General features: G+C 37.5%; 2 protein-coding genes and 1 non-coding gene across 9 annotated transcripts; 1 reads left to right on the top strand and 2 right to left on the bottom strand.

Annotated features, from left to right (window-relative positions):
- Positions 1–29,400: 29,400 nt before the first annotated feature.
- On the bottom strand, positions 29,401–29,485 carry trnal-uaa. Its single transcript has one exon. It is a non-coding gene; the product is annotated as a tRNA-Leu (tRNA).
- A 5,708-nt stretch (positions 29,486–35,193) lies between these two features.
- On the top strand, positions 35,194–55,175 carry pitrm1 (pitrilysin metallopeptidase 1). The gene is made up of 27 exons (XM_041243737.1): positions 35,194–35,372; positions 35,871–35,973; positions 37,115–37,221; positions 37,455–37,606; positions 37,734–37,848; positions 38,031–38,127; positions 38,524–38,684; positions 39,660–39,786; positions 41,600–41,688; positions 42,973–43,101; positions 43,244–43,357; positions 44,865–44,961; positions 45,152–45,286; positions 45,439–45,577; positions 45,798–45,914; positions 46,677–46,806; positions 47,661–47,781; positions 47,869–47,945; positions 48,385–48,550; positions 48,731–48,831; positions 50,083–50,203; positions 51,119–51,187; positions 51,614–51,726; positions 52,304–52,429; positions 53,070–53,215; positions 53,435–53,537; positions 53,815–55,175. Exons 1-27 carry the CDS (start codon positions 35,326–35,328, stop codon positions 53,906–53,908), a joined length of 3,096 nt encoding a protein of 1,031 aa, XP_041099671.1. The 5' UTR covers positions 35,194–35,325; the 3' UTR covers positions 53,909–55,175.
- LOC121310827 (ATP-dependent 6-phosphofructokinase, platelet type-like) lies at positions 54,826–93,096 on the bottom strand. Of its 7 annotated transcripts, none has more exons than XM_041243767.1 (23): positions 92,835–93,095; positions 86,048–86,121; positions 85,149–85,226; positions 84,421–84,610; positions 83,669–83,834; positions 83,193–83,237; positions 82,969–83,077; positions 82,459–82,554; positions 78,724–78,816; positions 78,000–78,125; positions 77,594–77,658; positions 76,924–76,993; positions 70,619–70,765; positions 69,504–69,574; positions 68,834–68,921; positions 65,014–65,166; positions 62,769–62,933; positions 60,815–60,876; positions 60,586–60,697; positions 59,987–60,086; positions 58,287–58,292; positions 56,856–56,961; positions 54,826–55,952 (listed from the first exon to the last, which is right to left on the bottom strand). In XM_041243767.1, exons 1-23 carry the CDS (start codon positions 92,923–92,925, stop codon positions 55,796–55,798), a joined length of 2,370 nt encoding a protein of 789 aa, XP_041099701.1. In that variant the 5' UTR covers positions 92,926–93,095; the 3' UTR covers positions 54,826–55,795. The 7 variants fall into 7 exon arrangements, with proteins under 7 accessions (XP_041099701.1, XP_041099692.1, XP_041099683.1 ...); XM_041243758.1 differs by lacking the exons at positions 65,014–65,166; positions 82,459–82,554 and adding exons at positions 63,353–63,505; positions 82,065–82,160; XM_041243749.1 differs by lacking the exon at positions 82,459–82,554 and adding an exon at positions 82,065–82,160 and having other exon boundaries at positions 92,835–93,094.
- Positions 93,097–112,739: the final 19,643 nt, after the last annotated feature.

Raw genomic sequence — 112,739 nt, 5'->3', positions numbered from 1 at the left:
TCAGGTATGAATATAACCGCGGCGGTTCGAGTGTTAAATGCTCTATAACTATGAATGCAGACGAGGCTGGGTTTTTTGCATAGTGGTTAAGATGCTCACTCGCGGTGTGCAGGGTCTGAAAGGCTTTCTATAGTGTAATATGCTTATTCTAATGGTAGACCAATAATATTTTTCTTATGCACACAAGGTAGCCGCATATGTCTTATGATGATTATGATATCATTCAATTCATATCTTAGTTTTGCATTACTTTTCTGATCAGAGGTATTCTGTAAATGTCCATGTGGAAGGGTGGTGGGTAATTCACTGACACAGGAGACAGACAGGTGAATTTGGCAACACCGCACAGGTGCCCAGTTTTATTTCAGGGTGCTGTTTTTTCTTTAATCCCGCAAGTGGCGCTGTGGGTCCGTGGTCTGATTTACCAATGATGATAAACAGAACCACGGGCATACCAAGCAATGGTACACAATACTGGCGCCCTTGCAGGTGCTGCGAAACAATAATTCAAAACAGAAGGCACAAAGAAACAGGGAAAATAAAACAGTAACAAAAACTGCAAAGAAAAGGTGCTGCACTGCAGCGATATCCCGGTCACCACTGCCCGTGCAACCCGGATCACCGTCCTACACTGCCGGCTCACTTGCCTGCTCTGATATACTAATCAGGGGTCTGCCCAAGGGTTCCCCACCCTCAATGTCTCGCTCTGAACCTCCGTTTCTTTCTCTCCCACTGGTTCTCGTTGACCAGCGCTTCCGCACTCTCGGCGCGTTTAACAGGGCAGACCTGAGGAAACAACAGAGCGTTAATTTATAGTGCTAACAATCTCCCAAGACGCGCCTCTCAGTCGTTTAGAGAGGGGGAAAGTCCACACACCCACTTTCCCACCTCCCCGTGTCACTGCCATGACTCACAGGCGGTTGTTGGATGACTGCCACCCTCTTCCTGCAGCCCGTGAACACGCCAGCAGAGTCAGCACACATCTCTCCCTGTTAGAGTCCACCTTTCACATTTACACAGTATAGTGTGTGCTGGTATATTTTATGGGTAATTACAGGCATTGCTATATTGGGGTGTATATAATGTGAGTTTGAATGACTTCTGTACAAGGATGATACAATGTAAATGACCTACAAATGCATTAAGGAGTTTAAGCTGTTGTTTTAAGCTGCAGATCATTTTCTTTTGTTAGAATTAAATATGTTGAAGTGTACTGTACATATTAGGTAATGTATTTGCAGTTACATTGTAGGACTAGAAAAGATATACCATATCATGAATGAGGCAAAAAAGTGTTTACACATTACTGTGTAAGACAGAAACTAACATATCTTAAATGAGTGTGTTGCGTAATTAGAAGATTATACAAGACAAAATCAATACTCTACCACAAAACACAACATAGTTTATCAATGTCACACAAACCCAGAGGATGGAACTTCTGCTTTATATGAACAGTTTAGGAAGTCTTATTTGTTATAATGCACGACATCTTTGTATGCAGGCTGTTATGTATTACAGTTCTGATTTCAAAACATTATCGTTCATTACAGGCTTAGTTTTAGGACTGTTATATTCTCCAATTTCTAGGAAAATAACAGTTTGCTATGTATGAAAAATACAAATACATGTAATATTACTATACATACAGCATATATGTTTTTATTTCATAAGAAGTAGCAAAAATTGAAAACCCAAGCTGGACCTCCGAGACTCCCCAGTACTATGGTCCAATTCCTTTAGTTTTATCCATGGCCAGTGCCATACTGTATTGATTGGAAACCCTGCCTATATTTGGTAATAATTGCAATATATTATTTATCAACCTACAATTATTAGAATATTATTAAAGCACTTTGAGTGTCTTGGTTATTATTTAATTCACTTGCCAATGTGATATCTATCAAGCAGTTAAACTTGTTTTAACCCTGAGTTAATGCCTGAATTAGCATACAGCTATTGCGCTGCCATAACCCATTTCCATGCACCACTCAACCCAGGTTCAAAACCTTGCTTCCCTGACTTTTTTCGGACACATTCCCAAAGCGGGCCAAAGAGTTTGGCAGAGTTGTATTGTGAGAAAAATTGGAGCTTTCAACAGGAATAAAAAAGATATGCTTTGTTAAAGAATATATGTGCTGTCTTTGCTTTAAATGAACTGCTCCCTCCTTTCATGTTTGTCCAGTCCAGTGTATTCTCAGTAACCACAGGTGACGTAATGTTTTTACATTTCACTGGTGACTGCATCGTCTCAAAGAACACTCCTGATGAGAACCTGCAATTATATTACTTTGCATTGTGTTTCATGTGATTGACTTTGAACAGGTGTTCCAAAAAAAAAAAAAAAAAAAAAAAAAATGAGCTCATCACTGATTACCTCATCATCTTAGCACAGGACAGATGATCATAACAAACACTGACGGCACAGGATTCTCCAGCTGCCCACATAATCAATACTAATGACATACACTGACTCAAAGTTCAAAGGGAAGTTTATTGCTTTCTGTCCACCCTGTATCTCACAAACACAGAGGTCATTCACACAGTTAAACACTAAAGGTAACACAACACCAGGCCAATTCTCTCTTTTCAGCATTCTCACTGAGTATGTCTTAGCTTGTATACCCTGACAGGGGTAGGGGGTTCTATTGCTTCAGTTTGGAGGTCATGCCTGTAATATTTAGCAAGGCACAGTGTAAATACTGTTTTTTTGTTTTGTTTTGTTTTGTTTTTCTGTATAAGGTAAAGTCTGATTCTAATATTTGTGTAATATTACAAATATAAAATATTACTACATATTAACAATCAGAGAAGTGCAAAGTTTGTATACTCTTTCACATATGCATTTGCATTATCGATCAAAAGGTTTTTTTTAATTCAAAACACAGCTAGTTTGTATTTTTAAATAGAAAACTAAGGAGACAGGTGTGTTCTGAGAAGTTGCAGGTATTGTGCGGGTTCCCAGTTTGCAGTTTCTCTCATGCAGCATCAAATAAAACAATTCATCACATTTTGGGGAACCGAAGTTGCAATCAGACCCACTTTTACTTCAGTAAAAGAAGTGGAACTGCACAGACACCTGTGCTAGCAGCATGGCAAAAACAGAAGGGAAGAAAGCATGTATTACTGACAATTTATTCATTGATATTTATATATTTAGTATACTATCCCTCTTATTGTGGTTATAGGCTAGATTACCTTTACTTTGTAGAATAATAATAGGTTGTCTCAAGGACTTGAAAAAAGACAACAATGGAGAGTCCCTAAATCTTTTATACATAATTTGTAGCAACCTAGAGTTTATTTGGATACTGCCTCTTTAAAAAGTTAACCCTGCAATGCCCATTTCTGTATCAGCTCTGATGCAGTGCTTAGCCACCCCTCTATGTTATAATATTTTTTTAATCCAGCCTCACAAGCCAGAATTTTTCATATGTAGTACATAATGTATTGCCAGACGAAGGAGACTGTGTGTGTGGGGGGGGGGTAGTGTTTTGTACAAGAAACAGGATCTAGTTACATAAATATAGTAGCTTCTTATTTCAAAAACTCAATTGAATACATGTATTTTCTTAAGGTTGTGTGCCATTAAAAAACAAACCACACGCATACACACACACAATACTTGTGTAATTACTATAAGAATTACTCAGAATGACTGCAAATATCATAAAAAGGGTACAATAAAAAACCCATTGTCCTACACAGTAAAGCATGAAACAAATGAAGAACCACCTGTTTGCTTTGTAATTACATTGGCAACAATGTTCATAGTGGGGGTGCTGAAAGCCATTGAACAAAACTGTAATCCCTGGATATGTCAGAAGCCATGCATTCAGTTGATTTTAAGTTAAACATGTTAATAAAATCAAGCAGCATCAACCCCTGCTTATCCATTTAAGTAAAACATGCTTTAAGCACAGCCCTTGCTGCAATGATTACAGCATGCTCACAGTAAAATGCTGAGAGCACACACATCGTAAAGCAAAGTACAATGTTATGATCCACTTAAATAGTGCAGTTCAGCAATGTCTTGTTTACTTGTAGAAACAGGCTGAGCAGCTGGGTGTTATTTACAGTACTGGTTGTAGATAATGAAGGCTCAACAGGTTGGCTTGCTTTTCTGTTCTCATCTATCGCGTCCACAGCATGGTTTGTATTGCTACACAAAAAAGCAGGCTGGGTTAGCAGCGTTTGTGATGAGCTGATTTAAGCAGGTGGTGTCGGTAAGGAATTTACAAAAAAATCTCATTCTTTTTTGGGACATCTTCAATAATCGCTCTACTGTATACACGCATCTGAAACCCCTTTCACATTGGCATGCTCTACTCGGGTCAGAGCCTACCTGGGGCAGGACCCGGTGCCATTCGGGTTGGCTGGGTGATTTCACACTGGCTTTTGATAAAGCAGGGTTGACCTGGGTGACAGACACAAGTCCACAATGCACTTTCCAATGCCCTGGAAGCAGCTTGTTACTGATGCTTCTATCCAAGTGTCTCTGTATTGAGCCGTCTGCCCAAATGTTGATTAGAGCAAATGTTTCTTCAAGGATGGCTAAACAGAATAAACCGACATGTTTCTTACAGAAGTGAAACCTCACCGTCTTACGAGAGGCCACTGAACCCAGGTCAAAGTGTGTCGACCCACATCCTGAGGTTTCACACGATGTGAGATTGTGACCTGGGTTGCCAGAACCCAGATCGGGACAGTGCCAGTGTGAAAGTTCCTAACAAACTCTCGTGAGGTTACGAACACACATCCTGAGATTCATGAAACCAGCAGGGTTTATCATTACAGATACACCCCCAGCAACCCTAGTTCCCATGCCTCTGAATGTCTGAAAACACCACCCATCACTTGCACCCGTTCACTTATCTGGTCTGGATCAACTTCAAAGGTTCACCAAGAAGAGATTGTTTGTGTCCCTTTGGAATATTCCAAACTAGAATACTGATTTGATGCTCCTCGAAGATATATCTATTACACTTTGCTTGGCTGACACAGGCCCCGTAATCATTACTCCTACATGAAAATATCTATTTTCGTATAATCAATATTTAAAGTAGTCTTCCTGCCTGGCAGAACCACAAAAAAATACATCATTCCCCCAAAACATTTATATTATTCCCCTAATCTGATTCTTTAAAAACGTATTAAAGTCTGTTAAGGCCATTTATCAGAAAATAAAAGACAGCTACTGAATTTCCAATAGACTGCGTTTTCACATAACCATTGTTTAAAACATGCTGCGGTGGAAACAATTGTCTCTGTAACTAAAAATGATTTAAGCAACATGTTTGGAAAGCTTAAGAGATAAATATAAGATTCCAACCACAATGTTTTATTAGTTAGGACATTGAGAAAAACAAAGCAAAAAAAAAAACCTTTCCCCAAGTACTGTACAGCTATTAAACTTCATTTTATTTACATAAACACATTCACTTACATAATCTCTCCATATGCTTACATAGCATATATATATTCCCATAGCAACAAGACCAGCTATTTGTTTTACAAGGTTTTTATAATGGGGCACAAAAATCTGCTAAAACAAGGAATACAATTTTTTTTTTCCAAATAAATGTGACTTTTATTTCATTTATTTTATATATTGTTTTGTATCAGGAGTAAAAAGTAACGTTCCTCAGAAACATTGCCAGTATTTGCTGTACTGCTTAGTGCCTGACATCTCTTGGGACATGGTAAAGTGCTTCTGGTGACTTATTTTCTAGGAATCTCACTGATTAAGTAAAGAATCCTTCATTTATGACACAAACCAGACGACCCACTAGAGAACTAGTGCATGTATTAAACCTGACATAAGATGAGGTCAAATAAATACAATCTGTAAAAAAAATAATAAAAAAATAAATAGTGTCTTGCTTTGGAACACAGCACAGGTTTCTTCATCCTGTCTCCCATTTAGACTGGGGATTATACTTTTAATCTGTGATATCATAGTTCAAAATTAATCTTCATCGCTTGCAGCAATTATGTACTGATTATTCAAGTTCACGGATGAAAAAAACAAAGTGGTGGGGGGGGGGGGGGGGGGGGAGGGGGGGGGGGGCAACTAGATCTAATATATAACCTAATTAGACCTGGACACGTAGACTGGAATTAACTAAGCCTTTCTTTTTACTCCAGAAATGATGAGGTCGTTTACTACTTGTGAATTTGAAACTCAAAGTTGTGTTGAAAGAGTTGTATTTCTAACACTACAGTAAGGAGAAACACAAGTAAATACTGACCTCTTGTTCCTGCATCTTCCAATGAATGCTTACTTTACGATGGCCGTGTGGGCGTGTATTATAATTCAACATGTATGTGAACGTCTTTTCAATTAATACTAAAAACAAACAGGATTATTTGACATCTTATTGATAACCAATTTCATTCCAATCATATACTTTGCAAACATAAATAAACCAATATGGTGGTATTTTTAATTTTAATAATTTTTTATTCGGTATCTATCCCGGACATCTATATAGATATATATAATATATATATAAATAATATATATATATATATATATATATATATATATATATATATATATTTACCTGATTAAATAAACTCTGGTGTGTATCCACTTTCTGTTATGCAGATCAGTACTTCTGATTCAACTTGGCCACATCCAACCAAAACACTGTTATGTTCACTTCTGTTTTCCTTTTCCATAGCCAGCGGTGGTTTAAGACCATAAAAAGTGGTTTCTAATTTAAATGAGCCAACTAGGTAAGCAGTAACTGGATTGTAATATACTTTAATAACAGGCCTTGTGTGAGTAGGTTTAATTTGAGGACCACTGCTACTAAACCCCTTAAATATTAGAGAACACGTAGATGTGGCCATATATTAAAGAAGTGGCCCTGAATTAACATCGCAATTGAGAATGCTCATGTTCTTCACCTGATTTACTGGCTTCTGCCGAGTCAGCACCCAGGAGGCGTAAAGCTGTCGTTAAGGCGAATGTGTGGGGAAAACCACATTTGTTGGTAAAAAAAAAAAAAGCTAAAATAAAACTCGCTACATTAAAAAAATATATAAACACATGAAATTTTCGGTCCTCTAAAATATTAGGGCTTTACATAATATCTGCAAATAAGAAATTGCAGAGTCCAATGTGAAATTACAACACGAAACAATACATTAACATCCAAAGTAGCACCATAGCATAAAAATGTCACTGTTGTAAACATAGCCATTGTTACAGTTTTATATAACTAGGAATGTTCTAAATAGAGAAAACAATCATGTAATAGAATCACTTGTTATTGAATCAACTGCATATTGTAATGCAAAAATGCATCCCCTGGCCCTTTGCTATTCATGCAAGTCACAATACAAGGAGTTTCCTTGACTGGCTGTACGTGGGTTACATCCATGACCTCAAATAAACAATGCAAGCAGACATGGAATGTAAAGTTTTTTTTTTTTTTTTTTTGATAAACTCTTGAGACCTGGAGTCCTGTTGATGCAGGCTGGACTACGACAATACTGACTGCTGCTTCATGTCAGTCTTCAAGAGCATAGTGGATAAGGAGCCAGTAAAGAGGAACATTATTCCCTTATTCAAACAAATGACATGGACAGAGGACCTTTTCCTCAAGAGTTTTTTTTTTTTTTTTGTCATATTTATTGTGTGATTTATGTGTGAAGTAGCAGTCCCTCCTCCTTCTTACATGGATTGGCTCCCTACCTCCAGATTAGAGATTTATAATCTCCATTGCCCAATTGGCACTGGGAGCACTGTAATGCATTTTCAACAGCAAAACCATGTGCTACTGTACAAGTTAGGAGTAATAGGCTTTTTACTCATATTAAATTTTGCTAATAGTAATAAGAAAGCTAATGATCCAGGCACTCACTAGAAACACAAGAAGTTATGTTGCTATGAAAGAAAGCTGAACAAAAGCACTTGAATTTCTATTGAAAGCCTTTGCACCATGTGCTAAGAACTTACATTATACTGTGGTTTATACAGTACATCTTTATCATGCCCATAAAATAAATAAAAACATGACCTCTTATTCATAGTAATTGAATACCCGATAGTTAAATCAGCAAGAAAATGAAGGGGCGCTTCACTGAGTCCCTGCTTCACTGAATCAGTAGCTTCATGTGATAAAAGTGAAGGAGTACAATTATGATAACATTAGGAGATTTCTATTGCAGCTATAGTTTGACCAAACTTTTCACATAGCTGAAATCAATCCAGTATTATTTTTGAAAGTATAATAACCCTATAAATAGAGAAAGGCTACAGTTTAGGTCACGGTTTTCCCAAGACTGAACGAGTCATTTTACAAGGAATGCAGTACAACTGTTTCTAAAGATAACCTTCATCTAAATTAATTGAAAGCACCTGGATCCACGACACACAGACGGCTCTGATTACTGTTAACCATGAACACAGGTTCTCACACAGAACAGCAGAAGGACATGGCTACAATAAATACCAGCCAGTGTTTGTTTCATGGGAGTTTAGCTGTTTGTCGTGATAAATGTTGGTCTATATTAGTGGTGACAGTTGTTGATAAATTGGGCTGTTATGTTTTAGAGAACCATTTTTTAAGTATCCGTTGCTTATTCATCAAATTATTCTCATGTGAACTTGATGTGAATAGGCTTCAGATGAAACGTGCAAATCACAACGACAAGTGTTGGCGTGTGGGTCGGATTTAACACGTTGCAGTACAACGAAATAAACCTGCCTGGCTTACATGACCCATCTTAACATTGCTTTCCATTCCATTTAACATAGTCCTGTGACATACTGTACCTTTAAGTAGCAAGACACATATACATTTAATAGGGGTTATTTTAACACAATGATTAAGTAAATTTATATCACTGAGTTGATCATATGCATGTCATATGAATGCAGATGTGGCATTGCTTTGATTAATAATAATAACAATACCTTTAAGAATAATCACCCGCATGATCAATATAGCTGTATCGAAGAGCAGATTCTAAAGATTGCAGTGTGGTACGTTTTTATACACATTTTTGTTATTTAAAATGAACAGTACCGCTGTTTATAAAACCACTTCTGAATATAAATATGTAATACGTATATACGTGACTATTTTTTATTATTATTTTGAATGTGTTTTATGGCCTACTGTTGGGTGCTGAGAGAGATGGTGCTGAGATGACTGCCTTCTGCACTGCAGCGATGCCCCACTCCAGAATAGAATCAATTACCCTGTGCCCCTGCAACACTGCCCCCAGTGGACGAATTGAAAATATCACCAAGAGCAATTCTGTAAACTCTTTTCTTAATGAAACGTGCAAAACGTTAGTTCTAGAGAACCATCAGAAAATGGAACACCTTTTTATTAATAATGGGTTGCAAATGAGCCTGATTGTGATAGTATAAGAGTTTGCATACCCCTGGTGTACATTTTCCATTAAAATACAAACACTGAAATAAGTTTTGACTGTTGACATTTTTTATTCTGTTGACTCAGATCAGAAAAATCAGTAAAAGCACTGAACTGTGTTTCTGGTACTAACGTTAGTGGAACTTTAATTGCCAAAATCCACTGGCAGCACTGCCGATAGGCCCCTTCTTGAAGTGGCGTCCTTGGTCTCGTCTACCAAGGGATAAGTAGTCACTCCACTAGCTCAAATCCTCTTTTGCCTCTCACAACCAGGTAAGTAAGCTGGGCATAAACTAATCTCTTTCCAGCTGTTGATTGTCTCTTTTTAAGAGCCCTTCTATCTGTGTCTTCTGTGAGTTCCTTGACAATTTTTTTCCTCAGACTCAGAACTCGGCAACTGAAGTCCGAATGAAGCGCTTCGCAACAGCATTCCGTTTTAAAATAATTATTTTCAACAGCCTACATCACCTAGCGACTGTAGTCTGTCTTACTAACCTTGCAGCTTGCAGCCTGTGTATTCTATTTTCCACTGCCCTTGGAAGATTTTGAAAAATACCACAGAGAGAGAGAGATGTTTTCCTCCAGCTAGACCCAGCTCTGCTGTGCCCACTGTTTTGTACACAGTCCAGCCACTACAGCTACTCCTTGCCTTCCTCGAGAAGGTCCAGAGAGACAAGGTGACAGTTCTCCTGGTGGCCCTCAGATGGCCCAGGAGAATCTGGTTTTTGAATCTTTGTCAGCTGCTGCAGGGCTAGCCTAGGGAGATCCTGCTACGCATGGATCTCCTCAATCAGGCGCAAGGCACCCTCTGGCACCCAAAACCGGGGAGACTCCAACGTGGGTCTGGCCTCTGAACGGGACCAGCTGTCCACCTTAGGGCTCTCAGACATAGTTGTTGGTACATTGCAGAATGCTAAGGCCTCCTCCACAAGGGTGTTGTATGCATATAAGTGGAAGTATTTCCAAGATTCTTCTACAGTAACAAGGAGTAAATATAAAGGAGTGACATCTGTAACATTGTCTTTGAAGCTTGCATTGGGAATTGACTAAAAGTGAGATCTCTTCAATATTTCAGCTGCAATTAAATGTGGTTTTAAGGTATGCATTTGGCTTTACTCTTGAATAAGAACCTTGCAATTCATAACTAAGACCTGCTTAGAAAGATAATCAGGATGTGCTTGCAGCATACATCAGGCTGCACCACCAAACAATTTTCAACCTTTCATCTCTCACTATCCATCATACAGTATCTTAGCCTGTCATAGAAGCTCTACTATCTCCCATACATGCATCATGTATATAGGTATAGCTACCACTATAATAACAGTACAGCCCATGTAGGTCTGCTGCTATACATTGTTGACAGTTGGATTTTGTGCTCTTTATTAAGTGTTTAAACAGTACTGCAATCAGTCTCCGTTTGAATCAATTGAATATACAGTACCCAGGTGTGTTAGAAATAGACGACCTGACTTTGGACACACTTTGTGGGTAATTTTCATGGTACAACCTGCTTTAACTTTGAATGGACATTTGATCCAAGAACTATTTAACAATCTCCAGTACATGTGACTGTAAATTATTATTTTTAACATTGCACAATGTTCTGCCCCTCTCTCTCTCCCTGTGTGTGGAGAATACTGATACAATCATACTGCAGTATATTATACAGTGCAGAGCTAGCAATTGAATACTGGTGCCTACGAGTTTACAATTATGTATGTGTCATGCAGTTTAGAACAGTAGACTCAGCAGGGTTTCCTTAACCCTAGTTCTCTCAGCAGCCACTGTATTTTCAGCAGAACCTAAATGGCTAGCTTAGGTTCACAAGGGGTTGTAGACAGATACAATGACTTTAAATTTTAGAAACTGAATGAGCATTTTATACACTTACTGCAAAGGCACAGTAAATGAGCAATCAGGAGTGGTTACCGTAGAAACCCCTGTTAATCAACATTCAGAAACCATGCCCCTCCAGACGTCCTGTGTGCTTTAATGCACACCGATATTATAGCAAACCCTTCATTACTGGGACATAAACTAAAGAGAAATCAATTTGAATTCCACTTTGGCATCCTGAAATGTTAAGAGATGAAAATGAAGTTAGCACTGATATATGTGTAGGCATTTTGTAGAAGTGATTGGATAAGGAACGTTTTTTAAAAATAATATTTGAAAAAAAAGATTATTTCAGGTTATTTCCTACCAGTATTTTGTTACTATTGATTGGGCATATTAGCCAGTTATGTCATCAGTGAAGGGTTAGCAGGGTCCCAAAAAAAAAAAAATACATAAATAATAACACAGTAACTTTTATTACCCCACAGTAATCTGACACCTGATTTTTTTTTTAAATCAAGGATTGACTTTTTATTTAGTGATGATACACTGTACAGATATACTGTTAAGTTCAAATCTAAAGATTTTCTGACTGTTCACATGCACTGGAAGATGTTTGATTTTCATAATCTTTTTACACAAAAAACTTTTAATGATGGAAGCATAGGCAGAATTTACATCCAGTGAAGTTTAGATTAATGTAATTGACCCCAATACTGTATGTGTCTGTGTAACATTTTAATAGGAAGCTAAGTATAGTATATTTCTAGGAGCTACAATTGCCTTATGTTGGATTTAAAAAAGAAGGTATTTTTATGGGACATAATCTATTGGAAGTGACAACTAAATACATGAACATGCAAGTTGTATTGCTGAAACACGTGTATCATCCCTCTCTAGGTATGATTTTCAAAGCCTATCAATTATTCAAAACCATTAATGTGAATAGGACCAATTAGCAGGCCTCGGAAGCACTCTGTGTTACAAAGAATTGTATTGCCATTAGCATCTGACCTAACAGCAATTAGCAAGCATACCACAGCATCGAATCATAGATGCAATGTTTTTAACATAATTATATCCAAATGGATAGAAAACCTAGGCTGTCTGAGGTTAATCTCAAGACCTTTGAGCTTTTAAAAAGTAACGATGAGAGAGTGCATTTATCAATACTGGATGAAAAGGAAGGGGAAGGGTTCCTTTTGTCCAGGAACTTTAGCAATAATATACCTTGTTTGAGTGATATTTCTTAGAATCATGTTTTCTTAAGAAAGGTGAATTGATTCAAGTGAAACATGAAAGGAAGTGATGAGTTTAATGCCTGTGAGTGTGAAGTGTTATTTCTTTGTTTTTTTATGTAATTTTTTTCGCAATTGTGTTAGCTCTCTGAATGTACAGATTATTATCTGACTGTGAACCACAGTGCAAACTATTTCAACCCAATGGAGCTTGCAGTTCAATGGATTTCTGATTGTGAACCACGCAATGGACACAGTGCAAACTACAGTGCACTACATTAGTTTGATAATGAAAGCTTTGTTCCCTGCAGTGTAATGGTTGGCCACTAGATGTCATGAGTTCCCACATGTATTCACAAGGACCACAAGAAGTATTGTTTAGCTAGTACTCCAGCTGAAAGCAAGGTTTATTTTGTTTGTTTGTTTTATTAGCAGTTGTTTTTTCCAACACCGGTTTTAAACTGTAAATCAAGACTCCAGCCTGATTATTTACACTGTCCTCGGCCACGTCACATTTTAAATGCAGTATACAAATATCAATGGTGCTCAATCACTGAGGACAATACATCAAAACAAGTCCTCATGGGGAAGCAACTTTTTCTATATGATCACAATTTATGTTTACTCATGGCTGCATAATCTTATTTTACTACAGTATACTTGAGAAGCGATCATCTCGTGAGGATGTTTAACTGTCGTGTGGTATTACGTGTAATGGCCATTGAAGTGTTTTACTGTCAGGACTACCACTGCATTTAAGCATCTGTGGCTTACTTATTTTCTATTGAGATGCAAATCTCACAGTTTTTCATTAAGCGGAGATGCAAAGCTCTACAATTCTCCCACCCTCACTCCTCCTCCTCCTCTTCCCCTCCTCCTCCTCACCGCACCGTGCTGCAATCCCACTCCCTCTATACGCATATCACACAATAACACTGCTGTACTCAGTATATATTCAAAGAATGTGTATTCACTTTATTGAAACACATTTTTACTAACAGCGAACACACAAAAAAACCAAAAACATACCTGCACAATGCAGTGGCGCAGTCACCGTTTGATTACATTTGATAGATTTCTGATTGTGAACCACGCTGTGAACACATTGCAAACTATGAATAATGACCTGTTTAATAGCATTTCTTTGACTTCTATTACGGAAACCTTATCGCTGTAAAAACACTTGTTCCTATTCTTAATTTGTAAAGGGTGTCACCAGTGATGAAGGGAGGGAAACCCCCTCCCCCAAACCAACGAATCAGGACCTCCTGATCAGCTCAGCTTTGGGCTCTAGGCAAGCCTTCCTGTTTACCAAAGCAGCAGCACAGCTGAACCAGCGGCAGGGCCCTCTCTATCACAATGTTATTTGAAAAATGTACAATAGCATTATTAGTAGGACACCAGCATACTTTATTTTCCTGCTTTCAAAGAGTGTTCAAATTGAATTAAAGCAATAACATTTTTTGATCTGAAAAAAATGTAATTGCTTAATTGTTAATGCTGTCTGTACTATTAGAAACATTATCCCCAAGTACGACTATACACACTATTGTCACAAATCTAATTAAATGCTTGAATTTAATTTAACCAATGCATATTGAAAAGCTAAAAGCTATTTCAGATTATTCAGATGTTATGCCAAAGAGAGCATTAAACGCTTAAGATAATTGAAGCCTCATTAATTATGTTTCACTTAAAAAGATTTTCAAAATTAAAAAAAAGAACGTTCACCAAATATATCCATTTATACTATGCGTGTGAGGAAACACATTTTCATAGATACATCATATTTTTCGTCATAATAGAAGTATGCTTTGATCCTGATTAGATATATCTTGAATGTATTTCAGTTTAAGAAATACTGTAGAACTGGAATCATTTGTGGAAGCTACTGTAAATCAAGGTCAGTACATTAGGCCTAGGAACAAAAATGCTATCCCTACTGTATTATAAGATCTGGTACATTTGTGTTTACAAATGAACCTCTGCTTTTCCGTGTTTCAACTGACTTTCGAATGTTTCCACGTATCTACTATGATTATCTGCACATTGCTATACTTTCACAATGGTATAGAGCAGTAATCTTTTATTATCATACATAAAAGCATTTCCAGATCTGAGGTGCTCTTGTCTTAGTGTGGGTTCCATCAAACATATACATCAGGAAGCTGAGAAAGATTTAGTTGATACCCATACTATTGTTAGTTTTTGCACCTCCATTTCCTTTAGAAATACTGGAATCCTCCATGCTGAATAACAAGCATGTATAATGCATACTTCTATTTAATTGCCATAAACAGCAAAAAAATATTTCTGCAATATACAATTCTTCCGGCATTACTGTTACAGTAGCAGAATCCATTTTTAAGGTTCAGTGATTCGCCTTCTGATATGAAAGGATTTGCTTGAAAGAAGGAATAACAAGCATATTTCCTGGTGTGACAAGTTGTCATGGCGATATGAAGGAAACAGCCTTTCTACTTTTCTGAAAAGTGTTTTCATGACTCGACGACTGCAAAGAATAGGAAAGCTCCATAAAAAGGGGGAAAAAAATGGACAAATCATCTAATGGCCTATAAAACAAAGATAACATGGAACTGTTCTGTAAGGCTGCTGTTAAAAGTGAGTTCTGAGAGCCATTAAATACATTAGAAAATGAACTCCAGTTGTATTCCACACATACTGTAGCGTACAGTATATTAGCTGATTCTAAGAGTAACATGATTGAGGTCGGGCTTGACCAAAATAACTGTTTGTCTGAAAGAAGCAGGCCTGTCTGCACAAGCCGTTATAACACATTTACACCATCTCACTTAACCAATAACATAAGCTGATACGCAATGTAGACTGCACTACAGCTGGGGCTTAGATAGGCCTTTCTTGTAAGTGGGGAAAATTAGTTATACACTTATTTGTATTCTCATGCCAACATACAACATCTGTGTGTCTGTGGGGTAATTTTCAATGAAAATGGACAAGTGGCCTGGTGAATGAAAGTTTTCAGTGCACCCCAGTGCTCCATGCAAGACTGACCCCTGCAGTTTAAAGGCGGTAGTGCACCAAATGTAATACCTCTGGGCTATAGCTGCTCAATCCTTACAAAGCAGGTCTTTTGTACAGTGGTTGAGATGTGGGCTGGTAAGAGCAGATATCAGCCACCCCACTTGGGGATTCTGTTGCCTTGGCCTGCCAATTCCCATGTCTGCATTAGAAACACTGCCATCTGGTGGATTGCTTCAGTAATGTATTCCCCAGGAACAGGAGGGTTAGAGGGATGGTGACTGTTAGGTCCAGTCTGAAATTCTGGGCTTTTGTGGTCAATAAGCAAAAAAAATAAATAAATAAATAAATAAATAAATTCCATTGTCTCTAAACTAGAAAAACAACATATGTTAATCAGGCAGATTGCTTCAAATTGTGAGGAGAATAAGAATACACTGTTTTGTGTTTATTCTTTGCATTTTTGTACAAAATATTTTTATTTGTTGACAAAAATATGTTTTTAATCCCAAAAGTTAATGAACTGTTTCTATCTGGTGCTGTCCAAAAGCATTCTTCTGAGTTTTAATGTACTGAGCCACCTCACAGGACAAGCATTAGTGACAATAGCTTCATTTTAGGAATTGCAAAAAGATAATATTGATCTGTGTTCAGTTTCCACACAAGCAGAGACTTTAGAGATGGTTGCATTGAAAGTCACATTATAAGTCGGTATATTATAATAACTTGGTAATTTCTCGTGATTCTTGATACTGATAAATCCTCTTTGAACAGTATGCTTTGCCTCCAGCCCTTGCCTTTCTGTTCCATACAATGAGCTGAGATGCCAGTGTTGGTATTAACACAGTTATGTCCATGTTATTACATGCATGTAAACCACTATTGTTCAGAATATTATCTGCAGAATTCTTCACATTTGCAGCTTGTACACAATGACATGTGTATTGCACGCTCTCCCTGACATGTTTAGAAACATATTTGCACATCTCCCAGGAAAGACAGTGTATTTGTATACATATCTAAATATTGCCTCACAGGAAACTCATGCTAGCTCTGAGACTGTATACTGTTCTTCACCAATATACCAAAGCTACCATGTCCTGAATTTAAAAAAATGCAGCATCAAATAAACAAAATCAAAAGCAATATAAGCCAATGTGTCCTTAACACATCTTTGGATTGAAATGGTTGGTTTGCTTCTGTAAAAAAAAAGGATTCTTGGGAGCTACACAATGACCATTGTAATACCAAGGACAAGTTTCCATGTACTTTTGAACTGACACGGTATCCAAGGCAACGGGGTGCTCGCTATTGGAATCCCTCCTTTTGTATGTGGCACTACACGTATGAACATTTCTCTACCTTTTGCTTATACATTCCCTGATTCTGTGGGATAGCAGTTCAAATATTACAGCTTGGGACTAGTGTCTACAACTGCTCTCATTCTGATCTCTTATCTAGTTTAACCCTAATGCCAGTGGGAATGTGAAAGCATATAAATGCATTTCCTCTTGTATGATGCCCTGAATCATAACATAGTGCCTTACATGATAGCATCTTTCAGGCATAGTTTAATTTGTACCACAAATTTAAAAAATTCCATTTCTGAATATTACCACAGAAAACAATACCATTTCTGAATAATACCACATTTTAAGCGTGTTATATCAGTACATAATCTCTCCAAAAGCCTTGTCTAGCTATCAGTATTTTTAGTATCTGTTTTATTCTCAGTAGTAATACATATATTCATATAGACCTCTACCAATGTTTTGTAGTATTTGTAAAGATACTGTGTCTTGCATACCATTGAAAATGCTGCAATAAAGCATAATGAAAGTGTTATATAGCATTATACAAGCACGATAAAGTGTGAGAAATGTTTATGAATAAAGTACCAACTTTTATTAGGAAATTGCTATTTGAGGATGAAAAATATATTCCTAAACTCTATATTCAGCAAACCTGATTAAACATGAGTAACTATAATCACGGCAAAGGTCATTCAAGCATATTGCATTTGCATTCAAGAATTTATGATCTTGAAGAATCAAGTGTGGCTAGGACTGAGTGGCAGTAAATTGTAGAAACAGGAGGGTAGTTAGCCTCCAGACACGAAAGGTGAAGAACACGAATACACCTTTTCTTTAAGCATTGGCAGTAATGATTGACCTTTGACCTTTGTTGTGTTATCCATGATTGTGTTTTGTATGCACTGTTCAAGCTTGACACAAAAGTATGATCCCATCTTGTCCTGTGGGTCACTATAACCCTGTTTTATGCATACCTTTTATTGTTTTCCAATTGTTTTATGAAGAAAGTAATTACTTATATGACTAATGTTTTGTATTAAGCAGGTATTAATTAAGGGGAATAATATATTTTATAAAGAAATAATCTGTAATAGTTTGGGGTTCTGATAAATACAAATACAATTATAAACACTGGCGGTCACAATTAATAATAAAGCGCAGCGGTACCCACAAATGTGGAGCGACCACGAGTGGGCCTTTTACTGACCATAATTCATGTTTTAGAGATACAAAACAAAATTTGTGCATTGTGAAGCAGGTTGGTATTAGATGATGCCATCTCAAAAGACTGAGTGGTACCATGGATATAGTGTGTACTGTATATTTACATTTGTCAAGTGCATGAGCCTATGACAACACAATATATTCAGACTATTGGCTTTTCAATGTGCAGTCATTGTTTAAACATCATCTATGCACTGCCTTATTTTGCAATTAAAGCTACAGCCATCAAGAAATAGTTACCCCCTGTATGCAGAAATGACTCACTTACTGTAAATGTCTAAGAATTCCCAAAACTTACCTTTATATCATGTCAGCATTTCATTGTGAAAAAGAGGCTTTGCAGCTGACCTATGAACACCAGTGCACTGCACAGCACATTCAGTCTCCAACACTCCTTTCCCTTTTTCAGGTAAGTCTATAATTTGACAAATTACACACACAGTAGCCAACCCTAAACATCTGCCAGTAAACTAGTCTCTCCCTCATATCTTAACCCTGTGAGTACCCTTTTGGAATAGGGGTTCATGTGAGCTGGATCGCAGCGGATCCCAGATCCGCTACCCTTTTTCAATTGAGAATGAAACCGCTTTTAAACGATGAACCGTATGAAGATTATGTTATAACATGGCGAGCCAAAGGTCAGCTTGAAGCGACCAACACCAACAATAAGGTATGAAACCCGATCCTCAGGCAGATGAGAACTGGAAGCATATTCAGAAGCTGTGACAAGATAGTGTTGTGGGCCCAGATGTTACTGGCAGGGAAGGAGACTTCAGCACTCTTCAATAAAAAAGAGTGAAGCAAAATACAAGACAAAAAGGCACACAGGCCAAAACAAATCTTTAAACAAACACAAAGCTGTTCAGGCTGGGCAGCCTTCATTGAACTTAGGTACAGAAATGTAGCAACACAGTCACAAAACCACCCACCAAACTCCTTCTTTACACACCATACCAAAGCAATGCTTTCTTATCCCTTATATCCCATGTGTCTGGAGCCTAATTAATCATCAATTATTCAATAAAGGCTCCAGCCACATTCTCACATGTTTTTGACAGGGATAGGAAATTAACCCCATCCTTGCCAACCACCACCAAAACACACCAACACTATTTACAGGCAGGGCCCTGCCCTGCCACTTGAGCTTATGTAAATCAAGGTCAGTATATTAGGTCTAGAAATAAAAATGCTACCCCTCTTCCTTAATTACAAGATCCAGTAACTTTGTGTTTAAAAATTAACCCCAGATTAGGACTAAATCTTTGCTTACCCAATAAAACCAGTCTGGTGAGACTCAACAAGTATTGCTTCTTTTCAATTCCAAAGAGCTCCTGAGCTGACCCACCCCTGATAGTCAAGCTGGTCCCGGACTCTGACCGCACTGTGTAAGCAGGTAACGTGAAAATAACCACGGGGCTGAGCAATGGAATGAGGATAGCTAATAGGCTAGTGAATGGCTTGAGATAAGATTGAAATATTTTGCTTCCTTCATACTTGGCTGTCCAATGTAAAAATCATCAGCAACGTTTCCATCTCTCACTTGGACTGACAGCCTTTTTTATTTCCATCAGCAACAGATCGAGATCAAATAGATTTCAGTTGGGACTCCTTCAGCCCCAGTTAGTGTTGCGGGCTGGCAGAATCCAGCTGACGGTGGAAGTTGCCTAGTACCTGTAAGCCTCCAATGCATGGGGGAGGGGGCAGATGGAACTGGAAGCAGCCCCAGCTTGATACTGGTAATGAGGTGAGATTATGTTTTACAGGCTGGTTTCATGGTGCATATGGAAATGTGGTTGTAAATCCTTTTTTAGTATAATAAAAACAAAATAATTTTTTTTTAAATCACCGTAAGAATCACAATGTGGGGAAGCTATAAAAAAGGCTAACAAGATGCTCGGATACATTGTGAAAAGTGTTGAATTTAAATCAAGGGAAGTAATGTTAAAACTGTACAATGCACTAGTAAGACCTCATCTTGAATATTGTGGGCAGTTCTGGTCACCTCGCTATAAAAAAGATATTGCTGCTCTAGAAAGAGTGCAAAGAAGAGCGACCAGAATTATTCCGGGCTTAAAAGGCATGTCATATGCAGACAGGCTAAAAGAATTGAATCTGTTCAGTCTTGAACAAAGAAAACTACGTGGCGACCTAATTCAAGCATTCAAAATTCTAAAAGGTATTGACAGTGTCGACCCAAGGGACTTTTTCAGCCTGAAAAAAGAAACAAGGACCAGGGGTCACAAATGGAGTTTAGATAAAGGGGCATTCAGAACAGAAAATAGGAGGCACTTTTTTACACAGAGAGAATTGTGAGGGTCTGGAATCAACTCCCCAGTAATGTTGTTGAAGCTGACACCCTGGGATCCTTCAAGAAGCTGCTTGATGAAATTTGGGGATCAATAAGCTACTAACAACCAAACGAGCAAGATGGGCCGAATGGCCTCCTCTCGTTTGTAAATTTCTTATGTTCTTATGTTCTTATGTTCTTAAGACATCTGGGTAGCATTTACATTTCTGGGATAAGGTTTTTTGAATGTATATACAGGGGTCATGTAAAGGTAAATTACAATGTGATTTTGACTTTGAAATATATTTTGACTAAAAACTGCATATAAATCAGCATATTTCTAACATATATTTAACAGTATATTCAGGGCTCCTAACCTATTTTTCTTTGTATTCCAGATTTAAGATCAATAAAAAAGGCTACTGCCACTGATGTATTTTTTCATACAAATTTATATTTCTATATATCTGGGCTGGAACCACTGTTTTTATGTATGTATATATGCTTGTATATGTTTGATGTTAATACTGTTTACATATACATATGTTTTCCACTAATGTTTTGATTCAAAATACTTATTGAAACAGGTGGTTAACTAGATTGTGTTTTCACAGTATTTAATCTACACTTCATCTGCATTTGAAAAGTACAGTATTACATGAAATATGTATTTTAAATAAAATGGTGCCTATTAAAGTTACTTGATTAGTTTCTTCCATATATAAATTATTTTAACTGCATACTAAAACCTCTTGGGAAATGTTTTCATTCTGGCATAAATGAATTGTGTGCAATATGTAGCCTAGAGGCCCATAAACAACACACTTATTAAGAGCACAGCATCCACAAACACTGAAGCTGGTTCAGACATGACAGTTAAACCTACGTGTTGCAGCCACTTGCCTCAATGACTTAAAGGCATAGGTTTTATCCCCTGTATAATTGCCTATTGGGAATTTTCATACCAGCCAATTAGTTGAGAGTTTTTCTGCTCAGTAATTACCATATTATTGGAAGAGGCAGGAGTGTGTGAGAAGGGGGGAGTATAAAATAAACATATCCTCACACATGAGTCACACTCCCTTAAAACACCTGCTAAATGTGTCAGCCCTGGTTTTAAATAGTTCAATAAAAGGTATCTTACAGATTCTCACTTGAATCCTTTACAGTATTTTGTTTTAGATGTAAAATATATTGAAAGTGAATTGTAACAGTGGTGCTAGATATAGTGCATTGATAATAATGAATGGCTCAGATTCAAATTATTTCGCAGTGCTGCCTTCAAGGACACTGCAGTGTGGGGAGAGAGACTCCACAGTGCACGGCTCTCTATACAATATCCTGTCAGGTAACCCCCAGTCCCAGGTTTAGGTTGGTTTCCATGGAAACCTAGACACCATCTGAAAGGCTAAGTGCCCTATATTTTTTAAATAGACTTCCAATTGTGTTCATTTTTGTTATGCAGAGTTATAGCAATTATTAAACACAAGTAACATGCATATTAGACAGTCTGTTTAATTCACAGGACTGCTGTTTCCTTATTAAATCATCGTATCAACTAGAATGCACAGAATGAATATCTATTTTAGCTTTCATTGTAAATACTTCGTAGTGTTCATAATTTTAGACGTGCGATTATTTCAAAATAACTCTATCCAGCATAGTCTTCAGCACGGTTATTAAATATATTATATTTTGTATGATAAATTGTGTTTACTCTAAATTATGCTATCTGTAATATGGTATACTAAAACTGTTTTTATAAAATAGTGTGAGACGTCATTATAGAAACTGGGAATGCACTCCAAAGATTATAGAATTATATTGTATAAATGTAGTTGATGCTGTAAATATATATCTTGGTGTTTGGATGCAAAGCCATCATTTTGTCCATGAGAATCATATGATTTACCGCTGTTCATCTATTATGTATATAATGCTCTTTAAATAAAGTTCTGTATTATTTATATTTTAAGACCAAATGGGCACCTTGGTTACATCATGTAATGTAAAGTGGAGGAGATCTGAGATCATGACCTGCGATGCTTTTCATTTCTTTTCATTTATATGCACAAAATAAAACTCCAAATTAAAACAATTATCAATGCTTGTTTTTATTGCCCAATGCTATCTGTCAGCCAGTCTCTTAAACCTTTAAATACAAATGCAAAAAAATCTATTAATGGTAAATGTAAAGTTTGTTTACTACAGCACATAATCAGCAATAATTGAACCAAAAACTTGTATACATACAGCCCACAGAATGGGCAGTATGGAGGGCCGATGTAATTACATTATCCTATGTTTGCATCTTGATTGCAAAGAGATGAACAAAGACCAAGAGGGATAATGAGTTGGTTTATTATCTTTAAAAAAAAAGAATAATCTTGGCTCAGATATGAGGCACACCACCAAGTCAGGAGGTGGGATGTTGGAGGGGGGCAGTCCATTGACTCTATTGTGCATTGAATCACTGTTTCATCTCAAACTGATTATCACAGAGACTCAATCAGACCTTGCACTTTGCATGCAAATCCACCACTTCTAAATAAATGTCTTTCCTTTAATTGGCCTGATTCTGCATCTCGGCAGCATCTACACAGTGAGGAGTCTATTCCAGCTCAAGAACAGGAAGAGGAGAGTATTTTAACAGTATGCTCTGAATGAGTTATAGAAAACCATTGACAACTGAAATGTCTTAGTCTGGCTTCCATAGCACCCTGATTACAAAACTATTGGACCATTATATTACAAGAAGTAATAATAATAATAATAATAATAATAATAATAATAATAATAATAATAATAATAATAATAATAATAATAAAAAGATTCTCATTAAAATGTTGGCATGCAGATCAATATATCCACATAAACCATTTATCATGTATCTAATAAATACATTCCAGCTACATACTATACATCTCTGCTTCTCATTTTCCAAGTCACATTTATATTGCTATAGGAAAAGAATAATATTTTATAATGCTGTCAATGATTTTTTTCACTGCTGTAATACAAGTCCAGAGCTGCCGGTATATTAGCCTCTAAGGAATCTATCTACATAGCTTCACAATGCATGTCATGGTGTTTTCTATTCCTACATGTAGGACTCAAAGCTGCACAGACCCTGAGCTTCATAATTCTTTCTCAGTCTATCCCCTGCAGGCTTTTTAATGATACTTTGCACAGTTCTGTCTGCATGTGTTACAAAGAAATACTGACCAGAATTATTTTTTGTAGTTACAAGAATTGCCAGAATAAAGTACATTGCCTTACTCTACAGCGTATACAAAGTATGAGCATCAAACACTTTCATACATTATCTTGACATGTATCTAAATGTTGCTGTTCTGTTCCTGTTAAATAATGTTTTTCCACTATGTGTGTAATTGCTACAGAGGGATGTTAAAGACTGGCAGGCAGTTTAGCTGTCTTATTCTAGTATCAGTATAGCGGCTTTTCATTAATGGTATTGATAACCCTGCATGGTTGTTAATTGTGTCTCTAGTTGATAGGCTTTCAGCAGTGGATATTGTGAATCTTTCATTTGTGTCTTTGGTCTTCTTTCAGTTTCTTTCTCGCTCACCCTAAGAGAGGGGAGATGGAATGGAGGGGAAGGAGGTAATGAGATTGAATGCTTAGAATCAAATATAATATAATATAATATAATATGTGTCTCTAATGCATGATTAGTTACAGTGGTGTACATGTTTGCCCTTATAATTAACATATTATCTAAAGAATACTTAATTCTTCATTGGCAATGCAGAGTTGCTTCAATGTTAATGGAATTGTCCTTTACTTAGGGGCAATGGCAATCATAAGAGCAGTTGCAATGGTATGAGCTATTTGTAGAATAGAGCCATAGTTGAAACATTTTTATATTTTGCGACTTTTTATCCAATGCATAGTGTGGCACAGTAGGGGAGAGAAGAAGACAATGTAGTCCTGGCAAGTGGAGAGAACACATTACCCAGAAGGACATGGGAATGAAAAGCCTATAAGAACATAACAACATAAGAAAGTTTACAAATGAGAGAAGGCCAGTGACAAAGACAGCTGTAGTGGGGATGTCAGACCAGAAGAAACACACAGTACTGCGAGAGGAAATGATAAATGGATGCAATGCTGCGTGGTTTATTATTATTAGAAAATAAAACAGTGCTACAAAAAACAGGACACGGCACTGACGCCAAAATAAATAGACAAACAAAATGAACTAACACTTAAACAAACAGTGGACTAACAGATAAACACGGTGAGTCAAAACAACGGTTATATATTTAATTTGTTTAGTTTTCTCGTTTTTAATTCTCTCCTCTCCACACCCATTCTCCACTCATCAAACACACAACATACAACACATAAATATACACAGGGGTGGGGCAACATTGACACAAGGCCATTTGGCCCATCTTGTTCATTTAGCTATTAGTAGCTTACTGATCCCAGATTCACATCAAGCAGATTCTTGAAGTATCCCAGGGTGTCAGCTTCAACAACATTACTGGGGAGTTGGTTCCAGACCCATAATCCTCTGTGTAAAAAAGTGCCTTCTATTTTCTGTTCTGAATTCCCCTTTATCTAATCTACATTTGTGACCCCTGGTCCTTGTTTCCTTTTTCATGTCGAAAAAGTGCCTGAGTCGACATTGTCAATACCTTTTAGAATTTTGAATGCTTGTCTTCTTTGTTCAAGACTGAATAGAGTCAATTCTTTTAGCCTGTCTGCATATAACATGCCTTTTAATCCCGGAATAGTCCTGGTCGCTCTTCTTTGCACTCTTTCTAGAGCAGCAATATCCTTTTTGTAGCGAGGTGACCAGAACTGAACACAATATTCTAAATGAGGTCTTACTAATGCATTGTAAAGTTATCATTACTTCCCTTGATTTAAATTGAACACTTTTCACTATATATCGGATTGTTGGCCTTTGTATAGCTTCCCCACATTGTCTAGATGAAGACATTTCTGAGTCAACCTAAACTCCAGAGGACCTAATACTGATCCCTGTGGTACTCCACTGGTTACCTCGCTCCATTTTGAGATTTCTCCTCCAATCAGTACTTTCTGTTTTGTACATCTTAACCACTCCCTAATCCATGTACATGCATTTCCTTGCAAGCCTATTGCATTCAGTTTGAGAATTAATCTTTTATGCGGAACTTTGTCAAACGCTATCTGAAAATCTAAATAGACCATGACATATGCTTTGCAATTATCCATTGTCGATGTTGCATCCTCAAAAAAATCAAGCAGGTTAGTTAGACACGATCTCCCTTTTCTAAAACCATGCTGGCTGTCTACCAGGATACCATATAGATAATTTTCCATTTTGGATCTTATTATAGTTTCTATAAGTTTACATATACAGTAATAGAAGTCAGGCTTATTGATCTGTAGTTACCTGGTTAGGTTTTGTCTCCTTTTTTGTGGATCGGTATTCTGTTTGCAATTCTCCAGTCTGTCGGTACAACCCATGTCAAGAGACTGTTGCATGATCTTGGTTAGTGGTTTGTAAATAAATTCTTTCATTTCTTTGAGTACTATTGGGAGGATCTCTTCTGGCCCTGGGGATTTGTTTATTTTAAGAGCTCCTAGTCCCTTTAACACTTCTGCCTCTGTCATGCTAAAGTTATTTAAAACTGGATAGGAACAGGTCGATGTGTGGGGCATGTTGTCCATATCCTCCTTTGTAAAAACTTGAGAAGTAATCATTTCATATATTGTCTATTTATTTCTCTTCATCTATGTTTTTGCCATTTGTATCTCTTAGACATTTTAGCTCCTCATTGAATATTCTTTTGATGTTATAATATTGGAAAAACTTTTTGAAATTTGTTTTAGGCCCCTTAGCAATGTTCATTTCTATCTCTCTCTTGGCCTTTCTAGCTTCCTTTTTGACTTGCATTTGCAGTTCCAAGTATTCTTCTATGTACTTTGTTTTTGGTCCCTTTTAAACGCTCTGTAAAGTGCCCTTTTTCTCTGAAAATATTTTTTTGAATTGATCTATTTAACCATTTTGTTTTAGATTTGGATTTGTCTACTGCATAATTTGTTAATTGTGTATTCAGTGCTAATTATTATGACCAGCTGACAATCATTGAAAATTAGGGCCAGCTACAGAGAATAAAAAGATAGCAGCCAGTCTGTTCTGGGCGGCTGCAGAGTGAGAAGCCCAGTTCTGAGGGTGCAACTGTAAAGTAAGGTAGCAGGAAAACTGTGTTTGTGAAAGGTTTGCTTTTGTTTTATTTTTGTGTTTTGTAAATAAAATAGTGCAACCGCGCTGTTAAAACAAGTTCCTGTGTGTTGGGTCAGTGTTTACGTGCTGGAAAAGAACCCGAGAGCATGAATCTTTCACAATAGCCATAGTATTATACTGTACCGTGTAATAGTAGAATCAGGACCAATTTTCATGTTAGTTCCAAATATGTTTCAGCATCATTTGGCATTAGAGTAATCAAGGGACTAAGGGTTTACAAGGAGAGCATGATAAAATGGCCAGGCAGTGTATATTTCACTTTAATATTGTGATAGATAATTCATATACCCTTTTCAACATGGGGTCTCGGTCTCCTCATTTGGGGATGTGGTTTGTAATATAAGAAAATAATTATTTCTCATTACCAGCACATGCTGTGGAAATGAATGGAGCTCTGATAACGTCCAGCTTTACGTTCACAACTGAGATAATACATCTAACACTGACCTTTGCAAACAGTTTACATCTGCTTACCACTGCATATTCACCTCTGATCATGGCTATGAATACTGATGACAAGTTATGTTTATGAATGGTGAGTGACTTCAGGATAGCAGGTTCAATCTAGCCATTACTTCCTCCGATGAGCCTTTTGTTAGGAACACCTGGGCTCAGTTTGGATTCCTTAATCAACATGAAGTCTTATACTAGCATCTGGAATGTAATTAAGAAATACCAAATATAATTTCATTTAGTGAAAGCACATTGAATGGTAATTACTATGAATTGTGTTGGCTGACAATGAACCCACAGTATTATTCAGAATTCACCCAAATTATTTTTATTGATCATTTAGGTTCCTGGATTGCATTAGATTTCATAGAAATTGCCAATGGCTTAACTCTCAACAGGGAATTGGAAGGCCTTTGGGTAGCAAGCACACCCAACTCAATAATATCTATGAAATCTGCTGTTTGGTTTAGAAGCAAATCAAAATAATTGACACATTTAATACATCTAGTATTGGTTTCCAAACTCAATAAAAACACTAAAATCACCAACAGTGAAAATACCGAATCTCCCATAAATAAGGCTTCTTTTCCTCAGGTTACTCATTTCATTTTTCCATTTTTCCATTTATATGTAAATGTTTTTTTTTTTGTTTTTTTTTTGTTTTGTTTTGCTTTGTTTTTTGGGGCTTTCGCTTTTTATATGCTGTATGAAATTATTGTTTACTTTGTTTTTTTTCTGACACAATATTGTAGTGTTTTAGCAGGAGGCAGAGAACAGGAGAGACACACCTTGTTTTTGGTTCCAATATTCACTTTTATTTTCTCTGGACGCTCTCTCAGCACCCAAGCAAGAGTCCACTGCTCTGTCCTCTTCACAGCATGCAATACAGTAATATAGGAAGGCAAGAATCATGGCAACCAGAACAACAACAAAATGGTGGTGCAGCACCTTTTTTTAACTATGTGTGTTCAGGCATTTGTTTTACATTTCACCACAGTTTGCAATTCTATTTTAAATTCCATGAGCGTGTAAATATTCCCTCTCAAACTGAAATATAGCTTTAAATGTTGTGAGCAAGAACAATCCTCAGTTTCTTGTAATGTCGTTTTAAATCTCGCGAGCGTACAACCATAAGAACATAAGAAAGGTTACAAACGAGAGGAGGCCATTCGACCCATCTTGCTCGTTTGGTTGCTAGTAGCTTATTGATCCCAGAATCTCATCAAGCAGCTTCTTGAAGGATCCCAGGGTGTCAGCTTCAACAACATTACTGGGGAGTTGGTTCCTGACTCCCACAATTCTCTGTGTAAAAAAATGCCTCCTATTTTCTGTTCTGAATGCCCCTTTATCTAATCTACAATTTGCTGCCACTCAGTAGTTGGGGTGGGTTTAAGTATTCAGAACGAATCAAAGCGATATACAAGTCAGGAAAGAGGGACTTTGCCCAAGTTTTTTTTGCAGGGAAAAAAAGTAGCAGCAACACAACAGCTAACAACAGATATCACAGTTAAAAAGCATGGAAAGCAAGAGAGAACAAGAGGGTCTTGAGAGTTGATTTGAAGCGCGTGACGGTGGGAGCATCATGCACCAAAGCTGGGACAAAGTTCCAGAGTCGAAGCCATGAAGCTAAACGAGCGTTGTCCAAGTGTGGTGCACTTGTGCTTGGGGATAACAAGCAGCCTAGAGTTGGAGGACCTCAGCTTGCAGCCGCGACATAGCGGGTCAGCAGGTTGAGGAGATACACAGGGAAAGGGGTCAAGTCAACGTGAATTGAGTAACCATTTCCAGCATTGTTCCAGTGTTTACTGGCTATACACCGATATTATTTTTTTAAATTTATTTATTTTTGTATTGGGGATTGATAATTTTGTATCGATTAAAACCAAAAAATTGGGGTCAAAAACACACACAGTAAAACATTTCCCTCCACCCACACCTAAGAAATAGCATTTGTAAATAAGGTACAATTTAATGCTGTATAAATGTATCTTACACGACATAGAAATACAGTCACTGTGTCTATAATCATGCAATCAGAGAAACTACAAAATGAATCTGCAAGAGTCTACCGGAAGTTATAACAGAAGGGCAGTATTTAGATTTCGGAATATCACATTAGTAGTATTATTACTACAGCTAATGTCAAAAAGTTATGATGGATAACCTTTTGACCTTATGATTATGATTATGAATATTTATGAATATATAATGAGGGGTGTGTGTGAATATATGAATATATAATGAGGGGGCGTGCATGTATGAATATATGAATATATAATGATGGGGACGTGGATTTTATATAGGAGTAGGGAATATATATATATAAAACAAGTGCTTATAAAACATTGAATATTTATAAATGTAAAGAGTTTGAAATAAAAATAATTACTGTTGGTAGGATTTGAACCCACGCTGACAATTGAGTCAAATGGATCTTACGTCCATCGCCTTAACCGCTCAGCCACAACAGTTTTTCTTAATGTGTTACTAAATAGAAAATAAGAATTAAGCTTACCAGGGTTCTGAGAATCATGACGGTGAGGAGGTTGAGCAAAATGTCAGTTAAAAAGGGGTAGGTCTGTGCCTGTTTTTCAGACCTCATAAAAGGAGGAAAATATATGTGCCAATTATTAGAGTGTTACACAAGATGTCTCATACCGTTGCTAGTTCCTACTCTGAGAAAGCGGATCTTGAGGATCAGCAAATGGATGAACTTATAAACGCTTTTAAAAAATTACACATTAGCCCTTCCTCGGAGGAGGCTGAAGAAGAAACCGCGGAATGTAAAAAAGGTTCAAGAGAGTCTGAGCAAGTGCCTTTAAGCATCTGTTCCAAGGATCCTCTGTGTATGGAACATACTCCTCTGGGGACTGAAGTGAAAATAGACTCGAACGAGAGAGAGGGAGGCGGCTGCTTTAGGGTAACTATGAAAACGCCCCTAGGGGCAATGCCTCAAGGAACGCCTATTCGTGGATCTCTGATAGGTCGTCTCAAAGGACCTCCCTCGGTCCGGAGGCGTTATCACACCTTATAGTCCAACCTCCAATCTTTGGGGAGCCTACTAAATGGGCCCACAGTCCCTTCTGATTGAAGGAGTCTGCCGCCATGTCTTCTGCAAACTTTAGATACTTCTCTGAAAATGTCATTCTTGAACCTTGCAATCTCAAGATGGATTGGACCAGTGAAGAAATGACCCAGCTTATAAAAGACTTTGAAAATGTCCCCCTCCTCTACCCTGCGGAGTCTGACGACGTCGACGGTCCTTTAGGCATCTCTTCTGAAAAAGTATTAAAGATCTCTGCGGGTCTCATAGCTTCTCTATTGGAAGTGATCATCGACCGCGACATGCTGAAAAATTGCCGCGGTTGCGAAACTGATCACCCAAGCCAGCTGAGAACACAGCTGCCTTTTTGAAGCGGACCTAAATTATTTTGATCAACATTTTGAAGAAATACTAGAAAAACTACACGTCCCATGGCTGAAACTTCTGGTAGCTAAAGCTCTAGCTTGTTTCAATTTCCATCCATCTTTGACGAGACTTCAGAAACTGGTGGAAGATATTTTAGCAGAGCTAAGACCTGAACGCTGCATTCGACATAAACTGCGCCTTCTACAAGAAACCTTGGATGACAAGACCCGAGACATTGTTAACAAAATAACTAAAACTTTTTACCACCGCAGCTTTACTAAGCCACAAGCTCCTTTAGTTTATTACGGAGCCTATGACTTTGAAAATGGGGAACGTCCAGACTTCGGTACAACTGCGGAAAACCATGGAGGGGCTGCTGTTTGAGTTAATAGCGGCGAAAGTGGCATGCAAGAGACTCTTTCAAAACCAGATCCCCGTAAATGTTAAAATGTTCAACAATTTAAAAAGTGTAACTGATTTAATCCATCAAGATGTTGATGCTCAAGAATGGCTAGAGTTGGTAGATACGCATGTAAAACAGTGTAACCCATTAAAGGCGTTTTTAATGAATATATTACCTAAGATGTTTGATGATATAGAAGAATGCAAATGTGCTCATATCATTGTTTTGTATGCTTATGTGACGGATGTCTGTTTTTATAACATGGCAATGTTTTTAAGAGATGAAGATATATCGAATATTGTACAAAATGTCGTGGATTATTTAATGACTAAACATGAATGTTTGTGTAAAAACTTTACACTTCTTCTAAAATGTCCTAATCTTCTTGATAAACTTTGAATAAAAACTTTTTGAATTACTGATTTGTAGCAGTTGGGTTATTTTGGTTAAAGATGGCACGTCGGCGTATGAAAAAAATATACTACGATCCCGCAAATCCTGGAGGGTTAGGAGGGTTACAGACTCTTCAAAGGGCTATGGGTCTGAAGGGCCTAAAGTCTCCGAGAGGGCCGTAACCGCCTTTTTATCAGAGCAAGACTCGTACACGCTGCATAAACGCTCTAAAATAAACTTTAAAAGAAACACCGGATTTGTATCTAATATCGATACACAATGGCAAGCTGATTTAGTGGATATGTCTAGCTTGTCAAAAGAAAATGGAAGTTACAAATACATGCTAACATGTATAGATATCTGATCTAAATATGCCTGGGTAATACCGTTGAAAAATAAGTCATCTATTTCTGTGACAGAGGCTTTCAAGAGGATTCTCAGCACGGGTAGGAAGCCTAAAAAACTACAAATCGATAAAGGGACAGAGTTTCTGAACAAAACATTTCAACAAATGCTAAAAAAACATGATATTCTACACTTTACCACGGGGAATGAACTAAAAGCCTCTATTGTTGAGATACAACAGGACTCTGAAAACAATAATGTGGAAATATTTCACCGCTTTTTACACTCACAAGTATACTGATAAACTACAAGAAATGGTTCAGGCCTATAACAACTCCTTTCACCGCAGTATTCAAATGAAACCTTCGGAAGTTAATGAAGACAATTCATTTAAAGTGTTTAAAACTTTATACTCTAAGAAGAAAAGCCCTAAACATATTAAGTTTAAGTTTACAGTCGGTGACAACGTTAGAATTTCAAAGTTAAGAGCGCCCTTTATAAAAGGCAATGAACAGATGTTTACTGCTGAGATTTTTACTATAACAGAATATATACTGAGATTTCCGCCGTATATAAACTATGTGATTATGATGGAGAATCTATAACGGGTACCTTTTATGAACCGGAATTGCAGAAAATAAATGTCAAGACTGATAGGTTGTTTAGGATAGAGAAGATAGTTGCTGAGAAAAAGGAAAATGGTAAAAAGTCTTATCTCTTAAAATGGGCCAGCTGGCCTGAAAAATTTAACAGTTGGGTCGCAGAGCAACAGGTGGTGGATCTAAAGAGTTAACAAGTCCGGAGTGTATTTAATTACACTTAAAACATTATTCAAATGTCTCAAGACTCTTTTTATATGACTCTGCCTAGTAATGCTTCACAGGATGTTTTCCCTAAAAATTCAATTTCCAATTTTACTTCCAAACTGGTTAAAACAATGAATCTACCGGGAAAATGGGAAGTATGCTTAGCAGAGATTCAATATCCCCATACGTGGGATAATATAAACTTTAATGACTGCACTTTTATTACTTATGATATAGAAAATGCGATAAGACGTGATTATACTATACCAAAAGGATATTACGAGACCCTTCAGGATAAGAATGGCATTTTCAGAGAAGTATCTAAAGTTTGCAGAAGACATGGCGGCAGACTCCTTCAATCAGAAGGGTCTGTGGGCACATTTAGTAGGCTCCCCAAAGATTGGCGGTTGGACTATAAGGTGTGATAATGCCTCCGGACCGAGGGAGGTCCTTTGAGACGACCTATCAGAGATCCACGAATAGGCGTTCCTTGAGGCATTGCCCCTAGGGGCGTTTTCATAGTTACCCTAAAGCAGCCGCCTCCCTCTCTCTCGTTCGAGTCTATTTTCACTTCAGTCCCCAGAGGAGTATGTTCCATACACAGAGGGTCCTTGGAACAGATGCTTAAAGGCACTTGCTCAGACTCTCTTGAACCTTTTTTACATTCCGCGGTTTCTTCTTCAGCCTCCTCCGAGGAAGGGCTAATGTGTAATTTTTTAAAAGCGTTTATAAGTTCATCCATTTGCTGATCCTCAAGATCCGCTTTCTCAGAGTAGGAACTAGCAACGGTATGAGACATCTTGTGTAACACTATAATAATTGGCACATATATTTTCCTCCTTTTATGAGGTCTGAAAAACAGGCACAGACCTACCCCTTTTTAACTGACATTTTGCTCACACACCTCACCGTCATGATTCTCAGAACCCCGGTAAGCTTAATTCTTATTTTCTATTTAGTAACACATTAAGAAAAACTGTTGTGGCTGAGCGGTTAAGGCAATGAACGTAAGATCCATTTGACTCAATTGTCAGCGTGGGTTCAAATCCTACCAACAGTAATTATTTTTATTTCAAACTCTTTACATTTATAAATATTCAATGTTTATAAGCACTTGTTAAATATATATATATATATATATATATATATATATATATATATATATATTCCCTACTCCTATATAAAATCCACGTCCCCATCATTATATATTCATATATTCATACATGCACGCCCCCTCATTATATATTCATATATTCACACACACCCCTCATTATATATTCATAAATATTCATAATCATAATCATAAGGTCAAAAGGTTATCCATCATAACTTTTTGACATTAGCTGTAGTAATAACACTACTCACATTTTTCTGTTTGTCAGTTTGTAATGAGTGACCCCCCTGGTCGAATAGGCACATTGTATGTGTGCATAAAAGACATGACTACAAACCCCGCTAGGGGGGGGGGGGGGTTCCCCCTCAGTGAAACTGCAGCGTGTCCGCCCCTAGTGCCAAGGGTCAGCAGCCCAAATCCAGACCACAGAGAAAATAATAAAATATAATAAATAAATAAAAATCAGCACAAATTTTTCATTAAGTACTGTATATGGAAAACTACAAATCCCTACGAATTCAATATGTTATCATAACATTATTCAGCTGGTTACTTATGACTTTATGAAGCAAAATGTGTTAATTATGTTAATTCTATATGGTGATGCAACGCTTTTAGCCATAGCTGTGTTGTGTGTGTGTGTGTGTGTATATATATATATATATATATATATATATATATATATATATATATATATATATATATATATCTATAGTAACAGTGTATGTATAGTAAACACACATGCAAACATACCGTACTATATTATGTAGTACAAAACTGTATTCATTACAATAATGATGTTACTGACCACATTTTCTTTAGAACGTCACTGCATTTCAGCCTGTAGCTCTATGCTACCCCCTAGTGTCAAATGATGAGTAAACACTTTTATTTACCCAGTATTTAAAACTAGCATCTTCTCATCTACTACGGTGGCCCTGAAGTGCAAAACACAACGACAAATTGAAAAACAAAATAGCAAATCAGAAAACACAACGACAAATTAGAAAACAAAATAGCAAATCAGAAAACACAACGACAAATTAGAATACACAATGACAAATTGAAAAACAAAATAGCAAATCAGAAAACACAACGACAAATTAGAATACACAACGACAAATTGGAAAACAAAATAGCAAATCAGAAAACACAACGACAAATTGGAAAACAATTTAAAGTACTGCGTACTGTTTGAAGTTGTAATCTTGTTGACCTGGTCTGGAGTCGAAGTGCTACCTACATGTTTTTTGTACTAATCAAGTAATAATAATAAAGAATGTAAACGCAGTTATTTGTTGGTAAGTCAAGTGTGACAGACAGACAAACCCAATACCCCCCCCCATAGGTGTTCATGATACATGCAAAACTATAAAGTGTGACACGTACATACGGACGGACAGTCACAGATTCTGGGCTATAACATATAAAAGAGCTACTTGTAAGGCCCTTGCTCAACCACCTCAGGAAAAGCCCGCGTTCACGCTGTTGATGACATTCAGGTAGAAGGTCATCTTCACCACCGTCGTGTAACTTTGTTTTATTTGCAATATTCACTTTCTGCCAATAGAGGGCGATTTCAGACCAACTAACATTACCAGTATGAGAGCGTTATGTGAGCAATAGCCAATAGGTTCCGTTATACTAATCACATCTGGCCAATTGGAATTGAAAATACTACTTGGTCTCTGTAAAGTGACAGCTGCAGAGAAGCATGCGACAGTACTGTATGTGTGTTATATACAGAGACTAGTGATCTGAAGCGCAAACTTAAAAATGCGTCCTTTTAACTGAGTTACAGACCATTTTCAGTATTTAACTGATATCGTTACGTAGCCACAATGTTTAGGCAAACAGCGGGTTTGTTAAAGAAACTTAGACATTTAAGGTGAGTGGGTAGTGTACTTGAAATAGTACGTCTTACCAAACTGTAATTCACACCATCCTTTCTGTACAGCGCTGGGGCTTTGAATGAGAGAAATATGCACAAGGAAACTGTATCTAGCTGTTGTATTATTGTGGCAGCAGTGGTACGCTTGATTATATACTGTGTGTTGAAAGTGCCTACTTAAATAATTAAAGTCTGATGTGTGGTACATTTTGCATTTAACTAAACAAAAACATATCCTATATGCGAAACAAGCTTTTACACCAGTGTCAAATACATGCATTGTATTGATAGTATATTTCTTTAGAACAGCGTGTTTTTTACAAGCCACTAGAGTTTGTTAGAACTAAAAATCGCGATTGCGTTTCATCCTGCATTGTTTTGTGTTGTAGTGTATTGACCGTATTGCATTTATCAGCCTGTGTATCTGTATAATATATATGCATGCGCTGCTATGTTTGCTAATTACAGCTGAACACTTGTCTCCTTTTTAAACAGTTTTGTAGGTCAGAAACCATGGAGGTTCAACAGTAGTTCTGCCAAAGAAAGAGCATTGCTGTACAAAGCCGGAGAGAAAATCCATGGGTTCACAGTGAATCAGGTATTTCATATTCTATAATGTGTCTGATATGAATGGTTGAAGGAAGATGAATAATCTGAGTAAATAAATAAAAACAAAACAAAAAACAGAAACAACCAAAGGTCTTGGGCTCAGTGCTGCATCATTTGACAACCAGATACCAGTTAGGTTCTGTAGAACCAAACTCGTACAATATGATGATAAAATAAATCAAAGATTGTTTAATGATCCGTTATTGAGGGTGAGTCTGATGTTTGTTTAGGCTGAGGAGATTTGGAGCCATGATAATGGTGTATAAACAGTTCAAGGAGGAAGAGCCTTGGGGCATACTGCACTGTGGAACTCGGTGTGCTGGCATTGAGTGTGCCGCTCTTAACTGTGTGGCTGCTGGAACAGATATTGGTCTTGAAAGTATTTATGTTGTTATGTTGTCATGTCTGGTCGTAGCTGAATTACTTTGTGTGTGTTGAAGGAGGATCTGCACTAGACCTACAGAGCTGTCCGAAGAGGCAGTTTCTCTTGGTACTTCAGTAATCTGTGAAGTTTTGAATACTATGAAATTCTGTCAGATGTACGGTTTCCCCCTGTTTGCAAATCCACAAGCAAATTACCTCCTTAATGTTACCTCCTTACCTCCCAAATGTATTACATGGGTGGTTTGTCCAGGTACACAGTTGTATTCTACGATTATGTCAAAGTTCCATTGCAGGTGATGTCCAGTGAACTTTTACCATTTCATTGCTGCATTCTTTTAATCTCTGACCATATTAATGATACGGTCCACACGTTCTTGGACAGTGTCTTTACAAGCTGTATTCTGTGATTTTCTCAATAAAGTTCCATTACAGATGGTGTCCAGTAGAACTTAACCCGTTCACAGCTATGTTGTTTTTAGCCTCTGTAGTACAGTCTTTGTCACATTTCTATTTTATGAAATGTTTACAAACCATTCGATCCGATATGCCATACTCCATACATTATTCTACTGGGCTCACTTTTTTTGTTTTCCAAAACTCCCATTTCCTTTTAGTTTGCTCTCATCGTAAGCCTTGATTTATCAGTATCCAAAGAAGATTTGATAGGGTAATGGCCCAATCCTTGGGTTTTATTTGCATGAATAGAACTTTAAAAAGACTAACTTATTGAATTGTTTATGTTGCAGGTGACTGATGTTCCTGACCTGTTTCTTACAGCTGTAAAACTGACCCATGATAACACCGGAGCCCGGTATCTGCATGTTGCAAGAGATGATTCCAACAATCTGTTCAGGTAGACATTCCAAATATTCCTGCACCTGTAAGAAAGCTCAATTGCGCTGGAGTGATTTAAACCAGAAAGGTAGAGGCGTGGCAGGCTTAAAACTCTAAATTTGTTTTAGCAAATCTAAAATGGCAACTGTAAATAAGAACAAAAATTGAATTGTGTTACCAATGGCAGGCTGCATGGAATAACTTTTATATTAAAAAGTTTCCCTTTCAGACCTTTTAAAATGTGTCTTGCAGTGTGCAGTTCAGGACCACTCCAATGGATAGTACTGGAGTGCCTCATATTCTAGAGCACACAGTACTGTGTGGCTCTGAGAAGTATTCCTGTAGGGACCCCTTCTTCAAAATGCTGAACAGATCTCTCTCTACCTTTATGAATGCATTTACAGGTTAGTATTCAGATTCTCACTCTCGATCGGGCACCATACTGCTCATGTTCTTTGCCTTTGTGGATGCCCAAAGCTTGGGATCCAATACATAAATGTTCTTTCTAACTATGTTTCCTTTTACTTGTAGCCAGTGACTACACAATGTATCCATTTTCTACACAAAATGGCAAGGATTTTCAAAACCTTCTCTCTGTGTATCTGGATGCTGTCTTTTTCCCTTGTCTCCGAGAACTAGATTTTTGGTAAGACTTTTGTAAAGACATTTCTCCTTTATTACAGAGGCAGGTGTATATAGAATGTGTGCAGCAAACCTTAAATAATGTACATTGTGTGTGTATTTCTTGGCTTAACCTTGGGGGTCTTGCATACATCCTGTGACATTTATAAGTGCTGTATTTTATGTAATATATTTTTGTTGTTCCAGGCAGGAAGGTTGGAGGCTAGAACATGAAAATCCCACAGATCCAAATGCACCTTTAGTGTTCAAAGGAGTGGTCTTTAATGAAATGAAGGGAGCATTTGTAAGTAATCCAGTAATCAAGATATATAGCTTTCTTATTTTTTACTGTCACTTCATTTTGATGATGTTTGCTGTCACAGGTGTTGTTTTGATAAGTGTGTGTTTGGGCTGTTTGACTTGGTGTCAGCTGCTCTTCGGATCTCATTGCCAGTCTCATTCTCAGTCAGTCAGTGTCTTTCAGGCACCACTGACACAGAACAGTGCGCTGGAAACCAGAACTGAAGGGCAGCTTCTGAACACCTTTCTAAGCACTTTGAATACAACAGGAACCACATGATCTCAAATACCATAAAAAGAAAGTGACAGTGTATATACAAACGTATGAACATACAATTTGAAACTAATTATTGTTGATAAAACAATAAATAAACACTTGTTTTGTTTTTATTCATTGAAGACGGATAATGAGAGACTATATGCACAACACCTCCAAAATAAACTGTATCCTGACCACACTTACTCAGTGGTATCAGGTGGGGAGCCCCTTGACATCCCCGAGCTCTCCTGGGAACAGCTGAAACAATTCCATGCCACACACTACCATCCCAGCAATGCCAGGTACTGTACAGTGTCAGAGCAACGTAGTTACTTGTGTTCCATTTCGTGTTAGTATTGCTAATACTTTTGATATGTAGATGTTGTTGTGGTCTTTTCAATTATGCATTTAGCATTTCACTTTTTTTGTTTCCTTTGCAGTCTTTAAGAATTAAACATGTCATTATGTTTAAACTAACTGAAGTAACTTAAAAAAATGATGGTGATTAAGTAGATTCAAGAAAATGCACAGAGTCCTTTTCTTCAGTCAGTTGCCAGGTTTATTGAAATATGCAGGAGTCTGGTCCCAGGTACAGGACAAACAGAATACTCAACATTACAATGTTTGCGTGACATTAAATACCCTTCTGTATAGATGGTCCACCTCCCCTTTCTCTGACATTAACCAATGGTCAAGGTAATTTAATTTATTGTGTGAGTGTTAATGTGTGTGTGTCTGTGTGTGTAGTCTAGTGTGACAACCTCTGAACTCAGTGCATTCTTCACACTCCTGGAGACAAAAGGTCCATACATCTGTCTTTTGTTATCTCCTTGCGACCCCCTTTGATGCCAGTGGGATTGTCTCTTTTGATCTCTCTGAAGTCTAGAGCCTGTTCCCTTCTAGTCCACAGCATTGTTATCTCATTAGCTTGCAGTCATTGTTGGGCAGTTTGTAGACGCATCGTCTCTATCAGTGGTTAGCAGTACATGCAATTTGAACCAAACAGTCTGCTATCTGCAATATTAGTCTCTTTTCAGAAAAGAACACCAGTATAGCTCTGCTAGTCCACATGCGTAGCAAACCCCTAATCAATTCTCAATCCATGTTTTCCAACACTAACCCAGTCCAGTATCTTCTTTTATCAATAAAACTTGCTATTTAGTGTTAAATGCACATTTTATTATAATATTATTATTTTTTTTAGAATAGTTCAGATGTGTTTTGGAGGTGTGTGTAAAATTCCCTTCACTTTTAAACAGTGATATTTCATTTCCCAGGTTCTTTACCTATGGGGATCTACCTCTAGAGCAACACTTGAAGCAAATCCAGGAAGAAGCTCTGTCCAGATTTCAGCGTACAGAACCACAAACAGCTGTCCCACCGCAGACGCGTTGGAGCAACCCTGTACGTGAATGAGCACATGTGACATAGCACAACCTTGAACACACGTTTTACATGTGTAGTTTGTGTATTAAATTCCATGACTAAGGTGTACAGTGGCTCTCAAAAGTTTTCACCCCCCTTGGACTTTTCCACATTTTATTGTGTTACAAAATGGAAACAAAATGGATTTAATTAGGAGTTTTTGCCAGTGATCAACACAAAAAAAGTCCATAATGTCAAAGTGAAAAATAAAATCGACAAATTATTCTAAATTAATTACAGATACAAAACAGAAAATAATTGATTGCATAAATATTTACCCCCTTGAGTCAATATTTGGCAGAGGCACCTTTGGTAGCAATTACAGCCATGAGTCTATTTGGATAAGTCTCTACCAGCTTTGCACATCTGGACACTGTAATTTTTGCCCATTCTTTGCAAAATTGCTCAAGCTCCGCCAAGTTGGATGGGGACCTTTGCTGAACAGCAATTTTCAGCTCTTTCCACATATTCTCAATTGGATTGAAGTCCGGGCTTTGACTGGGCCACTCCAGGACATTGACCTTTTTGTTTTTAAACCACTCCAGTGTGGCTTTGGCTGTATCTTTGGGGTCATTGTCCTGCTGGAAGATGAATCTTCTCCCAAGTACCAGGCCTCTTGTAGACTTGAGCATGTTTTCCTCCAGGATTTCTCTGTATTTTGCTGCATCCATTTTGCCCTCAATCTTCACAAGCTTTCCAGGCCCTCATGCAGAGAAGCATCCCCATAGCATGATGCTGCCACCACCATGCTTCACGGTAGGGATGGTGTTCTCAGGATGATGTGCGGTGATAGGCTTGCGCCAAACATAGCGCTTAGCGTTGAGGCCAGAAAGCTCTATTTTGGTCTCCTCAGACCATAGAATCTTCTTCCACTTGGTCTCAGAGTCTCCCACATACCTTCTGGCAAACCCTAGCCAAGATTTGATGTGTTTTTTTCAACAATGGCGTTCTTTTTGCTACTCTCCCATAAAGGCCAGTTTTGTGAAGCACTGGGCTATTGTTGCCGTATGCACATTGTCTCCAAGCTCAGCTGTGGAAGACTGTATCTCCTTTAGAGTTGCCATAGGCCTCTTGGTGGCCTCCCTGGCTAGGGCCCTTCTCGCCCGGATACTCAGTTTTTGAGGATAGCCTGTTCTAGACAGATTCACAGTTGTGCCATATTCTCTCCATTTCTTAATAATGAACTTTACTATGCTCCGGGGGATATTCAATGCCTTGGAAATGTTCTTATGTCCTACCCCTGATTGGTGCTTTTGAAGAACCTTATTCAGGATTTACTTTGAATGTTCCTTCATCTTCATGATGTAGTTTCTGTTAGGAAGTGCACTAACCAACTGTGGGACCTCCCAGAGACAGGTGTATTTAATCTGAAATCATGTGAAAAACCTTAATTGCACACAGGTGGACTTTGTTCAACTAATTATGTGATTTCTAAAGACAATTGGTTGCACCAGAGCTTATTTAGGTGTGTCATAGCAAAGGGGGTGAATATTTATGCAAGCAATTATTTTCTGTTTTATATTTGTAATTAATGTAGAACAATTTTATTTTTCACTTTGACATTATGGACTTTTTTCTTTTGATCAGTGGCAAAAACTGCTCATTAAATCCATTTTGATTCCATGTTGTAACACAATAAAATGTGGAATAGTCCAAGAGGGGTGAATACTTTTGAGAGCCGCTGTATATATTGGATACAAACATTTGCAGTGTACATGCAGTAAGCTATTTAAGTGTGTGTGATATATTGATGTGTTGTATAAAATGCTATTGTGTTTAAAATGTTTTACAGAGGGAGCACCATGTGGCCTGTGGGCCAGATTCACTAGCTCCTGACCCTTCCAAACAGAATACCGTCTGTGTCAGTTACCTGCTTGGAGAGTAAGTAAATACAGTGTAGTCAGTCTACAGTGACCACCAAAGAAACTAAAGATCTGCCAGTGTTAGGACCATCTTTCTGTTGAAACTTTTACTTGACAAGAATGAAGTCAGATCTATAAAACGTTGGTTATAACTGGCTCTTTATTGGCAGGGGTTCAAATGCAAATCATTGAGCATTCTCGCATGCAAACCATCAGAATGGTTTGCTCTACTTTAAGTTCAGAATAATAATAATAACAATGAGATAGAACCTCTCTGTTTAACATAGAATTAGCTTCATGAGTAGCAGGGATCAGTTAACAGTAGTCTGTGTGGCATTCCTGAAATGTTTGTTTTAAATTAAGGTCATTAAAAAAATCCATTGTTGTACACCAAGTAAATCCAATTTATTTAGAAAGTACAGTACTTCTAATAATACACTCCGGTACTAATATGTTTGCATGAATTCATTTGTTTTGCGCCGGTGTTTCAAGATAGTATTCAAAAAATATTTGTTTAACAGTGGCATGTTACAAGGGACAGGATAAGAGTGAGCATGTGCTTGAAAATTATAATAAACAAACACTTTTTTTTAAAATTAATATTTATTTAAATTTAAACTCTTTCAAACTCCGTCTTGCATTTCTCTTTCTGCCTGTGCTCTGTGGCTGATAGCAAGTGCGATGGCAGTTTGCTGTATTGTGGTTGCTAGGCATACATGGGTCTCACTTTAACACTTTAAGTACAGTAGGTCAATTTTTATAGAAGCTATAATTAAAATAAATTGCTGTGGGGGCTCCCAAGTGGCTCATCTGGTAAAGGCGCTCTGAGTGGAGAGCAAGATGCACCCTCGCTGGTTCGGGTCTAGGCTATTCTATTGCCGACTGTAGACGGGAGCTCCCAGGGGGTCGACGCACAATTAGCCAAGCGCCGCACGGGGTGTGGGGGGAGGACCTAAGTCGGCCAGGGTGTCCTCGGCTCACCACGCACCAGCGACCCCTGTAGTCTGGCCGGGTGCCTGTGGGCTTGCCTGTAAGCTGGCCAGAGTTGCATTGTCGTCCAGGCTGCACAGTGAATCTGCAGTGTGATCAAAGCAGTCAGCTGACATCACACGCTTCGGAGAACAGCTTGTATTGGTCTTCGCCGCTCCCGAGTCAGCGCGGGGGTGGTAGTCTGTATTTTTTTACATTGGCCTGCATGCGGACCTGCGGGTCCCGTATTTGAATCACTGTTTATTGTCCTCAGTGTGCTTGTTTAAGAGCCCTTGACAGCGAAGCAGTATGCTCATGATACTTTCTTGTTTAGTGTTACAGATACCTTTGAAGCCTTCACATTAAATCTTTTGTCTTCCCTGATGGTTTCTGGACCCAACTCCCCATTTTACAAAGCCCTGATTGAGGCCAAGATTGGAACAGACTTCTCTTCTGTTGTTGGGTATGTGGCAAAAATGATGTTCAAAAGAGAGGACATAACACTCCAAAAAAAAAAAAAAAAAGGTAGACCTTGCTTTGCCTGGTGTGAATGATAACAGCAGCAGCTGAGAAAACAAATTACTGTTTCTTCTCCTTTCTTTTAGTTTTGATGGCAGCACCAAAGAGGCCTCCTTCAGTGTGGGCTTGCAGGGGATTGCGGAAAAAGACATTGAAACAGTTAAAGAAATAATCTTCCAAACTGTTAATGAAATTATTGCGTAAGTAATCTACATGGTAAAGGGGTACTGTACACATTAAAAACATAATTCTAATAACTTTCTACAAAAAAAAAAATCTCAGATTAAATACTGTGTGTTCTGTGTGACTCATTACACCGTGTAACAATGTGGTTTTTTTTTTTTTTTGGTTCCTGGGTAGTAAGTGTTATTTCCTAATTGCTTATGCCTCAAAAGTGTAGAAAATGGCTGTTATTCCCCACAAACTTTGCTTTTGTGACCAGGACAGTGATATTTTGAAATGTACCTATTTTCCAGAACATTCCAGATAGATTCAGTGCTGAGTAAACTTGGAGTAACTTCTAGAACTTTCCAGTAATATAAATAGTAGTATAAATACAGGGGCCATAAGCCCACCAGTTCAGTTTAGTTCCAGCTGCCTAAGTGGATACATATCTGCATTTTTCTGGGAGGTCATAGGAGACTTCAAAATGGTGGCATTCCTGATGGGTCTCCAAGGCGGTTTTACCAAGTTTCCCTGCTATCTTTGCCTTTGGGACAGCAGGGACACCAAGGCGCACTACCACAGGCAGGACTGGCCACAGCGGACCGATTTCTCTGTGGGGAGGAACAACGTCAAGTGGGAGCCACTGGTGGACCCCCGGAATGTGCTGATGCCACCACTGCACATCAAACTGGGCCTTATGAAACAATTTGTCAGACCTCTAGATAAGGATTCGGCAGCCTTCAAGTACCCTCAAGACTTCATCCCTAAGCTGTCTGAGGCAAAGGTCAAAGCCGGCGTCTTCGTCAGACCACAGATAAAGAAGATCCTGGAGTGCAATGAATTCCCCAAGAAGCTCACTAGTAAGGAGAAAGCGGCTTGGAACAGCTTTGTCGCAGTGGTTCAGTGCTTCCTGGGCAATCATAAGGCCGAAAACTATGTGGAGCTGGTTGAGGCTCTGGTGAAGAACTACGGCACAATGGGCTGTAGGATGTCCCTCAAAGTCCATATCCTTGATGCTCATCTTGATAAATTCAAGGAGAACATGGGAGCGTACTCGGAGGAGTAAGGCGAGCGCTTCCACCAGGATATACTGGACTTTGAACGCTGCTACCAAGGACAGTATAACGAGAACATGATGGGAGACTACATTTGGGGGCTGATTCGTGAAAGTGATTTACAATATAATCGTAAATCTCGAAAAACTACTCACTTCTAAATCTTTTGTAGTCATTTTTGTATTACTTTAGTATAAATACATGTTAATTTGGATTCATATGTTGTTTTCTCATTGGAAATAGGTACATTTCAAAATATCACTGTCCTGGTCACAAAAGCAAAGTTTGTGGGGAATAATAGCCATTTTCTATACTTTTGAGACATAAGCAATTAGGAAATAACACTTACTACCCAGGAACAAAAATTGTGTTGCATAGTGTTATTGTTCTGCCTACTGTACACTATTAAGTTCCATTATTGGTGTAGTTACACATATGAATCTGTAATAATTTGAAATGAAATGCCTGTACCTGTGTTGTATCTAAGCACTGGATTTGAGGAGGAAAGGATAGAAGCACTTCTTCACAAGATTGAAATCCAGATGAAGCATCAGAGCACCAGTTTTGGTCTTTCCTTGGCCTCTGTAAGTGTTGTTTTTTTTATTTTTTTAATGATGTAAAATAACGATTAACAGCACCCTCTTTGATGTTATAGTAATAGACTTAGCTTTAAATAAATGCATTACTTTCTCTAAATAATAGTATTTTCCTCTAAGGTGATATAATGGAATGGTGGAATGCTTTTTTTTTTTATTATTTGCATACTTTTTTTAGTATATTGCTACTTGCTGGAACCATGATGGGGACCCAGTGGAAGTTTTAAAGATCAGTGACAAAGTGACCAGGTTCAGGCAATGCCTTCAGGATAATCCACACTTTCTTCAAGAGAAGGTCAAACTGTACTTCAAGGTAAATGTGCTATACGTAGGTCTATACAGATCATATACGATGGGCATGCTCAATAATGACGGGATATTACTATAGAGAATTTCAATTTAACATGAAACAGCTCACGTGAGCCAAGTGAAAATGTCTTCATGCCGTATCTAATCTCCACCTAGGATAACCCTCATCGGCTGACCTTGTCAATGAGTCCAGAGGAGTCTTACTTTGAGAAGCAAGCTAAGGCAGAGGAAGAAAAGCTCAAACAAAAAGTCAGTGCCTTGTCTGAAGAGGACAGAAAGCTAATCTACGAAAAAGGTGAGTCAAAGAAGCACAGTTAAAACTGCAAGACACTGCCTGCTGCAGACTTGGTCATTTCACCCTTACAGGGAAGTAGCGTTTGGGATAACACAGTAGTGGGATATGTTTTCAGATGTAGCTAATTTAACGCAGCACTGCAGCATGTAGCTTATGACACAGTGAGACCTTTGACATTTGTCTTGCTATGTACATTATACTTGCTAATTGTGTCTCCCAGGTTTACAGTTGATGGCTGCTCAAAGTACAACCCAAGACGCCTCTTGTCTGCCCGCACTGAAAGTGTCTGATATCCAGCCAACTATTCCATTTACACCTGTGGAAATGGGAAATGCAGGTACATTTTAAAACAGTTTGGTAAAGGAGAAATTTCACGCCAAAATATTTTGCAGGCAATGAACACTTAATAGTGGCGCTTTATACCTACTGGCCAAAGGGGAAGCTGTCAGAAAACTCAAAATTCTTGCCGAAATCAACAGCAACGCAATGAAATGACCTGAATGAGAGCCACCAGCTAGTTTTTGTTACCAGCACCTTTTGATAGGTTGATTTGGGGTTTAATGAGGGTCTTCTGTGGTGGCACAAACCCCTTGTGGTGGCATTTGGAAAACAAAGTTTTAGGGACATGGTCCATTTATAATTTGTGGACTAGGCACAGGCAATACTAGGAGAGGAACATGGTTTGGTTTGTTCCACACTTGAAATCTATAAAGAATAACAAGTCATTCGATTTCTCAGGTAAAACTAACACTAACTAATATATAAATATATATATATATTATACTAGTTTGCTTCCTAGTCATATCCAGTAGTCTGGTAGGCACAATTTCCTCATTTCTAGAGATTATGGAAAAAGTCGCTGATAAAAGCTTTAGGGTTAAAACATTTGTCTGCTACCTCACTTAGTGTGTGATTGTTTTTACCTGAGAAATTGAATGGCCGGTTACTCAAGATCAATATTCCACAGCATTTGTTTGGAGAAAAGGTGCTTTTATTAAAAGTCCTCAAAAAGACCACGTTAAAAGATCAGGATGTAAGCATGCATACTGAGTGCTGGTGGGGTTGTGCTTGGATGTTTACTCCTCTTTCACACCTGCAGGTGAGGTCCCAGTACAGTACTGTGCCCAGCCCACCAATGGCATGGTTTATTTCAGGGCAATGTGCAGCCTGAACACACTTCCCGAGGAGCTCAAAGTATACGTTCCACTTTTCTGCAATGTCATAACCAAGTAAGTAGGTTCAGACCTTTAAGCAATCGCATTAACAGATTAAAATAGCACTTCTTAACATACATTCAAAAAGGTTTTTCAAATGAATGTGTCATCAGGAGTCTAATTAAATCCTATAGTGGGTTCAAGCTTAGCAACATAAATTAATCGCCACACCAATGTAATCATGAAATATGGGCATTGAAAAAAAGGCCAGTGTAAACCACAGCAGTTTGTATGAATTGCAGGTCCACATGTCTGCTTCATCCTCCAGTTCTGATCTTGAAATTTTGGAACAGTGCTTTTAGACATGGGAAAAAAAAAATACTTGATTAAAGAAGTCAGTGATGAATGTTAAGTGGTTTGACATGCAATATATTTTCTATCACTTTAGTAGTAGGCTACTTGTTGTCAGCAATGTACTGTATGTTTCTTTGCTAAGCTCAGATTGATTATTTCATACTGTACTACTATTGTAGTTTCCGGTAGACACTTGAGACACCATGTTTTAGTTTCTTAGATTGTATGATGTTAAATAAAATATTGAAGTTATGTTCATAGATGTGTTTTTTTTTTAGTTATGTCTGCATCCTAATATTCTATTAGGTGATGCAAAACTTTTGGCCATATATGTAAATTATATTTGAGTACAATAGCCCACGGTGTGATAGTGACAGCTACTGCACTGGATCATTCCATTTTTCTGCATTGACAGAGAAGTCAGTCGCGTAGTGCATGCTGCTCCTGTGTGCCCGGGTGCAGACTAGCGGTACCGCACCCTGACAATGCCCAGCAGTGCCGCGCCACGCCTGTCTATCTCGGGCTTTAGTCTAAGTACGATGTTCTGATATTAAACATGGTGTTATCCATTTCAGGCTGGGATGTGGAGTCATGGACTACAGACAGCAGTCTCAGCAAATTGAGCTGAAGACCGGAGGAATGTCGGTTTCTCCACAAATTATTCCAGACGCCACTGACCTAGATATGTATGAACAGGTAATGTGACAGATGCAGTAGAAGCAAGACAATGTACTCTATCTCGTTTCTTTGAGTTGAACTCTATGTCACACTTTTCCCCAACAGGGGGTGCTACTCACTTCTTCTAGTCTGGAGAGGAATGTGCCAGATATGATGCAACTCTGGAGTGAGATTATTAACACGTGAGGTTCCTTTTTGCTTTGTCTTTAGCAGGTTTCATAGTGTCAACAAAGTCCTTCCGGGGAATATTTTTAATTGAATGAAGAAGAGCAGATCACAGTGGTGCACTAGAGCTAGAATTATTGTTTAACCTGTCTAGAATGCTTTGTCAAGTTGCGTTTCAGTGTATACTTGATTGTGGGCCCCAGTGCTTCTATTTCTATTTTTTGTCTTTTTTTTTATTGCGTTTATATATATATATATATAATATATATGCATGTATTTTTTTAATTTGTTTTTACATGTAAAGGTGTCTTTTTTTTTTTTTTTTTTTTTTTTTTTTTAATTAAAAAAGATTCACCTTTGCTTTAATACAAACATAAATAGTAAATAATATTTGGAACAGCATTCCAAGTGTATGCATTTCATTTCTCAAAAGACTTGCTGCTCTTTCTGTTGCAGGGCCTGTTTTGATGACGAGGAGCGGCTGCGAGTTCTGGTTATGATGTCAGCTCAGGAACTCGCCAATGGGATTCCAGATTCCGGACACACGTATGCAATGATTCGAGCTTCCAGGAACCTCACTCCAGCAGGAGACTTACAAGAAACATTTGATGGCATGGACCAAGTAAGACATCAACATGCATGTTAAACACTGGCTTGGTCATTATTTACACCCAGAATTTTGAGTTTTGATGACTGAGAAGCACAGGTTGAGAGATGTCTGAATGTAGGCATAGGAACAGAACAGCAGAGACAATAACACAGTAAGCCTGTTTTTTTTTTTTTTTTTTTTCTTTCCTTCAAGGTGAAACTTATGAAGAGAATTGCAGAGATGTCCAATCTCACCCCAATACTGCGCAAGTTTCCACGCATAAAAAAACATTTATTCAACCCAGAGAACATGAGGTAAGGACTGTATGACAGGGTGAATGGCGTCCCCCGTTTCACATTGTCTTGTTAAGGACTAGTAGCTACAAAGTATGTGCAACAGACAGTATACGTGCAAAGATTTGTTACTCATTATTTTAGTAATTAAAGATATGACTGTGAATGTCACACGGACAGTCTTCCCCGTGTCAGTCCGGTCCTCTAATTAGTGCCTGCATGCACTCTATGTTGTTGTTACTGCTGTTGTTAATAATGCGGTACTGCTAATAATTATGGTGTTTATGTGTCTTGTATTGTGTACCAGTACATTAATTGCATTTAGTTGAAGCACACTATACAAGCCATGCATCAAATTTAAACAAAAGGGTCAGCTAACATCATCTGCTGCTACTGACCGTATTGAACAGTGACACCTGGGGTTGTTCATAGGGATTACTGATGAGCTGGTCTCCCTTGTATCATCATGATACCGTATATATGAAAAATAGAACAGGTCTGTGTTTATAAGCATGTATGTATGACTGGCTGTTTATTGGTGACAGAAGTCTGATGTATATTTGAATGGTGGTTATTGTTATCGTTTCACAGTTCCATTGTTGTTTTAATGCTTTTAAGAACCTTCAGGAGTGTGCTACAGTAGTATAAAAGGGTTGGAGAGAGAGAGCCCTAGGGATCAGTGTTGATCAACCTGTGATCAGAGCAGGACCAGGCTGTGTTAAACACAATCAGTAAGGAGGTCAGAGTGGGCTGGTCTGATACAGTTGCTGGGGCTGGCTTCACACGCTATTCAATTTTGTTACTGCTACAGTTCTAAATTTCTTTTAGTTATTTTTTTTTGTTGTAGATGCTGTACACATGGAAAAAGATGAACATCTATGGGCTTAATTTTTTTAAATAAATATATATATAATTTTTTTTAATTTTTTTTTTTTTTTTTTTAAACCACCTCACTAATGCTTTGTTCCCTAGTTTACTGTATGTTATGAAAACCAGCTTGGCAAAAAGTTCCTGTGACCACAAAAGTGTGCTATCAGTTTTTATTTTTTTAAAGCTGCAATTCATGTGCCATGTGGCTTCATGATCTGGTTCGGAATTGGGATTATCTGATGTAAAAACATATTCATTAACTTTTGTTAATATTACCACTCAAAGTATGTGTCATTGCTATCTATGACTCTGACAAGCTATTTTCAAATTACAGAGTAAGACTTTGTTGTTAATAATATTTGCATAATCATATTATAAATTCAGTTCTGTTTATTTGGACAGATGTGCTGTTAATGCCTCCCCTCAGATGATGTCAGAAGCATCCTTGGAAGTGGAGAAGTTAATGAATTTAATTGCTAGGAAGAAAAAAGAAAGAAAACATGTTCGACCCAACATTGTTGAGGTATCTGTTTTAAACTTGCCTAAAGTACTGTATTACATAACTTACCTGTCACTGCGCATATTTTGTTTGTAAAAAGTGTTTATCTAGCTGAAACATACATGATTTACAGAACTGTGTGTACAATTTCTTTTCTGAACCAGTTATTGCTCCATATATATGTTATACATCCATTCCGGTAAAACTGAGACCAGTGAGATTATATGTATACTGTTCCTGTTGATCATTTAATACACAGGAATTACCAGATAGAAGATGAAGCTTTTCCAACAGCCAGAGGCAGCAATCCTGCAAAAGTTACTTTTATTGAAAGACCTGTTGATGTGATATTGAGTAAGAAACTGCCACATCACAAGCAGACCAACTCTGTTTTTTCTTTTACTTTTTGTGTACCTGCTCAGTCATTTCCAGCGATTTTTTTGTAGAGTTGATGAAAGTTTATGTAATATGGAATAATAATAAACAATATATCTACAAAATATATTAAGGGACTTCATTATATCATGTAACTTAACTAGCGTTATCTACAGATGCTAGTTAACTAGGCCATTTCTGGATGAATGTGGGAAGCATGAACTGTAAGGTATAAATTGACCTTTGGTGTCCCCCACTGTCCTAACGGATTCAGCCTTGCGACTCACGCTTAAGCCGCCAAGGCAGGAGAGGATGGGGGAACACATCCACAGAGAAACATTGTTGGAGAGGTTGCAGAAGGGAGGCATTGGAGTAAAGCAATGCAGGCAGTAAACCAAGGCATACCACAGTTTTAAATAAGGAGACTTGTTGCAATGCCTTCAGAACCACACTAAGGTTACGACCAAAAGTAGTCACAATCTCAATGGTAACGATGCACTTTGCAGAACAACCAAGGTGAAACTTCCCTGTTGCCAGTAAACCTTTGTACCTTTGTTTTTACAGAAACCACTGGATTCACTGGTTGGAAGCAGTTTTAGTCCAGGGTCAGGTCCTAGCAGGAAACTCATTTCTGTAAGTACTGGCAGAATAAGGATACTACATTTACCCTAAACTAGCCAGTTCTTTCTTCCTACCTCATATGGTACTTTCAGGGTGTTATGAAGTTAATAGGCCACTCTGTTATAATGTTTGTAATTTTGTCGAATCCCTGCACAGTTTCGCTTGTCTCATTGTGTCTGGTGTGTAGCAGCCTTAAGGGTATCGGTCTATTGAAAAACATTTAGAATTACTGTATCTGTGCCTCCACTACTACGGTTTACTTTTCTCAGAAACCATTTCAGCTTCAGGTTCCATTACAGCTAGTATCCAGTAGAAATGTCACTTCTTCATGCATCCATTTTGCTACATGTTATAAACCATTTGATCTAAAGCTATTGTCCTTCATTTTTGTTTAATTGTCTTTAACAGCATGATTTACATATTTCTTCACCTTTTTAGGACCCAACTTTTAAACCCTGCCAGATGAAAACATATTTTCAGCTTCCTTTCCCTGTGAATTATGTGAGCGAATGTATTCGTGCTGTTCCTTTTGCAGACCAGGATTATGCCAGGTAACTGTTTTAATAATAATAATAATAATAATAATAATAATAATAATAATCTTTATTTTCTATAGTGCAGTTCGTGCAACACATCTCAAAGCGCTTTACACTCTAAAAACACACTAACACATAATCACAGAGACTATGCATATTAAAACATAGTGCACAGAACACACTATACAAATTCATAAAAGCACAGCTCCAACATAGGCTGATATGCCAATTTTAAAAAGATGCATTTTTAAGTGTTTTAAATATGCCAACATTTTTTTAATCCTTAATTGTCTGTGGAAGGGCATTCCATAACTTGCGTGCTTAACAGCAAAATGCCATGTCTTCCACTTAAGAGCCCAGCTTCAGCAGATAGCAGGTTTCGTTCAGGAATATATTCAGTTAACATGTCAGATGTAGCTTGGTGCCAAACCGTTCAAGGCCTTATATGTCAGCAGTAATAGTTTAAAATCATTTCTTTTGTGAAAATGGTTTATCTCGAGTGTCTTTCCCTGTACTAAAATAAAACAGTATTTTGCTAAATAAAATGATGTCCATTAATGTAATAGATTACCTATTTCTTACTGGTTTTAAGTCTTCAAATACTTGCACGACTGATGACAGCAAAGTTCCTACATGGGGAAATCCGAGAGAAAGGGGGTGCTTATGGAGGAGGAGCAAGGATGGGTCAGGGTGGATTATTTGCTTTCTACTCTTACAGGTAATAAAGCATTTGTGTGAAAAATGCCACATATCATGCAGAGCTGTGTATACAGTTCAAATTATAAACCATGAGTGTTCTTTCCCTTATTGCCATTGTATAGTGAGGTCAGAGTCTTGCTCTGAGTTTGAATGTAGTGTTTGAGTAAACATGCTGTACTTCCCAAGCATGTTGGCATATTTTTTTTATACAAGAAAAATCAACTCAACCTGATCAGTAATTTACATACCTGCCACCACCACTGTCAGAGCATCATATTGCAGACACTCGCATATGTCCTGTATGCTAAATTTGTTGGTAAAGTTGGACCTGTAATAGCTACCATATTGAGGTAATATAGTGCCACATGGTTTAGTCATGGTCAGTTTAATGATAGATATTTTTACATTTCCATTTCCTTTTATTTAAAAAAAAAAAATAAATAAATAAATAAATCATTGGATCAGATACTCTCATTTTTTGTTGCTTGTATTAATAAGCTATTTAAACAGATTTTACATTTCAGCAGGTCTATACGAGCAACAACTAAACAGTATGGTATTCAAGTTTATTACAGTCACTTCAACTGCACATAATACTGGATGTGTTTATTTAATATAATTACGATAGTGACATAACTAATGATTATATTTAAATGTAGGGACCCAAACTCTATAGCAACACTGACTGCCTTCAGGAAGGGGGTAGAGTGGGCCAAAGCTGGGAAATTCACACAGCAGGACATTGATGAAGCCAAACTGTCAGTGTTTTCAGCTGTTGATGCACCTATAGCTCCTTCCAACAAAGGTACTGTGTACACATTTTCTTCTCAGATCAGTTTGTCCTATATATAGTGTGTCCTAGGTGTTGCTTGTTTTTAAAAAAATGTATTTAATTGCCCTGTATGAAGTGCAGTATAGTTCTGTATGTTCACTTTGAAGACCCTAAAGTACTACTATATATAAATGACAGCTGCAGCAGCATGCTGTATGTACAACGGTGCTCTTGATTCTTTGTGTGTTGTAGGCCTCAGCCAATTCCTGTATGGCATCCCTGATGAAATGAAGCAGAAACACAGAGAGCAACTTTTTGCAGTCGCTCACAAGAGCCTGGTTGAAGTGGCAAACAAGTGAGTTTGTTTATTATTCTGCTTAGGTTGCAGTTTAAAGTCACAGAGATGTGTTTAATGCTATAGAAAATCAGTAAACATTTCTGAAAAAGAAAATCTCATCTAAATTACGTGAAACCTGACTTGTACTTCAGGTTTCATGGGCATTTGTTATGAGATGATTTATTTTTTCACATGTTTTGGTTGAGTCCTAGTTTCTGACACTGGTGAGGTGTTTTTGTGTCTTTTGCTTGGGGTATGCCTGTTGCCTACATGCAGTTCCCTTTTATTTCAACAGGTATCTGGGAATTGGACAGAGGACGTGTGGATTAGCAATTCTAGGGCCACCAAATGAAAGCATTAACAAGAATCCTTCCTGGGTTGTCCGATAATTAAAAGAAGATCTGCTGCTGCTGTGTTTGATACTCAAAATTTAACCAGAAAACAAATTTGCCGTTGCAAATAAAAACTCTTCTGCCTGCAATTTCTTATGTTGTAGTTACCTGGTGTTGTTTTATACAATTGTGTTGTGTGTATGTATTGAACTCTACATAATTTAAAATGAAAGTAATCATGTTTAAGATAGACAAATAGATATTCTAATTTGTGGTTGTTTTCAAATCTCAACCTTATTGATTCTTGAATATATGAAGTTTTATATAGTGTACAAGTGTTTTTTTTTTAATATTTTTGAAGATTTTATGATCTAAAGAAGCACCATTTGGTAGACTAACATGTTTTATAACGTGAATGATAAGTGGTGCCTGCCTTGTTGGTGTATCAGTGTCTGATTTCAACTGCAACTGTGACATCATGCAATACTGTATCCTGTGCCTGGAGGGTAAAACACTCCAAAAAAAAAAAAAAAAACAACAACTAACGAACAGTCTATATGTGATCGTAACCAGCTTCTAAGTCAGGATACAAGTTCATACACAAAATAATTAGGCAGGATGAGTGAGGGAACCTCTAATTATAGAATTCAATATGTCAGTTTGCTTCCAATAGGGTAAAGTGCACTGTCAACAAAATGAATTAACAGTATGGTAGTATTACAGAGGGTGGTTACGCTGTTCATTGTGCCATGCCATATTAGTAAGAGGTGTGACCTTGGGAAAGTTTCAGCAAGTGGATCATTATACTGTATGACCATGTACATTGTGACAAAATCCATTTGTGTAAATTCAATATTGGCATGAGTGTCTGGATGAACCCGGACCATTTCCTTAAGGTAGCAATATTAAACACATTCTAATTAAATACTATTCCAAGATACATACAAAATGGAACAAATACACTCAATACAATATTTTGAACAAGTTTGCAGCTGTTTTATTGTATTGGTGTCTCTAACACATCACACAAACTAACATCTGGTACAAAGTGCAGTTACATGGACATTCAAAACGACAAGTGGAATAAAGCAAGTGCTTTTCTGTGCTGGCAAGCAGGGAAGAACATCCTGTGAATGCAAGCTGATCAAACTAGTTCCTGGTTTGTTTTAAACAGGATTGTGAATAACATGAAAACAGGACCCATTGTTTCCAATATCCTCCTCAGTCCCTGTATCAATTTAAGTGGATGTTTGAGTTTTCAGTATAAAATTAAAAACTAGGTTTTAGGTGCTGGAACCTAAAATGCATTTAAATGGAGCCTTTACGGAACCTCCTGGTGTGGTTTATATCGTATTAAACTGTTTTTGTTAATCTTTGGAAACACTAAAGCAGGACTACTCAACCCTGGTCCTCGAGGGATGCTGTCCCTCCTGATTTTTGTTCCAACTGTAACCTAAATAACTTAATTGGACCGAATAAGTGCTTATTAGGACCAGGGTTGAGTAGCCCTGCACTCAAGTATGACCAACTTATCACTTTAAATCAGGGGTAGGCAACCTTGGCTCTTCCCATTCATCCCACTGCAGGACTAACTCCAACACGGTCAATTAAATAATTAGGGTCTGGTTGGAACAAAGTCCTGCAGTGGAATCCACTGGAAGAGCCAAGGTTACCTACCCCTGATTTAAAGGGATATCTTGCCCCCCAAAAGTGAATGTAGACATTTAGTGACCCTTACTTTTCAACTCACCTACAGCTTAAGGTCAAGAAAATACCATTTATTTAAAAAAAAATAAAAAAAAATAAAAAATGAACGGCACCCTTGGGTCTGAGGAGGATAAAGTGCTGGTACATTAACTGTAAAAGCTATTTAGTTTTTTTAGCGCTCTGCAAAGTTGATGCTAAAAGAGATCTAAAGTAACTAAATGCTTGTGGTCCATCCATTTAGGCAGGCACGCCTTCAGACTCTTCTGGCCGACGATGGCGCACCACATGTTCCAGCTGACCAGACTCCGAGACATCTAAGCTGGTCTTGTACTTTGCCAGGATCTTCATCAGTGGGCGGAGTTTCAGCCACCATTGCTCTTTCGGAATTCTGTGACTGGTGACAAAACAGAGAAGACTCTTACAAGTCTTATTTTCAAAAACAAACAACAAAAAAAAAAAGCACATGTATAACTTCCGATTTATATCATCTAAAGCTTAACATTTCTTCCTAAAGCCTGGGAGAGACAGGCCTGTATCGCTGCCACTGCTTTCATATGGTGTTGGACAGATCAGTGCTGACAACACATGCTTGCCAGGAAAAATCATGAATGAAACCGTTGTCTACAGAGGTGTCCAAGCACTCTGAAGTCTTTGATCCCTCCCATACTTCATAAAAGTATAAGCTCTAAGTAAGTGATTCTAAGCTCAGATCACTTATTTCATTTTATTTCATACACCTGCATATAGGTGACAGAAAAACAATGTTGAAAAACAAACTAGTGTTTTTATTTAGTAGATTATATGGGGGGCATTATAGCTATAGCCAAAAATTTATACAAACTTTATATGCCCTATACAATTAATAATGATACACTGACATATTGAAATAACATATTGCTTTGTAGTTTTCCAAAAATTGAAAAATTTGACATTTCAAATTCTAACATGAAATACTGTACTACTATTATAGTTTCTGCTAGAATTCTGAGATACCATTTTGTAGTTTCATGATGTTAAATAAAATATCGAAAATATGTTAATACAGGTTTTTTTTTTTTTTTTTTTTTTTTTTTTTTTTTAATTATGCCCGCATCTTAATATTCTCATAGATGATGCAAAACTTTTGTCTACACATGTAAATTATATTCAAGTACATAGCCTACGGCGTGGTGCTGACTCTGCTGTATCGCGTAGTGCATTCCGCCCATGTGCCCGAGTGCAGACTAGCAGTTCTGCGCCCTGACAATGCCCAGCGGTGCCGCGCCACGCCTGTCTGTCTCAGGCTTAAGACACTTACACAAAGTCTGTCTCATTCTTGAGGTCGACAACTGGTTGGAAGACAAGAGCACGACGGCGCATTCCCAACAGACAAGCTGTATCATCAGTATTAGCGAAAACTCTTCCTGCAAGGACATGACACCATTAGTAAAACAAATACCCAGGACAGTACAGTTCAGCAAAGCACTATCACGTAAACCACTCACGTTAACAGATACAGTGCAGTACAACATGCTAACATTAACACTGAATCTATCTGTTGTGTAGAACTGGTAAACAAACATATTCCTCCATTGATAGCAAGCAATTTAAAGACTTCAACAACCTGTTCAATCAATCAACAACAAATATGAAACCGGCTACATTGATAAAGAACTCCATCTTAAATTGCGAGGCTACAGTGCAGTCACATATTGATTTTATATATATATATATATATATATATATATATATATATATATATATATATATATATATATATATATATATTTAAAACAATTTTCCTGTTTAGTATGTGTTTTTTTGTTTTTAAGTGTGTTTCTTAATTAGTTGATGCACACACTTTTTGAAAACAGGATCTAGTTTCTGGTAAGGGATGGGCCGGTGAGAGGAAGCTGGTGAAGAAATGGGAGTAGAACACACGAGAGGGTACACAGGTAGTGGATTTGTTGTCTTTCTTGATTTATAGCTATTGAATGTTGGAAATACATTCGTCACTCAGGTTCTTAGAAAAAGAAAAACACCAATCAGTGGAAAAAAATGTTTAATTAAAACTTTTATGTGTGATGTTTGCCTAGTAGACTATGGTATGCATAGGGTTTGTTGCATCTTAACATAAAATAAACTTGATTATACTGTGTTTGGATTTTTAGCAGTATTACCAATAGAATGTATGTCTGTGCGAGCCTACTTGATTTTTTTTTTTAAATCCCATTATACCGTGTTTATCAATATCGATATTGGTGCCCACATATCATTAAATTGGATGAATACCATGATAACTAATTATGAGTTATTATCATTAGGGCTGTATTTTTCTAACAGTAATAAATGTCACTGCATTTCCAGGTGTAAAAATAGTTATTTCAAGATATTTCACAATAAAAACATTCAAGAATATTTCGTTTTTATGTCCACCTTTTAAAGACATTCTGTTTTCACCAACAGTGAATTATCAAACAAAATAAAAACATAAATAGATGTGAAATGCACCCCTCTAGTACTGGACAGAGTGATCTTTAGCAGACAAATGTTGGATCTCTGATGCAATATGTATATTTACAATATTCTTTAAAAACTGGATAATTTTCATGGGGAACTATATATTACACAGCAATGCATACATTTCACAGAAACTGTGAAATCCATAACTGTGAAAAAAATACAGCTTTAGTTATTATTGGTAATATTTAACCCCTCAACCCTAGCAGCAATAAGTTAAACAATTTACCTTCATCTAAGGCAATCCATGCAGACCGCAACAAAAACGAGACAAAATAAAAAGGAAGAACAGATTTAACTACAGCCTCAGTTACAAATTTATAAAAAGCTGTGGAAAACATTTACAAATTAATTTGTGACAACGTGGGTTATAACTTCTTAATGGTAACGCCTAGTTAGTGTAAGAAAGATACAGAAAATACATATAGTGCCTATAGAAAGTCTACACGTCCTTTCAAAATGTTCACCTTTTGTTGCCTTATAGCCTGGAATTAAAATGCATTAAATTGTTTGTTTTTTTTCATATATCTACACATCCTACCCCACAACTTCCAAGTGAAAAAAATATTCTAGAAATTAGTAGAAAATTAATTAAAAATAAAAACTGAAATAGCTTGGTTGGATAAGTGTCCAACCCCCTTGTAATAGCAATCCCAAATTAGCTCAGGTGTAACCAATCACCTTCAAAATTACACACCAAGTTAAGTGGCCTCCACCTGTCTTAAATTGTAGTGATTCACGTGATTTCAGGATGAATTCAGCAGTTCCTGTTGGTTCCTTCTGCTGGGTAGTGCATTTCAAAGCAAAGACTTGACCATGAGCACCAAGGCACTTTCAAAAGAACTCCGGGACAAAGTTGTTGACAGGCACACATCAGGGGATGGGTATAAAAAAATATCAAAGGCCTTGAATATCCCTTGGAGCACAGTCAAGACAATTATTAAGAAGTAGAAGGTGTATGGCACCACAAAGACCCTGCCTAGATCAGGCCATCCCTCCAAACTGGATGACCGAGCAAGAAGAAGACTGATCAGAGAGGCTACCAAGAGGCAACTTTGCAAGAGCTAAAGGCTTTTATGGCCAAGACTGGTCAAAGTGTGCATGTGACAATAACATCTGCTGCCCTCTGCAAGAAAGCTGAAACTGCGGTGGAAGTTCACCTTTCAGCATGACAATGACCCAAAGCACACAGCTAAAACTACACTAGAGTGGCTGAGGAACAAAAAGGTAAATGTCCTTGAGAGGCCCAGTCAGAGCCCCGACCATCGAAAATTTGTGGCATGACTTGAAGATTGCTGTCCATCAACGCTCCCCAAGGAACTTGACAGAGCTGGAACAGTTTTGTAAAGAATAATGGTCAAATATAGCCAAATCTAGATGTGCAAAGTTGGTAGAGACCTATCCCAACAGACTCACAGCTGTAATTGCTGCTAAAGGTGCTTCAACCAAGTATTAACTCAAGGGGGTGGATCTTTATGATTTTTCAGGTTTGTATTTTCAAAATATAATATTTTTTCAATAAAAAACATTTTTCCCCTTAACAGTGTGAAGTATGGTTTGTAGATAAGTGGAAAATAAATCCTCATTTAAATGCATAAACTCTACGGCACTAACACAACAAAATGTTAAAAAAGTTCAATGGGGTGTAGACTTTCTATAGGTGCTGTACAGTAGATAGCAAATAACAACACATATAACATACAGTAAACCTATCAAAGCACGTTATTAAGCATTTGTAGGAATCAGATACATATATACATAATTTGATATGCCATAAAACTGTCCCTGGGTTTAATCATCTACACCTCATGTAATGTGGCAAGTGTGAAACACAAGTGAGCAGTATTGCATGGTAATAGCTTGCAGTGTTTAATGTGTTGTGAAGTACTTGCAAGAACCACCTCCTCTTGAGTTGTCAATACACTGTACCTTTTCTGTAGGTCTCTTTGAGTTTCCGAGAAATCCATAGCATAGCTTTAGCTGCTATCTTTGTTCCAAAGTTTCTGTCAAATGGAGAAGGTGCACCGCCCTGTACGAATAGGATTTATGGAATACATATTAAAAGAGAAGACAGACACATTTAAGTCAAACAGTAGCTTTGAGGTAACGTCTAACTAGACTGCAGTAAAGTAATGGTGTGACTTGTGATTCTCCAGTGTTGTTATACTGGCCCATCAGTAATCTCAGAAGTATAGCATGGTTTGTTTACATTCATTTTATTTCGGTCAAAACAATAAATTGCTATCTGAAGTAATGTGGTACCAAAATTAAAGTTACTTAGCCCGTAAAATATTGAATCTATTGGCCAACTGCACAAACGATTGAATGACACTGACCTTGGGAGTATCTCAAGGTATTTATTGATCATTAATTACAACAAACATTATGAACTGAAACAATGAAATTATTTGTTCTCCATGACACCACCTTTAAGATTTTCACATATTTCTCCTAATATGTACATATGCAGTCTTCTTTTTAATTAATAAAATGTAATGCCTAAATGGGAATGGGAGATTCTTACATACCTGCTGCATGTGACCAAGAACATTCTTCCTGCAGTCAAACACACCCTTCCCCTCCTCAGAATAGAGCTGATAGATGAAGTCAGTTGTGTAGTTCTCGTTGGAATTCTCGTTTCTGCAAAATGATTTGGAATACATATGACTTATGCACGATAGTGTTTTTGAGGAACAAGCTTGCCAAAATACCGTCAGACAAAACATTTTTTGGATGATATGCAGTATATCAGCTCACCTCAGCACCAAACCTCGCTGGATGCTTGTTTTCATCTTTGCTGTCAAGTGCTCCACATTAGACTGCAATACAAGTGTAAACACTGATTAATAAACAATTTTTGTTCCTTAAGATCTACAATTATGGGTTTCCATGAGGGTCAATTTACATGTGACATGAAGATGCGCGTTCACGTTTGGGAGAATTACTCGGATAAATCAGGTTTGTAGCTGGAAAAAAACGGCCAAAGAGGGATAGGGTAAATCTCATTAACAGAAGGGAAATCCACGCTCAGTTTCACATGAAAACCTGCATTTCACGTGTAAATGTTAATGAGCGTGTTTATTCTTATCTATAAATATTGCAAGGGAGCAGGTCAGTTGTTACAGTGGAATCCAGGACAAAAAAATGTAGTGGCTGATGGGCAATTTTATGGTTAGCAGTGGAGTAGTTCACCTTAATGACAAAGAGGACAGCTTTTTTTAATTTATTTTTTTTTGCTGTCTGGACTGTCATGTATAGCTATTGTGGGTTTACAGTTTTGTATAAAACCCCTTACCATAAACTGTGTTATGCCCTTGTTATAGTATTAATGCTGCTGTTTGCGAATACCTTTGCTGCTTAAATGACTAACTGAATACCTGTCCTTTTTTGATCCCAGCTATATCCAAACACAATGTGTCTGCCCTCCACTTTAGTAAATATAGTTGGTGAACTGGATGTCATGAGCCAGCTCGAATGCCCAAAACAGCACAACATCATCCAACAAGTTGTTGATGCTCTCTCAGAACTGACCAAATAAAATTGTAAATGAACGTATTGACTGTGTTTTATTTGTTTACATGATTAATATTTAACACAACAGTAAACCCAACACAACTTAAAAGAAGGGAGAGAATCTGACAGCACGAGACTCTTCAGATCGCTGCTGTCCAACTGAAACTGGCGGCTGAGGTAACCTTTAGTTTCCAAGTCCATTTATAATAGGCAGAATTGCGCTTGGTTTTGAGAGTCACTAGTTGGAATTTGCATAAACACCCATACTCTAACATGAGTTCGCTTGTTTTGAGCTTTTTCTTTTTTTGTGAGACTTGGCAACACTGGTAACCTTCCCAGCCTGTCTCACAGGCAGCCACTGATTCCTGAGCACCTAATTTTCTTGTTGACAAGTTTGTGCAGGATATAGCAGGCAGTGGAATCCGCCACCTCCCTTTCAAGTGCCCCCTACCCGTATTTGCCCCAAATGTGGTGTTGAATGCTTCCTCAGCAGCTGTCAGCCGTCCGGACGGCAGGGTTTCTAAATCAAAGCCAGGGTAGTACAAAAAACCCCATGAATGTTTTAAATGGACTGTGCTTTATACAAGTGAATATTGTGCAATGCTAATTAAATCCAGATCATCTGCAGACATCTGTACCTGTTGCTTTGATACTAATGGAAAAGAATGAAAACGTAGAGATTGCATTAAATAGATTGAGCATGAAATCCAAACTTAGGCTTCACTACTGTTTAAATAACTTGGCCATGGGCTGACATTAAACAAGACATGCCTAGATTCTATTTTAGCTCCCAGTGTTCAATTATTCTAGCATTTGAACAATGATGACAATGTTGTCAAATTTAGGCTGGCGGAACAGAGCTTGAATGGATTTGTTTTCTTTCTAATAACTTGTTGAATCCCAAGAATTGTGTCAGCTATTTATTTTTCATACAGACTGAACAGTGAACATGATAACACACACGAGAATCTGTACATACTAGTACATACAGTTTGATATAAATGTTTTTTTCAGATGTATATTTTTTTCAAATGTTTCTTCCCGCGTGTCCCTGCATTCTACTTCAAAAGGCCCTAAACCAAGGAGCAGGACCTCTACCTGAAAGTGATATCAAGTCCCTCCACTGGTATTTGCTGGAAAATAACTTTCTTGTGTTTTCATTTATGGTAAAAAAGAATAAGAATGTAGTCAAACATACCTGAAGGTCTCGAATATCAAAGGGCTCTTCAAATATATAGGCTGCATCAGCCCCTGCAGCCAGACCCCCAACACTGGCCAGGTAACCACAGTATCCACCCATTGTCTCAATGATAAACACACGACGCTTCGTCCCACTGGCTGACTGCTTGATGCGGTCACAGGTCTAACAAAGAAACACAGTGTCATTAAAAGGAAAAGAGCATTTTCTCTAAGCAAAACTGAAATTAAGTCATATAAATATGTACAAATGTCTGGTTTTTATGTTACCATTTCAGGTGTTTCTGGGTCTCAACTCAGGAAATACAGCTATTAACTCTAGCAAAATTTAAGGACACTGGGTTAAAGCAAAACACACACCATTTGAAAAATGTAAACGATTACTGACTAGCATTGTGTTTATCCAATCATATTTCTACTCCTTGATGTTCTACTGCACATAAAACTTGTATACTCATTTCCATATTGAGAATGTGGGTGTTTCTAAAATAATGCAATGTTACCACTTACAGTAAATAATACTACATTTATAGAAACATGTTTAGTATACAGAAAAATAGGTACTAGGTGAAAGGTCTGCCTTACCTGCACAATGGCATTGACTGAAGTGTCAGCACCAATAGATAAATCAGTGCCTGGCACATTGTTACTAATGGTAGCAGGCAGAACACACATAGGGATGCAAAACTCCTCATAGCGAGAACGTGCCTCAGTTAACTGCAGCAAACACTCAAATGCCTGAAGCAGCAGTATAAATGCATTAGATCCAATGAAAAGTATCACCTTATTGTGACACATACATATTATTTAGAATATGTACCCTGCTTGTGGGTCTTTCCGTGTGATAGGAGGTTTGGCTTCCCATTGGCAAAAAGGAGACTAATAACGGTGTTGGGCAAAGACATTCATGCAAGGCGTGTAATGTTTGAAGCAAAGCTCTGTCATATTGCGCTGGGGGCTCACATTGGCACATTCGCATACTGAAGTGAAGACTATGACTGGTAAGCACAGGTACTGGTTAGTTAATGACATGCCCACACAACAAAGACAGGTGGGAAAGGTTAGAAGGTGGTCAAGCATAAGTTAAGGCAACAATTCACAGTACCCTGAATCTGTCAGAAAACATGTACAACCCCCCCCCCCCTCGCCACTATATTACTTACCAGAGAAGACGTGTTTTGCCTTACTGTCTTTTCTTTAGTGACCTCATAGGGTTCTCACTAAGTCTGATCGTAAGCCAGTCATTAGCCAGTACAAACTCTATTCTGGACTACACAATTCTAGATAAGGAGACTTATTTAGTCACCTTTCAGAGTTCATTAATTGTTTATAATAACTGAACAATCGTGCTTCCGATCACCGGGAGACACAACCAGCTAGAGTTGAGAAAGGAGACCACTCCTTGGATCGCTAGAAAGACTAGAAATCGCCCTTGATGGTGGTCACATAACTGAAGTATAAACCAGCCTTCAGGAATGCTTTGCAACAAAGATCAAAATTTTCTTCATCTTTGTTTAAAAATGTCCATATTAAACTCCTGGCACCTAATGAGAAAGCACCTAAACTTAAAAGGCATGTATAATAAAGAATATGTGATGTGTGACTTCAAAAAATAATGCTCTTAAGTATTCTTAAAATGCTGGATTTTTACAGAAAATCTGTACATTTCATTTGAATACATAAAAGTCACCCTTGGCCACAGTCCTATTGTTAGTTGCAAGGCATGCGTAATAAAGGAGTTCTTAATTTGACTGCCTTTCAAAAAGTTGCTGAAGTAGAAAGAATTCATGCAAAGTGTTAATAATTGTAAACGTGCAGAGGAATAAGTTGAGTTAAATCCTTATGCTGACCACAGATCTTAGTTATGAAACAAGTTAGGTGCAGGCAAAACAACACTGAGGAACAGAATGAGTGACTCCACTGCATGACTCAATCACAACTTACCTGACACTGACAGAAACCATGACAACTGAACTTTTCTTTACCAGCTTCACCAAGTCAATACATTAGCATACATTTCATAGACTTATTTTGACATCTTTGCTTTGCAACATTTGTGCTGAAATACTAGTGTAAGTACCAAGTTAAGTTCAGTGACATTATTTTGGTCCCCGTCAGGCTGACTTGCAAATGGTCTCAGGGATGAGAGAGCTGATAGTGATGCTGGTAGATAAAAGGATGAGTTGCAGTGATCCCAGTCTGGTTTAGTGGCTGTGTCGAACACACACCTTCCCAGATAGACTTACATCAGTAATAGCGTTCAGAGCTGTATCTGCACCAATGCTGAAATCTGAACCCGGTACATTGTTGGAGACAGTAGCAGGAACCATAACGATAGGGACACAGAACTCGTCATATTTCCCACGTGCAGCTAACAATTCAACGAGTCCCAGGTAGGCCTGCAGGGCACAGCCAGGTCAGTGATGTGAAAAATGACAATTTAAATGACTGGAGTTACTGGCAGAGACAAGGTTGGAGCCAGAGGGAGAGCCTTTTCTATCACAACGGACAGGATGACACAGACAGGTACCACTCAACATTTACCAAAACATTAAAAAAAACAACAACCAAAGAATACATGTATTAAAAAAATATGATAGGAAGTAAAAGAAATACAAAATAATAATGATACCCTTCTACCAGCATTAACAGACATTTTCTTTAAATATTTATAGGTGAACTTAGTAGTTCATTCAATTTGGAGTGTAATGCTGCTTTCATTTCACTAGATTGTATAAAAGGAATCTTCAACTGCTGGCAGGAACCAATGCCATACCCATAGACACTGTATTGACCATTATTTTTTTTAAATGTGTCATATTCAATGGCTTGGTTTCATTATCTATGTAGCTATATTGCTGGTGGAAGGATAAATTATGAAATTATACAGTCACTTATAATTGTGACATTAATGTAAAAATCTTAAACAGGTAGCGCAACTGAAAATACAGAACAATGATAAGGTATAGAAGTGAGATGTAAGCAATGAACAGGATTTAACATTACTGTACTCTACAACATGTATTTAAATATGTCCAATGTCTATGTATATATAAAACAGAAACATGCTTTACAAGTATTTTATACATAGTATTAGTGTCAGTTGGTGTTTTTTTATGTTTGTTGAAGAACACCGTAACGCCAACAAGTGTTGCTTAAATTGGAATAATTTTAATAAACAATTTAAGCTGTGTTCGCGCTGTGCCGCGCCATTGTGCCAAAGCCCCTCTGAAATAATAATAATAATAATAATAATAATAATAATAATAATAATAATGTCCCGCTGAATTTCCACGCCCGTCTGTCCCCCTTCGCAGACCAGACGCAATACCAATACGCAGTAAATTAATGCATTTTGTATTAACATGACAGGTGTGACGACTTGATCGTGTACACTTGCGTTTTCATAATTAAACTCAGGCTTGTTAACAACATTGCCCGGCTCAAATATAACCTTGTATCCCTGTTACACACGACCATTACTTCTGTAAAAAAATTAAAATAAATTGCTTCATCAGTTACTGTTCAAATGTAGGCTACTATATCTGTGCTTAAAAATGCTGTGAAATTCTTCCACTGTAAAAAAATATCTGTCTGATGTTTGCAGACGGAGTGACCAAGCAAGTGAATGGGAGAAAAGTGTACTGCCTAGTACAGTACAGTTTATAGACAAAGTGCGGTAGATTTGTGAAACGAAAACCTTATAATTGATTTTAAATAAATAAATAAATTTTAAAAAGTAACATTATAACATAGACTATGTGGAATTTGTACTTCCCATGACAAAAAATGCTAAAATTCAGGGCCAAAATAATTCGGTATGTGTTACGCACCAACTGTCTCTTGGCCATTTCGAACAGTAGGTCTATAACAGCATGATAAAAAAAAATAATAATAATAAAAAAAAATAATAGCATATATACAGTGTATGTGATTTTATGCAGTACTGTATGTATGTCTACAATACCTCTTGCATTGAGAAAACACCACCCGAATCGGAATGAAGGACGTTATGGTGTAATACACTTCACGTGTTGTCACGGTTTTGGTAAGTAGCATTTTCAAAACTATTTCATTGTGTGCAGTACTAAAAAATAGCAAAAACTACAAAACCAACGAAATGTTGTACTAGACATTTTAATTATGGTGTTCCGTATAACACGGGCCATTGTTTAACCTTGAAAAAAATACGAATACAGTACTCGAAGCAGATATACGCGTTTATCATATCAACATCATCGTGTGTTGTAAAAATAAAGCAAAACATATTATGAAAACTGACCAAAATATTTACTTGGGGGCTAAGAATGAAAAATGTCAAAGAACAAAAATGCAATTTTTGATATAGAAATTGTCAAAATAAAGGGGCAGCTGGAAGGTACCAGTGGGCAACGGCATTTAAATACTACGACTATTAAACTGTATCTGCTGGAAATGTGGTTTCTTCTAATGCAGGGGTTTTCAAACTGGGAAAATTCTGAAATGGCGGACAACGCATTTTACTTAGTACCACGGACCAATCTATTGCAAACTTTTGTGTTGTAATCAACGTTTAATCCCTAACACCAGCCTGATGTGCTGTGACAGATCTGTACAGCACAGCAGTCTGGTACTAGCGATTAAACGTTGTCAGTGCGACGTGACTAATTTACATATTAAATAGGTACATTTGAAATAAGCAATTTAAATGTCATATAAACAGTTGGGCGGTTACTGCAGTCTGTCTTTGGTATAAAAAAAATACATATTGTAAAAAACTAAAAGCCTAGTCTTAACTCGATTTTATTTCCTGTGTGCGTTCATGCATGCAAAAACAAAAATGACCCGATTAAAGTTTATTGTAACTTAAGTACTATTGGTTTATTTCAAAATACAGTGTATGGCCAATCAGAAACCGAAGTATTGCCATGCGGTATAATTTTACAAGCCGTTGCTTCTAGTGTGAGAGTAAGAGTTAGCTTTCAATCCAGTGAAAAAAAAATATGATTGTTAGCTCAGTACTAGTACATTGGTATCAAAGGGCGATCAAGGCGAAATGGTCAGATTAAAAACGACAAAAAAAAAAAAAAATCAACTGAAACTCGTAAATTTCCCTGCCATCACCAGTGATTTGTGTGGTAACAAGCAGGGGCATTCATCACACTGATACTAGGGAAGCGCGTTTTGTTATGATTTTTTAATTTGCATCAGTACTGTACGTTTTAGTCACCAAGAATTTAAAAATGCCAATAACATGTTTTCGTAATAAGGTCAGCTGTACAGATGCTGGATAGTGAACTTGTTTTAGCCTGCTCTTCTGTAACTGCGCTATCAATAAAAATACATGATTGCCATTTGCTATCAAGTAATAGTCCTATGTCATTTCTGAGTGATTGAGGCTAGCACAGAGGCTTCGTTGTTGTTAATTAATTAGTAATGACAATCCTAAAGTAAAGTAATATGTATCTTCCCGTTATAATAGAGTAACTTTTATAATTGTATCCATCACACACTCCAAGGTGTTGTTTTATCCTGTTATTGTACAGACCTTTTTTTTTTGTTTTCATTTTATTATGACTATCTCAGATGGGGGATACGCAAAGCACAACATTTTTTGGAAAGGGCTATGCAGTGTAAACAGATTGAAAACCCCTGTTCTAAAGTGATTTGGTACAATGAATATCCTTTACTCAGTGATACACCAGCATTACTGGGACACATTTCCCAAAAGTTTGCCCAAAAGTGACAGTGAGTATTGTAGAGACACCTTGGTTTTATCTACAGCTTTATAGTTTTATTTTTTGTTCTTCAGAAACAAAAGATCAGTAAATTCTGTTGGCTATTTAAAACAAACAAAAATATGAAATGGTGGCTGGTTCTGAATCAAACATTGACTCCCTCACTGAAGAAAATGCCCCCTTAATAATTTGAGAGGGGGCCACATTGACCCTCAGTCTATAAGTCCTAGAGCAAACGCTGTTTAAGTTTATATATTTTTTAATCATTCTTAATATATTGCAGTTATCATAATTTCCCTTACCTTACTCCAATCTCTACAACTACTGTAATAACATGGAAAATACATACCTCAAATCCACCAATCACCAGCAATGCATTTATTTTATTTGCTTTCATTTGCTCTGCGATTTTCTCCAGGTGCTTTGCTGGAAGAGTTCTAAAAATTGAAAGGGGGATTCCAGTAATATAAATAATTGGGTTCAGTTATATGTAGCACTAAACGCAGTATTTCATGTTAGACTTCGAAATGTTCTATTTTTCAATTTGTCAGTTTTTAGTTAAGTATATAGAAAACTACAAAGCGGTATGTAATTCAATATGTTAATGTAACATTGTTCAGCAGGTTTAATTCAACTTTATGAAGCAAAAAATAGTTAATTCTATAGGGGGATGCAACACTTTTGGCCATAGCTGTAGAGTACATGCAACGGGTCAATTTTAGGGCATGTCATATGCAATAGGCAAAGTTCCTTCCTTCAGTGTTACCTATTACTTGCATTCCATTTTGCAATTATGTAGGAGAAAAGTCTGAGACCACATCTGCTTTTAGAAAAGAATATTATACTGCTACATCTATGGTGTTGAGCTACATTGAAGCTAATCTGGGGTGCAAGTGTTTGTCATATTTTTGTACAAAGTTACATCATGCAGCCTATGTGTTTGACTAGTATATCACTTAATGAAGGTGCAACTCTGTATATTGTATTTATTTTAAAAAGTTACACAAGTCAGACTTTACCGTTTTGTGCCCAAAAGGGAACCACCTTGGCCAGTCCAGCCACCAACATCCCCCCACTTGATCTCCTTAATCTATTGGATAAAAAATAGTGGGTTGTCTCAGTACTTGTGGTGTGTTAATACTTGCATATTGATAAGGGTTAACATAGTAAAAGAGATGGAAATTAGTTAGAATATACATGGAATAAAAGAGACTATGAATTCCAAGCAGGTATTCTCACACTCTGCTGTATTCAATACAAACCACTGGCAGCTATAATCTGCTGACAATTACAACATGACTCTTAACACACTACAATACACAAGGGCTTATGAAATTCACTGCTGTCATTCCTTTGATGTATAACAATCTCAAAGCAGTTGATAAAGATATTAGTAAAACAAAACGTTTCATTACACTCTATAATGTCACCACATTTTATTTTTCAATCTCTGATTTAATGTTTTGTTTCTTCCAGTATTTTGTACTGTCTCAATATAGGGCACTCAGCTCTTTCCATGCCTACTATCAACGCTAAGATTTAAAGCAATCATCTGCTGTTGAAGAATTCAGGATATCAATCAATTAACTCAATTTAATGTTCATTCTCCTTATCAAGCCCGGTGCTTGTGCTCAGCAGTAGATTACAGGAAGGTCAGTGAAGTATGTCATAGCTAGGACTGTGCTATAAAGAACTTGGTGGCATGTAATTGGTTTGCAGTTATCTGTCAGTTACTTATGTTATGTGCTTAACGTCAAATACTTCCCAGTCTTACTGCAATAAGGGCAACATGCCAAGTGTACTGTCATCAGCATAGACAAGGTCACATTACTCTCCACCACTCTGATAATTTCCATAATCACTCCATGTGTTGTAGTTCTAACTTACTCTGATGGTTTAGCTGTAATTAGACCATGTGACCTGTATGAGAGGTACCAGGATACAGCTGCTTTTCTATAGTGCTGTATTTGAAACATTTGTTATCATAAATGAACATAAACAAGCTAAGAACAAAAAAATTCACAGCACAATAAAAAGGGAACAAGTAACAATGTTAACAATGCAAACAAGAGGCAAGAAATTAGATTTTAAACCATTGGTTTAAATAAAAACACACACAGAACTGAATACAAACCTGCCCCTTAGCGAATCCTTCAAACCCGTCATTCACAGCAAATATCTTGTGCCCCTCAGTGATGCCCACCCTCACGGCTGAGCGGACTGCAGCATTCATGCCCGCAGCTGGGGCTCCCACGTTCAAGACAGCCACATTAAAGCTACTCTGGAGGTACAAATCAAAGTAAATAGTTACAGCACACCCCCGAATCCGTTCTTTAAACATGCAGTACTTGAGACAATAGAACAGTGTTACATTTCATAATGCATTAGACAAAAAAAAGCAAGGTTCTGGGTGGTCAAGAAGTCATTTATTTTTAAAGTCGTAATAATTAAATCAGCTTTCAAATGTAGTCTATGTCACAGACTCCAATGCACACAGCAGTGAAGGCGTGGAAATGCTACTGTTCCATATTTAAATTGCAAATAACAGTTTTCAGGTAGGTATATTGATGGAAAATGCTAGGGATTTATTAGTGCCAGGAATGAATCTGCTTGCTGACCAGGATCAGACTAGCATGCACTAGATTTAAACTTCTCTTGTTAGTGCTGCACTGTTTGTCCCAGCAGGAGTCACTAAGTGACCTAATAACTAAATGCAAGGCAGTGAACTACATTACAGGGAATGAAAAACTAACGCAAATATTTGGAGTGATTATAAATTATGTAGGCCACTTTAGCATGTTATATCGGTAAACATATTGATCATATGAATGTAGTGAAATCCGCTAGGTTGCACTTATGGTCAATTACAACTATTACTATTCATTTATTTTTAGGCGTGTTTCAATACATTTTTAAACAATCACCGAGATAGAAAAAATAAACAAAACATACAGGAGTAGATGTACTAAAGTGTTGCGGCTGTCAATTGTTGCAAACCAGTTGCAAACGAGTCAAAAGTTTACGGTGAAATGTACTAAACAAGCGCAATGCTGTTAACGACTTTAGAGAATGCTTTATGGCAGCAGTTTTTCTTTACGGTTCAGCCATAGATGAATATGTAATTATGGGCATTCCTGCATAAATTCGCAAAAATGGGACAGAGATAGTGCAAATGAGGATTCTCAAATATTATAATGAGATTTACTAAAGCTGTCGGCAATTGCAATACTTACAACTGAATCAATTTATTAAGAGCTTTTGAAAGCACATTTTAAACAGTCGCAATTAGCAAACCTTTAAAAGGCAGAATGAAAAACACCATCCTCTAACCACGGCTGCTGTGACTGTTTCAAGGAGACATTGTCTTCAGCAAGAACGAGTGATTTCCATGATGAGAAGAGAAAGGGTATTTCATGCTCGCATTACCCACTTCGATTTAAATGAAGACCAAATTAAGCGCAGGTACAGGCTCGGCAGCCACATAATTCTTGAGCTGCTGTCTGAATTAAAAGATGACCTGGAGCCTGTCACCCAGAGAAGCCATGCTGTCCCTGTAGTGGTCAAACTACTGTCCACCCTGCATTATCATGACTATGTCCTTTCAGGGGACGGTGGCAGCTGTTGCTGGCATTTCCCAGTCTGCCTTTTTCGTGTATTGCCAGTTGTGCTCAATGGATTTTTTGAGGCAAACACCCAAACACCTATTTTTCCTTAAAAGCAGGGTGTACTTAGATGCCTTGAAAACATTTTGTGTTACTGGTAGCCTACAGGCGAAAGTAAAAAGAAAATGTGCTAGGTATTTATTTGATTTTACTACTGTATAGGCCTACTATACAGATTTGTATTTTTACATAATGTAATGTGTAGCCTAGACTGATTTCCATTACATGAGAGTAGGTGGTAAAACTTCATCATGATATTGGATTCAGCTCTTGCTAAGATAAGCACCAACTAAAAGATAGCTTCTTTACTGTAAACTAATCTGATCCATCTACTTTTCCTTCCATCTGATGAAGAAGATGTCCTTCTGACTGGTGTTGATGGCTGAAGTTTAATGCTAGCTACAGGGATCAGCCTATTTTTCCTCCCTGGTGCATCCGCACACACAACTGCTACAATGCTGGCTCCAGGGATCAACTACAGTGCAGCCTCCCTAGTGCATCAGCATGACAGCCATCTGGACTGAGCTGAGTAGGGTACTTCTCTGGGGTCTTCAAGTGGGCACTTTCATTCTTGGTGTTTCGTCGACCAGCACACAAAACCTTAATAAGGCTCGACAGTGATTCTGGTGTCCCAGCATCACCCCCCTCCATCCCCTACTCAGCTAAGTACAGCTTACTTATCTTTTTTACATCAATGTTTTTTTGTTTTTTTTGTTTTTTTTTACTGTGCTGAGGTCCCCAACCAGAATCTTTTTGTCTCAACCAGAGCCAGTTGCTGCTCCTCTCTGCTGCTTCAGATAAGTTCTTTACTATGCTTCGCAACGCTTGACCACTCAATCCGATGTCTCTGAGAAACCGGGTTATGGAGTGTCCCACAAATCCTTGACAACCCACCTCTGCTGGGTAAACCTGGACTCACCATCCTCGCTATTCCGCTTCAAGCTACTTGAGCATACCAAAGTTTCCTTTTATATGCCACATCCACTGTTAACTCTACCAGGTGAACAAGGCGTGCTGATCCAGACCACAAGACAATATCAGGTTGAAGGTTAGTGGTGGCCATATCAGGTGGGAAAATACATTTTGTCCAATACCTGTCAATGAGCACAATAATGTATGTGTGTGCAATTTTATTGTATTTTTTTTAAACCTGAGGCCTCCTTATGTCGGACAAACATGTCCGGATTAGCGATGGGCTACCGAATAATTATGAAAAGCTTTTTGATATTTTTTTATTTGGGGGTGAAGGTGGGGCCTCACTATATAATTTGATGGGATTAAACTGCCTTTCATTATTTATTTGAAAAAATGTCCCACAAGTCGCAATACTAGAGATCTCGCTAAGATGACGCAACAAATATTTAACTTAGTATAATGCGTCTCTCTTCATTAACCCTTTGCAGCGCTATGTTGGACCAGGTCCGACATTCTGATTTTCCCTTTCCAGTCCGATGTCCAACCCTGTGCGACATCATCAAAAAGACATAAAGCACAGGTCTCTACTCGTTTTTTCTCTGGAAAAAGCAGAGAAAACTACTCAATGGCCAAGTGAGACCGATAAGAGCCAGAAAGAAAAAAAGGGGTATGTGAGCAATAGAGCTAGCAGCTGCAGCACAGAGATAATGATGGGCACAAAGAGATAGCTGCTTCTGCATCCAGCGCTCAAAGAATATCACATAAGAACATAAGAAACATAAGATGAACATAAGAAAGTTTACAAATGAGAGGAGGTCATTTGGCCCATCTTGCTCATTTGGTTGTTAGTAGCTTATTGATCCCAGAATCTCATCAAGCAGCTTCTTGAAGGATCCCAGGGTGTCAGCTTCAACAACATTACTGGGGAGTTCATTCCTGACCCTCTTTCTCTGTGTAAAAAAGTGCCTCCTATTTTCTGCTCTGAATGCCCCTTTGTCTAATCTCCATTTGTGACCCCTGGTCCTTATTTCTTTTTTCAGGTCGAAAAAGTCCCTTGGGTCGACATTGTCAATACCTTTTAGAATTTTGAATGCTTGAATTAGGTCGCCGCGTAGTCTTCTTGTTCAAGACTGAACAGATTCAATTCTTTTAGCCTGTCTGCATATGACATGCCTTTCAAACCCGGAATAATTCTGGTCGCTCTTCTTTGTACTCGTTCTAGAGCAGCAATATCCTTTCTGGAGCGAGGTGACCAGAACTGAACACAATATTCAAGATGAGGTCTCACTAATGCATTGTAAAGTTTTAACATTACTTCCCTTGATTTAAATTCAACACTTTTCACAATGTATAAGAGCATCTTGTTGGCCTTTTTTATAGCTTCCCCACATTGTCTAGATGAAGACATTTCTGAGTCAACAAAAACTCCTAGGTCTTTTTCATAGAGTCCTTCTTTAATTTCAGTATCTCCCATATGATATTTGTAATGCACATTTTTATTTCCTGCGTGCAGTACCTTACACTTTTCTCTATTAAATGTCATTTGCCATGTGTCTGCCCAGTTCTGAATCTTGTCTAAATCATTTTAAATGACCTTTGCTGCTGCAACAGTGTTTGCCACTCCTCCTATTTTTGTGTCATGTGCAAATTTAACAAGTTTGCTTACTATACCAGAAGCTAAATCATTAATGTAGATTAGGAATAGCAGAGGACCTAATACTGATCCCTGTCGTACTCTACTGGTTATCACACTCCATTCTGAGGTTTCTCCTCTAATCAGTACTTTCTGTTTTCTACATGTTAACCACTCCCTAATCCATGTACATGTGTTTCCTTGAATCCCTACTGTGTTCAGTTTGAGAATTAATCTTTTATGCAGGACTTTGTCAAAAGCTTTCTGGAAATCTAAATAAACCATGTCATATGCTTTGCAATTATCCATTATCGATGTTGCATCCTCAAAAAAATCAAGCAGGTTAGTCAGACACAATCTCCCTTTCCTAAAACCATGTTGAGTGTCTCCCAGGATACTATTACCATATAGGTAATTTTCCATTTTGGATCTTATTATAGTTTCCATAAGTTTGTATATAACAGAAGTCAGGCTTATTGGTCTGTAGTTACCTGGTTCAGTTTTGTTTCCCTTTTTGTGGATCGGTATTACGTTTGCAATTTTCCAGTCTGTCGGTACAACCCGTGTCAACAGACTGTTGCATGATTTAGCGATTAGTAAATAAATGTTAGCGGTTTGTAAATAACTTATTTCATTTCTTTGAGTACTATTGGGAGGATCTCATCCGGCCCAGGGGATTTGTTTATTTTAAGAGCTCCTAGTCCCTTTAACACTTCTGTCTCGGTTATGCTAAAGTTATTTAAAACTGGATAAGAACTGGTTTACACGCGGGGCATGTTGTCCGAATCCTCCTTTGTAAAAACTTGTGAAAAATAATCATTTAATATATTTGATTAGGAACAAATTTGCAGAGGTTTCTGAGATGTTATAGTAATAAAATAATGACTTGGATCGCATTATTGAGGATTTGGTGATAAAACGAGTGATCAGGAGAGGATTTATCAGTATGCAGGTCTATAAAGAGATATGTGAAAAATACAGTGAACAAGGGGGTGGGCTTGGCTGGAGATGCAGTACTGATGTTGTTTTACCATGCAATACATTTTAAACCTGTTTTACTCTGAAAAAAAATCTTTTAAACAGCGTGTGTAAAAAATAAATTGGACCTGACGCGCCTGACAAGCACTGAATAAATGGACTGCAAAGGGTTAACATACTTTCTCTTAGTACATAGGACAAAACTTATACTTTCCGGTATGTTTGTGCTGCGACTGGCCCATTTTAGTACATCTATCCCACGGTGCTTTAAAATTTATACAAAAAAACAAACAAAACAGGGCTTAAAAATCACTTAGCCAAGTTTCTAAGGTAGAAAATAAAATGTTGGGGTGTAACATGAGGCCCTGTGGAGATCAGGTGTCATGCAACTTTTTAAGTCACTAAAATGACCTCTTTCACATTATGAATGGTAGCCTTAACAATGCTTAAGGTGTCAGAAACAGTGCTCCCTGTGGCTCAATGTGGTAGTTCTAGAATCTTATTGCTTGCCTGTTCCCTTAATATCTAACAAGATTTACTACTGGTCTGCAGTGAATGACTATTCCTGAGGAGCACTGTCAATGGCCTAGTGGCTAGACACCCTGTATATAGTATGTGTGTTTGTACATGCATTTTTAAAAATAAAATTGTCTTCTCATCTCAGTGAAGAGCAGCAAAGGGTAGCATACATGTGTTTATAGTTATTGACACTGCAGTTTTGACTCAGGCTTATATAATATTTTGATGAAGACTTGAAGCTGTATGAAAGCACAGTAGCAGTAGCAGTAGCAGGGTACTGTCATGCAAAGGGGATGCTAATTTCTTAAAATGTACTAAATTCTATTTAGGTGCCTAAAGCTCAACCACTGTGCAAAGAATTACGTACTCTACATGAGGGATCATCCTGTCAAGCAGAAAGAACAGAAACATTGCACTTCTATTAGTATCAGACAGACACAAAATGGGCACAAACATGTTTTTGATGTGTGGAATACAAATACTGTAAATGTTTTTTGTGTTAGGATCCAAAGATTTTTTTGTTTACCTTGTAAACAGACACACACAAAAAAGAGGAATAAATCAATACTGAAATCATAAAACTAATATTAATTGAACACATGCATGGGATACAATGAAAGCTTACATAAACAATGCACCAATTAAAGCACATAAATCAAAGATAACATTCTGAACTTCCCATATGCTTCGACGTTGTGAACTTGTCATAATCTCAAATTTCACTTAACTTACAATTGGAAGTTCTGATTGTGGTTTCCGGTGTGCCAGTAGCTTGTAAGTGTTTAAATTGTTCTCAAAACTCCTGAAATAAAAGAAAAAAAAACAACTTGACTCTTTAAGCTTGTAATAGTGTCAGTGTCATTCACTGTAAATACACTTTGTACCCTCTAATGTCATGGCATCCTTGCCTATGATTATGATTTCTGTAATTGTAAAACTGGAAGCATCATAAGCATGACAGCAATTGTACCACATAATACTGCCTTCCTTCTGCTGGCAGATTCCCTTGGCATCACAGCACTCTTCTGGAGGGGCAGCTGCAGCGATTACACTTACACACAACAAGAGGACACATTGCAAAGTCTGTGTTATTTAAAGAACAGACCGCTTCAGCATGCTGAATGTGTGTTTTTTGTTTGGATATTTCTACAGTATATAAAACTGTTCAAAGATGAACGATCAGATTGGAGTGCACAGCCGAGAGCCATCAAATTGTAATAGGACTGACAAACAGAATGTGAAAACCAGAAAGGAAGCATCTAAAAATAGATCAATTGGTCCTTGCTGAAGCCTTCAAAAAAAAAAAAAAACTTAAAGTGGGGCAGCTAAGAGCCAAAATGGTTTCTCAACTACATTTAATTTGCACAAACTTGGTTCAATAGTAAATACTGTCAATCCAAACCTCCCACGTAGCCGCACAGCTTCCTCAAACCTCCTTTCATCCATGGCTTTCTGCACTTCTTGAGTCTATACGAGTACAAATATATATTTAAGGTAAACTGCATGAACATTTTTATTTTGTGTTCTGAAATACATGTTTTTAATAAAACATGTATTTCAGTTGATATAAAATATTGAAAAGGATGCTGTCATTATTTTAATTATATTGTAAAAGCTTGTTCCAGCAATTGCCAGAGTAATAAGTATTTTAATACAGTAATTAATTGATACAACACTTCACAAATGCTTGAAAAAAAATAACAATACTTGAATTGGCAGTCTCCTCAAGTGCTGTAGCCTACACAGACCCCATTATCATTAATTAATGAACACAGCCAACGAAAAACTGGTCGTCCTCCAAGACTTACCATCTGTACACACTCCATTAGGGGTAGTCGGACCGCTTGGTTTCCACAGAGAGAAACGACGCATGCTGGAGTGTCAGCTGATGCTTCCAGCAGGGCAAGTACAGCCTCCACGCCCATCCTACTGGCCTAGAACAAAAAACTCACTTTTATCTGCTGTATGATTAAACAGGTTTATATCATAACATCAAACATCTGGAAAGATCTAAAAAAAAAAAAAAAAAAAAACCACCACTTTAGACAGAGTGGCTGTTAAAAAACAACTTAGTTACATGGAAGGGGTTCATCTTGACAAATGTCCCTTTCTCTTTTCACTTGATTCAACGGGACCTTTTGTAAACACAGCATTGTTTCAGAAACCATCCCTTGGTTTGGTACTGTATTTCTTTCAAAAGGAAACACTAAAATATACACATGAAATACGAAATCCTGGTTTCTATGAAGAGCCTTTTTAATGGTGTTGACCAGGTCTTTCCATTATCAGCCAGTAGTTCTAAAATGAACTACCACGGCAACTTAGGTGGGCTATGTCTGCCTAAACAACTTAACTAAATAGAAAACCAAAACACGCAACACTTGTAGTGTTAGGACAAGAAAATCATTCTTTGCCATAAATCCCCACTTGTCACTATCTATAAAGATCTATCTGAGACTGTGACGGGATTTACACTAATCATGTCACATACAGTGCACTGAGGCAGTTGTGCAGGATGTTTATTCAACTCACCAGTATTCTGTCAAAAGCAGATGGGGTTCCTCCTCTCTGGACATGGCCCAGTATTGTCACTCGCGTGTCGAATCCCAAACATTTAACAACAAGCTGGGAAAGAGGTTTTGGATCTAATGAATTGCTCAGTTATATTCTTAAACTTTAAGATACATCAATGTCAGTTTCAGGAGTTAAGAAATCTGGTAAATTTGCAGCAGATAAGATTGGATGCCATTGGATAAGATTTCTCAGTTGTCCTTGTTTTAATAATACCAAGGATAACCAAGGAATGAGTACAGGTTTTATTAGCATTAGCAACTAGTCCCCTTATACTTGTGCTGATGATTTTTTATATTTCTGGTGTATGTGCAGATTTTTCAGGATCCCCTATATAGCACTGAAAGCTCAGACTGATCTTCCAAGTACCAGGGGATCTGGATATTGTTGCTAGTGCACATGCCTGTGATGCGACGGGCGACACTGTTGCGACACAGAAGAGAATACAAATAGGATTGATGTCTATTTTTGCGATTTTGTCGCATGGCAGCTGGGGAACTGACCAATGAGGAACAGCTTCCCTTCATACCTTCAGTAAACAATGGAGAAAGAAAAGATCATTCTTGCAGTATCAAAATACCCAGAGCTGTACAATTAAGGAAACAAAAATTACAAAGACACGACAATGAGAGCGAATATCTGGCAGTCCATTAACAGGGAAATAGATTCAAGACCTTTAACTAACTGATGTCAAAAAGTGGTAATTCCTCTAGAGGAAAATATACTTTAACCATTCGACTGCTCAACACCATCACTTTCAATTCAAACACAAAATGTCTCGTTTTCAATCACTCAACAACACCCACAGTACAGAAATGTTCATTAATGATCAACAAAATGAGAATACGTGAAAAAAAAAAAAAATGTAATGTAAAGTTGGTATATTTGTATCTCAGAGAAACGGATAACAACATAGAACGTCTGTGCAGCACTGAAGCATTATGTTTAAAAAATCAGTACTGTACTGCTGAATCTCGTCTTCAACTTTTGTGAGGAACACATACTAAAGATTTCGTCCACATAGTGGTACTATCGGTAGCTGCGGCAGCCAGACAGCTGCTTGCACAGCAAGCCTCGTTTTCAACCAAACATGGCCGCTGCGTGAACAAGGCATACAAAGGCTGTCCAAAGCCTAGACTGGACGTTCAACACGGAGGACCAAAACAAAATTGCCTTTTTAATTGCTCATGGTACAAGAAAACAAAATGGTTAAGTATTCGCAGTTTGGTTTTTCAAACTGGCTCTTCGTCTGACATCATTCAGGATTCATTAATCAAGTAAGTCCACAATGTTTTGGTATATTCAGTTGTATTTGTTATTAGCACAGCTTTTATAATATATTGTGGCCTTAATCGGTGAGTTACTGTCCGTGATGAATTGTCACTGATGATGAAAAGTGTGTGATAAATTGACAGGATACCATATATATATATATATATATATATATATATATATATATATATATATATATATATATATAATTTGGTTAATTCCCTAGTTGTCTCACGATAAATCGCGAAAAATAAGATTCGATCCTATACATCTTGCATCGCTCCTGTGTCGCCCTGGTTGCGCTCCCATGTCACCTGTTGTATTTATTTTGTTGCATGGCTGCACAGTTTCACTTGTCGCATCGCGTCCGGTGTGTACAGGCCTTCACAGAAGTTGTTACTCCTTTAAAAAAGCACCTCCCCCTCCTCTTTATAGAGAGCAATGTTTCTCATTACCATGAACACATGGTCAACACAGCTATGTTAATTTTGTAATTATTATAAGTTGTTAAATGTATTTGTTATAGGCCTACATCAGTGGAAATGAACAGCCCATACAATTAAAAAAGCATCCAACCCCGTCAGGGACTGTACATACAATATTTGAGAAGCATTGTCTCTCTATTAAGTTGTACATTTCCTTATAACCATGTATGTTAATCAGAGATTCTACACAATGTATACAACCATAGAAAAATAAAAAATATAGTACTACAAAAAATATAGACTGGACAAAAAAGGGAAACACCTGCATAATGTGCCAAACTGTTTTTTAATGAGCTTACCCTTATATGACTCATCCCCAGTTTAAATTACAATGGTCAAGACAGCACTTCTGAAATTGAGAATTTGATAGAAGAATAATAGTGGAAGCTAGGCTGATAGACGTTTCCCTGTCCAAGCCAGGACAATACAAAAATATTGTAGACTTGCCATGTTGAATTAATATTGTCCATGGTGGCGCCACACCCTATTTGAGTAAAACTTATCTTAGTATACTGAACTTCACTTCAGTGTACTAAGATGTGTTTCATATTGGTAGTGAAAAGAAAAAACATTATCAAGATGCAAGGTCTGGGAAAAGGAAACTATCCACATACACAATTTAGAGCATGCACTCTTCTATATTGATAAATAAGAAACTGTATTACCAAGGGCCTTCACTTCACTGCATGCCCATTAAAGAACAAAAGAAGCAGGCTGGACAAAAGTACTGTGCACATCACTAGTTCAACTCCTGCAGGACCATCATGTATAATGAACATGATTATGAGAGTGCATTGAGAATAATAAATATAGCAATAACGTATGGCAAGCCAAGACTGATAATAAAAGAAGCATTGTAAAACCATGCAGTAAAGAAAAATTAATGACATATGTTTATACCAGCTTTTGCCACAAACAAATAGCAAAAAGTAACCATGTTGTAAGTTTGCTGTAGATAGCCTGACTAATGTAAGTGAAAGCCCCTTAATTATATATTTTGAAAAAAAAAAAAATATATATATATATATATATATGTGTGTGTGTGTGTGTATGTTAATTACAGTATGTTTAAATGTGTTGTAAAATATCTTAATTAGTACAGTACCTATCTTAACAAGGGCTTTTGACTGACAGCTAAAACCTTCACAAGATGGATTAACTTAGTTAAGGTATTGTAAGTCAGACTGTAATAACTGAAAGAGGCCTTCCACAAAACAAAAATGCAACAAATCTGATTGTTGTTCTTATTTAAAGCATCAACCAGAGAAGTTGATTATGAAGTCTGCTACTGTCTATAAGGAAATTTCACATTCAATTGGCTCAACTTATATATCTTAAAAAGGTAATAATACTTTTCCTGTATAAGACAGTTGTACAGCTAGGCAACTGATGAAAGTAAATAATAAATGCAAGCTTGAAACAACCGTGGCAAACGTCTTACCGTAGTACACGTGAGCATTCCAGAGGTAGCAGTAAAATATGATGGAGCTAAAAGCAAGGCAGTGGTCAGTGCAGGAGCTGTACTACAAGGTGACTGGTACTTACATTCTTTATGTGTTCTGAGGTAATAGGTTTGTTGGAAGTATCAATCGCCCCTTCCGAGACAATAATGATATTCAGCCTTTTTTTTCGTGCACGATTCTAAGAGGATAAAAAAACATCACAAGACAAAAAATGTTTTGCATAGGCTTCTAAAGTTGGAACACCATTCTGCTAAAATAGTTTCAAACCCCAGAATTTATAGAACACTTCATTTTAAATTGCGTCCTGAGACAACTCCACCTTGCCGTAACGACAACATGAAACTGTCAGAAATTGATGCTCGTAATGTTTTTCTTCTTTTGACTGGCAGTTCTGGTGGAGCAGGGGTGAAACTATTCTGCAATTCTGGGCCCCACTTTGTCTCACCCGATGCTCGTTAGCATGTTCAGGTACTCACATCCTTGACAATACTAGAAGTAATAACTTGTCCATGTCTGTCCATGGCTCCTTCTGCAACTATGATAATGTTCAACCTTGAACCACGGGATCGAGTCTATATAGTGAGAAAAACACTGCAAAAATAAAATCCCTAAATCCCAGTGTGACTGAAAGACATATGGAACATTCTGGGTAACACAAAGTAACAAACAAAATGAGAATAAAAAATAGCACCTTCACAAGCCTGAAAAAAACAATATATCAATTAAATCTATAAATCAATAACAACATTTAAAATTTAAATACCAAAAATAAAATTTCTAAACATTACCTGTTTATCTCCATACAGTAGCTCTCACATAGCTGAGACTTAGCTCTCCAAGAACAAAGAAGATTACATTGTAATTTACAACAATCATCAACTATCATCTACACAAATACCAATATAATATTTGTTGTCCCTGTATTGTAAAGGCTAGATAATCTTAAACTATTGTGCATTCCAATTTAAACCCCCCAAAACATTTACCTCTGACAGTTTGGTGCACATCTGCTCCTCCCACCCATCTGCTGGAGGCATTTCAGGGATGAACATCCAGTCTGCTCCACAGGCTAAAGCACTCACTAGAGCCAGGTATCTAAACCACAGGAACAACAAGATCCATTACAATTAAGCAAACTAAGTACCAGAAGCATTTTCATATCACCTTACCCAGCTCAGAATTCGAAAAACTATAATACACAAACACTTACCCGCAGTGTCTTCCCATGACCTCCAAAACAAATGTCCTTTGGTGACTACAAGCAAAATAGAGCAAAACAGTTTATTCCCCCGAGATAATAGTATAGTGCTGTCTGTTTGATTCTTACAAGCAAGGAGCAACAAGTTCTTAAAAGAATGTTTTAAGTTGCAAATCCTGTGCCTCCAGATAGTAAATTTTCACACGCCCATTGTTATTCACAGCAGTGACCTTATTCTATAAAACAAGTTGGGCCTTATGCCAGCTGGAAGCTTCATATTTACATTCCAATCCTCGTGCTTCAGAAAGTGTGATGTAACATGAGGAGGCAGCAGCTAAATAGTGATGAGTGCATGTTACTAACAGGCGTGTTATTAACATACACCCCCTGTCATTGCATAAGTACAAAACTAAAACTAATAACTACACAGACTTAAAAAAAAGATCATTTGTGAATGGCACTTACACTGCATGGTTGTGAACACCCACCTTTGTGCAGTAGTCACGATTGCATCCACAACTTCAATGATTCGATGCAGGGCAGAGTCTGTACCAATAGTCATATCAGTGCCACAGAAGTCATTGTCGATGGATCCTACCATCCCCACAATGTTCAGGTGGGAGTACTTCTCAGCAGACTCTCTGTCAATTTTTCCTGTATAAATGTAAATAGAAAACTACTAATATTCACAACTGAACAACTAACATCTAAGATTTTTCTTTTTCTGTGAACGTTAGAACAAGGCTCTGCTGTTCTATTCTGTTTGAAAGTCTACGCACTTTACGACCTAACACAGTAGACTGTAGCTAATCCAAACCAGTTGTATCAGACCTTTAAGATTAGTGATTTATTTGGAATACTTATAATACTGATCGCAAACTGCACCATTTTACTATACTCATGATACTTAATCATTAATTGCAGAAATCATTAATTGCACTTTCAAGAAAGGTACTGAGGCTTTTTTTGTAGTTTCTACAGTTTAGTTTTACAGCACAACAGTTTAGTTTGACAGCATTGTTCACACTACAGGTTAATTCAAACTGTTGTGTTTGGATTAGCGAGTCTGTTATAAAACTACTCCAAGAGAATGTTGGATTAAGAAAAGTCTACTGCAGAACTACAGCTGCAGAATGTTTTGTTTTTGTAAATCAAGTGGATATCTGATTAATCATAAAACACATGCAAACTAAGTCAATCAGAGAATGCATCTTTTTTGACAATACAGGTATTCTTTCACCTTGTTGAACAAGCTCGTCAAGCAGTCCGCTCCACTCCTCACGGAAAAGGTTTGCTCCAGTTAAACTTCCATCTCCTCCAATCACACACAGGTTTGTGATCCCACGCAGCACCAGGTTTTGGGCAGCCGCACGGCGCCCCTCATGGGTACGGAATTCCTTACAGCGGGCACTCCCAATGACAGTCCCACCCTTAATAAATAAATGTTTATAATGAAAATAAATATATGCTACTTAAAGGGTTAAAGGTGGGATATTGATTTTTTTGTTTGTTTGATTTTTAATAGAAACCTGATACACTATAAGGTTCTGTGCTGTTTCCTTGTGTCTTGCATTACAGTTTGTTTATATTTTTAGTTGCTTTCTTAATCTTTCACGGTAGTGCAATCCATGTGCAGGATTCACAATGAAGGGTTCCTCACTGTACTGTTACATTAAAAGTAGTTCCACCAACAACAATCAAGCACCAAATAGCATATGTCCTGTGAACCCGGGCTGGCTTGTAAGGTCTCTATAGTATATTTACACGGTAATGTATCTGACCATGGTTTGCTGTGTTTTGTTAACATGCTTTATCATAACTCTCTGTATTACACTTTGCTATGCCTTTACCATGATACATTTAAAAGGGGTTACTTAAACTTATGATAACTTATTCTATTTGAAACAGCAATTTCCAAAAAATAAATACTGTCTACAACATGCCAGACTGCAGTTTCTTGCTCCTCACCACTTGTAGCATGCTTGAGACACTTTCCCATTTGGCCTCTTCAATGTTTTCCCCACCGTCCACCAAACCCTGGTATCCCTGTAGACAAATACAGAAGAGCTAATGCAAGAAACTACAAGGAGAAATCAGTAGAGTAGAAAGGGCTCAGCTGTAACATTGCTGTCAAGTCTCTCGAACAGTTTATGGTGAATAGTAGAAATAAAATACTATGCAATCAGCTTCAGTTCTCCAACAGTTAAAAAGCAATGCTTGTGATGTATTATTAGAAAGGCTTGCTGCACTTCTGATAGGAAACCATTTAGCTCGTGGTCACAAGACAGTTTAACCTTTGATAAGACATTGTAACTTTCAAGGGTTCAGATTCAGACAGAGGAATTTTACACTAACAAGTGGTAATAAATGAGCCACACTGCCCAGTAATTCTGAAAGAACCCATTTTCTTAAATGGTCTATAACAGCGTTTGTTCCCTTGCAAAGAGTGCAGCATGCACTTTCTCATATGTACCACTGTTGGCTTTTCCTTACAGACTTTCTTTAAATAAATTTACTTGCTAGAACGAGTTCTAGGTTTAAAGATAGACAGGTTAGCAACCAGGAAGCAACAGAAGAGTTCATTTGAACATTTCTTGAGAAACTACCAAACGTAAGGCTTGTTGCACAAACACTCTTTTTTAAAGGTTAACTACAAAAGGAATCCTGCTGTGGGCCAGTTTACCTTAACAAAATTAAAATGGGAGTAACTTTACCAAAAGTTTACAAATAGGTGTTTGCGTCACATAAAATTGTAGAAAACATTAGACTGTCTGATAGTCTGGTGCCTACGGCGTGTCCCTACATTCTGTACTCAGTGTTGTAGCAAGTATTTCTGTAGCATTTGGAATATGATCAAATAAACATACCTCGTGAATAAAATATACTTTTGCTCCAATATAGATTCCCACACGCACAACAGCTCGAACAGCAGCATTCATACCTGAGGAAATAATAAGAAACATTAGCATTGGCACAGGGCTTTGCAGTGCATACTTAGAATGTGGACATTACACTACTGCCCTTGATGCACTGTGACGGTGCAGGGCTTGCAGATGCCAGGCACCGGCGTTTTATTGTTATTTAATTTATTGTTTTGATTTTGTTAATTATTTCTTGTGCATATGCAGTCAATTTTCAATTGAATAATGAGAATCAATTGAAACTCGGCTGCATAAAAACATGACCAGCTCTACTGAGTAGGGTGAAGAGGTAGGAGCTAGTAGAGAGATGGAGAGAGAAGAGAACAGGGATCGAGATCCAGATCCCAAGTGATTTTATATATATACATGTACCTTTGTTTTGGCAATCGAGCCCTTTTGTTTTGTTTGCTGCTTTTTTTCTTTTGTGTTTATTAAATATGCGCTATAGCGCTTAAACACATTCCCCTGCCTGTGTGTCTGTGTTCCAGGGCTGACACCTTCACCCCACCACATGCAGCCATACATAGTTCTGGATTTTTTTTCTTTTCGTTGATACATTACACCGTGTAACAAATTTTGTATTTATTTTTTGCTAGGCTTATGCCTCAAAAGTATAGAAAATGGCTATTATTCCCCACAAACTTTGCTTTTGTGACCAAGACAGGTAAATTTCAAAATATCACTATTTCCAATGAGAAAACGGGCGCTTTTGTGTCTTTTCTTTCACATAAAATCAGAAAAAAACAACATATGAATCCAAATTAACATGTATTTATACTAAAGTAATACAAAAATGACTACAAAAGATTTAGAAATGAGTAGTTTTTCGAGATTTACAATTATACTGTAAGTTTGGTTGGGTGACCTGCATAAAAAACATGTATTGTATACATCAAATGTGTTTATTATTCTCTGCAGCCATGCAAAGCAAGGCTCATAAGACTATAATTAAGCTTTTCGGCATCTTTTCACTTGTCCATCCGTCCACTCACAAACTATAGGAGTTCAAGAGTAAACTAGGTCAGGATGGGTTTTAATGTTCTCATAATGTCAGTAGATCTGATGATGCAGCGTGGAGGTAAGTACTGAGCTTTTCCCTTCTGACAGGTATGCTGGTTGTAGGTAAGTGCATTCCTCATACCTGGTGTTTTGCAGTCTTTTTGAAATTCCTCCACCTGAAAATAACTCATTTTGTGATGATCAGCGTTTTGTAAACAGTGTTGGTTTTAAATGCTGCCCAGTATGCTTAAAAATAGAATGTATTTTAGGTGCAGTATGTTACAATTAAAAAGATCCAGTCACTAACTTTTCAGGATATAACATAAAACTAACTCTGGGGAATTTAGCCTCATGACTGGTACAAACCAGAATACATAGTTCAGGTTTTTTTTTTCTTTTTTTCTTTTTTTTTAAGTGCCTTAATACTAAATGTTCCCTATTTAATCAATTTTAGCTTGGTAGTTTTCCACTGCAAAAGGAACATTACTGAATGGTTCACTGCATGCCACAGCAAGCTCTTTGTATGTATGCATTGCATAACTGCTGTTGTATTCATCCATGCAGTGGCAGTAACGTTTCCTTGGCAATGTAGTTAAAACTAGTCTGGCTTCCAGAAATATGACCCCTTTATTTATTTCTGCTTTATTTTTACACAGACAGGGAAGAATTTTACATGGAGGATGTATTTGTGAAATGAAAATAAGTGTTCATGTTATCTGCTGTACAGCTCATTAACATTCCATGTTTCTTATTAGAAAGTGTAGCAACATTATCAGCTTTGTGTTAATTTCACAATAAAATGGAGCACACTGCACTTGAATCCTTCATACACCTGTTCACTTTGAGGGAGTACTGTACACAATGCAACAATGATGTTATGGTGATCTGCATTAGATATACTATTTGTAAGTTCATATCAAGGTTAAATAGTTACTAGAGCAGGGCTGGCACCCAATACATTCAAACAATAAACTAAAGCAGTTAAGGCTTTGCTTCAATACAGCTTTACAGCAATATTTTGCAGTCATTGTGAATTCACTGCCATACATGGGGTCAGTGTATAATTCAAATGGATTATTTTGCTCAATGCATTAATCTGCAAACAAAAAAAAAGTCTTGATTGAAATAAGATTCGTTTTGCATTCTTCTTAGTTAGCCAGAGTTGATGGACATTTTTTAAGAAAAATATGTCTTGTTTATTTTATTTTAAATGTAAAAAAAAATAAATAAAAAAATTGGCATTAATTTCTAATGCACACACACACACACACACACACACACACACACACACACACACACACACACACACACACACACACACACGCACGTAGTCTACTACTGTAATTTGTCTTGCTTTTAAAATAATTTAAAAACCCCTTTTGTGGGATATCAGTATTTACTATTACAGAGTCTTTTTCTGCCATAACACGTGCTGTTGAATTCACATTGCAACTTATATAGTCTCAAGCTGTTTGCCGAGCTGTCAAGGACCACATTTCCAGTTACAATTCCACACAGCTAATCAAATATTCTACTACTGTTACTTGGTTACCAACAGTACACACAAGCCTATTAGGGTTGTATTGGGCAAGTTTGCTGCTACTGTAGCTAACATTCAAATACTGTATATAAAGTTGTTTAACAGTGTTCAACAGTAAAGCCACATACCACTTGTTATGAGTGCTAGGCTATATCCCAAGAAGCACACAACTTTTTTCACCATGTTTCCTAAAGACTTTTATTCACTGGCCAATACAGTGGTTAAGGGGTAAGCTGTATATAACAAATTAGTATTAATCAAATGAGTATTGTTGATATTAAATTCAAACAGGGTTTTATCATTAGACTTCACAATCTGTGTAGTGTACTGTAGAAGCAATCTTGTTAGTAATCCTTGGCTACACCTATTCCACATGCAGTACTGACTCCCAGGTATTTTTCATCTCGTCAAGGCATAGCTGCATCCTTTTGAGCCCTGAGTGGGTAAAACAGATTGCCCCAATTTAGAAACCTGCAACAAACTCCAGATCATGAAGACTGGTCCATTATATAGTGAATTTACAGTACTATGTGTTTACTGATTAATGCAATTCTACCATTGGTAATTATGTGCTTTTGGTGTTGTGTGTGGTGTAATGGCATTGTATTAGGATTGGTAATTCACGAAATGTTAATGTCATTTTATGAATTAAATTCCTGATTCGATGATGACCAGTCAGTGCAGGTGTCAACAAATTGCCATCTAATCAGATGAGTTTTATTTAAAATGCAAATGTAAAAAAAAAAAAAAAAAAGGAAGAAGTATATGATGCATGTTGATAACATGCCAACAGGCACACTGGAGAGTACATCTGACTTTGAATGATGTAGGAGTGCAATATTAAATACAACTTTAAGTTCTATACGTATTGTATAATAACAAAATCTCTCGCTTCATGTGGCTCAAATTCCGTTCTGCTAAAACAATGTTGCATGACCTAGCACAGTGTACTCATTTATTTATGGCTCACATGCTAATGATATGACTCGTGGTTGTCTTTATAAAGTACAGCATACCTTTTCCAGCTGTCCCCAAATCTGACATGAATGTTCTGACTGGTATAGCCAGTACAGACAGTTTGGATGATGTTAAATAATTATTTCATTTGGAAGTTTAAGAGGGGGTGGGAGTCCATTGCAAGACAGTGAGAGAAAGACAGAGGGATTGTGGTTGTCATGCCAGCAGAAGCATCCAGGTTTTTTTTGTTTTGGTTTGTTTTTTGTTTTTTTACAACATAAACAAAAACAGTGCCAGTGCAATACCAATCCCTACCACTGAGCTACTAGACTGGAGTCACTGGGGTGATGTTGCTTCTTCAGCAGGGCCACACCTGGAACACTACTCTCTAAAAAAATATACTTTTTAAACTAAATTTACAATTCCTTTACTTCTTTTTACTTTACCTAACCACTTTGGTAAAGGGGTCTGCAGCCTCCAAACCTACTCACCCTAGAAACAGAATAAACAAGCTGGCTTTCAGTTGCACTTCACACCATGTGACCAGGCCACTGACAATCAATCTTTCAATTAACAACTGGCCACGTTTCTCACACTTTTTTTCCAGAGATGTGTTTTTAACCCAATCCCTGCCAAACTGAACAAAAATATTAAAATATAACCACATTTTATTTACAAAAAACAAACCAAAACAAAACTCACACCGTGGTGGAACGCAGGGAGATCTTTTTAACATTTACATTTTTTTATAGCATGTAACGAGACACGAATATTTTATATTAGTAACAAGAATTATTGGGAGTTCTCATGCCTGAAAACCAGTGGTCTGCAAGGTCTGTAAAAATTGGCCAATACTTACAAACAAGTCTTTTGGATACATACAGTACAGTAGGCATCTAATCCATCTAAACCTTAGTTGCTTGAACCTACTGCAAAGGTCTTCACATGAACAAATGACCTTATTATAACATTGTCTAGCAACAGTCTAAATCGGCTGACTTTCAAATGGCAGTGCAGGGTAAATTAATCCAATCTCAAGACATACTGTACAGAATATGTATTTATGCATATTCATATACACAACACAAACTAATCAAATTACAAATTATACAAAGACAAAACTTCAAAACGAAAAAATGCACTACATACAAATGGCATTTTCTTAGCAGTCTGGTCATGCTTGATCACCTATGGTACTGTAAATACCTACTAAGCCATTGCCCTGATCTGTTTCAGTAGTAAAATTCTCATCAAGACTGAGAAATGCCACTAACTTAATCAATACACTGACTCCTGGGGCTGCAGTCTGCACACTCAACACACCCCCCTTCCCTGCCGCAAATGTGTCAAAACGGGGGTAAACAACGGGTCTGTAATTCTAAATCAAATAGGAGTATCAAATTCTTTAGACAACCCCATTACAAAAGGCGAACACTGTGTATCCTGAACCCTGAAGGAAGTACAGCGTAGATGTGCAAACAATACAGTTATACAGAGATTCAGCAAAATATTTCCTTTTGCCCAGCTCAACTCATTAAATCATGAAATAGTGTATTAATACCTTGCACAGCTTTCATAAGGCAGTTCAATTACTGATCCAACATAACTACCAATGCTTACACAATTTTCACTTTTCCATTCTCCCGGGAACCTATAGTTTTAATAGCTTAAGCATCTTGCTTACTTGTGTACACATTCTAGAAAATCATAAACATTGTACAAGACTTCCATGTCATATTTCAGTTTAGACTTACTTCAGTACATGTTAATTGCTTAAAAAAAAAGATTTATTGTAATTGAAAATCCTGCAGATGTATATTGATAATTATCCTCATATGGTTTTATGTCTATCTTGTATTTATTGTATTTTTTGAAGGACATGTCGTGATGCATCAGGCTGCAGATCGCTGTCATCATCCCTAATCCTACACCGTTCTGTGCAACGCAATTCCAAGGCAAATCCTATTTTATACTGGTATCATTTTTCAGAGAGTTTAAATCTTTTCCAAGTCTGGTAATGGTTCAACTTTATAGAAATTCGTCTTTTCAAATTAAATGCCAAACTTAGCAGTATTTCCTTCAGCTAAGTAATACACTTCCATATTCAGTCATTAAAATTTCACAAGCTGTGATGCAGCTTTTCCGCATTCATGACGCACACAGTCTCTGAAGCCGCAATGACATGCTTCACCCATTTCGCTGTTTTACTTTACAGCAGCATCTCATCCACCATCCCGTAACATTTAAAAACGAATACATTGAACTACACTTGTCCTTGCTAAACAACAAACAGGATTTCTTCGTTGTATGTGCATACAAAACGATTGTATGAAAATCACCGATTACACAATTTTTATTGGAAGGTAGTTTATATTAATACTGGAATGTAACTACCGTGTTATTATTTGATACATCGAGTAAATTACTACCCTACTATTTGTAACTATTGGAATGTATTGTTTTACACTACTTCGTGTTACCTAACAATACTCAAATCGTATTTTATCATATCCTGTTTTTATCTTCCAAGATTTAATAGCAACACTTTTCTGTATTACGGTAATAACTGCTGCCACTAGTACAGTACAAAACAATATGGCAGAGAGTGGGATATAAAAAGGCCGTCTGCATACTGTACGTGACCAGATCAAGGCTCAAACCTCTGCAATGCAGTCATCAAACCTAAACTTTATGTGGAGTTTTAAATAAATTGAAGAATTTTAAATAAAACAAATTCCCACACCGATGGTCTACAGATGTCGTTAATTTCCATGTTAGTATATTTATTTTAAAATCTGACTGGTACTGAATCTCTACGTATGATATTAAAAAGCAATATAAAAAGTGGCAAAAAATGTAAAAAAAAAAAAAAAAAAAAAAAAAAAGAAAACACGTTAGAAAATTCGGAAGAATATCATACGTTATAATGACACTAAATGAAGGGGGGGGGGGGGGGGTAAACACATTGTAGTAGGTTCGCTATTATTATCAATCTATAGCAAACCCTACCTACTGTACGGTACCAATTTATTTTTCTCTACACTAGGCCAACCTATACGTCTCTTCTTCGTTTCTGATGTCATTTAAACTACTGCCATCAGTCTTTCTAGGGGTTTCTTACTGGCAGTAGAATTGGTACCGGTATTGCCACTGGAACCCCTGAAGATGCTAGAAGATTTCCTTCAACTGCCACTCCGTTTAATTAAAAAAAAAAAAAAAAAAAAAAAAACAGATTACCTTGAGCATCTCCTCCACTTGTCAGCACCGCTATGGCTTTCCCTGCACCGGAGAGATTTTCAAAAAACTTCTTCTGATCTGGCTGCGCCATTTCCTTTTATTTGCAAACTAAAAAAATAAATACTAAAATAAAATATACTGTATGTATTTAATAATATTTATGTGTGTATATAACTGAGATACACGACGCATTTATACGCCTATTCGCAGAGAGAAGTTGCTCCTACCGTCTAAGCCTCCCTTCCTGCCTGTTTCTAACTTGCTCTCTTTTTCTGTTCGTGAGATTAGAACAAACTGTGACCGCCCTAAATTAAAGTGACAGCACCTATGAGCCAACTGAAAGAAAGAGCACGCGTGCCCTGGAAAAGAACATCCAATGACGAGGCAGCTGGCATTCGGCGTGTAAGGTGACTCGAGGGATGGGTAAAGACATGTGCATTACAGTTGGAGGAAGTCTGACCTGTGTTTCTAATACTAGTTTACTAATAAAGTTATATGTCAAATAATAATATTACAATTAAAAAAAAAGTGCTGCTTGCTATCATGACAGGGTTGTCATCTGAAATGCATGCAAACCATACCACTTGTTGCTGCTCATAAATAATTAAGCATTGAGAATATTTTACTGAGTAACGAAAGGCCATAGCAGACTTTTTAATGGCTGGAGAGGTACATCTTTCTTGACAAATATTCACAGCAGCAGTAGGCTATAACAATATACATTTCAACAGTATACTGATAGGTGAATGGTAGCCGTATCAGTCCACAGGTGATAGACAAAGAGAAGGATTGTTGACATTTTATTGGGCTAACTAAACAATAATTAACCACAAGCTTTCAGGACCTCTCCTTCAGGTGAAAGTAGAAAGAGAGTTTACATTTAAACGTGGCTTCAGCACGTCAATAAATAGAACCATTTTCCTTACAGTATTAGAATTGTAGTCATTCAAAATGAGTTCTTTTTGTTAAAGTTCTGATGGCACCTTTAAACGTAAACAATCTTTTTTAATTCTTAAAACAAACAACTCACTGGACTTTTATCAATTATTCACATTTTGTGTACCTACATTACCTTTTTTCCTTTATTAAATTTATTTATTGCATTTATATAGCACTTTTTATACACAAGTATCTCAAAGCACTGTACAGTACATAGCAGAAAAAAAAGAATAAATCACCATTCATTTGTATAGCATTTCACACATACAACTGCCACAGTCAGACCATTTAAATAACAGTGTACACATAATAATACAAAAGCAGCAATTTTAAAGTTACATTAAAACCCACTAAGATAAGAAAGACATTTTATAAAAGTGCGTTTTTAGTCTTGATTTGAAAACTGTAACGGTCCCAGCTTCCTTGACAAACGAAGGCAGAGCATTCCATCATTTAGAAGCTTTACAAGAAAAAGCCCTACATGCCGAGTTGCTCTTGTTGACTCTAGGAATAACCAGCAGCCCTGCATCCTGTGATCTCAGAGTGCGGTTTGGAAGATACAGGATCAGTGACTCCTGCAAATAACTAGGTGCTAATCCATTCAGGGTATTGTAAGTTAGTTACAAACAGGCACTCGGGAGGAATATAACAGATCCAACAAGTCTGAGTGTCCGTCAAACCCAGCTGGAGTATATGGCAAACCGTTTTATCATTTAATCAATTGCTGATATCAAGAATTGCACTGATATCACGAAGGGCATTTTTGATATCAATATTGTAATCGTATTTTTGATATAAAAATTGCCATTCTTGATATCAAAAATAGAATTGTTGAAATCAAAATAAAAGGTACTATTTTTTGTCAACAATTGTATTTCCGATATCAAAAAATAACATTGAGAATTGTTGATATCAAAAATAGATTTGCTGATATCAGCAATACATTACTGATATCAGTATTAAAATTGCTGATATCATCAATTGAAGATTAAATGTTAAAATGGTTTGCCATAGGAATACGTAGGTTAACCCAGAGCAAGCTCGGCAAAGACCAGGTACAGCGTCCAAAGAAGGTGCGACAATGTCCTTGTAAAATCAGATAGACTATAACTGTAACCCTGGTTCCCTTAAGGAATAGAAAGAAGACAATGCGCAATTCACAGCAGAGCTGGCAGAAGGCACAGGTGTCGTCCATCCATCAACAGTCCAAAGCCCCTTTGATCATTGTTCCATAGTCCAGTTTCTGTGTTCTTGTGCATATTTTAACCTTTTAGTCCACTTTCTTAACAGAGGTATTCTTACTGCAACACATCCTTTAAATCCTGCTTTCAAGAGTGACCTTTGTACTGTTTGGTGGACAAAAAGACCTGTGCCTTTTGCCAGTTTTGTTGTCAATTCAACATTTGTCTTCTTTCTATTCCTTAAGGATATTATTTTGCCAAGTGCTGCTCATCCTTGTTAGACAGCTTGTTAGTCTTCGAGACCTGGGTTTGTCAATTACAGATGATGTTTTTATGTTATGCTTCAGATACCACATCTTGAAAATCAAGTGATGAGAGCTATTTCACTCAGTGTTTTTCCTTCTTTGTAATAGAAAACACTAGTGGAGGCTTTAAGCAAATTGTTGATGCTCGTAATGCATCAGAGTAGAAAAATCAACATGTGTAAGACTTGCACAGCAGTGTGTATATATATATATATATATATATATATATATATATATATATATATATATATATATATATATATATATAGTAACTGCAACTCTCATAGTTCGTTGCCCCCTTAAAACAGGACCCAGGACACAGAAATGGAATTTTAAGCGCTTGCACGCTATTTTTAATAATCACAAGAACAGAAAATAACCAAACACAAAATAACACCTAGCTCTAATAGAGCACTAACTACACAAAATGATTACCCTACCTACTACCGGACAGATAGGCCGTTTACCGGTTAAACAAAACACACACCAAGGTGTGTACACGTACATACATACATACATATGTATACACACACACACTTACACTCACACTACCTTTTTGATGGTTACACACACTCACAACCAGGCTCTTCACAGTAAGGCCTTAAGCACCCTGGTTGCTTTCTTTAAATACCCTGCACCTGGCTTTAATTTACAATTATCACCAGGAGCAGGGGATAACTAATAATAAAACAATTAAACCATTACCTAACAATTAAACACCCAAAGTACATTCTCACATGTCTTTTGGCAGGGAAAACTTAACCCCTTCCCTGCCGTATTATTATATATATATATATATATATATATATATATATATATATATATATATATATATATATATATATATATATATATATATATATACACACACACACACAATACATGAAAGAATTCTTTCTCCTTCTTATTGTTTAATAACTCTTTCTCTCTCCACAATTGTCTCATTTATAATTATTTCAATGTTTGGAAGTTTTAACAAACATAATTCGTAAATGTATTTGAAGTAATAAGTGTTTTGTAGCAGTAAAGACTTTGTTACTCACATGAACATCGTCACTTTGACATTTTCGTGTAAAAGTGAAATTGCTAATAAAGAAAACAAATATTCAATTTTACGATTATTTTCTGTGTTTATAAGTTAGAATTTTGTGATAAAGTACGTTACAGGTATTTTGGAGAGACAGGTACATCATTATAAGGTACTTCTTCTATTACAAACTACTTCTTTAAGATGAAAGGTGCATCTACTGTGACTGTGGACCCAAACACAAACAAAACCACTGACACAGACACTCAGCAAAGCATTCTGACCAGATGGAGAAAGACACTTTGGAAATACCTGTAGAAATTAGATAAATGAATCACTTATTATATGTGTTATTAGAAGTTCAGTATACAAATAAAACGTGAATTTGTATTATAATTCTTGTATAAGAGCATCTATATTTTAGTGGTGTTCTGGTACCTTCAGATTTAGGACTAAACTCCTGATTGTGTGCTGCTATTAAAAATATTGTGTTGCCACTATAATCCTTTGCACAGATGATGTTACAGCAATAACATTAGAAGATCTTCATGTAACAACCTGAAATGTGGGAAAAAGTCCGATAGGATGAACGTTCAGGGAGTAGTTGGATCGCAAGTTTCTAATTGGGTCATTTGAATTTAACACTTGAAGTGACCATCTGATAACTAAAGGAATTTGCTAACATACAACCATGGTGCTTTGTGTAATTACCCTTCAATATTCTGAAATACAAAAGCTGGGAACTAAGCAATGAGGGATGCCTTGAGCCCACTAAAGCATAAAAACATTGTAGAGGATCCAAATTCTCAGTGAGCATTTCCACAACCAGGGGCCAGCTACTGAACATTCAACACAGTTTACAGAAGTTTTAAGGTGAATCATACTATGCAGTTATGGAAGCCACCAAGGAACCTCAGTACATGTGTGTTCTGCATTTCAGTAGTGCAGAAAGAATCTTGTTTCAATTATTTCAGCACTGTGGTCCATAAGTTAACTTTGTTTTCATTGTTTCTGTCAAGAAGGTAAACTACTGTCATGCTATGAGGGGGAGAGCTTGCAATGCAGCATAATTCACCACCCAATGCATTTCAGGTCGGCTCATGTCACAGTCTGCTGGTCTCAGCTCAGCACTCATTACAAAACCATCACATAATCAGGCACAATTGTTTGTTTCCACTTTACTCAGAAGATACCCTGCATGTTGGGATTTGAGGGCTCAGTTCAGCCCCCTGTTAAGGAACATCCAGGTACACTAGACAGCACCCTTTATGCGTACCCACCTAACTATTGCCCACCTACCTATTAGTGCTAATATCACTGTACCAACACAGACAGACAGGGTACAAAGGTAACCAGTAGAATTTGATGCTCTTAATAACTTCTCCTAAAGAACGGCCTTTCAAGTTTCATCAAACTAGGATAAGCGGTTCTCTAGTTATATGCAAAACTCTTAAAAGATATACAAACATACATGGCTGGACAGACAAACAGACTCCATTTACCTTGCAATTTTGACACAACATCTGATCTGTTCTAAAGAAGATCCTTGGCAAGTTTCATGACAAGTGGACATGCAGATATATGCCTTCCTCCACTATACCCCCAGCACTAACAATCTAGTTTGCTATCTATTCAGGAGAGTATCAGTGCACTCTTTCATGAGCTCTAATTTCACAAGTATCAATTAATGCAGTAGCACCAATAAAATGATTTGCACAGTACTATAATGACATTTACAATACAACATTTTTAGTGGGGGTTTACCTCTTTAAAACTGCATTTAAGAGGAACTGATTCATAAAAAAGTTTTTGTTGACTCAGAAAATGTCTTCATCTAGACAATGTGGGGAAGATATAAAAAAGGCTAACAAGATGCTCGGATACATTGTGAAAAGTGTTGAATTTAAATCAAGGGAAGTAATGTTAAAACTGTACAATGCACTAGTAAGACCTCATCTTGAATATTGTGTGCAGTTCTGGTCACCTCGCTATAAAAAAGATATTGCTGCTCTAGAAAGAGTGCAAACAAGAGCGACCAGAATTATTCCGGGTTTAAAAGGCATGTCATATGCAGACAGGCTAAAAGAATTGAATCTGTTCAGTCTTGAACAAAGAAGACTACATGGCGACCTAATTCAAGCATTCAAAATTCTAAAAGGTATTGACAGTGTCGACCCAAGGGACTTTTTCAGCCTGAAAAAAGAAACAAGGACCAGGGGTCACAACTGGAGATTAGACAAAGGGGCATTCAGAACAGAAAATAGGAGGCACTTTTTTACACAGAGAATTGTGAGGGTCTGGAATCAACTCCCCAGTAATGTTGTTGAAGCTGACACCCTGGGATCCTTTAAGAAGCTGCTTGATGAGATTTTGGAATCAATAAGCTACTAACAACCAAACGAGCAAGATGGGCTGAATGGCCTCCTCTCATTTGTAAACTTTCTTATATTCATATTTGATCAATGAGGACCCAGAAACAAGAAAGAGAAAATGTAGAATCTGTTGCCTGTCGTCACCATTTCAAACCGTACAGATACTTATTGCATACAGTGTTAGAAGTACAGTACAACTCCCTTGTCAAAACTGCTCTCTTATTTGGACCCCTAACATTTTCATCTTTTATTAACTCAGATGGCTATGCCCAAATCAACAGAATCTCTATGTGTGCATATTCCACACTCCAGTCCAATTTGTATAAAGAGGTTCTGCTGAGGTTTGTATAGCAGCTTCCATGCAGAAGGCTAATATAACACATGTCTTGTATATGCTGTCTTGTTTATACAATATTTACAAAGAGATTCAATTCAAGCCTGGGTTTATCGTTACACTACAGCCCATGGTCCAGCCTCAAATACTGTACGGTATTGTACTGTACGGTATTGTACTGTACGGTATTGTACTGTACCGCGACAGTCATGACCACCCACGCGAGGTGCATTTCACAGGTCAGACCTGCAAACTCACATTAAAACCTGCACACCTGCGACAGTCATTGTACAACCGGCAAAACCAAACGTATACATGTAAGATCACTGCTTGAGTGATGTAAAAAGCTGAAGTGTGTCATTGTCAACATATGATTGTATGTACATGTGGCAGAGCAAAGCTCTGCCCTTTTTAAATTGGCAGGGATGGAGTTAATTTCCCCTACCTGCCTGGGTTTATTATGTGCAGGTGGCTGGGGTTGATTAGTTGATTAGGTTGATTAACGATCAATCAGCGCCCAGCCACCTGACATGGAGGCCTCTGCTTCTCATCTGGGAGGAGGGAGCTGAGGAAGCAGGTTGGTGTTTTGTTGGTTGTGATTTTTCAATTTTCTAAATCCAGTGAAGGCATTGCTCAGCCTGGAAACCTTTATTTTGTACATTTTGCTTTTTGTCTTTGTTTTTGTGTTTCAATCCCTTTGTTTTGGCCCTTGTGCCTTTTTATTTTTGTATCTATTTATAATAAAAGTATATTTTTTTGAACTGCAGTCTGTCTCTGGGCCTCTATCCACTCGCCAGCCTGCCACAGTACACTTCCATCATTGATGGGTTATTGGGTTCTTAATTCAAGTTGAAAATTATGTCATTTTAATTGAACCAGTGTTGTTGTTTTTTAATAAAAGTCTGTCTCTGGGCCTCTATCCACTTGCCAGCCTGCCACATTTGGTGTCAGAAGTGAGATAGCGCCACCTAGAGGCTCAGAGCAGTATTTATTTATTTTTTTGAATTTTTGGGAGAATTATTATTCTTTTTTTTTTTGGATTATGGGAAAGAAGAGCAGACAGTGGCAAAGGCAGGAAAAGCAGCAGCTGAAGAAATGTAAGCTGCTGCAGCCACTGCTGGAGGACCCGGCCAGCCTCTTCCCCTGGCGTTCCTGGTGCGGGAAGGAGGACCATCGTTGGCAGTCCTGCCCAGACGTGCAACCGGCAAACTGGTGTGGCCGGTGTGAGGAGGACGGCCACAACTGGGCAGGATGCCCCTACAACCAGGCCCAGGAAGAGGTGCAGTGTTCACCCTGGGCATCAGGGGCCACCCCACTACCTCCAGCACCACCACCTTCACTACCTTCCAAGGAGATCTGGGACTGGTTGATGCACCCTGAGGCAGACCTCGTCCACGATCTCCCCATAGTTATCAACACACTGTGGCGTCGAGGTGGGAACAATGGGAGAAACAACACCATCCGGCGTCCTTCCCAGAGGTTGCCCTCATGGTGGTTAATTACCTGAAGGTAGACAGGGGAGATGCCCCAGTCAATCCAATAAAGAGGGTGGAGATGCCTTCCCAAGAGCCAGAGAGGGGTGAGCCGCCTTCCCCAGAGCCAGAGAGGGAGGAGGAGCCGCTGCTCCCAGAGCCAGAGAGGGAGGAGGAGCCGCCGCTCCCAGAGCCAGAGAGGGAGGAGGAGCCGCCGTCCCCAGAGCCAGAGAGGGAGGAGGAGCCGCCGTCGCTCCCAGAGCCAGAGAGGGAGGAGGAGCCGCCGTCGTCCCCAGAGCCAGAGAGGGAGGAGCCGCCGTCGCCCCAGAGCCAGAGAGGGAGGAGGAGCCGCCGTCCCCAGAGCCAGAGAGGGAGGAGGAGCCGCCGCTCCCAGAGCCAGAGAGGGAGGAGGAGCCGCCGCTCCCAGAGCCAGAGAGGGAGGAGGAGCCGCCGCTCCCGGAGCCTGGGAGGAGCCGCTGCCGAGGGAGGAGGAGCCGCCGCTCCCGGAGCCAGAGAGGGAGGAGGAGCCGCCGCTCCCGGAGCCAGAGAGGGAAGAGGAGCCGCCGCTCCCGGAGCCAGAGAGGGAGGAGGAGCCGCCGCTCCCAGAGCCAGAGAGGGAGGAGCTATGGCCCAAGGATGCCTTCCTTGCACTGCCCAGGGATGCCTCGCTCGCTCCGTTCAGGGATGACTCATTTGCATCGCCTGGGGTTGCCTGCTGCTCCGCATCTCTTGGGACTGCTTGTGGCTCCTTTTTTTTTTCTAGGGTTGCCGAGGGGCCGCCGCCTCAACCACCAGAGGGAGCCTGGCCGGGCCGCCACCTCCGCCACCAGAGGGAGCCGGGCCACCGTCGCAGTACTACCTTGGAGATCCAGGGCCCCCTCAACCAAAGAAGGCTTGGGGATCCGACATCAACGCCGCCCACCACCGCCCACCATAACAGCCCACCCAAGGGACATAATTGGACTCTTGGGTGGGGGGGAAGGGGGAGTTGGCCGATTGCGGCCGGTGTACTTTGTAGATGGGGGGGGGAGGTGTGTGGCAGAGCAAAGCTCTGCCCTTTTTAAATTGGCAGGGATGGGGTTAATTTCCCCTACCTGCCTGGGTTTATTATGTTCAGGTGGCTGGGGTTGATTAGTTGATTAGGTTGATTAACGATCAATCAGCGCCCAGCCACCTGACATAAGGAGGCCTCTGCTTCTCATCTGGGAGGAGGGAGCTGAGGAAGCAGGTTGGTGTTTTGTTGGTTGTGATTTTTCAATTTTCTAAATCCAGTGAAGGCATTGCTCAGCCTGGAAACCTTTATTTTGTACATTTTGCTTTTTGTCTTTGTTTTTGTGTTTCAATCCCTTTGTTTTGGCCCTTGTGCCTTTTTATTTTTGTATCTATTTATAATAAAAGTATATATTTTTTTTGAACTGCAGTCTGTCTCTGGGCCTCTATCCACTCGCCAGCCTGCCACAGTACACTTCATTCATTGATGGATTATTGGGTTCTTAATTCAAGTTGAAAATGATATCATTTTAATTGAACCAGTGTTGTTGTTTTCTTTTATTGATTTGAAATGTAATTTTAATAATTTAGGTCAGATAAATCATTGCCCAAAAATGTCACTCTATCCAGCTTCTGGTCAATGCAGGCAGCTGTGTGTCTAGAGAGAGGAGTGAAAAAAAAAAAAAATATATATATATATATATATATATATATATATATATATATATATATATATATATATACACACACACCTCTGTTCCCATCCAAAGCAGCAAAGTAAGATTGTGGAACACAGAATTCAATTATATGTACTTGCAAAATGCATGGATCCTGCCACCTTGTGGTTGTAGGTATGAACGAAACAAACAAGAACAGTACGTTTTATTAGAGTCTAAAATGCAGAGAGTGAGATTGCACTGCTTGCAGCTTACAGACCATTGTTTCAACAGGACTCTTTCTATTACTAGAGAACTGCATACAACAGGTATTCTAGTATGATAGAACCTTGACATGGTCTGATTGCTTATGCCCGTTCCACACAGTGACTCACTGTCAATGTTCCAAAGTATTCTTTATTGGACTAACACGCTCATGAAAGCTTTCAAGACCTCAAAAGTCATTAAAGTCAAAATGTCATGGTTCCATACTTCTAAAGTAGAAGTGGTCACTTTGTAATAGATTCTTTCAAAACAGTGTGGTTGGCAATGTATTGTATTGTTCTTATAAGCACTTGCATTCCCCTGTTGGAAGCAGTTCTCCTTTAACTAACATTCGGTTTTATCAACCCTGAGAAAACAGCAGGTCCAAGTGTATCTATAGGCCGCATTACATGAGTGTTTGCTTTTCTGATACATCTGTTTCTCCTGAAATAAAAGTTGCCATGCTGCCATGTTGTAGTTACATGTAAAGCCTCTCATTTCCCTTTGGAACGCCTACTTTTCCCGGAACGCTAAGCAAGAAAGAGAGGGGGAGTGGGGTCAGATTTAAATTAGCCATGCAGACAGCCAACTTTGAGTCTTGTGCTGTCAACCGTGAAAGTCTCCAAAATACTGTTTACATGAGCAGAGAAGTGTTTCACGACAAATAATACACGTGTCATCGTCTTTGCCGTAATGGTTCTTAAAGATCTGATTTGCAAATGGATAGTGCCCGGTTTCGTAATACTATGTTTTAGTGTTGACGCCCACACTTTTGTGTGTGTGTGTGTGTGTGTGTGTGTGTGTGTGTGTGTGTGTGTGTGTGTGTGTGTGTGTGTGTGTGTGTGTTGGGGCGGGACGGCGAGGGGGCTCGGGGGCCGTAAGGAGTTGCACAGGCAGGCAGAGGAACAGCGACCTCCCCGTCCAGCAAGAACTGTAAAACAGTGATACGAAGAGGGCTCAGCTATTACAGATAAACGCCTATCTATGTTTTCTGTATGCCGACGGTTTACTTTTATTTTGTATCACTTTTTTGTTAAATTAGGTTGTTTTGTATCTGTTCATACCAATATAGTAACCTCATTTGCGCTAGCCTGCACTTGTGTGACTGCTTCTGCTTATTAAAGAATTGGAATATTGAGTAGTATTGGTGATTCCCAAGAAATACGTCGCGGAAATGCCACACCGCATATTATTTGGAGAGTGGGTTAAACCATGTTCGTGTTGTGCATGGTATCAAGCTGCCTCGTCATATCCTCTTCTTCCCTTATGGATATTAGCACCCGAGCCTCTTCATCGCTCCATCGGACATAAGTAGAGGATGGACACGAGGTTTGGAAAGCTATTTGCTTTGTATTCTGAAGTACTGTATAGTAGTTGTAACCACCTGAATTTACAAGCCCACGAATTTACTTATTCCCATGTGACTAGCAGCTTTAGGAAAGAACTTGAACAAGCTCATTAACGTTTTCACAAGAAACTCATGTTTACATGTGTAAGTGGGAGTTGATTTCACAAGCTTTTCCTGGAATCTCACAAGAAAAATACTGCAACCGTTTTTTGGTACACTTTCACGAGCTTTCCCTGCCAAGTTTCACATGTACTGTCGATTCACGTGAAATAATCACACATGTAAACTGGCCTAATGATGTCTGTATCAATCTACTTATGGTAATGGTATTAATAATATACAGTACTTTTATAGAAAATCCTGAATCAGCTGAGGGTTTGGCTTGTGGACCATTTAGCATAGGCATATAAATTATACCAATACACAGAGGAATTTGTCTTGATAATTTCTCATTTTAGTTAAAATGTGTGTGTGTGTGTGTGTGTGTGTGTGCGCAGTGACTTGTCGTATTGAATCTGTACCATCATGCTGGGCCTCCATGGTAGCCCTGCCTAGACCCTGTACATACTGCTAGTGACTGTAGAGACATCTAGTGGTAGAAACTGTAACTACAAAGTTCTGCCAGGTTTGTGTTTAGTAACTCTTCAATTACAGAAGCACAGTGCTAAAATTGATCTATTAACCAGACCTTAAATAAATTGCACTCTGTTTTGGGGATTATCATATTATAAATAATAAATGTACAATAAAAAATAGACTTATAGTATACACCAAAGTGTACAGAGTGTACTGGGGATACAAAGGGTTGGGATGATGTCGTTTTTCAGTGTGCAGTTCTAGATTGCCATTGTATTATAATAACACAATGACACTGACTTGAAAGTTACTTTATATTCCTAATATTATGCTAGTTATTATGTTCAAGCGTTTTGAGTTTTGGATGTGTTTCACTGTTCATTTCACTGTGTGTGTGTGTGTGTGTGTGAGTGTGTGTGTGCATCATAATACGCTAAAGTTACTTACAGTAAGAGCAAAGCTGGGAAGGAATTTGTGAAGTGTTACATTTAGCTGTAAATTGTTGGAACATAACCCTTGTAAATGAACATAACAAATTAACTGAACTGTGGAATAGCACTGGCAAATTAGCTGAACTGTGGAATAGCTCTGGCAAATTAACTAGTGTTTTGCAAAGGCATAGCTTTAATATTAGTATTATTTGTATATCTAACATAGCATAATCTGTAAAAGCTTACTATTCTATATATAATATTCAGTGTACAGAATATTTATTGATCTTATATTATGAAAATGTAGGCACATTTAGCTAATTATTTTTTTCATCCCTCCAACACCTCTCTTACAAATAAAAAAGAAAAACATTTCAATTTGTTTGTTTTTTAAATTAATTGATGTTTATTTTACAATATATAAAAACACACACACACACACATATATATATATATATATATAGGTTTGAAATTTAATAAATATATATATTCTCTTTATTTATTTCTCCCCCCAAAAAATACAGTGATAATTACAAATAGTATACACAGATATTAGCTTAAAATGTGACATATTGCAATATAATTCAAGTGATGAAAGTATTGCAGTAATAAATCAGCGCCTGCCTCCGAGGCTGCATCGCTCAAGTCTCTGAAGCATCTCTCTGGTTGTTGCATGTACAATTTCCCAAGCACAGCGACTGTTAGCCTGCACACAATAGGAAAAGACAAAAGCTTTCAGTTTATTATATGGAAGTCATTTATAATGTTGCTTTCTTTTTGAAAATGTGTGATATTTTGGTGTTACAACAAATGACACTGAGGCCCTCATCAATGTTATTCGCTACCATAGTGTGTTTATTAATACATTTAACTGGTAAATATTACTATTTGAATACAAGAAGATTCAACTGATTTCTCAAAAATACAGAAAGTTGTCATAAACAGTGAAAATAATTAATTGATAGTTTATCATGCTTTGTAATAAACTGTCTGTATAATGGTTTTAAAAAAACACACTGGGCCCTTATTTTATTTAGTAAAATTCAACAATGTAATTATTAGGACATTTACTGTAATGACACCTGTTTTATATTTTATTTTGAAATTGCATTTGTTTCCATACTACCTAAAGCCTCTAAAATGTGCACTATTGAACTTGCCTTCATTGTTAGAAAGGTATCCATTTTGTTGAAGCATTTGGTCACTGGATCATGGCTGATTCGGGAAGGGTGATTTCCCTAAGAATTGAACAACAGTTACAATGTTAAGTGAAATCACGCAGAGGAGCGGGACAATGCGTTGCACAAACAAAGTGATCTTTCTTGGAATATTAAACTCTCTTATAACAGAGAAAAGTAAAATAGTCTCTTTAGAATCAAGAACAGCATAACCAAATTCTAGACAATTTAGAAAAGGGTTTTAATCTTTCAAAACAGAGCTCTGTCAATTATAAACATTAATTAAATGTAATTCTGGTTACATCTTTCTGCTTACATGTTAAAGTGTAACAAAATCGCAATATCATACTGAAAACCACTGCCTTAAAGTATTTACATACATTAGAGCTCGCATTAGCGACTATCACAGGCAAATTAATGCAACTGGGAACCATTGTACTTACACAGGGATTAAGCTTGGTTCGTGCATTGACCACTCCATTGATGAACTTCATAGCAGAATCATAGGGGAAGGGATGCTCTTTCTTACCATAAATCCAAGCAGTCTTATTCATGATTTCAGTAATCAATACTGTGTCATGTTTAACCTGTATAAAGCAAGAATACACAAACCTGTAACTCCAATGTTGCAATGCTTCTTGCAATGCATATTGCTACACCCCTTATATATATATACACACACACACACACACACACAGTATATATATTATAGCTTACCATTTTTACCATTGTTTCAGGATCGCACAGATGGTTCTTATCATAATCAAATATGCAGTGTGGAGAAATGATTCTATTCTGTTGAAAAAAATCCCCCAAAAACAGAAATTAGCTTAACCAATTGGTTGTTCGATCATACAATTACATCATTGCATCTCAGAATTTGGAAGGTTTATTAATCATGTCTTCATTTCTATATAAACAGTAATATATAAATACAGCACACAATGCACATTTATTAATTAATGCATCAGTATTTTTTTTAAACGGTACAAATAAAAAGTGTAACAATGTCAGGCAATTATTAACTTCTTGAGCGGTTTACTGGTTTTGTTTTAAGATTTCAAATGATATATTTACAAGCTTGTCCAGGTCCTTCAAGAGATCCTTCCATGGTATCATTGCAATGCAGTGTTTATTAGCAGACAGAACAGAAGCCGCCAGGCAGATCAGAGCAGCAGGAATAGCAATGTGGACCCAGCTCATTTTTATGTCCCTGAAAAACATATAATAAGTTAAGTGAACAACTACAGAAACTTGGTTTAGAGGTTTTATTTACAAAGAAGGGGTCGCTACTTAATCACCATAGTACTGTACATACCGTACTGTCATCATTCTGTTTTCCACTGGTGCAATTCATTAGATATGCATAGCACTTATTGAACTGTAAAACATTATGTACGTCAATAACCTGACAACTTGTACATTTTCCTAGCATAGAGTAAAGTTGTAGAAAACAGTCTTTTGTATCAGCCTCAAACTCAGCTTGAAATGGGATCCAAGCTAAGTGGATTCCACCACATAGTTCCTAAGAACAACATCAGAAATCTATATTACCTTTCAGGTGGTGTTCTTCAAATGACTTGTCTTGAATGGCTTGTCTAAAGCTTGATCTCGAGATGCTTTTACCCCTGTTGTCACCGGTCCTTTTATACGTCTTGGTGCTCCTTGGGGATAGTTCACACCTTCCTAAAGTGAAACATGTTTTTTTTTTTCCACCTGTGGATTATGCAGGTAGAGTTATTTCCAGAAAGCAGTCCCGCACAGGAAACCTGTGTAGGTGGAGTAGAAGTTTACTCCTCCATAAAAAAACTTCACTTGACAGTTACACCTGTATCTACAAAAACATAACTTAGGAATGCCATTTCTTACTTATTTAATACAGTCATCTAATTTCAATTAAAAAAAAAAAAAAAAAGATTAGTAATTTAAGATTATGAGATTTAAGATTTCAAGACTACAGCCGTGGCTCATAAAAGGCATTTTAGCTGACAGCTGCAAGTGTTGTTGGCCTGATTGATTGATATTTGCACCGTTTGTCTTGCGGATTGGTTCTATTGGCAAGATTAAAAGCGGCAGCACGTGTACTTTTCACAGGAATCAAAGTAACTCTCGGTAGATTCAATTATTTAAGTGTTTTAAGAATATTTTCTATTGCACTTCTATACACATCTAATAAACACATGTACTACATAAGTATGTAGTGGCTCATCTGGAATTTACAGCTATGCTGTTTGAATCTCCTCAATATCCTTAATTCTAGTTGGATCCTCACAGCAGCCAAGGTCTGTTTGTACGATCCCTTTAACTCATCACATTCTAGAATCCGATAAGGGGGACATGGATTCTGAGAACAATAGCTGTGGTTGTGCAGTGCAACATGTACTGTCTACTTATTACACAGGCATCTTAACTTTTATTGTTACTAACTGTTGTCATTAGGGAAAGCAACATCAAGGATTGAACATTCTACATTACAGAATATATTTTAATTTAACATTTCTTCTTAAGTAAATATATTACCAGTAAATATATTACCACATCATTCTATAATGGTACTTTCCTCACAATTGGTCCAAAGATGTCAAACATATCTTGTCCAACCACTTTCATTGTGGTTATAACTGGCACACTAGCGCTCTGCAGTCAGAATGAAACTGGAGGAATATTCCTTCTTTTATGCTGGCAGTGCTTGGCTAATAGTGAAGATCTGGCAGAGGCCCATGAAATGAATTCTTGTAAAGAGGATAGAGATGCAGGCAGAATTTGGGTTCAGGAGGAAATAACTTTGTAAACAGCACCATGGCAACTGATGTCACACCTAACTGAACACACTTATTACCTGCTCTTTAAGGCTAAAATAAGTGCTATTTAGTAGCAGGTGGGTCAAAATGACCACCTCAAATAAGTTTTTCAGCTTTATTTGATTATTTTCTTCAGTTTTTATTTTAATGTCAATATGCTCAGCAGTCTATGCCACCTTAATGTTTGATGTAGTGGTTTGCGAAAAGACATTGACAAGTATGTCTTGAAAAGCACTGACATATATGTGTGTGTGTATATATATATATGTGTGTGTGTGTGTGTGTATATATATATTATATATTATATATACGATATATTGGCTTTGTTTATTATTTATATAATTTCAAGGTTAAATCGATCATCTGTACATTCTTTTAAAAATATTTTATGAACTAATAAAGGCAATTTTAAAAATACAAGTTGACTTGTAAGTAAAGGTGCACAGTAGAATTTAGGGGCCATCCATTTCAAAGCAATCAAAAGAGGGTCAGAGGTGGCCCTTGCGAGCAAACATTGGACAGTGGTTTTGATACTGAAAGAAATGCTGGATGGGTGAAGGATGCAGTTAAAGGACAATCAACAATTGTTTTTTAAATTAAATAGTGAGCACTCAAGTTGATTTTTAACATCCTTCTAGTAGTCCTATATATTTAAGTAGCAATGTGTTAGTTGCTATGCCAGTTACATAAAAATGAACAAAATTCAAGCTTTTAAAAAATAAAATATTAACATTGTGTTAGCTTCTGTATCTCATTCATCACCCAGTTTCATGTAACTTTTCAACTCTAATTCAAAACAAGACAGACTACTCTCCCTTCTACATGTAGCATTTATGATATGAGCTAATGCTAGCTGCTTGAACCTGGAAGTGGTAAGGGGGAAAATAGGTACAAGAGAAAGACTCGGTAAAAACACATCTTTTTTTTTTTTTTATAGCAGCACATAAGTGGAAGTAAACAGACTGTGAGTTGTTTTATAGTCAAGTTATCAAAAGTGAAATATAACAGTTTTCAATGATGCCAGTCCAAGTGTTGTGCTGGTGTTAAACTTTGATGGCTTCGCTGGCCTCCCTTGACACTGCAGTCAGTTTCATTTTCTTGCTCCTCACAAGGAATTCCTCAGCCTGACGTTTGCAGTTTCTCCCCAGGGAACGAGACCTTGCTGGCACGGCAGGTACGTTCTCCTGTAAATGCTTCCACGCTTCTGCTGCAACATGAAACCACTGACTTTCACTTTCATTTTCCAGTCTCTACATGGATTTCCTTTAAGCAGAGATTAGAGAAAGAGGCTGTTGGAACTACACTGAAAGTCTACCTCTCCTTCTAAAGCTTTCACCCCTTAAAGGTGTGTTCCATGATGTAGTGTGTGAGTGAGTTTGTTTGTTTATATATATATATATATATATATATATATATATATATATATATATTTTATATTTAATATCTTCTAAAATTAAAAAAGAAAATTAAAAACGGTGTGTCAACCATGAGTTAGTGACTATTTTTCCTCTACGTGTCCTTGCGACTGTGACGTTTCGGTGTCCACGGGTGCTAATTAAATGGTTACCAATGTTAAATAATGTTAATGCCATTTGTCGTGTTCTCATGGTGTTAATATTGACGACTCCCCCGACTCGTCTCTTTTGGTATACTGACATGGTGTGTCTACCACCCAAACTGTGTTTGACCCTTCACGATCCTTTTATATTTATTTAATTAAAATAAAATTAATAAAAAAAAAAAAAAAAAAAAACACTGTGGGAAAACACAGCTACAAAATAAAAACTGCGTGTACTCTGGATAGCGCTGCTCCTTCTAGGAAAGGAAGGCTCTGCTGAACATGCACTCACACACCCTCTCTGTATACTCTGTAAGGGATATAGTCTCCAGCAAACACAGTGACAGTACGCTGTCCCTTTACAGCCCACATTACATCTAGGGAAAAGAACATTGCTAGACATCGGTGTTATGTTTCTTACTGTGTAATATGTAATTGATATTTAATAAACATATTTTTTGTAAATAAAAAATGCACAATATAGTAACTCAGAAAAAAAAAAATTTTACCCAATAATAAAACAAGCTTATGGAAAGAGGTGTTTTAACTTTAGAACTTTTGAGAAAGCACACTGTATATAGTATATATTTTATCGCCCCCTGTATATATATATATATATATATATATATATATATATATATATATATATGTCACATATCTTTAGGGCAAGTTGAGACATGGAAGATATTTGAATACAGGCTGTCCTTGTTGTAGTCAGTTGGGTTTATATATAGACTAGATTGTCCCTGCAGGGAAAGTGTACTGAATTTAGGCTTGCACCTGCATCTTGTTTAAACTTGCTCTCAAATAATAGCACTGTTTGTTTAAATCATTTCCCCGAATCCTTTCACTTATTTATATACACTTAGATGTTCTATATATTATATAAATCCAAGTTGTTGTTTTTTGTAACGTCACGTTAACCTTTTGGTGTAAACAGTACAAGCAATAGGCTCTTGGATTGTACGAAGAGAGTGCAGCTTCACATTGGATTGTGTCGAACGAGAATCCTGACTAATATAAAGTAATAAACGTACCAGAACAGGTCACTTTATTTTATGGTTGAATATAGGCTCAGTAAAATTAATATTCAGAGTATGCCTTTATTATATGGCCTTGGATAAAAACAAATATCCAACAGCACTGCAAAGACATAATGCAAAATAGTTTTGAGCAGGAAAAAAAAAAAATGGATGCAAGGCACTGCAAAATGATAATTCAAAATCGTGGAAGAAAGAGCAAGTTTATTGAAAGATATATTTCAGATTGAATAAAACTGTACTGTATACAGGCTAATATACTTTCAGAAAAAAAAGAGAAATGCTGTATTGTAATTGAACAAAATTGTTTGATTTTTCTCTCTAAAAGTAAAGTTTAACAGAATTTAAGCTGAAGAGTTAGATGTACAGTGTGAGTCAGGTGACATAATGCTCAAAGTCACATGTGTTCAGGTACAGGCGTTGATTTGAGGGTGGTTGTTTTTTTAAACATACAAAAACTGGCATTTAAAAAAAAATGTGCATGTAGAAACCATTGGAAATTTAACGAAGCACACAGAAACCACACCTTTATGTGCAATCACACGATTAAGAATGTTGTTCCCATGGATCCAATGTCTCTCTGTGCAGGTGATAGCTTGCTGACACATTTCCTATAAATGAATGGGAAGGGCATTTTTAATCAAGGTTCATGATTTCCAATCAGGTACTTTGGAATGAGTAATGCACTGTTGGACTGGCCTTTTGTGAATAGGAATGCCCTCTGATATACAGTATTTCCAATATGCTTGGCCTTGCCCTTGCACATTAGAGAGACATTGAAAACAGAAATATAAGAACAAAAGAAAGTTTACAAATGAGAGGAGGCCATTCAGCCCATCTTGCTCGTTTGGTTGCTAGTAGCTTATTGATCCCAGAATCCCATCAAGCAACTTCTTTAAGGATCTCAGGGTGTCAGCCTCAACAACATTACAGGGGAGTTGTTTCCAGACTCCCACAATTCTCTGTAAAAAAGTGCTTCATATTTTCTGTTCTGAATGCTCCTTTATTTAATCTCCATTTGTGAGTGTCCCTTGGTCCTTGCTTCTGTTTTTCAGGTCGAAAAAGTCAATGCCTTTTAGAATTTTGAAATCTTGAATCAGATGCTTCTTTGTTCAAGACTGAATAGATTCAAATGGCAATATCCTTTTTGTAGCGAGATGACCAGAGCTGAACACAATATTCTAGATGAGATCTTACTAATGCATTAAAAAGTTTTAACATTACTTCCCTTGATTTAAATTCTACACTTTTCATTATATATTCAAGCATTTTGTTAGCCTTTTTCATAGATTCCTTCTTCAATTTCAGTATCTCCCATATGGTATTTATACTGCACATTTTTATTTCCTGAGTGCAGTACCTTACACTTTTTTATATTAAATATCATTTGCCATTTGTCTGCCCAGTGTTTAATGCTGTCTAGATCATTTTGA

Source organism: Polyodon spathula, chromosome 3 (genome assembly GCF_017654505.1).
Source record: "Polyodon spathula isolate WHYD16114869_AA chromosome 3, ASM1765450v1, whole genome shotgun sequence".
NCBI classification, from domain to species: Eukaryota; Metazoa; Chordata; class Actinopteri; order Acipenseriformes; family Polyodontidae; genus Polyodon; species Polyodon spathula.
Note: the sequence above shows the minus strand (reverse complement) of the source record. Positions and strands in the feature narration are given on the sequence as shown.

Excerpts from the sequence above, each read along its gene's own strand:
- LOC121310827 (XM_041243767.1), bottom strand. The coding sequence starts at position 92,925 with ATGGCGCAGCCAGATCAGAAGAAGTTTTTTGAAAATCTCTCCGGTGCA. Across the intron at positions 82,555-82,968 it reads TGTGCACCAAACTGTCAGAG|ACTCGATCCCGTGGTTCAAG; the intron begins GTAAATGTTTTG and ends CTCACTATATAG. Across the intron at positions 60,087-60,585 it reads TTCTTGGTCACATGCAGCAG|GGCGGTGCACCTTCTCCATT; the intron begins GTATGTAAGAAT and ends CTATTCGTACAG.
- pitrm1 (XM_041243737.1), top strand. The coding sequence starts at position 35,326 with ATGTTTAGGCAAACAGCGGGTTTGTTAAAGAAACTTAGACATTTAAG. Across the intron at positions 37,222-37,454 it reads GATTCCAACAATCTGTTCAG|TGTGCAGTTCAGGACCACTC; the intron begins GTAGACATTCCA and ends TGTGTCTTGCAG. Across the intron at positions 46,807-47,660 it reads TTCTGCAATGTCATAACCAA|GCTGGGATGTGGAGTCATGG; the intron begins GTAAGTAGGTTC and ends TATCCATTTCAG.